This window comes from Takifugu rubripes, chromosome 17 (assembly GCF_901000725.2).
Source record: "Takifugu rubripes chromosome 17, fTakRub1.2, whole genome shotgun sequence".
NCBI lineage: Eukaryota > Metazoa > Chordata > Actinopteri > Tetraodontiformes > Tetraodontidae > Takifugu > Takifugu rubripes.
In genome coordinates this window covers 12,986,378-13,129,844 of record NC_042301.1, presented here as the reverse complement: position 1 = coordinate 13,129,844, position 143,467 = coordinate 12,986,378, and the positions used below count along the sequence as shown (strand labels likewise).

General features: G+C 44.4%; 5 protein-coding genes across 6 annotated transcripts; 3 read left to right on the top strand and 2 right to left on the bottom strand.

Moving 5' to 3' along the window:
• The first annotated feature begins 29,225 nt into the window (after window positions 1–29,225).
• ednraa (endothelin receptor type Aa) lies at window positions 29,226–37,417 on the top strand. Its single transcript, NM_001098665.3, has 8 exons — window positions 29,226–29,442; window positions 30,310–30,828; window positions 32,001–32,128; window positions 33,404–33,602; window positions 34,522–34,674; window positions 34,807–34,940; window positions 35,039–35,147; window positions 35,752–37,417. The coding sequence occupies exons 2-8, from the start codon at window positions 30,343–30,345 to the stop codon at window positions 35,887–35,889; spliced, it is 1,347 nt and encodes a 448-aa protein (NP_001092135.2). The 5' UTR covers window positions 29,226–29,442; window positions 30,310–30,342; the 3' UTR covers window positions 35,890–37,417.
• Window positions 37,418–39,729: 2,312 nt separating this feature from the next.
• Window positions 39,730–43,346, top strand: tmem184c (transmembrane protein 184C). The gene is made up of 10 exons (XM_011612952.2): window positions 39,730–40,318; window positions 40,432–40,562; window positions 40,651–40,687; window positions 40,770–40,975; window positions 41,451–41,525; window positions 41,599–41,692; window positions 41,779–41,891; window positions 41,978–42,077; window positions 42,148–42,319; window positions 42,411–43,346. The coding sequence occupies exons 1-10, from the start codon at window positions 40,202–40,204 to the stop codon at window positions 42,707–42,709; spliced, it is 1,344 nt and encodes a 447-aa protein (XP_011611254.2). The 5' UTR covers window positions 39,730–40,201; the 3' UTR covers window positions 42,710–43,346.
• A 95-nt stretch (window positions 43,347–43,441) lies between these two features.
• prmt9 (protein arginine methyltransferase 9) lies at window positions 43,442–50,056 on the bottom strand. The gene is made up of 13 exons (XM_029850889.1): window positions 49,745–50,056; window positions 49,235–49,434; window positions 48,981–49,129; window positions 48,662–48,898; window positions 48,365–48,532; window positions 48,178–48,280; window positions 47,867–47,976; window positions 47,555–47,747; window positions 47,280–47,463; window positions 46,013–46,697; window positions 45,783–45,936; window positions 44,059–44,181; window positions 43,442–43,984 (listed from the first exon to the last, which is right to left on the bottom strand). Exons 1-13 carry the CDS (start codon window positions 49,791–49,793, stop codon window positions 43,757–43,759), a joined length of 2,583 nt encoding a protein of 860 aa, XP_029706749.1. The 5' UTR covers window positions 49,794–50,056; the 3' UTR covers window positions 43,442–43,756.
• A 637-nt stretch (window positions 50,057–50,693) lies between these two features.
• On the top strand, window positions 50,694–87,647 carry arhgap10 (Rho GTPase activating protein 10). 2 transcript variants are annotated; one of them, XM_011612955.2, is made up of 23 exons: window positions 50,696–51,285; window positions 60,421–60,516; window positions 60,697–60,758; window positions 61,860–61,931; window positions 62,012–62,113; window positions 63,056–63,166; window positions 63,352–63,456; window positions 63,765–63,894; window positions 63,976–64,082; window positions 64,195–64,289; window positions 64,747–64,828; window positions 65,098–65,140; window positions 65,234–65,302; window positions 65,558–65,632; window positions 67,974–68,058; window positions 69,226–69,284; window positions 70,647–70,752; window positions 71,782–71,941; window positions 73,672–73,813; window positions 75,730–75,892; window positions 81,362–81,526; window positions 82,995–83,086; window positions 84,414–87,647. In XM_011612955.2, exons 1-23 carry the CDS (start codon window positions 51,132–51,134, stop codon window positions 84,500–84,502), a joined length of 2,364 nt encoding a protein of 787 aa, XP_011611257.1. In that variant the 5' UTR covers window positions 50,696–51,131; the 3' UTR covers window positions 84,503–87,647. The 2 variants fall into 2 exon arrangements, with proteins under 2 accessions (XP_011611255.1, XP_011611257.1); XM_011612953.2 differs by lacking the exons at window positions 82,995–83,086; window positions 84,414–87,647 and adding an exon at window positions 81,680–82,979 and having other exon boundaries at window positions 50,694–51,285.
• A 2,164-nt stretch (window positions 87,648–89,811) lies between these two features.
• Window positions 89,812–138,337, bottom strand: nr3c2 (nuclear receptor subfamily 3, group C, member 2). The gene is made up of 9 exons (XM_011612957.2): window positions 137,912–138,337; window positions 134,625–136,429; window positions 109,242–109,369; window positions 103,532–103,648; window positions 102,425–102,769; window positions 100,283–100,427; window positions 97,506–97,636; window positions 92,430–92,587; window positions 89,812–91,704 (listed from the first exon to the last, which is right to left on the bottom strand). Exons 2-9 carry the CDS (start codon window positions 136,409–136,411, stop codon window positions 91,549–91,551), a joined length of 2,967 nt encoding a protein of 988 aa, XP_011611259.1. The 5' UTR covers window positions 136,412–136,429; window positions 137,912–138,337; the 3' UTR covers window positions 89,812–91,548.
• Window positions 138,338–143,467: the final 5,130 nt, after the last annotated feature.

The window sequence follows — 143,467 nt, the reverse complement described above, 5'->3', positions numbered from 1 at the left end:
GGGATGAAGGTAACGAGCTGTCAAGGTTATAATGACTAGGATAAACATAGCTAATTAATTAGGGAGCAGGTAAGGCAGGGTGAGGCCAGGCTCCTGAGAGAATCTATAATTAGCTGATGTGGATCACGGACTCTTCAGAATATACACTTAGAAAGGCAAAACAATTATGTTGGTGCGAGCATCAACAAGGAGAGACTGATGGGGAGTCGCTCTGTGGCACCTGTAACCACGGCGAGGAGATTGCGCATTATAAATACAAAAGGGAAGACGGGCTCTATTAGAGATGAAGACCAACAGGCGCTAAGACAAAAATGGTGTTAGCATCTCTGATCAGCGGTGTGGGCTCCCTCGCACATCACGCATGCCAAAGGAAATGAAAACTGGCACGCTTCAGCTCGCAAGCTGGAGCAAGAACTTTAAGACAATGGCTCTCCTAGAGGACAGGATTGTCTCCTTTTGGAGGCTGGGGGTAAAATTCTGCTACGTTATAAAACACGTTAAAGATGAGGATTTTTTTCTCTTCTTCATGTATGATATTGTCTTGAATGACACATAAGAAAGAATGAAAATTGTTTATTTAATGGCCACTTAAAACCAGAAGTGTTTAATAAAATCGTTCATTTCTTTGATGTTCATTGTTTCGTAGGTTTCCTTGTCGGTTTGTGCTTTTCCTTTGCGCTCAGAATCCCACCGAGCCTCGGAGTCGGGTCAGGAAAGCAGATTTGTGGGGGAAAAACGGCCACTCAGCACATTTTGAGCCCCAATGCAACACATTTCGCCCCGCAGATTACAGCACGTACAAATCAATTTACATCTATTTCATATGGAGCCCCTGAGAAAAGGCTGTTATTTCCCCCAAACAGAACAAAACTCCACTTTATTGACCTGTCTGTTCAGTCCGGCTGCTGAACGAATACATTTCGGGAACGGCGGCAGGCGGAAAGGAAGCCCGGGTCGGTTTGAAGCTGCAACGGTCTTCTCTGAGCGGGGAGGCTGCCAGCAGACAAATGGAGCATTTCTCCTGCACGTACAGGTCCTGAGGGTCTACCGTTGCCCTGGACACATAAACCAGTTTCAAGCCCGCAGTTTAGAACTGGGATTTGCCCTGACAGTAGATATTTTGGGTCCAGTGATGCCAGATGCCATCTTCTTTCTTCTGGAACCTTCCAGAGAGGCCTGCTGAGTTATTATGCAAAGAAAGCTCCTAAAACCATTTTTAGAAGCCAACGCCGAACTGCTGCCAGACATAAACTTGATTATTTGAAGTTTGAGGTTCTGAGGCCGTGAATGGAATTCCCCCTCAGCGCTGCAGATCGAATGGAATAAACCATTTCCATCTCTCTGTCCCCGGGTTAAGAAAAGTGCTGCTGCGGTTCCTGCCACCGTCCCTCTTATTTACCTGCTAAGTGGTGTAGCCCGCGCCTCGGCGAGGACATTCTGAAGCCGATCCAGTTCCTCCGGGGGATTCTGCCACCATATGGCTGACCCAGGCCCTGCAGCCCCCCCCCAGGGGCGCCTGGATCAGAGTAACGCATCTGAGTACAACGCTCGCCACGCCACCCCGCCTTTTCATTCTGATGACTGCGCAGATGTTTCAGCAAATTCCTCAAAACGTGAGTCGCGGCCGCGCAATGCAAACAAAACCAGGGTGCTGGCACCATCCGAAGGAACGGATTTGTGAAAGAAACATGAAATCAAGACATCTGACAGCACCACCAGTCTTATCTCTCTTGCTGCTGACATTTTAAATATACATTCACTGGTGGTTCCGATGGTCCCGGGCCAATATTTGCATGTCTTTGGTTCCCAGTGGGAGCAAAAGAGGATAGAAAAGAGATAGAGAGGGAGAAAGTCAACAGATTTCACACCAACCAAAGCCGTACCTAAACGCATCTTACATCTCAGCACCCTGCCAGGCCCTCCATCCTTCTCATCCCTCATTCCTCCCACCTCCTGGAGGGCAGATCGACGGAGGGGTCCTACCCCATCCTTTTATCCTGCCAGTAGAGGTCTGCCTCCCTCTCTGCACAGTCAAAAACATCAACTGCAGAAGTGTAGTTAAGATGAGGAAAGCAAAGGGGAGGGACGCAAAGTGTCACATATCCCCCTAAAGCGCAACGCGCCGCGCACAGGTTAGACGCAAGGATAAGGAAAGTCATTATTTGCAGGCCTAAAGGGATGTAGCTACTCCACGGGCCAGATGGTATATCAACAACAGGCAGAAAGGACAACCTATTACAATCCTCTGTAGTATACCGGTTTGCAATCAAAGACATACAAAGGCCTTGTTGTGGCTACCTTGTTATCTAATTTGTGCATGTTTATTTATAGGCCGTGCGTCCCGGTTGCCTGTGGGAGTAGCAAGATGCATTGACGCGTCTTAGTAAAACATGGCTCTTTGTGGAGTGAAGAGTGGGAGTGGAGAAATCACAACACATAGCAGGAGATGAAAGAAAGAGCCGTTATGCAAACCTGGACGTAATGAACACGCCCATCGGACAATAACTGACCGAAGAAATTAAAAAATCCATCAAACGAGCCAAGAGACAGCGAGGGGAAGAGCCATCAGGTTGCAGTTATTGTTGGGTTTCGCCGCCTTTAGAGGCTAAAAGCAATTATCGGCCAGAACATCAGTAAAAGCATGAAGCTGTTGACATAAAAATGTCCACTTGGCTATTGCTTTGCCGCTCATTGCTGGGAACAGTAAATTGTAATGAGGTGGGCCTGATGGAGGCTTTAACTCTGGGGGCCATTAACTGACAGGCAAATCGGGTGTTATTGCTGACACATGAGATTTGTGGCACGGTTAGGTTTACAGTATAATCTCTGCTGTCATCAGATGAAATGATGGAGGGATATTTGTGTTATGGATGTACACTCTAACCCGCTTTAGCATTTCTCAGCCCGTCTGTGACGTTTGCAAATTTAATCTGTTTAAGAAACCTGCTATTTCTTAGCACCCCCCTCTTCATAAAAAGTGCAAAAATATTCAGAAGCTTAAAATTATCCTGCATGTTTAATTAATGAATACAGATCTGCATAATCTATACATCCAATAACATTTGGAAGGATCTAAACATGATTTATCAAGGGCCTTATTCAGGTGAACAAATAGAACAGAATGTCGAGCAACGCGCATAAAAAGTGAAATCATCTTCTTTCTGGCCTCTGGTTCTGTAATAGAGGAGTAAGAGATGAAGATGATTGTGTTTGCTGTTAGAACGGTGGCGCGCTGCAGGCGAGACCAGCGCGCACAGGGATTTATGTGGTTTACAGAGACACCTAATGGCCATGTCGGGTACTACACGCTGAGTTACAATCACTTAACCACCCCAACTCTGACCTTCTGAGTCCAGGTAACAGGAACAGCCATGCACGCATCGTGTAAATTTAAAAAACATTACCTATTCTTAATATCAATTAAAACAAAAAATATATAGAAAGAAGTCAGTCAGTTTAAAAAAAGGAAAACAGCCCTTCCTAAGGACATACTAATGAATCATGTATAAAAGATAATCATTATTGGTTTATAAATGTTTGCGTATCAGCAGCCACAAGTACACTGTGATGTCCCAAGATATGCAACAACTGGTAATTGTGTAATTAATAGTAGAAACATAAAATTTTCCAGCTTAAGAGAATGTCACCAACAACTCTGTATTGAAAAATTAGCGATTTCTTCCCTTCAGTTTACTGTAAAAGTCAAAGAGAAACATCTTCAAAACAAGACATTTAGCAGCAATCAGCCTTGTAAGAGTGTGAGCAGGGGAGACACGCTAAAACTGTTGGGGATTTTGGTTTGGTAGGTTGATCTCGCCTCTAAATATCACCCAGGAATTTTGAAGAAAGAGAAGAGAAGAAGGAGCAAATGCTGGCACGTTCATGCTGCACTGCAGCTGCTGCTTATTTCCGCTGTTCAACAGGTGTCGTTTGGAAGTGGTCCCTAACAGCAAAAAAGACTTTTCCTTTTGATTCCGCTTCACCTTTCATAGGCCGGCTTACCTTTGAACAAGTCACTGTATACAATAAATGGAATAATTCATGATTTTGTCATTAAAAATGAAAAGTTTCTTTTCCTCGTACTTGGGATGTGTTTTGAAATTATACATAATGGACCGTAGATGTTCAGAAGTGCTCCAAAACCTCCTCTAGCTACGTTGGGAGACGCGCAAGCGTCCCCTCTTGCGCTTCGCAGGAGAGGGGTAGCAGGGCTTTAATTACGCGCAGAGCACAGATCATTAGCATGGATGGGGGGGGGGGGGGGGGGGGAGGCTGCGAGGAGCGGCCTCGTCTCTCCAGTCGAGGCGCTGTGCTCCGAGCCGACCCTCCCCTCCTTTCTCATCTCATCTCAGGCAACAAACGAGCTCAGGCCTTGTTACCGAGGCGCAGGTTAACAAGCGCGGCGCATGGATGAGGAGCCAGTTTATGACATTTCCTTAATGACTGGTTTTACTGGGCTGGAAATCTGCGCTTAGGTAAAGTGGCTGAGACTAATTGAGAAATATCTGTGCGTGTCTCGCCGTGACCCCGTGATAAACCTGCCTGATCCCGCTGAAGGCACCAGCTCCGTGCAGCTGGAAAGGATCCAAGCATCACCGTGACACACATACGCGCACATTTATCCCAACCTAGTTCCAAACTTTCTCAATTATTCATTAATATGAAATTGTGTTTGTCTCAAGTGGAACAGTGAGATTTCCTCCCGCGACACGCCGGCATCGTTTGGCCCCCTCTCCTGGGCCGCCCCGCGCTCCTCCACCAATTTCTCCGTCGACACATTGTTCAGGAATCCATTTCCCTCCTGATAGTTTGCAGAACCCTGATTTGTCCTTAATCCTGAGACCATTTGTAAGACAGAAGACTGGAATAAATAATAAATTGTGTATGACAGAGTCAAAGAAACAAAAAAAATAAAAAATAGGAAAAAGTGGAGCGCCCCAACAAATGGTTTGCTTTATGGTCGGGAAAGAAAATCCTTCTTTATGGCTGCATTATCAAATCATGATATGTATATTCACGGCTGAAATGAATAATAATAAGCGTAATGTGGGAGAAATATGTGGAACACAAGCATCGGGCTGTCACGGTGATGTGGCCGCTCCGAGACTTCTGGCTGTCAAAATGCAGAACATGTCAACGAGCCCAGCAGAGATGTGAGAAATTAACAGATTAATGTCAGGAAGCATCAGAATGTCAACCTGAGAAATCAGACAAGGGCTTTCCAGCAACAGAGCGTTCACAATTGTGCAGATGGATCTTCTGAAAATATATATTTCGGCAGGGCTCCGGGGCTTTGTCAGGAGCAATATGCTTTTAAAATAACGGTGAAAGTTAAATAATCTCCTGAATCCCGCAAAAAAAGGGAGGGAATCCTGAAAAACCTTTCGGAATCCTGCACTTAATATTAACCCTTACACCCCACAGATCTTCTGACAGATAAACAAATTAATTACGATCCTGATGATAATTTATCACTCTCAATCGCAGAGACCCTAAAGGAGATATGAGCTGACCTCTTCCCGAAATTCCCAGCAGCGATTTGCGTCATGAATGCTTGATGATGCGCGTGAATTCATGCATAATTCGGGAAACGCCGTGTCGTGTGATCCTCTGCAAGCGCGGCTCGCTCAGATCCTGCAAACGGCCGGCGAAGAACTTTAATAAAAGATCAGCCCCGCTAAAGACTCCTAAAACAACACTCATCCATTTTAATGCCCCCAAATTTCCATTTCGGCTCCCTTTGCAGAGACTAAATTAGTTTGAATAGTGTCATTTGTAAATATATGTTAATTAACCCCTTCCCTTCATCTGGGTTGTTGAGCCAGAGAGGGGGCCAAATGAAATTCAAACTTACCTGTGAGGCAAATCCAGGACCTGTCGACCAATGGAGCCAAATGAAAACACTCCTCCACGGTTTCCTTTTGTTTTTGCAAACTCAGTGGTTTTTGGGGTTTTTATTTTTTTATTTTTTTTGGGTTTCAGCGGGGGTCTTAATTGCATTGTAGCTAATGCTTCTAATAATGGCCACAGGACATTTGGGTTTCTGAGCCTGAGCAGGCCTCGACTGTGTGTAAAACCTGCAGAAGGGAATCCACAGGAAAAGGATGCCCAGCGCTGCTCCTTAAATTAAGGAGAGATTAATAAAGCAGTTGCTAGACTTGCAGTTTGTTCTCCCCAAGGGTTGTATTAATAATCCTGGGTGTATCTGCCCCCATAAGAGGCCGACAAAACTTTAAAGGCTTGTCGTAAAGGATCACTGATGAGCAGCTCTTACTTGTCTTCTATAATTTACTGTCGGTTCCGAGCGGATTAGATGTTAAAAGAGGTTCTGTCTTCGCAGTATAAACACTGTCCTCCTCACTGATGCTTCCACAGACTGGACAGAATTCGAGTGTTCGTCCCACTTTTCTGCAGTGGGAAATATCCAAATGACTCAATTAGTTAATTAAAACTGAGTTCTACCGAGGCTCAACTTAACTTTGATGAGTAAATGTTTAGATTATGTTTGATTTTTTTTTTTTTTTTTAAGTACCCAGCTGGAATGCATAACAAAAATACATCAGATCCAGAATTTTGGGGTTACCTGTACAATTTAAATGAGTAAATCAAGAAAATGGATCTGATGTTCTCATTTATTTGAATAAAAAATCAAATATAAAGCCTTAATGTTTCTATTTGGTTGAAACATTTATTTTTTTCTTCTGCTGTAGCACCAAGAATCCAAATTGTTATTTTTGTCCAACTTATTGTCATATATAATTGCATATGTTTTGCATGCAGTTCTATTACACCTTCTGTTATTTAGGAACAGCACAAGTTTTCACGCGTCTGGAAAATATGAACCAAATGTCGCAAATACCAACATAATCAATTGTGGAAATGAAAGCCTGCATTACTCTGCTGACCACCTGTTGGGATCTTCAGCTAAATATTTTACAGTTTTTCTGCCTTTTTAGCCCTTCTTCTCTGGACCTTTGATGTTTTTGTTCCACACTCCTTCTCCCTCTCACATCCCCTCTGGACTGGCTGCGGAATAATCCCGCAGTTTTCCCCTTTCATGCCTGAAACTTTGCATTTTAACATTTGTCTAGAGAGCATCCCCTTTTTCCTTCTGCGTGAGAGATCATCTTTAATAAAAGTGAGGGGCTTAGAGGAGCCGTAAATCTGTACTAACCACACGGCGCAGAAGTCTCTGGGAGACTGATTAGCATCTGGGAGCCTTAATAATGAGAGGAAATGCTGGTTGGCTGCCATGTGACTCGACTCGGCCTTGATGCCGTCTCCCGGCTCGGCCCAGGGTTTTTCCCTGGTAGAACAGCCTATTTTGGATCCGGCCAAATGGCAGACAGCCACTGGAAGAATTTCAAACTTGAAAGATTTGTTAGTTTCTAACAATCCTGTCACCACAGGGGAGAGTGACTTTGTCCCCTGACGGACTCACAGACTGATGTCACGAAGCAAATCTCAATTAACAATAACTTTGTTGTCCCGAAACGGACACTGTCCAAATAAAACAGATGGATTTCTCACTTTCGTCCAGCAGGTTTGACTGATAAGATACATTAAATATGTCAGCTAAAGGCAAAAAGGGTCATAATAATAAAACACTCATGTGTGGTTGAAAGGCGCGAGGAGACAGGGCTCGGGCTATGGAACTTAGCGTAGCATAGCTGTGGTGCATACCAGGACCAGTGTTCCTACCCGACCCCCTCATTTTCTGACCACATTACTGAGTTTAGAAACATTATTTTAAGGTTGAAAAACTACAGCTGCCGCTCACCTGAATGTAGGAATAGATGATACGTGCACTGGTCCCAGTCTGTGGGTGTCCTGCATAGACTGAGGTCAAAAGTTACACCCGCCTTTAACTCCTCCTCTGGCTCCGCCCTCTTATCCAAATATGGTCTCTTCTGGCTCCAAAAACTCAAGATGGTGAATGTCCTGTAAGCTAACTCCTCACTTCACAAACAGCACTTCACAAAGGTGGGTCGCCTCCCTTTGTCATACTGTCCCCAGTTATTCTGCCACCAAAAATTGTTTATATTTTATATATATTTTAGTACCAAAAACCCAACAGATACACAGAAGCTAAGAAAGAGAGAAGGTAAAGATATTCTTACATTGTATTTGTTTGGGGCTTCTTTTAAAATAGAGGGCAGATTCTGCATGAGATAAAACCCTGATAACATCAGTAGTTAATAAATTTGTGATAAAGTAAATGTAATATATATATATATATACATATTAACCTGCATTGATAAAGTTTTATGTACTACTGATGTGTTCCCATTTTAGACCTCTATTGTTTTGCAAAAGCGTCTTGTAGCGTAAGAATTCTGAATAAAACTCTTCAACGACTCTATTATGAAGATGAAAATGATTTTGATGTGATGCCTCTTAATGAAATTCCAAAGTATTCGGTCCCGGTGTCAGCCTCGACTTGATAATGTAGCATATCCATAATTTTTTCCCCCTTCTTTCCATCTATTCCCCGGACAAAAAAGGGAGAGATCTAAACCTTTTCTTTTTGACTGAATTTACATCTTCTGCTCATTTCTCCAGCTCACTTACCAAGAGAATTCTAATGAAGGGCAGAGTGGGATTTCTACAGGGATACGGGAAGACCTGGAGACAGGAGAGAATGCAGCCACTGATGGCAAGAAATTTCCATAAAAGTACAATCAGGTTGGAATTTTAAAAGTGAATGTTTAAGTAGTCTAAGAGATGGTCTTTGATTCGCACTCTGATCAAGCCCAAGACATCTCATTCAGAGAATAATGATTTTTTTCCCCCTTAATTTTCTCTGTTTCTGTCTCTTCGGTGAGCGTACAGGTAGAGCAAAGCCCAGTGGTATTGTTTTCCCTCCAGTGCTCCCGTATCGGAGCCTTTCTTCTGCTGGATTAGGCACGGCCAAAAAGAATGGCAAATGCGGATACGCCACAAGATTAATGGTTTGCTGCAGAGCTAAGGTTCTGACCCAAATTACACCCACGCTCGGTGGCTAAAACCGTAGACATTTCTCATTGATATGAAGGAGAAACACTTTTGTTTCTGAAGATTGTGGCGCGCGCGTTTATGATTGAATGTTTAATATGGATTGTTGTTGGCAGGAAGTGTGCACGACGATGGTGCGAGGAAATAAAACCCCTCAAAGTGACAACGCTGCCACTGAACCAAACACATGCAATCAAAAGCAAATCATGCACCCTTTAAACAACCGAGCTCACACTTTAAATAAGCCTGTTTTTCCCCTCCATTTGTCTTATAATTAACTTACCTGACACCTTTGGAAATATAACCCAGAGCAAGTCACTGATAAAAAAAGCTTCAGAGGACTGAAAAGATGAAAAAATTGAAAACATCTTTTTTAAAATAATTTTTGCATGTAAAACAAAGGCACTTTTCCATTTCTGTGATCTGCTTTGATTTGCCAGGTTTTTGGAGCATTGATCTGTTGATCATTTTGCCATAAAATATTTTAAAAAATAACTGTAAGCACTTTTAAAGCCCCTTGCAGACAGAAAGTGTTTTGGGCTGTAATGGACTGATTGGATGGATGGATGGATGGATGGATGGATGGATGGATGGATGGATGGATGGATGGATGGATGGATGGATGGATGGATGGATGGATGGATGGATGGATGGATGGGCTTTTCCTTGCATTTCTAGCAATTTTACGTTTACCTCTCAAGAATTATTATCCAACACATCAAAATCAGTGAAAATATATATTTTCCACGTATCCACTACCAGTTAAGACCCTTTGCTTTCATGAAATCACCGTTTATTCATAGAATTAACTGATTTAGCAGAGCTTTACTCCTAGACAACCAACACAGTAGACGTGGTGGATTCCACCATTGTTGACCAAGTTCAGGAAACTTCACTTCAACCAGCCATCAGGTGCGGAGCGTCGATCTATACAGTTTCAAATGTAATTTGCCAGACATGCATGTTTTTGCTGCTAGCCATTACTCTTTTATGGCCTCTACTTGGAGAAAAGGTTCCTGACCAATTATTTTCACAAAGATGCAGGGATGCAGAATGACTAGAAGCATCTTTTTTTTTTTCCAGGTGATGCCTTAGGTAAGAGGAGAATAGCCAGAGGCTTCAGCAGTCCGCTGGGAGCACGCAGGGCTCATAAACTGTGAAACTGACATATCTCATCAATTACATTTGCTAAGTAAAAACTATAAAAACCTTGGCAGCCTTCCCCGACCTGTATATATTTAGCATCTTATGAATTTGAAGTCATTTGTGGAGCTTCGATGTTCTATAATCATGTGAATGTTCACTGATGGGGGCGAATGATGAATCTTAGAGCAAGCAAGGTTCTTAAACCAGTCCATTTTGTTATTTTTCTGGTGTATATTCATCCCATCATCTTGTCTTTCTCCGGCCACTTTTGTGTGACAGAGCTGAGAGAAGCTACTCGCGCAGTCAAAGCCAGGTGGGGTTTTTTTTGCTTTATTTTGTGCCGCTGGCAGCGCGTAAAATATATAAAACATCACTCTTATTGTTGACATGTGAGGTCCCTTGATGATAAGCCTTGCAGGGTGCAAACCAAAAAGCCTTGCAGGGTGCCTCCAGAAATGTTCCTTAGCTCTCATGGAAGCTCGTCACCGGTCCCCCTCGCAAGGTCACAGTGTCTGAACGCTGTCAACTCCATTTAGAGACGAGAGGAGCCACAGACGTCTCCCCACAGCCTCTCTGACACTCTGCGTACTGCAAACTCACAATAGAGCTGTAATATTAACGTGATGTGGCGAATCACATCGGGGGTTTATTTTTCGCTCGTGACGAAAGTCTGGAGGTGACGGCAGAATAAAGCTGAATCCATCCCCGCTCGTCGGATGGCGGAGCTTCTGAAGCCGAGCCGGAAATGTAGCGGCTCCTGCTCGTTTTCTCACATTATTAGTTGATCACAATATCAAAAACTGTTTCATGAGGCTGACGAAAGACCGATGGCGTCAGAGCTAACAGTGTAGCTCACAGCGATTGCAACATTTTATCATCTGTGTCCAAAATGAGACAACTTGGCTCCCCAGGAAGTGGAGCTGAAGACACACACCTTTGACCCTAGATGACCTCAGTTTTGATGCAGAATTTGAGTCCTTGCTCGCCACCTTGGACAAGTGCCACATGACAGGATCCCCCCTCGTCTTTAAAATATAGTAATCAGGCATGCAAATAAATGGAGCAACATCTGTCGGAAATACTGACTTTAGTAGCACTGAATAAAACAAAGCCAAAAGAAAAAAAGAGAAGCTTAAAGTCAGCATGAGTGTGTTACCGGGCTGGCATTCTGACTTAAGCCCTGGCTGTAGATCAGTCTGCCAGAGGCAAGTGTAGGGTTTAAAGTGATCATGAAGGAAGATCAATGTTTTTAAGGTCATTCTTCTTATTTCTAGGACTGCAGTTGTCATTAGGAAACCATTAAATATTCAACATGCCCCAAGGTATACACAAAAGCTTCCGAACAAAACGAAAGCGCAGAAACAGGACAATCAGAGTCCCTCGGTGGTTGGAATGAAGGACTTTTACTTGCCAATTGCTCTAATTTAAATAACCATCAGTCATTGTGATGGAAAATGAAGCAGTTGCTCGGCGTTTCCACGTGCATCTTCGCCGTCTGTTTCTTATTTTGATCTGTTCATTGGTGACCCAAATGGAGGTCAACAGTTTTTCACAATTCAAATTGACCTGTATTACTCAGGAGACGACTTCTGATCAATATTAGCACTCCGGGTGCCTTGATAACTACCCTGAAGGTCTAATAGGCATTATGATTAGCAACCAAGAGAATGCAGCCACCCAAGGATAAAGGACATACAGTACATCATCACTGGTACGGCTCCCGGAGCACACCGGGCCTCTGCGGTGCTGCTCGGACCTCATGTAGATGGAGGCACTACTTCAATTCATGGGTTAGAGCTTCTGGAAAAACTCCCAAAGAGTCAAAGCTGCAGTTATCTTACATTCATCTTCAGCATAAATGGTCCATTTGGGCCACAGGAACATGCATTGTTAGAGCCTTTGGGAGGTTTGGGGTAACCTTCCACAAACCGCTACTGGAACCGGATAACGACCATCCTTGCTTTTGTCTGTGCTCACGCTTGAGGATCTGGGCTAAGTCGTGTCAACACCGCAAATTTGCTTGTGGTTATTGATCATCTTAGAATCGTTAGCAGCTCAGTGCTTGCTAACGAGTAGAGACGAGGCTGCACACGAGTGCTTCCAGCAGCAAATCAGCCTCTTGTCAAGATATACGGACCCCCCCCCCCTCACACACACACACATCCAGTGTTGATGGGAGATGTTCACACTAGATATTATTAGTAGTGTGATCTTTTGGGTCCTTGTCCAGCATCGTGAAGAGTTCGGAACAATGGCCTTCTGGTTCGCGAGGATACTGGATGTACTCATTAGCTATAACTATTTTTATAGTTATAGCTAATGACACAAAAATAGATATAAGATATATAGATATAAATAGACACAAAACACTCAGAGAGCAAAGGCCTCTGCCAAGCAGTTCTGTTCCCCACATACCCCAATACAAGGTTACATAACATGGTAGATTACTTTATGATTAAAAGCCCCTTGGCTTTGATCACTGGAATACAGACAGACAGACAGACAGACAGACAGACAGACAGACAGACAGACAGACAGACAGACAGACAGACAGACAGACAGACAGACAGACAGACAGTACCCAATAAAAGATGTAGTGTACAGCAGGTCCGCAGTAAGGCTGCGGTCCATAACTTCATTTAACAACAAGGATGTTGAAATCAGTCAAAAGACGCTCTTGATTTCCAAAAATGACGCGCTGCATTCATGAGTCTGAGATTCGGCTAAAAGTTGTCAAAGAGAGACAATTGAAGCTTGTCGTCTCGTGTACGTGGGAAGAGAGCCGGCTCTTAAATCACGGCCCTGGCCCAAACTGGACGGTGTTTGGCTTTCACGGTGCGCGGACAGCTCCATCAATATTTAGCTGCAGCACCACCTCGGCTCTTCAGCAGATAAAAGCAGGCAGAGGCCAGAGCACGAGGAGACGCCACCTATCCCAGTGATGCTAATTATCCCTGTTTGCTATCTGGGTAGCTTCCAGGCATTCTGATTGGATTTGCTTGACAAACTAAATAAATGATCGTCATAAAATTGTAATGCCACCTTGTTGACCCCTCCTGGTACTCGGGCCACGCCGGTGAAGGTATAGTGGAGCAACTGTTGTTAAAGTCGTTTGTTCTGATGGCTGCTGCTTTTGCCAGCATTCTCCGTAGCCCTACTGCCAGGTGAGAAGAATACAGCTCAATAGTTTAACAGAAAAACCTCTTTTATAACCTCTATGCCAGGCTGTCGCGGCCTGACACGTATATAAAATTACATCAGATGCAGTTTTAGAAGTCAATAGTATTTCTAACGGTAAAAAAACGTAAAAATAAAAGTTTCTTCCTTTTTTAATGGGTATGGACCTGCATTACATAATTACAGCATCCATGAGAAAAATAGGAGGAAAAAAGGTGAAGATTGACTCTTAATTATGTCCTATTCCAAACAACACTCCTAATTTGCTTTGACTTCTATTATATAACAGTTAACGGCCCTGTTAGTGTGAAACAGGTGTCTTACAGATGAATTAGATCAAGATTATCTGCTCTTCGGGGGTTGTTGCGCCACGTCTCCATAGCAACTCTCAGATGAGATGATCAATAATGGTGCAACACAACACTTTTCACAGGGGCCAACAGAAAATTGCCCGAACGAGCGGGAGCGTGCAGCTCGCCTACAGGCCACGAGAAAGCCGCTCAAAGTCTTTTTTGAAAAACGCATTTATTTATTTATTTTTATGGCTGGCCTGCCTGTCTGTCACTCTCTTTCTCCCCGGCTCAGAGGCTCGCTTTATTGTCTCTGTCAGATGTGAGCCGGTGGTTTTTGCCTCCACTCGCTGTCACCCTCCTGTCAGGCCCTGACCGATAAAGCTAGTGCCGGCGCCAATCTCCCCTTCTTCAGCTCCGTTGGCTGTTCCTGGACTCCATTCCACCACTAATTAGCTCTTCAGAGATTTGTCTTCGCAAGATCACGGGGGCTGGCGGTGGGGGCTTGAGGGGTGGGGCGGGGCAAGGAGAGCGGAGGCAGGGGGATGTAACTGGAGGAGAGAGTCTTAATGGATATCATGGCTCATGACAGTGACAGAGCACAGATAGATAGATAGATAGATAGATAGATAGATAGATAGATAGATAGATAGATAGATAGATAGATAGATAGATAGATAGATAGATAGATAGATAGATAGATAGATAGATAGATAGATAGATAGATAGATAGATAGATAGATAGATAGATGGATGGATGGTTAGATAGATGGTTAGATAGATGGTTAGATGGATAGATGGATAGATAGATAGATAGATAGAGGGTCAAATATGGGGCAGTAAGGCGAGGGGGTGTCTGGCTAATGTCCTGGCTCTGTTGGGCCAACATGACCACCGCAGGTCTTGTGGTGATTAACATGTCGGCAGGGGTTCCTACATGAAAAGACCACTGTTTCTTTGTCTTCTGGTGTGTAAATATTGTGCTAGTGGAATATGAAAGTAGCGCAACTATAAGGTACAAAAACATGGGGAAAAAAGATCAAGAGTGGGTCTCACATCAAGGAGGACCCTGAGGATGTCTTTGTTGTCAACTTCAGAAGGGGGAAGAGAGGAGCAGAGGAGGAAACTGGCAGAAGGGAGAAAGATGCCAGAGCGAGCTCAAAGGATTCGGTCTGGGCAAGGTGATCGGTATTCCTCGGCAGTCTGCCTTCTGGCTCAGATCAGTGGGAGTAAGCTGGCAGCCAAGCCAGAGGGCATAACAGCACAAACACACCTTCAGCACTACACTGCTAGAGGGTTGGCTTCACAATCTGGTGGGGCAGGAGTTGGACGGGAAGACAGTGGGAAGAGCGGGAGAAAATAAATAAGCTGCAATCATCCTCAAATCATCACCCTTGACATCCATTGCAAATACACACCGTGTGTGTGTGTGTGTGTGTGTGTGTGTGTGTGTGCGTGAGTGTGTGTGTGTGAGTGAGTGTGTGTGAGTGAATGCACATTCCAGTAAAAGGTACCAGTGAGAGTTACGTGTGAAGCTACTCGGGTCACCAGGCAGAGGGAGTCATCCTCACGCTGATGATGTCACATCCACTCACATCATCCAGGAGAAGTGGGGAGAAAACCAGAAACCCTAGATGTGTGAGGCAGGATCTGTCTGTAGAGGTGGACAGGAACCAGACGGGCTCGCCCAGTCAGACGCCAAACCGGGTCCTCGCCGGACACGTGCGCACAGACGCGGGCGTGCTATGAATTCCATGCTGTCCCTGTGTTCCCATGATGTGGGCAAAACATCTCTTTTCTGGTTTTACCAAACCAGTGAATCCAGTGGGTGATTTTATACTGGTGAGCTTTAAACCTGGCAAATTACCAGTAACCTATAGATTCTAAAAGACATTGGTATGGGCAAATAATAAATTATAAAACTCCAGTCTTTAACTATTTATTGCCAAAAAGCAATTAAGGTTTCCATGAGTCAGACCTTGAGTTTTTGTTGCAATGCGTAGAAGCCAATTCAGGAAATCCATTTTTGATGCGCTAAATCCAATAAACCCTTAATGATGAATAATCTTCATGGTGTATGTTAGATCAAATAGGTTTGTAATTAGATCAATATGGTCGGACCTTCACTGGCGTCTGCAGAGAGCTTGACGAACATTGCTGTTCAAGGCTGCAATAAGGAAGAAAATCAAGCGCCCGCTAATGTTGTTTAACTTAAGTTGATATTCTGCTGGTGCTTCCTTGAAGTCACACGTCAACACCGAGGTTTCGCCTGTTGATGGAGAAGAGAAAAGGTCCTTGCTGGTTTAGGGCATTTAGTAGAATTTTAATGCGTGTTTTTCCTCTTCCGAGCAACCCTTACATCCGCTGCCACGCAAGGTCAATGCATGCACGCGGCCAGATATGGAATTGAATAAATATCTGCGAGAAACAATTAGCAATGCATCAATAGTCAGATCAATAGTGATGTTGGTAATTATCACTTTGGGGAGATGGTCTTTCCTTATTGATGCTCTCTAATTCACGGGTATAACCTCAGGGCCTGCAGAATAAATCAAAACACATCAAGGTAAACTACATTCCCAATTCCTTTATGACAGATGCGAATAAAAAACAGTTCGTAACTTAAAATATTAAAACCTATACTTAGCTTGCATGAGCTTGTGCTCGGGTCGTCATGAAACCTCGCCGTTTTGTTTTTTTTATCAGGCCTTTGCGCTCACCCCACCAATACTGGAAAAACAGTGAAATCCTAAAGTTGGTCTGTTTAATGTTATTTATTATTGTCCAAGTTTTGTTTGAGCTCATGTGAGACGGATGAAGTTGTGAATAATGAATATCCACCATTCTTATTCTGTGGAAATCTGCCTTGAGTTTAATCAGGTTTTGCTCGTGGATCAGTACTTCTCATGCAGAATTATCTGTTTTACTCCCTGAAAGAAGCAGTTTGCTCATACTTGCTTTCTGTTCATCTTTTAAAGTTCCATATTTTATTTTTCCACCCTCAGGCAGGATTCCTAAGGAAATATGACACTTTCTTTTCAGGATATTTATTTTAGTTCACATTAAGAAACGACAGTTCAACGAACAAGTTACAGTTATAATATCTACCATCCTAAGAAAAAAAAATATATATTGCTCCATACTGGAATAAAAAACTAAGTTCCTGAAAAGTTAAAGATGAGATTTAAATGAAATAAAATTTAATTTAAGGCCTACGAAAGTAACCAAACAGTCAAAAACCAGTGAGTCAGTCAAATGGTAAGGATTTGTGATCTAAATCCTGTATTTATATGGACGTTATAGTAATTATAAGTCAGGGATTTTTTCAGTTTAAGGCTCAGCAACACTCAGAACCAGTTGGCATTTTTAAATCAGAGGATTTGGATGACCAGAATGTCGAATTCCTTCGTATGTTTATTGATTACCAAGATGTGTTTATTCAGTTACACTGGTGCCAGTTGATATCATATAAACTATACAGGACTGTATCAAAAGACCAAAATGAATTTAAACAAAGCAAGATTAAATCGAACATAAAGTAGAAAGTGAAAAGATGATTTAAAGAAGATTAAAACGCGATATAATTAATGTCATGATACGACTACACGGCATGTTTTACCTCATTTCAACAAATGAAGCAGGTAAACGTAGGAATACATTTATTCAAGCCTCAGACTCAGTAACAGACCCTCCCTTCCTCTCTAGAATGTTCTCTCCATCACTCCCATGTGGTCATTTAGAAGCCTCTGGTGAGGTTCCTGAGCACCAGCTCTCCCACGCGAGGCCGCGCCGCCGATTATATTCTCGGTTAAACTACAGTAAGTTGGCTCAGGTTCTCAGCTTCGGGCCTAATTTCTGTTTTGTCCTCGCGCACACCTCTGAGCTCCCACAACGAGCAGACTCTCTCCAGACACGCGGGAGAGCGCTGTGAGCTTGTGCACCATCTGAGCCAGGGCCCCCCAGGCCCCCCGCTGTATCAATAATGCAGACACGACCAAACTGATTGGAGGAGACAACTGGTGTTTAGGAGGAGCAAACCCAAAAGAGCGCTCCGTCTCTGTGCACGAGTTAGAGCCGCTCTCTGCCCATGCAGACCATCACCAGCTCATTTCTTTGTGGGGGAGCTTCACAGCCCTGAACGCACCGCCGCCGCCGCCGCCGAGCACAGTCAGACGCACAGCCAGTCACAGAAAAAAGACACGCACAGGTCTTATTGATGGATTCAATGATTTTTGGAGGCCTTGCTCCTTCTTCTTCTTTGTCTTCTTCTTCTTTTTCTTTGATTATTAATTCACAGAAGCTAAAGAGAAGTGTCCAGTGCTTCTGCCCCCGCGGTGGGCCTGGTAGTGTGCATGTGAGTAGCGGCCTTTTCTGGTGGCGGAATAACTAATTAGTCCAAATGTGACGCCACTAAATCCAACAAACTTCAGTGTCTATAGGGCGCATCTGTAACCTTTGACCTCAAGAGTAACGGCTGGAATATTGGCCAATTATTGGTATTTTTATAAATTATAGAAATAAGATAAGAGCTTTAAAAATAGGACGGCGCCTCCTGTTGCTCTCCTGCAGCCATGACATGTCCAGTTTGTCATTCCTACAATTATTCACTAGAGGGAGTAAACACTAAGAGCTTCAGGCTTTTCACACAAACACACACATACACACACACACACACACACACACAGCTAAAACTGTAGGTGCCTTAAACGAAATTGAATAAAAATGATTTCAAAACCTTCATGAGACAGATAACAAGAATAATAATCACAATATAGACGGTTTGTGTGGGGCTGTGACACTTTGAAAATTACATTTTGGAGATCATTCAGCTGGGTGGGGGGAGGTGGGATGTTTTCAAAGCAAAGCCCCCATCTGTGAAAACTCCATTTCCTCAGAGGGGGCAGAGTTCACTTCTCCATTTTTGATCAGTTTACTTCCCCGGGTTTGTTTGTCCGACGCCGCGACGCCACTGATGAGCTCGGCCGGCCGGATGAATGAATGATAAAAAGGCACCTCAGAAGTGTCTTCTCTGAGGGACGCCTGCAGAGGCGCCGCTCGCTGCATTTTTCACTTCTCTTTGCATAATTAGACATATTGATAAATATTAACAATTAAGTCTTTCAAAAGTCCTGTTTTATGTGGTGCCAGATGAAACTGCTCATGTTGGGTGAAAGCCTGAGACGCTGAAACATCTAAGATTCACCCAAAAGGCTGCGCTCTTTTGGCTCTCCTTGTGTTACTCTGCAGGCTCCCTTCGCACCCCTCCCAGTGTCTGCAACCAGCACCCACCATTCCGCTCTTTCTTTCCTTTTTCCGCCCATGACTTTTTTTTTTTCCTTGGCTTGTTTGATATATTTCTTTCACCCCGCTCGCTGCTGCATTCAAAGACTTATACAATATACATGCTCCATCTGGTCAAACTTGGTGAACTTAAATATACCTGTCAAGTGCAACTTTAAAGTTTCCCTCGCAACCTCCGCTAAATCTCGCCCAATCCACCAAGGCTTTAATTAAAAAGCAGCCCCAGTTCCAGGATGTGCTTCTAAATGAGGGAGTTTGCGCTCGCAGACGAGGAGCTGGGGTCTTGCAGTGGGACCCGGCTTGTGGCTTTCATCACTTCCACTCCACAGCTCTGAAGTTCCGGAGAGGCATCTGTCTGACTTGAATTGGAAAGATGGAGAGATGCACAGCGAGAGAAAATTTAGACAGTGGAGAAATTGAAGAGGCAGGGGCGGGCGGGGGTGAAGAGCACATCATTTGTGTGTGTGTGTGGGGGGGGGGGACAGTGCTTTTGTTCCGACTGTGCAGAAGGAAAGCGTTAAAGGTAGAATTTCTTTTCCCAGAGTTAACTTGGGCTTTGAAAGGCGGCTCATTAATGTGGGGTCTATTTCAGCTGAATCTGATTGTTATTTTTATGAAATTGATGAGCAGGATTTTGCAGGATTTAAAAAAAAATCATTGAATTGATGATTTATTGTTTTTATTATTATTGGGATCAAATACATCCTCCTTAAAAGCATCTGTTTTAATGCATTACAAAACATGTTTGTGTGCATATTTCTGCATGTTAAACACTTTTATCAGGGTTAATATCTGGGATCTTTTTTTTTTCTCTGCAAACTTACGAACAAAAGCACGAAAAGGCCATGAGGCCAATCTCTCTCTGTGATCAGAGAAGCCTCAAGTCGGGCGATTCCAGAAAACTAAGCAACAGTGGCACCTAGTGGAAATCTGTGTAAAGCACAACACACTGAAAACGAGGAATTGGAGCACAAATTAGTTCCGCTTGTTATTTGTCTTTGTATAATTTGATTCCCACACAGACCTCGGTTCAGTCTAAACTCGCTGCTTTCAACAGTCAAAGGTCACAAAATTTCCAGTGTCATGGCTGGATTTATTTCAGAAATGCCCCCATTTACTTTGTTTGGAGTTTACGTTGTTGTTGTAATTTAGGAGGGGAAATAGTGTATTTCTGTTGTTACAGTTGTTTTAATTAATCAAAATGCCCTGGACTTACTCCAAATGTTGGTGCCTGTAGGCTGATGGCCAAACCAGGCTGAACCCTGACAGAGGTTGTATAATTCTCAAGCACGTCTCGGGCGGCTCTCCGTGCCTTATTTTTAGCTGCACATAACCACAGTCTACCCATAACAAGGGAAGGCTTATAACTGTGTGTCCCTGAACTATAGGATTAGCTGATTAATGATGGCTGTCGTGATCTCAACGACGGCCCTGATGAAAACACACTTTGCACGTGTTTGTCTTTTAACACCAGACAACTGGCTCATGTCTGTCACCCCGTGTTATTCCATACCAGCTCTCATGATGTGATTAACATGAGTTACTTCAGAGATCATATGGATATTTTTAGGTATTAGCATTCTAGTTATTTTTATGCTATCTTAAATACATTACAAATTCAGCTGGATCCGAATATTCTTCTTACTGTAATTCTAAACTAAAGGAGGTAACGTCTTAAAGGAGAAAACGCGTATTTTTCCCATTCCGTTCTTTGATTCCCAGCCCAGAACTCTAAACAACTGCTGAGGAGCCCTTCAGCCTTTATCAATTAATCCTTTCCATATGGAGGTGAAGCTGACACATGTTAGCAATCAGGCACAAAAGAAGCTGTTACCAATGGCATCAAAGCATTAACATCTTAACTTTATTATTTGACTTGTTTACGGGGAATAATCTTGCTCTGAGAGTCTTCCTGGGAAATGAATTTAGAATTTTCCTCCTCAGATTTTCAGAGTGAAATAAGGAGTGAGTGGCGACGAGCGATCTTTTCGCTGACTTTTCTCGGACAAAACGCCAGTTTATCAATGTCTGCACTTTTCGGTCCTCCTGCAGTGGCCTGTTCTCATTTTTATAAACTCTGGGACTCGCTTCATGTAAATAAATCATGAGTCACTGGAATCACTCTGGCTCTTGTCTGATTACTCAGTGTACATTCTTTCAACCATGCTTGTGTGGGCAACTTTGTTTCTAATTTTCGTTTCTAACCACCCTCCAATATGGGCCCTGTTTTGTTGCCCTTTTAGTATATTTCTCTGATGTTTTCATTGGAGGAAACATCCATTTTGAGTTTCCCGCTGCTGAGCTCCCACACTCCAACACCCAGTCGTTTTATTTCTCTCCTTCTCCCGCTTCTCCTTATCTGACTCCAAACCCTCTCATTCTCAAGTTACTCATTATTTTATTTGACACCAGGGGCCACAGAAAAACAATGCATGCTTATAAAATAATAAATGATGTGACGAGTGGGGCCATGTGAGAGAGCGAGTCAGGGCTGCACGTGCAAACACATTGTTTTCCTAGTGTAATTAAATCAGGACATGCTCGACCTCGTGGGCTTCCCTGGAGGGTGAAGAGGCCCACGTCAACAGTCGCCACAGGTCAGAGGGGTGGTTGTTTCCCTTGGAGTGTTTGACGAGACTGCATGTGTTCTCTCTGGGAATCAGCTCCTTTGGACAAGAGTTGCAGATGCTGGACATCGGAGTAGTTTCAGGTCCAGCTCGGGCCCTTGACCACGTTTCAGAATATGCCATCACTTCACTTGGTTGTTTATTTCTTTAAAAACATGAATCATTTAAATGATCAGCCGACACATGAGGGCTTTTCGGAGGAAAGGGCTTTGTTTCGGAGGAGTTTGTTTACCCCTGAACTCCCAGCACTGTTACAGGCCCATAAAAGGGGTGGGGCAAAGAGGATGTTCCTGTTTATCATAGTCTAAGATAAACTTGTGGGTTTTAAGATAATATAGGAAATATGTTAAACAATACAACATAGACCAAACCCATTTTTTTGGATTGTTATTGTTTTTATGTGTGTTAATTACATGTTCTTTCATGCCTGGACTCAGTTGCGTGTCATTAACTTTGTCATATAGTGTCCAGTAAAGAAAAAAAGTGAATCAGATTTAAAAAAATAGAGTTTTTAATTAACTGATTGACTAATTTGTATTTTCAAACTAATGCTTCCTCCAAAACTAAATATAAAATAAAATTGGACGTGGAGTCGACCCCTGAGGAGCGCCTTAGAAAATAAATCTAACTCTTTTTGGCAGGAAACAAGATTAATTATAAGTGCGATGAATCCAAGTTTTTGTCCCAATCATATTAAAAGACAAAACAATCTTGGGGGAACCTCGAAGAAGTTGAAATGTTGTTATCTCATGTGTAAAGTCAAGTTCGACGGACCGCTTGCTGCTTTGGACCCTCAAGTTCACCCCCATGCTGGATGTATTGATGCCCATTTGGCCGGACAGCAGCAGGTCAGGGTTATTACCCTGCTGCCGTGCTACACCAGTTGGAAATGGAGGCATGGCTGTAGGCTGTACTGTGATCCAAGACTTCTAGACACCTAATCCATTCTCCTGTGCGGCTCCCTGACCACAGGAAGCCTCGCATGCGGCTCCACTGATCTCTGCCCCGTGGCCTCGCCCAACTTAGCAAATTTCTCCCGGTTTCAACAGAAAACAAATAAATATATGGCATCAGCCTCGAAAAGGTACAGCCTAAACAACCAGCCAAATGGCCTCCAAGTATTGATCCGGTTTGGCTGCTTGTTGTTCTTGATGTCTGAGATGTTTTGTTCAAAGACTCCAGTCAGCGTATGGATTTTTTGATGGGGTTATTTCAACAGGAATAGATATAATCAGATTGTCTCCAGAGAAAATGTGTAACGTGAGACTTTTATGAGGACAAGGCCATCTTTCCTAAAGTATGATCTCAACGGATGAACCAGCACTTAACATCTAACCATGTCCAGGTTTTCCTCAATAAACACACATTCATACATACTGGTTTAAGTTTTTTACTCCTTTAGAGAATCCAAAATGTGCAGATAAAAAACACCTACATTTATTTTCTTATCCCGGTTCAGGCATTTGTACGGGAGGACATTCACTGCAAAACACTGTGGGAACTGATAACGCGGATGATGTCATTAAACGCTTATGGTCTTCATGTTTAAAAAAGCATTTCTCAATCCTCGCCGTGCGCAGTTTTTGGGAAATTGCTTGGCCTAACGCGTTGCGCAACAATTCACTGAAAAGCACACCACAATCGCCAGAGGAGAGCATTAAAGCGGGGATAGTTCTGAACAAATGATCAATAAATTCCTCTTGTCAAGGCTCCTCTGAAATGTAGAGCACAAGAATGTCTGCTGGTAATGACCCGTGTCCCCGAACTCACCATGGCAACATGGCCGCCCTGCTCTGGCAGTGCCCATTTCCTAAGCTTTGATCAGCCAACATGGGAAACAGCAGTCAGACGTGAGCGCATTGCTCTGACCGATTGCACCAGTGATAAGAAGAAAAACCCTCTTCTGGAGGGGACGCAAAAGGCTTCGGTAATGTGAGCGGGTTAGCGTATCGTTAGCGTTGTTGTCTGCGTAGCTTGGCTGCACGTTTTAGTAGTGTTGAGCTGTGTAAACAATATACAGCGGAAAATATGACAATGCAGTTTGAGAGGGGATGTGCACATCTGAGGAACATCTGAGGAACGCTGAAATATTGGAAGGCTTCTCGGGACTTTTTCTGGTTTTCCTGGCACATTATAAAACTGTTTTTTTTGGGTGGGGGGGGGTCTCATAACACTTCAGGACAATTTTTGCAAAACAGCAGTTAAATTGTATAGTATCATTTAGTTTAAAAGGTTTAAGATAATCCGGAATGCAACGGGGGTCCTGGGAACGCTGATCTTGCATCGCTGATCTTGTTTTCAGGCTCCAAGAAACCGCCATGATTCCACTAAGCTCCGCCCCCTGCTGCATGGCCATGAAAGTTTGCATTTGGGTTAACTCGCTAACGACGGGAATACTGACGATAAATCTTCACCAACAAAGACTATTGAACCTCCCTGAAAGACATTTATAACCCTTTTATCTTCTGTGTGAAGCATTTGGGGGGGTGGGCAGGAAGGTACTGTTTCTACTTCATCTCTCTTTTTATGGACTCTTCTCTTTTAATTGTCTACACAGGTGGGCCTCTTAGTATCCTTTGACCCTTGGGGCCGTGTGAGGGGCCCAAAGGTTAAAGGTCAGTTTAGTGCTTGAGGCTAGGTGACTTAAGTGGTGCTTAGAGTATGCTTATCCTATGAATACCAGCAGTCAGAGTGTATCCCCGTTTAATCAGTTTAAAATATTAGTATTATTATTAAATCTCTAGAGATTTGCTTTTGGTTCCAAGTCTCATTTTAACACTTTAAATGCAACCTAATTAACCCAAAATAAAATCCTATTTTTTCTTCATTCGTGGTTATTTTATTTATTTATTTTATTAATTATGGGTGATTCTTATTTACAAAAACGCATGTTTTTTCTACACAAACAGGCCAAAAATAAAATCTCCATCACATTTGATATCTGTCATCAGAGGAATAATCACTGCCAGATGGTTCTTCTCCCCTCTAACCTTTTCGAAGCGCCTCCCTTTGTCTCCCGCTCATATACACAGGGGAGAACGATAAAGTCTGGGGTGTCACAGCCCAGTCTGCTGGGGGGGGTTATACAGTATGAGTGGCTAAATGAGGCAGGAAACCCCTCTGGTTTGGAAACAAAATGTAACCATGAATGGTAAGAGTGTCAGACAAGAAGGACTCTTCAGATAACCTCAGTCTGCAGTACAGCGAGGTGATGACACGAGACATCGATGTGCCCCCGACAGCACCGATTTCACCCCCCTGCAGCAGCGCAGCAGGGCAGCTCCCATCAGAGAAAATGCAGAAGAAGATAGAAAAGTTTAGATGAAAGTATTTCATAACTGCTTTGTTTATTTCAGGTTGTCTTTTGTGGTCCACTGCAGCTCAACATCTTAATTACCAAATAAACCACCACGATCTGCTCTGCTGGTGGATTGTTGTGAAAACAAAGGAGTTATTTGTGTTGAGTGATGTGTCTGGGCAACTTTGACGAGAACAGCAAACCTATTGTTTGTGTGTCTGACAGGTGGAAAGCCTACAAAAAGGAAACCTGTCTGGGCATGCTTTAAAAATAGGCTTCACTTTTGTTATTAAGTCTCTCCAGCTTATGTAATAACCTCTGGAAGAGACAGCTCATCGGAACAAGGAATGTCCTAAACATGTGGTCTTTGACTTAAAGTCAGAAATAGACATTGCTTTGATGTGGCCTCGCTAGCTACACATGAGCATCGTTGACCATTCAGTTAAGGTTATTCAGTATTTGGACTCTACATCCAAGTTTACCAGTTTATCTAAATAAAAATTCTGGCCACAAGGTAAACTCTTCTCGGTCAATAACATCACGAAGTTGCCTGAGAAATGAATACAGAAGGGCCATGGGCCTCTTCATCAGAGCACAACCAAACACTGCAAGCAATCAAGGGAAATAAGTCCAGGGATTAAGTGTTCTGGAGGCAGGAGGGGGGATACAGCTGGAGGTGGGTCTAAACTGAATAGCAACTGGATACCAGGGTCAGTGGGGAGCAGAACCAGCACACAGAGCATCGTTGAGAGAGGAGAGGAGCCCGCCTCTTGATAGACCGCCGTCACATGTTAGACACGTGTCAACATATAGACAGACATGCAGAAGAACACAGTCTCATACACCAAAGTTTATTTTCCACTGATGTTCTGCTGCTTTAGAAGTGTTTTTTTTCTCCAGTCGGTCTTCCAGAACCTCATCCAGGTCACTCACCCTGAGAAGGTTCGTCATGGCAAGCGTCATCAGTCTTGTCTGTGAGAGCTTTGTTATTCCCCCCGTTCTCCACATCTGTGTTTACGCGCAGCCTTCTCAAACAGTCCGCAGATGTTCGTCAAGTGTGCAACACCGGAAGCCGACCGGCACAGACTGTTGACGGCGGCTTCCTTCTGAGCAGATGTACGACCTGTTTCACGCTACTCTGACACTCCAAACAGGCAGAAAATATCATTCAAACAACGCCACAGTGCAAAAACTTAAAACAGATACGACGGCTCTTTTCCAGACATCCTGGGTGTGTACTCGTGAGCTTTCTGATAGGAGAAAGCAAAGGCGACGGGCTCACTCCTGCATTTATCAGCACTTTTAGGTTACGGTGGACAAGAGCCAGGCTGTACGCAGGAATGTGTTGGAGCTGTAAGTACGTCACCGACGGCACTATCAGTGACTGGCATGTGCGTCCAGATTAACAAAAAAATGCACGCTTTGTTGCACCCAAATGGTAATTCTAATTCTCAGTACCCTTTATTCATGGTTGCTGCGACGACCACGTAAGGTGCCACCTGCTCATCAGGACTGATGAATCTGCCTCCGGGGTTTAACCTCTCTAACACGCAGGGGTTGAACGATCATCTAATTGTTTGCAGGTGTGTCCATGAGCAGCACCAACTACTATGAAATCATCAGCAAGCAAGGGAAGCGGGTAATGCTAATGTTAGCTGTTGTGAGTGACTCTAACTTTCCATTAAGTTGTGCATGAAATTCGTTTAGTGGAAAAAAAGACCCACCTAAGAACACAGCCTTCCACAGGTCTTTTTGTTCAGCTCCATTCTGAACTTCCCTCCTGTTAATTACACAACCGTATTGATTAATTTCAGATGAAGTTAAACGCTGGCACTAATCAGCCTATTATGAAAATTCCTCCAGGTTGACTTTTGCCTCCCTCCCGAGCTGAATCTTTTGCTACTTGAGAACCAAATGTCCCAAATTAATAATGCCAGGCGGCACACTGAACCTTCTCCACTCTTTCGCTCGGTGTTCTCTCTGCTTTCACACAAGTGTCCCAGTTAAGAAATTGCTTACATCCCGCTCATTCTGGGGCTGGATTGAAATTTCCCACAGGGTATGTACCAATATGCAGAGAGCACACTTCGACAGATGCCATCAGAGAACAAGCATATGAATTACCAGGCAGCCTGCCATCTTTGAGTTCACACAGAATGCCATTAATACCTGATTACCATCCAAACAACAACACAACAACAACATGAAAGTCAAAGCAACTGGGAGCAGGTAAAGGTTTCATCATTTATATATTAATGGATTTACTAACAAAGGCTGGAAAACCCCTTCAAAAGTTAAAATGTCACAGAAGCTGCCAGCAATCAGGGGACTTAAAAAAGGAAGGGGGGGGGGGGGGGGGGTTGGTTAGAAATCAGATGCCGTCAGCAAATCACGTTCCAATAAATAAAATATTCGCCACTGCTGACCATAACTAATTCAGAAGCCATGAAAAATTCACCACTACAATTAAAGAAAACACGATTCCTTTAATTTTAAATGGCTGTAAATATTGGCTTTGCCCAATTAAGTCACGTTTAACTGTAGGAAAAGCACCTGCAAATGGGGGGTGGGGGGGTCCTAAACTTTTTTTATTAAGTTTTTTTTAAGGGACAGCTCATGTCTGAAGGTTATGGAAGTTTGGAATACATTTTTGACATTTTTCCCCTGTAAATCAAGTGATTCAGTCTAAATCATTGAGAAATAATGTGGAAAAATTAGAAATGTGGGGTTTTTCCAATATGTTGCTGATGATGCCGGAGCTCCACGATGGGTCGAGAAACAAACAGCAATTTACAACTTTGATGATTAATGACGATAAAATGAATTTACATTTAAAGTTTCATGTACAATATTGCAGTGTACACAATGCTTTTTCCCTATATACACAGTATATTTCACTGTTTTCAGATCACATTACAAAATAATGTGCACAAACCTCAACAACCGACTGTTTGTGTTTGTGTGTGTGTGTGCGTGTGCGGTCGATGTTCCTACCTTCCTCCAGATTTCTCTTTTCTTTCATCAGCCAGAGCCCAAGTTGAAGGTGTAGCTGCAACTTTTGCAACATCTTTTTACTCTCTGTTACACACAGATCGCGCTCATGCACTCAACAGAAAGCAGAAACACAGGCAGTGTAACCAGATCAGTGCACAATCGTCCCGGAAAAGTGATGGGACACAGAAAGTTACGCTGTGATACATCGCTTTACGGCTATTTTCAGTGAGATTTATTGCGCTGATACAACGGAGAAATGTAGAAACTGATAAAGAATTTTGCTTGGTTGGCTTGTTTGCGGTGAAAGAGCAGTAAAAAGGATTATGTAGTGGAAGTTTTTCAGTGGAAAATGGGCAGCAGTTTAACAAATCCACACTGAATTGCTTGTACCAGCTGGAAAATAATGCCGGCGATGTCGTTAATTGAGCTTTTTTCTCCTTTATGCAGCTGCTGCGTCAGCTTTTTGGCCACGAGGAAGAAAGACTGTGGTGGCTCTGATAGCTCTCTTCCTGCTTTCAGCATGCATCCTGATAAACGGTCCATTTTGGAATCTGTAATGGATGCTAATGTAAAAGCACTCGTCTACTGACATTGGAAAGTTATTCTCTGGGTTTGTTAATACTTCTTCTTATGTGCCTGTCTACTTTCATCACGTTTGCTTTCTTTTTAATTGTTCCAGGGTGAAATTAACATGTGTTCTTGTCCTCTCTATTCGTTATTTTTATTAACATTTACATTTTCTTTCGCACCTCTGCTAACATCTGAAGTACGGTTAAAGTAAAAATGTGGTCTGACCACCCAGACAGTAGTTAGTCTGACAAATAAAGCCTGCCTGACAGTTATCTCCAACTTCCTGTCTCAATTGCCCTCACTTAAATAGGAAATCCAAAATTACAACATGGACACTGTGTTCCCCAAACCTCCAGTGACTCCTGCCTAATCTCTGTTGCTTTGTGTGCAAAGACACAGTTGCATGTAATGTATCCAAAATATAATGTGTGCAGTCAAGGTGAGGATGGGAGGGAAGGAGGGTTTTTTTCTCCAGATGTGTGTGGGTGTGTCTGTGTTCTTGTTTATGTGCTTAGTGAGGACCAGACTATGAAGTTCTTTTGTAAAGTGAGGACTCTTGGTGGAAATGAGGCCATTGTGGCTGCTTGTCTTCACAAAGTATACCAACACCAATATGAGTGTGTATGCTGTGCCTTGGAGATGACTGTCAGCAGGCGGTGCCTCAGAGGGAGGTGGGGGGGTGTTCCAAACAGGGGCCGAGTAAGTTCCCATTGGGAGGTGGAGATTTATATCCCACCCAGTCAAAGTGTCTCACTGGTGCTCTGTTACACACATGCAGAAAGAGAGAGAGACACACACAAACACACACACACCTACACTCATGCAGACACACGCTCAGGCATACTGCAAACTCTCCACAGGAAACTCTGAGCCATAATGTGAAGGCACCTCGGAGCAGACGGGCGCGTTGCTCAAACCAAGTGGGATACGGTGCAGCTTTGATAGCGCGTTAATTACTCATGTGATGTGATACAGATGTCTGGGGGCTTCAGCCGAAAGTTTGCCTGACGGTTTCCAAGGGGGCTAGGCAGACATTTTAGAAGAGGTAGGTGAAAACCAAACGTATTTATTATTTATGTTTAGATCAGTTTGCGTGCTGTCACAGATCCCAGCAGTGTCATGCTGATGCTAAACTGTGATGCTACTTGAAGGGCTGGCTGCTAAATAGTTCTTTGTGTACTTGGTGACAGCTGGGACTTTGAACAGGAAGAACTCTGGGCTATAAGAGATTGCCTGTGTTGTGACTTGATGAAAAGGATTTCACCATCCATGTGACAGTTTCAGACTTGATCTGCTCTTTACCGGGAGTTTAGCTGTTGATCTACTTTTATTTTTATGTAGTGAGGACGCTGTATAGTAAATTAAATAAGGAACTATGGGACCGAGAGAGAGAACCAAAAATAAACACATGGAGAAAAAAAAGTTTTTACAGGAAATCCACCCTCCAAAAATAAAAGCTGTCTGCTCTGTAACCACATGTTTAACCCTTAATTTGCAAGATACAAAATTGAGGGTAACACTTAAATACTCACGCCGGAGCCTCGCTGTGTGAACCTTCGTAGCTGCACGTTTCTGACACAAAGACTTTAAGTGACAGCTCGGTCTTCCAGGAGCGACTGAGAGCAAACGAGATGCCCGATGCTCTCTGATGCTGGCACCTCATCCATAACCTTCTGACTGGAACTGATTTCGACATACACCATCTGTGCCCCCTTTTGGCAGAGTCTTTTTGAAGTCTTGAAGAAGTTGTTTAGCTCCCTCACAAGCATTTGAAAGGACAATAATGCTGCTTAACTTTCTTGTAAGTCACAAGCAAAAGTGTGTTATGGTCAGATTTAGGGTCCAGGCGGAAACATTTGGGCCTTTTTTTTCTAAGTAATAACCTTCCATTTGGTTTCTGCTTTCTCATCAGTGATATCCTGAGTCATCTTGTCAAAGGCACCGAATGTTTTCAGTAATGGCCGCCCCGGGAATGCATGTGTTGGTGCTGATGATCTGTGTGGCAGCCAGAGGAATGGGCCAGGTGAACCGAGCCGAAGTGGAGGTCGACCCTCTCCCAGTTGTGCCGGTCCACTCCACCCTTCAGTCTCCCATCTTCTACACCACCACCAGCTCCATCACTGGAAAAGGCCTCCACCACCCCGAGGCTGAAGAACAAGCAATGGGATCTGGAAATCAGACGTCAGTCATGAAAAAGCCGCTCCCACCTCCGATGTGCCTCGTAAAGACCTCTATTAGCACCTATTTTAAATACATCAACACCATCATCTCGGTGCTGGTGTTCGTGGTCGGTCTGGTGGGCAACGCCACCCTTCTGAGGATTATATACCAGCACAAGTGCATGAGGAATGGCCCCAACGCCCTCATTGCCAGCCTGGCTCTTGGTGATCTCATCTACATAATCATTGATATACCCATCAATGTATACAAGGTACATTTAGCATTCCGTTGGTGCATATTTAATTGTATTTTCAAAGCCGGTGCCCCTGAGTGACAGGTCTCCGAGCTGATATGATGAAATGTAACAACAATGGAGGTGGCGCGCGGAGATAAAGTGGAATATTGCATACGGGAAAAGGCTGGTGGGGGGTGGGGGGTTAGGGAGTTCGTAAATAGACAGGAAAGTGTAATCAGTCGAGTGTCGTTATCGTCCTCTTGCGGGCAGATTAGTGATGAGAGGTTCAGGAATACGGCCGGCTAAAATAAACATGATATTAAGGCTCTAGTTGCAAATGCATGTGACCGTGTATTGACCCGAGGCATTAGTCACTCGCCCTTATCTTCAGCTTTTATTTTTCCCCTTTAAAAAGAAACAAACTTCTCACCGCTACTGCACAAGTGATGAATTAAGTTCTTGAGATTTGGGCTCATAGAAAAGCTCCTTTGTGATGGTTTAAATAAACAAAAGTGAGAGTTAAAGTTAGAAGTAGTAGTTAGTAGAGTTAAAAATGAAGTGATCATGTGGCAACCCATATGTAGCATCAGAAGGAAAGAGAACGTTTATAGTTGGAACACAAGGAATGAAAATGCTGTAGCTACAGCACCCCACCCATCCCCACCCCTGCTTGCACCTGCAAGCCTGTGAGTGTTTCCAAAAATAATCCCCCACTTCTACGCTAAAAACAGTGATGTGGGCAATTTTCCTCTCAGCTGCTCCTGGGAAACTAACACAGGGAAACAATAGGACCAGGAAGCACCGGGGACCTCTTCCTTTAGCTCCAGCTTTAAAAACAAACAAACAAAAAAAATGTGTTTAATGGAGGTCAGATTGCTCTGAAGGGAAGGTGTCATGACCTCCATGATTAAAAAAAGACTAATAACTTCCAGAGGAAAACATTTGTAGAGGATATGATATTAAAATCTTTTTTTTCTTTCCTGAAGGAGACATTTCACCTCTTTTCGGCAGCATTTAAAGAGTCCGTGTGAGAGTAAACTCACTCAGCTTTAATATCCCATAAGACTTCATATCCACTCTGAACCGTTACTACACCCAAACAAGTTGAATGACTAATAATGTGTACGCGATGACTGTTTACGATTATAAGATGGAGCTCTTCCAGCGTTCCCATGGGTGACAGTTGTTATGTGCTTCTCTCCCGCCAGCTCCTGGCACAGCACTGGCCCTTTGACGACACCACTTTCGGGCTGTGTTTGTGTAAGCTGGTGCCTTTTCTGCAGAAAGCCTCAGTGGGCATCACCGTCCTCAACCTTTGCGCCCTCAGCGTGGACAGGTCAGTGCTTTCCCAGGCTTAAAAAATCTTCTCATTCCTATAATAAATAGCTTGGAGGTATTTTTAATGGCCGCAAAGGCAGATGTTTGAGGAGCTGGGTGAATATGCTATTGGCGCCGTAGAAACAGAAGAACTTTTATCATTTACCAAATGATTTTGAAAAACCTTAGTGCGTGTCCACCCAAAAAAATCTGAGAAAATTTCCCTCAACCCCACACTTTTCCTGAGATTAGGTTTCCTGGAAGGGGCGGGGCTACGTACAGCAGAACACTGATTGGGGGAACACAACCGCAGCCTTGAGTTCATTTTGATCATTTCGAAAGTGAAGCAACAGAAGAGAAGCTAGAAGAAGTAGATGGAGGTCCAGGCTCTTCTGAGTGGACTTTGCTTGCTTTGAATGAATGGAAACACAAAACCTCACACATTAGCAGGAGTTTTCCAACCAGGTTATTAAATTCCTGCCAATAAAAGTTCCTAATGTTAGTGAGTGTAATTGTTTATGTTGTTGCCTCAGTATCGTTCCAATTTTGCTATAAGATTCCCTTTTTCATTTATCTAGCGAAACTGTTTATGTCTGTTTATTTTCAAATGAACCTTTAACTGCGTGAAATAAACACGACATAACAGTAAAATCCACAAAGATACGCTTGTTGTGACCGAGATCAGACATATTTATGACCCTCTCTTTGCTTAAAAAAATAAATGAATGATAGTAAACATGTTTTACAGTTGTGATCAAGTGCAGGATCCCTCGTGGGTTTCCAGGAAATATGTAGCATTCCCGTGGGTGTATGTGTGTGTTGTGACTTTTTGAATCCTCCCAATGTTGGAGGAAGAGAAAAAGGTGGATACATTACCACTTAGTGAAATATAAATGCCGCTATGTTGTTCAACAGAGAAATTCAAATGTGTCATGAAAAATATATTGTTTTTGCCATAAAATCTTGATGCAGGATTTTACTAAAACATTTCGACAAGCGGTTTTCCATTAATGAAACAAACAAGTCAACAAGTGTTGGTTGCGTGGGAAACACAAGCCGCCAACAGACAGGCCCCCCTCCTGCCAACAATGGGCCGGTCTGTTTGGAGGCGTCGCAAAAATATAAATATTGGATATTTAAAATAAACAATTGATCATCTCTGCTCGTTAATTCTTAACATTTTGATCCACTTTGCTGACGGAGCCGTTTGTTGGCTTTGGGGTGTCGCCATGCAGAGAAAAAAGTGTCACTGGCGTCGATTGTGTCACCATAACTGAGTGTTTCTGCATCCCAGGTACAGAGCCGTGGCGTCCTGGAGCAGAGTTCAGGGGGTGGGCATCCCGCTGTTGACTGTGGTGGAGATCGCCTCCATTTGGGTCCTGTCGATCACCCTCGCCGTGCCGGAGGCCATCGGATTTGACATCATCACCTTCCACTACAACAACCGGACCATGCGCACCTGCATGCTGAACCCCAAGAGTAAATTCATGCTGGTACGCCGCTGCCTGTTCTGGCGTTGTGCACCTTGTTGCGCGGGTGCTTTGAGGATTTTAGAACCCTGCGTCAGCATATCTGAGCAGAGAGGAGTTCGCTCTGTGCATTAAAGAGACAAAACATCAATGGACCGCAGAGATAGGAACCCAACATGCCGGAGGACTACTTAAAGCGAAAGTTCAACTCCAGGTTCACATTTCCACTGTTTTTAAAAGTCGATCCTGTTTGTTTGGAGTTAATGGATGCTTAGAATAGAACAATAACACGAATCATCTGCCACGTTTCCACCCAGGGCGGTAAATAACTGAAAACATTTCCAACATATCCACTTCAGGATACCTCGAAACCACATCACGGGGACTTGATACTCAAACAATTTTAAGCAGATTACCAGCTTTTAAGGAACGAAACTTCTCCTGATGATGTCTACCCACCTATGTGCACATAATTGATGGCAGGCGAAGAGCAATTACATGGAACTCAACCAAATGTGCTCAACTCTTCCATATGTTCGAGTAAAACAATCGCATTTGAGGCATTAAAGCTAGACGTTGGAAGCTTTGCCTCAAAAAGAAATTACATAATGTTGTTCGGGACACTTGAGTTGTGGTGGTTTTGGAGAATGTTCCTTTTTTTTAGAGAACAAGATGGAAGGGGAAGCGTTTTTTTTTTGTTTTTTTGCACTTACTTCACTACCCAGTGCAAGTGTGGTTGTTCCGTTCACAGCACCGGGGTGGTCCTGCGGGGGGGAGGGATTTAGGGCCTGGATCAGGATCAGTTGCAAAAATATAGATTATTCTTGGGAGAACTCTTAAGCGAGGCAAAGGTTACGGTCACGCCGGAGGCATAAATCATAAAGTCATGAGTATAAATGGTTTTTAAGAGGGTGCCGACGCCAACGTGTTTATTCTTCTGTAGTTCTACAGTGATGCGAAGGACTGGTGGCTGTTCGGCTTCTACTTTTGCGTACCGCTGGCGTGCACGGCCGTGTTCTACACGCTGATGACATGCGAGATGCTCAACCACAGGAAAGGCAGCCTTCGGATCGCCCTCAGCGAGCACCTGAAACAGGTCTGTTGACAGCTCACGCCGTTATTGCACCAACTAGCTCAACATGTGGCGAGCTGAAAATCCGATATCATCATTCCCTCGACTCTCCATTAATCCTTCTCTCACATCGTCTGAACTGGTGTTTCTCTGTAGAGGAGGGAGGTGGCTAAAGCCGTCTTCTGCCTGGTCCTTATCTTTGCGCTCTGCTGGTTCCCGCTGCACCTCAGCAGGATTCTCAGAAAGATGGGTTACGCCCCGAATGACACCAAGCGCTGCGAGCTGCTCAGGTGAGTGACCCGGACGAGACGAGTCGAAACCTTAAAGCCCCGGTGTAGTGCGACGGGCTTCCGATGTTCAGTGTCGATAAAACTTTGCCTGTTTGCAGTTTCCTGCTGGTCCTGGATTATCTTGGCATGAACCTCGCAACGATCAACTCCTGCATAAACCCAATCATCCTCTACTTTGTCAGCAAGAAGTTTAAAAACTGCTTTAAGGTATTTCTCCATTCAACACTCGTTCACGCTCAAACACACACATCCTCGTATTTCTATCTTTGTGGAGACTTTCATAACAATAATACATTACCCAGCTCGTTAACCTAACCATAAGTGTCTCAACTGCACCATCAGCCACAACCCTTAATCTAAACCCAAACCAAAGCCTTTGAAGTTGTGAGGACCAGCCAGAAGGGCGCCAATTTGCAACAGTGCTCTCACCTTGCTAGTAGAATGAGTATTTAGCTACTCACTAGGTTGCAGAACACGCATTAACACACTCACACAGATGAGTAATCTGCTCAGTATTGCATGCAGTGATTTTAATGAGTTTGTCCATGACGCAGAGGCTATGATGGTAAACCTGCGCAGTGCGTAAGCGCACGTTATTTGATTTATGAATTCACTCCATACGTCAGAGGTCACGCTGCTGTCACTGGGGGGTGCTGAGCTGGAGATAAACCATGCCTCAAGTCTGCACATTAGCAGAGAGTCAGGAGAGAGGCGGGCCAGAAAAGCAATAAAGTGGACCTACTGGAAAAGTACATGATCACTCACACCTCAGAGGAGGTATTTAATGCGTTTTTATCTTCGTCCCTTTTAGTCGTGCTTGTGCTGTTGGTGTTACTCCGACAACCAGCTCAGCAGCATCGGACCCATGAACGGTACCAGCATTCAGTGCAAAAGCCCCGAGCCCAACAACCACCACGCTGATCGCAGCGGGAGAAAGGACAGCGACTAATCTGCCACGAAAGGAAGATCTGCGTGTCATATACCCAGCAGCTATTCTATCTAACTATTGCACACATATTCACACAAATATATATTTTATAGACAGTAAATGCTTGACCACTGACGTGATCCCGGCAGAGACGGATTCAGAACTGGAGTCAAGAGGGGCTGCTGGTGTGACTGTGTCCGCCAGCAGAGACCTCTCAAAACAAACTTCTTATATTCCCACACTCCCTCGGAGCGGAGAGAAGAAAGGGATGATGGAGGCGGAGCCTGTCAACAGGATGTGCTCAGTCGGTAGCCGTGCGTGCATTCCTGTAAATGGCACCGAGACTGGGGCGGATACCTAAAGCTACAGGAAGGAATCAGCGGACCGTCTGCTATCAGAGGGAATGATGGGAGACTTGCATGTGCTGTCCTCAGGAGCTTGATGGAAAACAAGAAAGCTGATTTGAGTAATGATTCATTTCCCACTGGGGCCCGCGCAGGTTTTGCTCGCCCTCGTCAGACTTATTAACAACTTTATGGCAGATCCGTTTGAAGGTCCTGCATCTGACCACGGAGGTCGATCGGCAAGGGATCGTTTCCGATGGTGATTCAGAGGATGACACATTCTCAGACAATGAGTCTGAGAATGAAAGGCTGCGGTGAGGGGAAGCCAAGTCAGCTTTGCTTGCAAGATGGATTCGAAAAAATAAGATAAATGTGTCCCACTTATGACAGGAAGAGCGTCTTTCTCATAAACACTGTGAATTTTTTTCAGATATAGCCAAGAATGATTATATCGTTTAGGCTTGCATAACCCAGTAGTACAGTATAACCTCTATACATGCCATATAGATAGTTTCCACTTTTATAAAGTGTTATAATGCAGTGTAACAGTGTATTTTACTCAGACTACATTACCTGTGTAATGGCGACAGTGTGTTAATATGGTAATAAGGCAAATGGTAAGACCCAGGATCGGCAGGTCCATCTTAAGGTGATCAGCAGAACGATGGCTAATAAAATGGACACGAACAGTGAAAAATTCCCGATAGATGAGACAAAAAGCTCTGGTAATTGTAAAATGTCCATTTTTCAGAGACCTGGTTCAGCAAGGACAAGTGGAATGTCTTAAATTTAGACACCACAGTGCCAGCCTTTTCTCCACACCCTACTCTCAGACACATCCAAGCTAAGCTAAGCTAGTAGATGATAGAAATCAAATGATAGTTTCCAAGTGATCCTCATCAGGTTGGGGACGCACTCATCAACTACCAAACGGCCATAAACGTGTTCTTGTGAAGCCTGATAAACCCATGTGTTTGCCTGTGTGTTAGCATATGCGTGAACCACGTGTGTCTCATTACGCGCAACTCCTTAACTGGAGTGTGTCGCACACTTTTGCGGCGTCTGCACAGTATTATTTTACCACTACCCTTTGAAGCGCTCTGCTAAAGAGGAGTTCGTGTTTGTTGTCGGGGGTTTGACAGGTTCCCCCCACAATGTAAGTGCTGCTGCTTCTATCAATAAATCACCGTCCGTCTCTACTGTAAGAGACCCGCTTTGTCTCAGCGTCATATCTATATTGGCTTTCTCGAGGAAGTCCTGCACCCCCAACCCCTCTGTTTTTCATCTGCGACTTTGAGAAAGAGCCGTCTGGGAGTGATTTAAAGCACATTGTGACCTGCTTGGCAACTGGGCCCTGAGGGTTTTTGGTGTCAGCAAAGAGGATATGAACCGCTCTGATGGTGGGAATTTGATACATAAAACCCATTTCTCATTCTGAATGCCAAAAACGGGATCGAGCAAAGCAAAGTTTCTTCCTGACTTCGTCTTTTTGTTTCTTATTTTGGGATTAGTCTTTTGCTCATAAGCGGGGGGAACGCTCACGAACTGGAAGAATTTTCAGTTGCATTTCGAATACGGACATGTTTGCCAGTCCTTAAAATGTCTGTGGCAACTCTTTGCAATCCGGTGCACTCAAGTCAGCATTAGCTTGTCTGCTACTTTTATAATGAGACGATTACCAGAACTGCGCACTCACAGAGCCAACGCAACGCTGACAATCAGCCAAGACCAACTGAGCATCGCCAGTTGAATTTATCGGACACCAGCCTGCAAGATAAGCCTCAGCAGGGTCATAAACTTTATGAAGCTGTTCCATATTCCCCCAATGAAATCACAGCAGAATCAGGCTCCAGCAATCCTGAACAAACAAAATCCATGTGCAATCAATCACTTGAAGCAAAGAAGAATAATGAAGCAGGACAAACAAATAAATAGATAAATGAATGCAGGATGGGACATGTAGAGATGTTTCTGTGACTTTCAGGGAAGTGACGAAGAGAAATCGGAGAGTGTGCGGGAGCATTAGTGGCGCTCTCAGGAATCTGGTGGGAACCCTGTTTGTTGCCAGATCTGAATTAAATGAAGCTCAAAGCGAACAAAAACCCCTCAGAGGTCAAAAGCCAATGTCCACGTGAGGCTTATTCAGACTTTTCCCCCTTCTTTTATGGAACAGACAGCGAGAGAAGACTCATTCTCTCATTCTTGTTAATAAAACAAATCTGGATTTTATGGGATTTCATTTACTTTTATTCTTTCAAATGTTAACTCATCACCACCTCACAGACTCACTCCGGTCGTCCAGGAACCACATTTAACTTAAAAAAGCAAAGATCTCAATGTGAAAAATGACTAAGGCCTTGATTCCTAATGCAAACAACAACGGTGAGCCTACATTTGGGACCGATTGTAGATGTCAGGATACATGGAACCATTTCTGCAGGAAAATCTAGTTCATTTCAAACTTAGGTGTTAATATAAAGAGGACTGAGCTCTTTGGTTTTAGCGCTGTTTGACTTGTTGCGCGTATGGCCTCAGTAACTCGGAAAATTTCCGGCCACAAATGTCTGCGAGACCTTATCTGAGATAAATAATTGTCCAACAGTTGCAGACGTGTGTATTCCTCTGACAAAGGAGGCACACTCTGGCTGATACAATATATCTCAGTAATCAGACAGAGAGTCTCCTCCTTTGTTGTTGCATTGATTAGCGTTGCTCCTCAGCCCTTTCCATTCCACTTATCTGTCTGACTGCTTAACTTCCCTGACACGCATGTTTTAAGGCAGCGAGACATCATGGACGCCATATTCTTTATGCTGAAATGTGTTTAGGGCCTGATCAAACACAGCACGTGTTTATCTACCCTGCCCTCGCGCTGCTGTACCCAGAATGCCACTTTGCATGGCGATCCCTCCAAGCTATATCCTCCATGGCGTTCGCTCTCGCGACTTGTGGCAAAGGCCATTTTTAATTCATAAAAGCCAAAAGGATCAATTCAAAATTCATGAACAATCTGTCCTGCGTCAACCAGTGATTTCTGTGACTGTGGGCCAGTGGAGACATGCTGCAACCGAAAGGAAAGTTCTGCCTCCCCTCATTTTCACAGGAAGACACACAAACACATGCACACGTATATGGGAGCACATTTTCTTCAGTGATTATGATAAATGCTAAATGAAGTGTGGAAAACGATATAAAATAATAGATGGTGGCTGTTCTAACATCCTTAGAGCTGAAGTGTCTGATATGTGTATCACAAATGGCACTTTATTATATATTATACTATATTATAAATGAGATCAAATAAAATGACGGAAATGGATTTTGAACTAAAGAAATGCTTCTCGTTCCAACCCACTGCTCACCGTTTTCTATTGAGTAAAGTCCCATTGCCCCCTATTGGTGAAAACACAGATCACACCCAGAATACGGCGCAACCAAACAGCTACCACCATTGTGGATTGTACTCTGATCGTTGATTGGCTACAAAATCCCGTGTCCACCAATCATATTTGACGTTATGGGCAAAAACAGGAAGTACGCGCTCCACAACAATTAGGTTACTTGAGAAAAGTTTCTCGAACGGAGACCTACTGTAAATACCTTTAAGCGTTGATTTATGGGGAGAATTTATCGGTGTATCGGTCGTGAGGGTTACGTAATCGCGTTGGACATTTAGACTTTTCTTACAGATGATTTAAAGGTCATCCTCCCTGATTGTTTACATGGTGAATCGGCTGATAAGCTAACTTTAGCAATCTTAGCTGTATAAATGTGAGTCACATGAGCTGCTAATTATCCGAAACTTGCTTCATGAAGACATATCGGTGATCGCAGCAACGCCAGCGCAGGAGAGTTGTCTGAGCTCACATTGAGCTGCTGACAGTGTGACAATGCGAAGCTAACGTTTAATTTATCTAACATTGTATTTGTCCGACGACTTGTGGCTTTATCTGCGGCCAGTGGCGAAGGCCCCACCGCGTCTTGATAAGATGCCTTGTTCCTGCGGGAACTGGAGAAGATGGATTCGACCGCTGGTGGTGGTGCTGTATATACTGTTGCTTTTAGTCGTCCTGCCCATTTGTATCTGGGAGCTGCAGAAGTCAGCGGTCAGTGGGATCACCTGATGGAGCTGGTTCATATGTTGCACTATTTTGATTTCAAATTTCCGAAATTAGAATTTTCCAGTGTGAAAATGTGGTTTCTTTTCACTCGTTGGCAGGTCAGTCCCCATAAGAAAGCCTGGTTCATTGCTGGGATATTTGTTTTCATGACTATACCCATATCATTATGGGGCATCCTTCAGCATCTGGTTCACTACACTCAGCCGGAGCTCCAGAAACCAATCATCAGGTCAAGATAAAACCAGTCTGCCATTTACAAACAGTGCTCTGGAAGAATCTCTTGAATCTCCTTTTCTTTCCTTTGTGTCTTTTATTAGGATACTTTGGATGGTTCCAATTTACAGTCTTGACAGCGTGAGTTGTGCCTTCTCTAATCAAAGCAACTTTATCATAGTAAACACCATAGGAACTGTTGTACCTGTGCTTTGTTCCACAGTGGATTGCATTAAAATACCCCAGTATTGCCATTTATGTGGACACATGTAGAGAGTGCTATGAGGCCTACGTCATCTACAACTTCATGACCTTCTTGCTGAACTACCTGGAAAATCAGTATCCCAGCCTGGTGTTGATGCTGGAGGTCCAGGAGCAGCAGAAACACCTGCCTCCTTTGTGCTGCTGCCCACCCTGGCCGATGGGAGAGTAAGTCACCTCGGTCACCATCACACAAGCCCTAAACATTGTTAAGGACATTATTTCCCCCTCCAAGGAAGTTATGTGACCGCTGTACCCTGGCGGCATCACAAATCTCCCGTCTGAATGACTCCATTTCCTCTTCATAACCTGACGATTGTGGAGCCTGTCTATGGGGGAGGGGCGGGGTACATCCTGGACAGGTCGCCAGCCCTTCGCAGGACTAAGTGGAAAATCGGTTTTATCGGTTTCCCTCGCACAAACCTCGTGTATCGCCATTGAGCAATTTTGTTTGGCGTTAAAACACTCTCGTGGCTGTCGCATCAGCCATCCACGTGTGTGTCAGTGGCTCCAGCGTGATCTGTTGTCCCGTTTACAGCTTTGGCGAGCGTCCTCAGAGGCCTCGCTAGGAACTGGGACAGTCATTACCAGCCTGTCAGCATTTTCAGATGTATTTTAACCAAATCATTAACTTCCTCTGCAGGGTTTTACTGTGGAGATGCAAATTAGGAGTGTTGCAGTACACCGTCGTAAGACCTGTAACAACCGTGATCGCCCTGTAAGTAAGCGCTCTTCATATGTATTACACAGCTATTACCACTTTATATGTGAGGGCCCGTCTTCCTCTCTAGGATCTGTCAGCTGTGCGGCGTGTACGATGAGGGCAATTTTAATTCAACCAACGCGTGGACGTACCTGGTCATCGTCAACAACATGTCACAGCTGGTAAAAACCAAAACAGTTTTTTTTGTTTTATGAGGTGTCTATCATCTTAATAATGGAATAACGCTGAACTTTCTTTTTCGACCTAGTTTGCCATGTACTGCCTGGTGCTGTTCTACAGGACTCTGAGGGAGGAACTGGGTCCAATCAAACCAGTGGGCAAATTCCTTTGCGTCAAAATGGTGGTCTTCGTCTCTTTCTGGTAATTTCAGCGCGCGCCCGTGTGAATCCTGCGACGCACCGTCCCCCTCATTTGTGTGCTTCTTCAAACGTGGTGAACTTTTGCAGGCAAGCTGTGTTCATTGCTTTGCTGGTGAAGGTGGGAATTATTTCCGAGAGCCACACGTGGGACTGGAAGAGCGTGGAGGCTGTTGCTACCGGGCTGCAGGTAAATCCGACGCGCCTCTTCGGAATAGTTTCCGTCCTCCAGCGCGTTCAAACGGCCTGTTTCCGCGCAGGACTTCGTCATCTGCGTGGAGATGTTTCTGGCGGCCATCGCCCACCACTTCAGCTTCACGTACAAGCCTTACATTCAGGAGGCCGAGGAGGTTTCCTGCTTCGACTCCTTCATGGCGATGTGGGACATCTCCGACGTCAGGGCCGACATTTCTGAACAAGTCCGCAACGTCGGTAGGCGCTACCTCGTTCACACAGATGCGTTGATGGGGCGTCCGGCAACAAGGAGGCCATCGTGTTTGATTTCTTTCCCCCTCGCCGACAGGGAGAACGGTTATGGGTCGGCCAAGGAAGGCCTACTTCGGTGACACTGGGAATGATGGCGAGCGGTCCGGCCTGCTGTCCTCTGGGTCCCAGGATGCCATCTCAGACGCAGCGTCCAAAGCCGTGGGGCCAAACGGCCAGTACCAGGGCCTGGGGAGGTCGCCTACCCCACACTCGCTGTCCGCCCCCGCTGGGCTCAGCTCAGCCACGTGGGAGCAAAGAGAGGAGGTCTCGCCTGAGGAGGAAGCGACCGATCAAACCAAGGAAGCAGCAGAGACTGATCTCATCGTGATCACTTAGCCACAGAAGACCCGATTCCAGCCCTGCCATGTTGCTGCCGTTAAAGAGAAGTATATTTGAAGGTATTACTGTTGACAGCTTCAAGAATGTTTAGCAGAGTTGAAGTTCCATTGGGTTTTATGGCTCAGTGCACAAATGTTCTGGGGGAATATAATTGGGAGTGTGCTATTTTGTCACGTCTCGGTGGAGTTTTTAGTCATAAAAGTATGCAACTCTAAAAAGAAGGTATAACTTGTAAGGTAAAGCACATTAATGTCAGGACTGATCTCTCCTGGCAGACTGAAGAAAGCCGTGAACAGTACATCTTTACCGTGGACCTCTGAGGCCTCTTTCCACTAAGAACCTGTACAAACAGCACACCCATCGTGATCTTTGCTCGACAGTATGGGGCTTTCACACACGCCGCGTGTTAATCAAGACATTCAATCACGACGACAGACAGCTTTTCTGTATTGTTTAGTTGTTTTCTGTCAGGCGCTAACCTGCAGTTGCTGCATCGAAGCCTTTTAAGGGACCTGTTCTTTCCATCCTAGGGTCAAATATACAATCGATCCTTGCTTTTATTTTTCTACAAATGACACAAATGCTCGAACAAGTCAATTTATCATTTAGTCAAATAAATCACTAGTTAACTACGGTTTGCTTTTTCAAATGTTTTAATACAGATTCTAATCCCTAAAGGGATGACATTTTCTCATCCAGAAAGGAAAATGACGAAACATTAAGCAACTTCTGAAAAGTCAGTTAAGGTTTATTCATCCATAAAACATTCCATTTAAAACGTGACCATTTAGTCACTCAATGACAACATCATGCACAAAAAACTGTAAATAACCGGCTTTTTTCATCGGCATTAATCCAAAACCCCAGAGATTGAAGATCTATGTTGGGAATACCAAGGCATGCTGTGAATACTTGTGCTACCCCCAACACAAGGTGTGAGGTTATTATATACATTCAAGTGCATCTCCTTTTACACTGAAGAAGCAACGGCAGCTTAGTTATTCCCTAAATCTGTCCCACTAAAACTGGCCGCGGCAGCACAGATCACTGGGAATCGTCCTTGTCAACCGATATGGAGATGGTGCTCTTATGAAGCTTCACAGACAGACGGAGCCATTCCCCGGCTCCTACCTCCAGGGGCTCCTGCAGCACGGCGGCCGCCTGCTTCCAGTGAGAGTTCTGACTGAGGGTGCTCACGCTGATCTCCTGGTCCAGGTAGATGTTGTACCAGAAGGGAACTGCAGTTATCCTGCCTGCCGCTGTAGCCTGGACCTGCGTGTGCATGAAACTGGTCAACGTACTCTCCTCGTGTCAGGTCGGATACAATTTCAAACAATTCCTCCCACCTTTACTTCTCGGTGCGTGTAGTTGGCAGTGGCATCCATCAAATCAAGAACAAAGAGCTCAACGGACTGACTGAGGTGTTTGCAGTCCAGCGTGGAGAAGTCAAGAAAGACGTGAACAGGCACCTGAAAGGACAAACGCCAGTTTAAGATATATATACAATTAAAAAGGAAAATCACGACCAACAGAATAAGTCTGCCTGGTTAAAATGATAAAAAAAAAATGAGTGTGTGGCAGCAGGAACAGACTCCCGACTCCATATAAGGTTTGAAATAATAAAAAGTGGGTAAGAACTTGTTAATCCATTCAAAACTCTTTCACTTGAACTAAGGCGGAGTGGATGGCTGCGGGGCAGCAGGAAGAGGAGCTGAAGGAGAACTTAGTGTCACAGTTTCCCTTAGTGCACAACAAAAGAATCCTTTCTCCGCCCTGTCACAGTTGTGCAGACCTCAGAGCTGGCTGTTTGATGTGCCTGATGTAATAGACGCTGATGGATTCAGGTAGGAATGTGCTGGGCCCAGTCGCCTCTTGTTTGGCTGTTGTGCTAGAAAAATGCCCTCCGCCGAGGGCTTCAAAGACGACATCTGGTAAAGCAAACCGCCGTCCCCGAGCGGGGCCTTTGGAATCAGAGCATCGCTGTGGTGCTGGGAAAGAGATTTTTTCACTCCAAATAGTGAAAAAAAAAGATGATAGTGTGGCTGAGATGCAACACATCAAAGTTTTTAAAAAAAAAAAAAAGTCTTGGACTTTAGTATTCTGAGTGTTGAACACAACAAAACAACACAGACAGGGCACCGTCAGTCTGCCTGTTCAGATCTGTCTGTGCAGTTTATGTTTGTATGTCTGTATACTGTATACTGACTGTATGTCAATCATCTTTAACGAAAGCCGTCCAACAGGCACATCAAAAGCCGTCAAAGCTGACTCTTGAGTCAGGAACCCCACACTGACAACTCCCTCAGATTTAAAAGATTTTGCCTCTATAAAACAAGAGACTAAAGAGGTTTCAGCCTCACCAGGGTAATTTTTAATTGTGGTCCTATTTCTAATTAGGTTTTTTTGGAAATGTAATTGATACAATATTAGAAAATATTAATTTAAATGTAATCATTTCTGGGTTCTTTAGATATATTCTTAAATCATAATAAAATACTTTATATGCATATTTCAGAATCTACAATTATATTTGATCATCATAAAAACGGACATCAGCGCCACCGAGTGGACACTTTATAGAACGCAACCATAATATTTTCTGTATTTGAACAGGTTGATATTTTATCAAATAAGCCATTCCTATTGCAGTTATATAAAACATTCTATTGAATCTGGAGAATTTTCCGGTCCTTTACTTTGACTGCGTGATGTTATAACAATTTCTCTGTTTCTCCTCATGTACTGAATCTTATATAGCCATAACCTGCCTTCTTTTCAGCCTGTGCAGTAACAAGAAAGAGATGAGCAAAGGTCACCTACCACTAATCACCTCTGCTAGTAGCAAATGAGTAACTCGTGTTGAACATTTAACGTCTTTCCTTTTGGTTTTGTTCTTAAAATTCCTAAGAAATATTAACTTGATGTTAACAGACCAGCTTGCATAAGTTCTGCATTTGCTATTTTCCTGGTCGATAGAAGGCCAAGCCATGAGATACAAGAGCAAATGTATTAGTCTTCAAATTTAATAAATGATTTTATTTTAGGCAGTGCCTTGTGTAGTCAAACTCACGGTGAACTGATTAATGAAGGGAGCGATGTTGAATCCTAATGTTGGCTCCCGACCCTGAACAGCGCTTTCCAGCAGTAGCGTGTCCGACTCCACCAAAGTACCATAAACCACGATCTTCTCTGGGAAAACGCGGCCTCCGTCCTCCAGCAGACACCTTGTACAGATGATAGAAACATGCTTTATTAAGAATATCTGTCAGAATACTGCCTCTCTCGTCCCCTCTATCTCACCTGGCCAGTGAGGCTTTCTCCATCAGCTTCTGTCTGATGAGCCCACACGTCTCTACGCAGTCCAGCATGATGCCGCTCCACAGCTTCTCCCTGGACGGCCTTTTCAGCATCCCCTGTTCGTCCTCCACGTGGTTGAGCCAGAACTCTAGACGCTCTTCCGGGATGTTGTTGGAAGTGGCCAGCCTCTTTAAAACCTCCTGTTGCTTCTTTTTCTCCACAGAGCTGTAGGCTTTCACGTGGCCGTGGCTGGCGGCGATGAGGGAAAGCAGAGAGAAGCCCTCTGACACATCCAGGACATAGAGGAGGTCACTTCGGTCTGTGGAGCCCGGATCGGCGCCGGCTCTGTTCTGCCATTTACCCTTCAGCTGGGAGATGAGTTTGGCGAGCGCGGCGCGAAAACTCTGATGGTAGGCGTGATTGTTCAGGAGGGCGATTTCAGAACTTTCTAGCGAGCAGAAGTCGTTAGAGGGGGGGTTCTGCTCGGTCTGGAGGCTTGACAGCGCGCTGCACAGTTCCGCCTCTGGGTTACGGTTTGAAATGTGGTTCTCGCAGGCCTGCGTGTCCAGCCGCTGGTCCAGGCGGATTTCGCGTCCGTTTCTGACCACGGCAACGCTGCAGAGTCGCAGGTAAGCATCTCGACAGGACACTTCCACCACCAGCTCGTCCTCAGGTTTCAGGAGAAAACCTGAAAAGAAGAAACCAGAAATGTCAGCTTATAAACGCAGCAGCTGCAGAAACACTTGGCAGAATTTCTACATCCTGAGAATATGTTTAATCACCTGATACTTAAGTAGTTTTAGGTTATATCAATCAAAAGCACTCGACAAAACCTTGTTTGAAAACTTCCAAAAAGGGTGGAAAGAAGCAGGAGACAGAGTTGGAGGTGCAGAGGGAGGAGGGAGAGGATCCCACCAGGAATAACATCTGTTCACGTCTCCGTGTCACAGCAACCCTCATCACAGGCATTTGAGAAAAATGCATATTTATCACCTATAAGAATTTCATGAGCACTAAAGAGTGTCGCGACTGATGTCGGCTCACGCATCACAGCGGTCGGGAAACGGATGGCGGTGATCAGCGGGAAAGCTAGCGGCTCCCTTGATGTTGCCTCCACCAATTAGAGTTACAGTGAAATGACGTGGAGGCCTGTTTGGAAGAGCTGCAGTACAAACAGGAAGGCCTCGCCTACTGCCTGATCCTGTCACGTTTGCAGTAACCCCGGTGTAATGGATTACTCTTATGGTACAGTATTAGTGCTTAATGATACCCTTGGTGTTGTGGACCGGGTAGACGGCTTGTTCCCAACAGGTGTCTTCCTGGGGTCCGGTAGACAAACTATTCTCCTCATCCAGGTGGAGCTGGAACCACACAGTGAGAGCGTCCAGCTCCCCCTCCTGAATGACGGGCAGGCGGAGCCTCTGGACCTCCCTGGAGGTGAGTCCTTCCAGTTCCTACAGGTAAAACATGGAAATAAGAACAGAACAGTTAAAATTACAAAAACTTTCCACACAAAAATGTATTTTTTTTGTTATTTCATCATACCTGAACGTTGTTAAAATCTATGTTGAGTGCTGTGAAGGGCTGCGTGAGGGACTTGTACCCCCCCGGCAGCCTGCTCAGTCTCTCTGTAGTGTAAGGCTCCGTGGAGTCATCTGGCTCCGAGCTGCAGCTCACCGGGCTGCGGAGCTCCCCGGCCGCCACCATGGACAGACCGCCCACCTCCGACACACACACCCTGTAACACCACAGAGCTGATCTGAACTGAGGCCCGTGTACACAAATTTCATTGATATTTACCACGCTCTCAACACACAGACTATATTTCACCAAATTCAGAGTGATGTCAGGGTCTACCTGTGATGCCTGCGGATCTCCAGACATTCAACAGCCATAGCAAAGACTGTGGCTCCGGCTGGGATGACCCGGCCCGTTACAGACTGTTCCTGGAATTCATTCTTGCCTCTCTTTAGGACAAGAATCATGTATTATAACACCCAGGTGGACTATCCTTGCCATTTTAAAAACAGCACTTGTGTAAAATTATTAAGAGTTTTTAAATCCTTTATTTGCATCAGTATTTATCTTTTCAGGAGACTGTAGAGGAAGATTTTCAATGCTGAGCATCAGCATCACGGTGCTTAATGCTGTTTGATGGTGTGAGGTACCTGTGGAGGCAGCAGCAGGTGGTGCCAGGCGTGGATGAGACTTTCTATGATGCCCTCTCCGAACAATCCAGCATCCACCGTCTCGGTGACCACCAAGGACACCCTGAGAAAACCGGATTTCACGCACTGTGAAATCTGTTCGGTTTTGTGTTGTGGAGTCAACAAAAGAAGAGCCAGGCACTTTTACCTCTGTGGGATGTCCTTGGGGATTTCCATCTCAAGAGATTTCATATGAAGGATCTTGATGCCGCCGTCCATTCCATTAGCGGTCACCACCTCCCGGGCCAGTTCATACATAGTCTTGGAGAGCTCACAGGCATAAACCTCAGCAGCCCCCGCCTTCTTAGCACACATACTTAGCAGAGAGAAGCAAAAAATTAGAAAACATCCTGTCCTGACGCTATACAAAGTACACCAACCCTGAATCACAAAAGCACTTTATAACTTGAGGAATGAAGAGATGCCAAATTCTAAAATATCTCACCCAAGGATCCCAGTACCAGTACCTATGTCAAGTACAGTGTTGCAGCCACTCTGAACAGCCTTCTGAATTGCTTGCTGGTACTTCCGATTCCTCCCATAGTCGTTAAGCATGAAGAAGTGCCAACGCTCAACCAGCCAGTTGGCCACTCGGTGGAAGTTCTCCCTGGCTTCTGGATAGTCTGGTCTCACCTTTAGGGCTTTGTGGAAATGGCCTGCGGCCTCATCTCTAAAACCCATTCTTTAAAAAAAGAAGAAGAAAGAAACGGGTTATCAAACGCAAGTAATGTCACGTTTTTTTTAATGTTGCCATGACATCATACCTGAACAGGTGTTCACCCATGCTGTTTAGGATAACCTCATCAGTGGGAAACAGTTCTAGAGCTTGCTCATAACAGTCAAAAAGGTCTTGAATGCGGCCCAGAGAGTCCAGCTCTTCACTCCATTTGAAGAGGGTGAACCTAAAGGACTCCTGAAAGGAAGACGTCATAAAAAATGAACACCAAACTATTTTTTTATGAAGCAGTGAGAAAAGATTTCTGACTGACTTTTTCACAGCAGCATTAATATGAATTACCTTTGCTAAGTCCTTAAATAAGGGTGCAAGATTGAGCACAAGAAGGTAGTGCACAAAGGCAGTCCCGTAATCCTGGTTTAACAGGCACTGCCTGGCACTTTCTAGTGAACTGGAAACCAGTTCATTTTTGGCAGGGTCCTCTCTGACGCGCCTTCGAGACCTCCTTCCATGCTTTGATCGGGCACTTGTGTTAGGCATCCCTGACGAAACGATGGAGTTTATTAATAATTTGATAATGGAACATCATTTCTAGCACTTCGTATCTATAACCTTATTGATATGTTGGTAGAAAATAGGTACAATTAAAGTCCTTGTTTTTACCTTTTACCAGTATTCCTTCTATTATTACAACTGTCGAGAACTATATTAACTGAGCAAAATAGGATTTTTGATTTGCGCAGCAAACCCTTAGAAACAATAAAATGTAAAACTTACTGTACTTAAAAACACACACAATGCATTTGAACGTTTTTCACTATACAAATACTACATACGACTAATGTAACTTACCTTTTGTTGTTAAATTACAGATTTTTGTCGTTGGGAATCCTATTATCATGTATACCGCTAATATTCCAGCTAGCTATATATCTAAGCATCGTTTCAGATAATCAACACAACGTCATAAACAACCCATTATTCTACACACTCTCCTAGCAGTCATTGTCAATTTTCAAGTGCTTGTCTGAAAATGACTTTCGAGTTTTATTCACGTTGAAGTCAAATAAAATTGTAACGAAATTTAATTTATCTTGTGGATCAGGCTAAATCTACCGGAAACTAAGAAATGTTTCCACATACTAAAGGGTTCGGTGGGAAACGTCTTACGATACAAAGTTCCGCAGAGGAATTAGCAAGAAGAATCTTATTTTGAAACAACACATAAAAACGCATCAAATGTAGAATTTGTTTTTTTCTATATTTCTTTCAGTATTCATTCAATTATTTTGCCGTAAACAACACCTATTTAGTTTTACACCAGGTAGAACAAATTACGGGTAGGTCTTATGGCGGAGTTAAAGAGTGCACAAAGTCAAGATCATTCAGTCTCACTGTTAAATCATTTCTTGCTAATCCTTTCTGCCTTTTATCTTTTACTGGATTTATCGCATCATTTGTTTGGTTACTTCACTCCAAATTTATATATGTATATCAATCGCCCTTCTTTTAATTCGAACTTGCGGTGTTGTAAACTTAAACTGTATCTTAGCTGGTGGCTCACATGAAATTGTTCTTCAAAACATCCCAGATTCTCTATTTTCTATTGTCAGTATCCTTTTATGGCTCAGTGCATATGAAATAATATATTGTGCCCAGCCGCCCACATAAACTATAAATTTGACTATTCCTTTCACCACTTCAAACCTATTTTTTCTTACTCAAAATAATACAATCTCACGACAACTAACCGCGACGCGAAAGCGGAAGTAATTTAAGATGATTCATCTTGCATTGGCTGGAAGTTAGTAGAAGTTCGCTACGCGCACAGATGTCAGCAGAGTTTTTCAATCTGTCACTTTGAGAGGTGGACTACGTTTGATGGGAGGCAAAAGAATGGATTCAGCACCTCTTAGGTTATAATTAATCTCGTGAAAAGGCTTCCGCTGAATACTTCACCCGCTGTCCTAGGCCTTATCACGTTTTAAGCTTTATACCTGTCAGTCGTTGCGTTTTTTGACAATTGTGGAACAACACCCATGCGTCCGTGTCTGAAGTTACCATGCTAACCTCTGTTAGCTTCTGCTACTTGACGTAGCCATGATCTCTCTGCCGGGTTTTAACATACCTGCAAAAACCGCACGATTTTAATTCTTACGGCGTTGTACTTTTTAGCTAGAAAGTAGACTTAAGTGTCACTTCGACCAGTTTCCCGTACGGCAGAACGAAGCTATCAGAAATGGGACTACACCCGCTGGAATTCAGTGAATGCTATCTGGACAGCCCCTGCTTCAGGGAGAAAATAAAGGCACACGAAGCAGAGCTGGACAAAACCAACAGATTTATCAAAGAACTGTACAAAGATGGCAAAAACCTCATCAATGCAACGAAGCGTAAGTGTGTTTTGCTTTAAGAAAAGTCCGAGTTTAGCCTTAAAAAGGCGCGTTTCTTTCTTGGGCATTGTGGGTGTGTTGCAAAGTGTATTAGAAAGGAATATTTGGATGCTAATGTTGAGAGAAACCACTTAAATGATGGTTCCTTTACATACCAATTCGTCATGTGTTATCGAACCCTCGTACTTTGGAGATCAATGCTTTGCATTAGGACTTTTTTGCTTCCTCAGCCATTGCGTTGAGGCTGACATTTGAGAAATGTTAATCCCTGAGTTCTTGTGATAATCCCGTGCCCTATTTGCAGTCAGTCACACACCTCTGTTGGGTTTGAAATTATTGTTATCAGTGTGAACTCTAGTCCTGTGGGCAGGGCTCGTCTTAAGGTACTCAGTGCCTGCAGCGCATATAGTCATCAGAAAAGAACCTATGTCCTTGGCCTGCATGTCTGAAAACCACATGTAAGTGTTTTAAGTTGCCATCAAGTCCCCCCTCCTGTCTAAACTGTATTTATAGACCAAATCTAATGTATTACACTGCAGCTTTAGGCACGTTACAAAAAAAGACATTTATTTTCAGCAGCCATTTTGACATGAAACGTTCAGACAACTGCAGGTGTTACCAGTGATAATCATTGAACCCCTTTCTCTGCATGTCAGGGTACTGAAAAAGCTCCCATTCACTACATCAATCATAATTTCGATGTGGCTACATAAACCTGCCTTTGTTTGATGGCAAAATGGCAGCTGTGGAGGGGGGGGGGGTCTTTTGCTCTGAGCTGTTTAATTACGTGGTTTCTGCTCATAAACCTTCACAGTTCCAGATTCCATCCTGTATATTGCCTGTAGGACATGCTGAATTCTTCAAAGTCCAAGACCAGTGAGATGTAGTCAAACTTGCACAGTGTTATGAGTCTAAAAGTGCTTCTACTTGCACATCATGTTTTTGGAAACTGTTTAATATTCACCAATTAATTAGAGGCACATCCTGAGACAATCCAGGTGTTTTTATAACTAAGAAATGAGATGTGTTCAAGATGATTGATGTATGTTAATTTGGAATGTTCCACCAATTTGTAGTTCTGTTGCAACGTATTGCTGGCTTCAATGAGCTGGAGCACCGCTGTAGAAGATGATGCATCAGCTTGACTCCAGGGTTTCATTTCTGCAGAATCTTCTGCTCCTGGAGGGAGTGCAGGTCACTGTCGACTCCTAATAAGCACGCGGAAAGAGCAGGTGCTTTGTAATTTAATGGAAAGTAAACACTTGAATTGCACTCCAGAGTTCACGAGGTACGTTTACATTTTTCAAGTGAAGCAGGAGCGGTATTTTAGTGCCTCCTGCCTCAAGGTCACACAACCGCTGACGCTAAGTGAGCGATTTTACTCATGCAAGTCATTCGTCATGCGTTTGTTGTCTTGATGAAGTCAAATCACCCAATTGGTGCGATTCTTTTTCATGCCGTTATATACATCACAGCGCTCCTGGTGAGAGTTTATCTCCCCAGGAATTCAAGGCTTTTAGAAAACTGTGGTCACATGTAGCATTTTAGCCGCAATGTTCACATCTGTGCTATTTCATGGCTTTTTGGCACTATCATGTGATCTGTTTAATCTTTCCATCTGTTTAGTTTTACTTTCTTAAGGCGTGATAACAGATAACAGTTGTAGGAGCTAAATCACCCGGTTCACTAACAATCACAGCTTTGTTATTTTCTCACTGTGGGGCACAGATGAGTTGGTGTCTTCCTGATGGTGTAGATTGTGACACATTCGATGTGTGTCATACCGTGGCTCGGCACTGTTGATGTTATATTGATAAGATAACGTGAAGCTTTTCTTGGAATAGGTAAATCCCTATTTTGATAATGGGGCTACTATAAGAATTAAATCAACAATGATGAATATTGAGGTGGAGATATGACTGAGGTGTAGAATTTCCATTGGTTGATAGCTTCAGAGTGCTGCTAAAGGAAGTTTTAGTGCCCTGGGTGGCTGTATCGGAATGAAAACCTGTTCTCTCTCCCACATGTTTTGGCATTTATATCTTGCTCAACTGGACTAAGGTGGCCAAAAATACTTCCAAAAATCTCTAACAGCAAGTATTGATATAAGTCACAGTTCTTCTCCCTGCTGATGTCGAATTTTCCCATTAGTAGGCCTTCTGATCTATGTCTTGATCCAGAAGTGAAACAAGCTGATGTGAACATTCTCAGAAAGGTACTTTTTCGAATGTTTGGACTACGTTCTATAATGGCATCGTTGATGTAAGTACTGATGGCAGTGTTTATAGCCTTACCTTCATTTAAACCCGCATTTTCATCGTTGTGTCACCGTATCAACCTCCAAACGAGTCTGTTTGAGAAGAACCTGCACACTTTTTAAAATAAGTGTCATAAAGTGAAAGGCTAGCTTTGCCTTTGGCAGCTTTATCAGTGCTTTCCTTTCACATCCTTGCACGAGTTCTTACTGAATAATCAGGAGGACAAACGTGTCATGGGTCCACTCAGCATTTCCTGCCTCGACCTTTCATCAAAGACGGAGCTGATAAATCTTTTCCTGAGCTCAGATGTCATCCCTTTAAAAGGTGATGGTCAGATTAATGACAGAACAGAAAGAATTACTCACACTGATGCCTGATGTAGTTTAGATTATTTTTCCTCTGCAGCTGTTTGATGGCTGCTTCATGGGACTTTTTGGCCCCTCGTTGACTCCTCGCACTCGCGCAACTGGGAGGATGTGTCGCCATGGAAAGACCTTGGTTGTGAGAGGAAACTTAATTGCAGAACGCTGGGCCAAAGAGCCGTGACATGGAAGTGCCCAGGAGAGGAGGGCCGTACAGATGTTTGCTTCTGTTTCCGAGGGTTTCCTCCACAGGAACCGTGTCCTGTCTGTACCCTCTAAACCACCCTTCTCTGTTGTCTTTTGTAAACCTGGGAGCAGAAGATAAAATCATCTATGTGCAGGATGTGAGATCCCATCAACTGATTCATCAGTTTCATTGTGAGGCTCTAATACGAAGCATGAGGTTTTACAGAGTTGCAATTGGCTTAATCAGCTTCATTTCCTCAGCTGGACTTCCTCATGTTGAATTGACCAGTTGGCTTATGAAGAAAAATGGTTTCCTTGATTTTCACTTCTGCTTTGAAGCCCCCTTCGTGTGAACGCGGAGGACTTTGTATTTTTTTGGCAGATGATTTTAGCCTACCCGCCACAGTGTGTCTTGGCTCACTCCTGTTCTCCCCATAATCACATTATTGATGCTGCCAAAGGCCCACATCCCAATCTTTCATTAAAATTGCATTAGCGTGAGACGTGAAGTCATGTGGGAGAAACCCTTAATCATCCGAAGGAAGAACAAGGTCTGACACACAATGATACTGTGTTGTTCGCCATTTTTGTGGCTGTGAGGTCCTACCTTACCCCTATGGGGTTATTCTCAGGATCAGAAATCCAATAGATTTGTTGGGATGGAGGGGTGGGCAGGCAAAGATGGGAGGTGAGCGGAGACCATGGAAAAGATGGGAGGGTTGAGTGCAACAGGAAGGACTGTGGAAAGGCACGCCGTGTAAACACCGGCTGCTCTTTCAGGGCCTAGATGAGGAGAGCTGCGACCCGAGCGGCATATCTGATGAGACTGTCGGAACGATAACAAACAGCACTCCAACGGGCGCCAGAGAATACACCGAGGACATCTTCAGCTGCTGAACTTTGACATATACCTACGTCCACTGCTTCATTTTATGGAAAATGTTACATTTCCTGCTTAAATACCCACATCAAGCTGGGGTTTTGTGTCCGAATGGTGAGAAAGGTCATTGCAGTGATAACAGGAAATGTGTTAACATCATACTGTAGGTGAGATTCACTTCACACAAAAAAAAAAAAAACATCAGCTCAGTTAGGTGGAAATCATGCAGTTTATACCACAATTACCATGGTAACCAGTGTTTTAAAATAACAACACAAAGCCTGAGGCTTTATGTGCTGATCTTAAAAATAAAGGTTCCTCTTTTGGACCTGAGGAATGTGCTTAGTCTAATTGTCAGAGTCCATCAGGAGAGCTGGTCTGATTAATATCTGACTGTCTCTGCAGAAATGTCTCATTATTGTTTTAAAAAAAAAAAACTTCATATTTACCCCGAATCCATGTGTCCCTGCCCTCCCCGCCATGTCACATGGGGGGGATGCCGCTGTTTACATCTTATTTTTGTGTTTTCACAAAAAGATTCCCCTATCGTTGTCACACAGAGGGACACGGTGGGATCTGCTAGACTCGTGTGGTCCACTCGTATGGGGTCTCTGGCTTTCTGCAGAGAAACTGTCCAAGTTTGACAGTTCCCAGGTTTGTTCCGAAATGCCTTTCTTTAAAAGGCAAAAAGCCTTTGCCTCGAACTCTGGTGTGCCCTAGAGTGTGTAAGGTATTTGTATCTCGTGACGGTTCTTTCCTCGAGGACCACGGCTATCATTTCAATCTGTTATGCAGACCTCTCATCTAACAGCTTTGTTTATTGTTCCACTGATTATATCCAGTTGATCTATGCTGCGTTAACCTGGACTTGACGGTACACAGAGACACAAACGAAGCTGCCGATTCCTCCCTTGTCGAAGGTCCCCTCACACCACTTTAATACCAGAGTTGCGTGTAACTGGCTAACGTTCATTCTTCCCATCTTACGTAATGAAGTCCACCCAGCTTGGTCTCATATATTCTCTATGAACTGTCCACCCTTCACATGCGGACACAGTCCAACATGACTACAGTCTGTGATCAGATGGCTCGAATTTGTGCATTACATTCCCATATGGCTCTAATAGAAGCAATGCAAATTTACCCACTGACGTCACTTCTTGGCGCTACTGGCCAAATTTTTAAAAATGTGCGAATTGGTACAAGACTCCCTCAGATGGATGTGGATTCAACGGCAGTAATGCGAAAGAAACCCTGTTAATTCTCTGAGTAATCTGTGAAGATTTTCCATTGGGAGCACCATCAGTGACCCTGGATGCTGTCATGGGCTTAAATCAGACAATAAAGCGTGCTGGGATTCAGGAGAGGCACGTTAAGGTTCAGTGTAATGTTGTGAAAGCATGTTTTAACTACCAGGGAACAGGCTGAAGTTTCCACTCTACAATCGTGCGTGTTTTTGGATAATCTGAGAACTGTTGCTGGCCAAAAATGTCTCTTAAGTGGAAGCGATGCTTTAAGATAAAACATGTCTGCGTTGTCCTGATTATTATTGATAAACCGCACAAAAGCACACCAATTCTCTCATTTGTTTGATTTAGAGCTGAGATTTTGATTGACAGGTCTGCTCCATGCTGATCGAGCTAAGCGGGGAAGCACAGATGGTGGAAAGTGAGCAGTTCAAAGGCTGGATTTAGGGTTCATCAGAAGACCAAACAAAGACTATCAAGTTTCAGGAATTACACAAAATGCTCCGTTTTCAGAATCACGTCACCAACCTTGGATATAGTGAAAACAGCTGGGGGCATACGATCAATCTGTGTGTGAGGCTTTAATTGACACTTCAAAGACTTGGAGGGAGTCTGGCTGGGCGAAAAAAGACCCTGGGCTGTGTCCGAAACCACCCCCTATACCCTACATAGTGCACTCAATCGTGTGGACGCCATTTTGAAATAGTGTCCGAATTCTTAGTGAGCATCGCGAGTGCACTCAATGTATCCCACAATGCACTGCAAAAAGTAGTGTACAACCGATGCACCCGAACTCGGTAATATATCCCATCAGCCTTTACTGTATCACGTGGTAATCTGTCGATGGCGGGTAAACGAGCAGTAATGACGTACAAATGTATGTAATATTATGTTATTATTGTATGCTATTTGTTTCACATATCTTACTAGAGCGTAAAATTCTTTCACTTTAGTGGAACATTGCTGCCTCCATTTTAAATATGTTTTTTGCCTTTATTTATTTATACGCGACTATAAGCATCTTATTAGATTACGTCACCGGAAATGTCACCGGACACTAATTATTTGAGATAATAAGGAAGTGTTATGTTATTGTTATTGACATTAATATTTTAATCTATTATTATTATATAAAGATTATAATTGGGTAAAATATTGCATTTTCAAAGAAACGATCGCTGAATGTGTTTGGGTATGTTTCGGATGGGTTAAAATAATTAAATGGACCTGGCCACTTTTCCCAGGGAACGATTCGTTATTATTATGCGACAACATTACGTCATTTTACGTGCGCCATAGTGTCCGAAAGCTAATTTTGAATTGAGTGCGCTACGTAGTTCACTCAATCCATGTCCCCCATGTAGTGAGTAGTGAATAGGGAACGAGTGTGTGGTTTCGGACACAGCCCAGGTAATGTTACTGTAAGCTAAAGGAGCTCTAGAGATGCTAATGATATCATTGGGCTTGTCACTCCAAGTCTAGTCATCTTGATTACCTGTAGATTTTACTAATATTTAATCAATTCTATTTAAAACAAGAATCCCCAAGACTGTCTTTTTTTGGTAAAATCATGTCCTTATTTTAATTTGGGTTGGATTCTATTGAGATGGGCCTTCCAGCTGAGGGCCGCGGGTTCTAGTCTTATTACACTGTCTGCTCAATAATTCAGCAGAACCCAACCAGCGGTGAAATCTGATGATGGCGGTACGGTCAACACAATAGGCCTGCATCCTGTCATCAGCGCATAGATAACACTAATCACTTTAAACCTCGTTGAAATATGAAATATTAAATCCAATTTGGTCTTTAGTTCTTGCTCCCTTCCTGCTTACTGGCCTAATGCGTTTAGAGGGTTTGTTATAGGCCGTGCCATTTTAGGATTGTTTGTGCCGTCTGGGGTCATACAGGCCACAAATGAAGGCCTGCCGCCCACAACAGTGTGACCAAGGGTGCATGGCATGGAATTGCACATCCTGGTTGGGAATTCGAGCCGCCTCTGTGGTTTAGCTTTTACATACGCTTCAAAAATTGTCCAGTGTTTGCTTCCAAAATAAAGACCTGACGTGCCTATATTTGGCATGTCTTTATTTTGAAAATAACACCCTCAACTTCGACCTACCTGTAAATAGTCCCATATGGCAGGTCACTGAGTTTTGTTTATACCAGTTCCTATGAAAGTCACCTCTGTGACAGAAGCATTTTGGGCAAAATGTCACAACTATGAACAAATGAAGAACCCTGCAAGCATTATTAATATCATTTTTTCCCACTAACAGTTGCCTCACATCCAGATGTTACAGTAGATTTCTCACTTGGGCAATGTCCTCTGTTTGTTGACACTGCCTATGTCGTATCTATGGAAAGGACGAGCGTTGACCTGCGCCAGCCTTGATTAATGATCAGGTCTGGGCTGTGTCTTGTGGACGTTCAGGAGCCAAGAAAGGAACTGTGATGAGACATAAACAAAGCCCTCGTCCTTTTGATTTGCTGGATGTGTTCGGAGGAGATTAGCCTATTTTACGTGTCATAAAAACCATTCCTTGACATTACATCCTTTTTGAACCCCTTTAAAAAAACAAAAAAAAAAACATTACATCACCTTCAAAAAAAAAAAAAAAAGGCATTTCCCTTTACATGCTATATAAAGATCTCGTCAAAGAACAAACAATTGGCAATACTCGCCCATTGTCCGGTCTGGATCCCTTTGCTTCCCCTATTTGATAAATGACACAAGGAAGGGTTGGATTTGCACGTTTTCTGGTGTCGTGAAGGTTTGCGATGGAGTTGAAGGAGTTTGAGCAAGACTCGGGGAGATGGTTCCGAACAGCTTTCACATGTTTGGGCTCGGAGCCACACTGCAGATTTAATCCATAACATCTGCACACGCTGTTTAGGGAAGAGCTGGATGTAAATTAACAAGACAGAACACTTTATGAGAATAAATGAAAGCTTGTGTGGATTCCAGGGTCCATCTTTGTTTAAACACATGCACCTCTTAAAGGTCGTTTTGCATTGACTAATTAGCAAAATGATGAGTTCCTCCACTGACCCTATAAGCAGCAATAATCAGTTGCAGGTTGCATTAATTCAGTCATAATCGCTGCAGGGAAAAGGCTCTCCCTTCCAGATTCCACCCTTAAATCCAGTTAGGGACCCTTGTTTTCCAGTAAGACAGCATAAACAATAACGAAGCCCTACTTTGTTTTTAGTCTCACACATTTTCACCTAATTTGACCATATTTTCTTAAACTGTAACCTGCCTTCCAAACAGCATTGGAAGTGTTTTCAGATGCTTTGTAGTGTGAGAACTGTGTTGTTTTCCAGTGAATTGTTCCCTGTGGGGTCCACGCCATCTGCCAGATACAGTGACAGCACTGCTCAGTGTGCAGCTCATAGCTCCGGTCCTAAAATATCCTCGCCACATTCTGTCATGCTTCCCTCGGGGAGCGCCACGGGTCAGGGAATCTCTTCCCTGTTTGGCTTGTTGTGTTTATTGATGTGCATGGGTGGAGTGATGGGACATCATTTGGAATGGTTTTAATATTTCTGTGTGGAGGAGTAGGAAGTATATTTAGGCCTATTTCTTTTTTTTACTATATCATCAACCTGCAGTTTGAAGGTATAAACTGAAGATGTGTGTATTTAGATACATTTTTCTGTTATTTATAGGGCTATGTGGGCTAAACTGATGATTATTCATAGTAAGATAATCATCTAGAATGAGCATAAATAATCCAGTGCACCTTAATTTTATTGTTATGATACACCAGACTCCCACTGGGTGATATTCTCCTTCACTTTCAGTATCAACCAGGATGTGAACGCTCATAACGTGTCATGCTGTAGCATTTATCTTGATATCATTGAGTAGGAATTGGTGTGGGAAGCAAATATTTGCTCAAAGCATCACACTCTCTCTTTGTAAATATAACCTGCTTGGACTATTTAACTAGGTTTTTGTCTTCATAAGCAGTCACCTGTGGCTTGCACACAGCGGTTAGATGAAGGAAACAGGATGTTTGTGGTGCAGATAACCAAGTGAAATGCATTAGACTGGCTTTTTGTGGGGAATTGTGATGAAATACTTTACATTTTACTTTAAATTTTCACCTGTTAAAAATGTGTGGACCTCTTTAGAACATGGGAGCAAGCAGTATTGACATTTTGAACATCCTGTCTCCATCCTGTCTGCTTTGTTTCAGAGCTTGGAATGGCACAGCGAAAGTTTGCCCAGTGTCTCGGCGAGTTTCAGTTTGAGTACATCGGTGACGCAAAGACGGATGACGAGAAATGTATTGGTAAGTGTGGTTTCCAACTAGTAGGCATTCATCACCATGGAAACAGCCACTTTAAGATGTTGTTTCTGGGTCTCCAATTACCAGAAAAGCAAAAGTGGGTTTTGTCTGCACTGGTCTGTACTGGAGGTTGATTTAAGTGCATGTGTGAGAATTACAGATTCCTCGTCTTTTTACTCCTAGATGAGTCTTTGCAAGAGTTCTCCTCATTCCTCAGGAACCTAGAAGATCAAAGGGAGCTGATGGTGAGAACAGCCAGTTAGAACCTGCCTCAAAGCCCTGAAAAATGCCTTTGGGTGTGCATGCGTGTCTCTTGTTGACCGTCCATCTGTCTATGTCTGTGAATGGGGTGGTGCCTGCAGTGCGTGCACTTGCAGATTACACCTCCACCTTTTCTTTCCCAATGCCTGATCGCCATTTACCAGAGCTCCAGACGCTTGTAATCTCATTATCTTCAAGGAACCTGTAGGCAGCACGGACCAGGTCCCTCAGGGTGGATGTGTGTGTTGTTAATGCTTAGACCGGTTTCCTGTTGTCCCTCAGGAACACGGTCACAGCGTTGGCCTGGGAGTGGCTAGAGAGGACATGTCCACATCATTACACATAAGCCTTAAATACCAGCAAGGCACATAAGCCGCTACCAGCAACAAGATCCGCAGAAAGTCCGTTATACCTCGCCACCATAAAAGTCGATTCTGACTCAGGCAGTGTTGTTGAAGTCACTCGGTTATAAAGCACAATAATACCTCCTGACATGAAGGCTCGGCTAAAACAATTACTTACTGAGATCGTGAATCATTAAATCTTACACTAGGGTAGCCTTCTCAGCTGTTTTGTTTAAATCAAGCCTCTTCTCCTGATGGGTTTGTAGCTTTAAATGCAGTGAACAAACCTGTTTGAGGTTAGGGAGTGTAACTATCATCACTACCTGACTGTGATGGCTGGTGTAGTGCCAGACTGGGACCAAACTGGTAAACAGGAGCCGGATGACATCACTGTGCAAAGTCAGAGAAGCAAAAGTAGGACGGTCATGCAGGTACAGACATGCCTGCAGCCAGCCGAGCAGAAATGCAGGTGGAATGTGGAAGACCTTATTCATACACATTAGACGAAGCAACACGGGGAAAATTATGCTTTTGTAACAGCAGCCTTTCAGTGTATCTCGCTCAGCCATGCATCAATCACCCAACCGCATCCCCAAAAGCCAAGTGAAGTCCTGCCGCACTGCTCTGGAGTCAGCAAACACAAAAGAGTGGAAAATGTGCTGTGTCTTGTGAAATCTTCATGGTGTTTGCCAGTGAGCGGGGCCGTTAATGAAGGTTCTGTCATGGGTCCTTTCTGTCTAGATGAGAAACATCACCGAGACCTTGATGAAACCCCTGGAGAAGTTCAGGAAAGAGCATCTTGGTACCATAAGGGTAATGTATTCTCAGTTTTCAATAGATTGATTCGTTACAGATAGTGTGGTATTCATATTTTCCCTTTTGACCTTCTTAAGGCGGAGAAAAAGCATTATGAGAAGGAAACGGAAAAGTACTACAGCTCCCTTGAAAAGCTTCTGAATTTGTCTGCAAAGAAAAAAGAGCCACATCTTCAGGAGGTATTTATCCAATGCTGAACTTTCCAGAGCTGCGACATGCAGAGTAGCGACCCATAATGACCATAAAGCTGAGAGACAATGGCATTTTGTTTAGTTTGAGAATCCTTTTTTACTGCAAAGCCTGTTGGACCGTGTGAGTTTCCACTGACGTGCCTGCAACAACACTTTTCCTGGCTTGTTTGGAAAGGAAATGTGCACTCACTTGTACTCCTCAAACCAAGGTCAACCCTGGTTGCCTCACTGCAAACTCAAGGAACAAATCTATGATAAAGCAACAGAAGATGAGCATCTTAAATAACAGAGAATCCAGCAGCCGCGGGGGAAACAACGGCTTCTTGCCTTTATAATGCCACGTAGCCATTTAAGGCCAGCCCATATTGTATAAAACTACCAGTGGATATTTGAAGCTGTTGACATTCTGACTGCAGGCTGCTCTGAACTCAACAGACATTTTGATGAATTCGCTGCCACAGCAGGTTTCAGCATCATCGCCAATTCAATTGTGAAGTCAAAGAATTACAACAGATTCTTTCAAAATAGTCCAACTAAAAAAAGGTGAATACATATCTGCACCTGCGAGTCCTGTACATGCACCAAACCCTTTTACATCAACCACCACTTACATTATGATGCTTACCTTGTGAAAGATGATGCATTTCTTCTGTATGATTTGTACGTCAATGTATGCAGATCTGTAAGCACCCCCGGGTGATAGATTCTGCCTCCCTTGGAAGATCACATACTCACATATGCCTCTAACTTGCCCGTTAATGTAATATTACACCTGCTTTTTCTGTTTATACATGTTTTGCTGTCATCAAACCAAATGTATGGTGCATCCTGTGTCATATGTACATAGTATGCTCCGGTTCCGAGCAGATAGACTTGTAAGAATAGCAGAAAGATGATCTCTCGCTATGTGTGTGTCCTTTGTCTTCCAAGGCTGACAGCCAAGTGGAAACCATGAGGATGCACTTCCAGGAGGAGTCGCTGGATTATGTGTGCAAACTGCAGGAGATCCAAGAAAGAAAGAAGTTTGAATGTGTGGAGCCTGTGAGTCACACTGCTGTCCGGGATCCTCTTTGACACATTAAAATAGTATCTGTCGCATGATTGCCTGTGTTTAAGTAGAGGCGCCATTGTTGTGAAATTCTTTTCCATTGTCTGACTATTCAGATTAAGATATTATTTATGGTTTTTTATGCCGATTGTTTTTTTTGTTTGTTTGTTTTTTTCAGATGCTGGCCTTCTTTCAGACAGTCTTCACCTTTTATCACCAGGGTTTTGAGCTTGCCAAGGACTTTGAACATTATAAAAGAGCCCTGCAGATAAATATTCAGAATGTAAGAAATAGCTTGACTTTATTACTGAGACTAAAATAGAAGCTTTTGCGTTGCAGCACGGGAGACCGTGGCTGCTGCGGGTCCACGTTTAACATGTCATGCCAGACGTTCAATCGCCGCGGCTCTTTTGCTGTGGTTGGATCTGTTCTGCAGCATTACAGTCTTATCTCTAAGAGATTAGAATGGATTTCAAAGGGGGAGCCCGTCATTTTTGATCTGCAGCGACTCCTCACGAGGACTGTTTCTACTCAACCAAGGAGTACCAGTAAGTGACTCTCAAGCGTTTGTTTGCTTCCTCTCCCTCCCAGACAAGAAGTCGATTTGAGGCCACGCGGTCGGAGGTGCACGAGTTGATGAAGAGGATCAAGGAGGCACCTCAGGAGTACAGACAGACCAGCCCCATCAGCTGCGAGGGCTACCTCTATGTGCAAGAAAAACGTAAGAACACCGTCCTGCAAGCGTCCTACTCCTGTGGATAGTTCCAGGACCGTGTGTCACCTGTGTGCTTGGTCTCTGTAGGGCCACCTCCCTTTGGTTCAAGCTGGGTGAAACGTTACTCTACATTTGTCAAAGAGCAGAAGATCCTGCACATGGTGACCTTCGACCACCGATCTGGAGGGAAGCTTGTGAGTTGCTGCAGAACGCATCAGACTCAGATGTCATATTGCCGCTTTTCCAGCTTTGCAGAACAGTAATATAAATGTAATGACCGATTGTTATTTTTCCTTTTTCTTCCAGGGCGAGACAGAGTCCGTCACGCTGAAGTCCTGCGTGCGCAAAACCACCGACGTGCTGGACAGAAGGTTCTGCTTGGACCTGGACATAACAGACCGGTACATCTTCGCTGACGCAGTTTCTCCATCACAGTGCTGCAGACACAAGAGCAGCATGATTTTTTTTTTTTTTTTTAACTTTTATTTTTTTGCTCTCACTTAACTGCAACTCTCCACTATTTTAATAAATATTTCATTTTACCTCGCAGCATAGCGCTCTGCAGATTTAGTGTGAAAATTCCAGCCCACACATCCATTTGGATTAGGATGAGTAAAGTGATTCAATCTGTTCTTCCATGACTAAAGATGTAGTAGACTAGTAAACCAGCTGGAATGACTAATAAGGCTCGTATTTGTATTCACTATAAATACCAGTGTGCATACGTGTTTGTGCTTTTGGGTGCGTTTTAAACAGTTCTTGCATTTGTTTTATGTTGATACTAACTTGCCTCACGATGTGTTATGTGAAAGTCTGTTACGCTGATGTTTTTTTTTTTTTAATTATTCTTGTTTTAAGGCCAGGCACGGTGCTAACAGTACAGGCTCTGTCGGAGGATGACCACAAGTTCTGGATGCAGGCCATGGGGGGGAAGGAACCTGTAAGTTGGTCGTGTTCAATATGACGTCATTTAAAATGTCTATAAAAGTGTTTATATTGCCCAATGAAATGTTGCATGTATTATTTTTAGTCAGAAAAGAAATTAAGGATTCTATTTAAACTGTGCTTGCTTAAATATCCACTCCTTTTTTAAGTTATTGTGATAAAATATATTTCTGGAGTAGTTCTGCTCTATGAGTTCTATATAATTCTTGGCTGAATATGTTTCATTTATATTTCACTTTTATTTCCTCTCTCTTTGATCTATAGATTGGTCACTATCTTGGGAGGACTTACTCCAAAGAAAGAGGAAGTGAGTATTCCAGCTGTCCAGCACCACAGAATATGAAGTACTTTAACGGCTGCAGTGTTTCACTCTACATTTGTTGTTTTGTTTCACCAACAGTTGATGCTCAGCTGGATGATGTGGGATTGGGTTTTGTGAAGAATTCCATCATTGCCATTGAAAAGAGAGGTAAATATAAAACGTCACTATTTAAAATTTACATCAAGAAAACCAATTCATTCAGTTTAACACAAGATTGGTTTCCCAGTAACTTGGGTGCAATGCCACATTTTAACACGAGGAGGCAGCCTTGTTCCAATATTAAAACTAACGATGACAAACAGAAACTGCAGCTTATATTGCCGATAATTCACAAACCTTCATCTTTTGTTTGTTCACATATACATATTTCTCCCATTCAAAACATCCTTAATTTCAATCCAGGTATCAATGACCAAGGCTTGTACAGAGTTGTTGGAGTAAGCTCCAAGGTCCAGAAGCTTCTCAATTTAATGATTGGTAAGTAAAACATTTTACGTATTATTTCTGCTTCAACAATCTGTTTTTGTAGGACTTATTTATGCAATACATTTAAGTATTTGTTATGGTTGCACTTCAGTAATTGTTTTAATATGTCTGGTTGATAGTGTGATGGTCTGTCCTACATTTCCACAAATCCAGTCTGTGTAATGTGGATCTTAGTGTTTGAACACATACATCAGCCACATTTCCTTCGTGTATCTCAGTCCTTCAGCCTCTGTCCCTTCCTTTACTCCCTGCATGCTGCTTCCTGCTTCCCCAGCAGAATCACAGTGACTTTCAGCACTGTGTTCAGAATGACAACAAAGTCGGGCAGCCACGACCATCACTTCCTCTGCAAAGCCTTCTTCCCCGCCTGCTGTTGACTTCATTAACTCTGTGCTGCAGCCTTCGGAATCTTTCTGTCAAGATTGAAATAAGCAGCACAACCATTTTTCATCAGACCTACCATTTCAAATGCTATTCTCAGTGAGGGTGAATTATTTGAATACCCAATTCCCTGAGTGCTTTCAACAAGATTTTCTTTATTTCTGCAGAACTGACTCGTTCTTATGCCAGATCCACATTAGTACTACTTCTACACCGTCCGTCACATTCACAAATACTTCCTGCATACAACAGAGTGAGTGAGTGAGTGGGTGATGCCGGCTTTAAACCCTGAAGAAAGTCTTCGGATCCTCCCACTCTTCCTCCTTTTCATGTCACCCACTACCATGGCAAAAGTCCAGCTAGAGAGAACTGAACGATTGGATTTAAGTCTCCCTTCATGTGACAGTGCAAACAGAGAGAGCAGCACCTATTGACTGTCAGGTAACAACAAACACAGAGGAGCTTATAAAAATGAGCTGCATTCTCTTGCACGATACCAGGCAGGGACTGTTGTGGTCTTAGTTTGATGCTCAGCATCTAATTTATTTTGTTGGAATTAAGAAATCTGACCACTTACTAGGTTGGATTCTTCCACCTTAATGGCACAGTTCACATCTTAACCCCTCAGTGGAATTTCTTGGACGAGCAAATGAGGAGAGAAGACTCAAGACTCGTCTTTGGATCTGCACCGCTCACATTAACTGTGCCAATAATAAAATCGGCTAGTTAAAAGAGGATTAAACGCAAGCATGCATTCAGTGTTTTAGTGGCCATTGGCTCTCAGTACACAGAAGAGGCAACCATGGACTCCTCATTTTCCATTTCAAAATAAAAATTAAATGTGGGCGGTGGTGGCTCAGTCTGTTGGGAACTGAACTGAGACGCGGAGGGTTTTTGGTTCGAGCACCAAGGCAGGCAAAACATGGAAGGGGTTCAGGTAGGGGAATGTGCCAGAGCACTGACGAGGTACCCTTGAGCAAGGTACGATACGCACTATTGCTCATATAGGGCCCTGCGATGAGCTGGCGACTCATCCAGGGGTGGACCCTGCCTTCACCTATTGTGTACCCTCTCTGTGACCCCGAAAAGGGATAAAGTGGTTCAGGAGAAGAGATGGGAATAAAATTAAACAATTGAAGTCACTGAAGTTTACTTTGAACTGATTTTCATATTTACTCAGCGCGTTTGTCCATCAACACCCAGCAGGATATAATCATCAGTCCTCTGGTTGCTAATATTCATTGTGCAGTTTTACTCGACAGGCCCGGTATTAAATCATGAGGAACTACTTTAACTGGCTCCTTTACTGCTTTTTTGCAGTCTTTCATGTGAGTGTAGAGAGCCTGTCCAGACATCACAATCGCTCAACTCAAACAATCTCACAAAGGCACAGCCTTGTCTACACACACACCCCCCCACACACAAGCAGCAGCTTTCAGAAATTGATAATGGACGGAGCATTCTGAGGGTTGAGCGAGCACCATGTTACAACAGTGCCGCAGTGCTTAGTGACCGCATAAGACATCAAAATAAAGACATATTAACCCTCCTTCAAACACCAAGCTGAACTCGACGCGTCGCACTCTCACACATTCTTCATTTCTTCTGAGGTTATTTAAGGTGCGACCCCAGGATTTTCAGCACAACAGCTTGGCATCCCTGCAGAGATGATGAAGTAGTGAGGAACTAATTAAACGGGTAATGAATAAAAAACCAGCAGACTTTTGCACCCCCCCCCCCCCCCTCCCTCCCCAGGGACTAGACCTAACCCACAAGGCTGGTGGCACCGTTTTTATTCCCACATGGTTAATTACAAGTAACATATTTATATTGTATATTTGAGCTTTCTAGTCTAACCACAAATTGCAATTTGGTTGTCTTGAGTTAATTAAAGTTTAGACCAGTCGAAGAGTTTTCTATTGAGAAAATCTGTCTGTTGTGATTCATTCAGATGAGAGGGCCAATGAAGTGGATCTGTCTGCCAGTGACGACTGGGACATAAAGACAATAACCAGCTCGCTGAAGCTGTATTTGAGGTAAGCATAAAGTCCAACCATCAGCAACCGTCAGCGGAAATTATGCAGATTGTGAGAATGAGGAATTGTTGCGGTGGATTTATGTTACTATGTTTAATTCTTTTAGATCTTCATTTCCCACCTTTAAAACCACAGAGAAGAATAATAGACTTTAGAGTCTATTGACAGCTTTTCTAAATTGCTCTAATTTTAATTATCCAAAGTGTATTGGAATACTTAACCTCTTTATGAGGTCCCGTGCCATGTTTGCCTGTTCCACATTTCACCAACCGCGTCCAGGTTGAGGAACGGTGCGGGTGACATTTAAGGATTAAAGATCAGGTGGCGTTGCAAGAAGCTAAGACAAATTAATTTAAATGCCAGGTTGATTCTGTAAACCTGGGCTGTTAGCAGCGAATTGACTTGGCCTCTGCTTTATTTGAATGAAAGAAAAGTATTTATGCTTTTAAGAATTTGGATTTTCCCTAATTTCTGTACAGCCCCTGTTAAAATAACCCTAATAGCTGGTAATTATATGCTTTAGAGGAATAGCTGGGCTAACCTTTCATGGACCATTAAAATGATCGCTTCGTGTTACTTGATTTAAAATAGCTGGTTTTTAATGGTTAACTTGGACACTGATCTGGATCCAGATTTTGAGTCTGAATCTGGATTCCCATCTAAATCCAGATACATGTGACGATCAAGCACCGAATCCAAAATTTCCTGAGTTATACTGATTAATAACATACAGGCCGATCTGGAGCCAAAGCGGAAATTTGCCGAGTTCATAACTGAGCCAAAGTCAGAATCTGTGCTCTCACACCGCTAACACCTTAACAACGTTAAAGTTGCATGTTATGCTATCTTGAAAAGTCTTGACTTGTCATTTACTTTGTGTCTGGCCTGTTGGAGTAATGCCGGGTCACTCTCCTGTTTCCTCTGAGGCTAAGTACCTTTGGCCACTATCCAGCTGCAATGTGCAAGTACCTTCAGACGAACTTGGTTATCTCGACGCGTGGGCCATTTGATTCCATCCCCGGGCCTAGCCTCATTAATCACGGCTGTGTGCAGGCCCTATAAAACAGTGCCCCAGCTATTTCTGTCCCTCCTCCCTCACTCCAGCTCTCCATTCTCCACCCCACCTCCCCCATCCTTCTCTTTTCCTCTCACTATCTTTTGTTAAAGGAGCCTTCCCGAGCCGCTGATGACCTATGGACTTTACAAAGAGTTTATTAGCCCTGCAAGTAAGTTCGACCTCCGCTTACTCACCACCAGACCATAAGAAAACAATAGCACATTACACGTGTTCTCTCCGTCCGAGCGGAGTCCAGCTCGTTCTTTTTCACCGAGTTATTGAAAAAAAGAAAAGTCAAGTGAGCAGCAGTTAAATTACTTTTTGCAAACCTCCTGCAAACTTTTTACTAATCTATTAAAGGTCCAGTGTGTTGGATAGAGGGAAGTGTATCAATATATGGAACTTGTTAAATATTTGCATTGCCTTTAGAATAAGCTGACAGCTATTATAAATGTCTTCTTAAAGTGCATTTCTGCACGTATTTTTCTGCTTCCTACCGTAGATTATAACACAGTGGACCTTTAAGTAGGTTTCAACGCTGTTTATTTATTTATTGATTCTGAAGGACACTCTTGTTTGTGTATTACATGCTAATGAGACACAATATGCTCGGTATTGATTTGACACAGGGCTTCCCTCTGGTCATGTGAAGGTGTTATTGAAGTCCAGTAAAAGGCCTTTCTAAAAGAAGAATTGGTCCAAGCTATCAAAATGCACATTTGTTGGTATTGAAAGTTTAAGCAGCCAGTACATCCATTAAAGTGAGTTACATGATTAAAAGGCTGCATGCACTCAGATAGTCAATGAGAGTTTCAGCCCCCAGATGATTCGTTTTGGCCAACTGATTATCATTTATTTATGAAATGTTTTCAAAGCAGGCCAAACTTGAATCTTATTACAACTGCTATAATTAGATCAGGTTGATGTTTTTATCAGGGGCTCGCAATGCCCCCATAATAAGGAAAAAAATGGAATTAGTGCAGATTTCTTTCCCCTTTCTGACAGATGACAGCATCCATAAGAAGCTTTTTTCCATGTTTTAATCCCTGTCGTTCCCATGGAAATGATATTTTGTGTGTCTGTGTTTTTGCGTGGGCAGTCAGATGCCCATGTGTGAGGAAATGTTTAAGAGATGATCTCGGGGGTTTTAACACAACCCTTTTATCCGGTAGTGACAGTAGCGTAAAGCTATCTCTCTCACCAGCATGGGGGCCCCACCTGCCAAATTCTAGGTGGCTTCAGACCAGCTATGATGCATCACGTCTTTTTTCACCCTATTGCTGCTGGAATATGTGATTCTCCAAACCTATAGACGCGAAAGTGTGTCCTTCTAGGCATTTGCTTTGGTTTTGTGTGTTGTTGTTTTTTTTATTATTATTATTATTTTAAAGATTCAGTTGAACTGTTTATTACGTTTGCTACTCTTGGTCGTCCTTCAGTTCCCGCCACCTTGGCCATGTGCCACTGGAGGAGCAAAGAAGGCTTTTTGTGGTTTAATCTGAGTTCCTGCCTTGTTTTGCTTCTTTAACAGAGGGCGAAAGTCCAGACTCTCGCATCCAAGCCGTCCACTGCCTGGTGCACAAACTACCGGAGAGGAATCGACAAGTCCTCGGGCTGCTTATGAAGCATCTGGCCAAGTGTGTATTCATAGTTCCTTTGGTCATAGTTCATGCAGCCCCCTCCACTCCCCTCTCTGACTCTCTTAGCTCTCTACTTTTCCATGTCTGTCTCCTCATTCTCACTCCACATGCTTTTTCTCTCCATCTCCCTCACTCCCACTCTTTTCACTCCCCCTTCCCTGCTGTCACTCCATCTCTTCCGTCTACTTAGTGGCTGCTGGGTAGGAAAACCGAGGCTGCTAGAATGAACATTTTAATGCCTTTTCTAAGGTCATCTGCATTTATTTAAATGTGTAGTCCAACGTTTCTGTTGGGAACTTAAACAGATTCAGAAATTACTTTTCTTGTCGACTCTTTACACTCCTGGCTGGAGTGCTTTTGTGCATCGTTCCATTCGTAAGATTAGATAAGAAAGAAAGATTTAAGGAATAATATTAGCCAACATTACAAGGTTTTACCTCAGCAAGCAACTAAATATGAGCAAATTGAAGATAAGTAAATAATCCCTTTTCCCTCAGGCAGTGAAAGTCTGGTGGATCTTATTTCATAGAAACCCTCTGCAGAATCAGGCTCTGGTAAAAAGGCAACCCTATTGAAATTGAATTTGGATTATCCAGCGTGAAATTCTCCAGACTGGAGAGACTTGAATATTTTTCTGAAGTTGGCGTGTTTGCATGTCCTGCAGGGGAAGGAAGCAAAGCCAGAATTTCACACTGCTATCTGAAATGGTTTCAGAGATGTTATAAATGTGAGTTGTCACCAATGTTTTTGTCTTCAAAGGCATCCTTTGAAGCTATTTGAACTGTCTCGCTGCAGATGCAGTGCACATTATCATATTAGGAGTGTGAAATCTCTTCACCTGTCCGTACGGGTTTCTCATCAACTCCACATTGGGGTTTTTTTTTGCTTTTTTGACCTCCTAAAGCAAAATCTAATCTATCAAGTTTCTCATGAGCTGGACAGCAAAGGAATTTGGAAACAATGTGACTTTTTTAAGAGAGGGGAGAAGATTAATCGAGTAAAATGCGACCTTTTTATCCTCTCCAGTGTGGCAGCTCACAGTAAAAACAATCTGATGACTGTGGCCAACTTGGGCGTGGTGTTTGGTCCCACATTAATGAGGCCACAGGAGGAGACGGTTGCTGCCATCATGGACCTGAAGTTCCAGAACATTGTGGTGGAGATCCTCATCGAGCATCACCAAAAGGTGAGGCCTTCCACTGACGTGCACTTCGCATCAGCAGAAGGAAAATGAACGTCTTCTGCTGCGATTTCTCTGCTTCTGATTGTTGAATTCTCATGTTTCGACACCAGAACATTAGAGCAATTTAGTTTGGTTCTGATGCTTTTCTCTTCGTTAAGGAACCACACACATGTTTAATGCTTTAATAAAGTGCATAATTCTTTAATTATAATTTGGGAGTGGCAGTTGGTAAACTTAGAGATTAGAGAAGCAAACAAAAGGTCAACAAATGGGAGGTAATTGTCACCTCGTCCTTGTACGTATATTCAATGTACATGTGAACATACTGTATAAAGGCATGTACGTTACAAACAAACATCTTATCTAATTAGGCCTTTGGTGTCTGTTTACATGTCTGTATTTTTGCTTGTTGTATTTAATGAGCAGTAATATTGGTGTCATACGATTTCGATGTTTTCTCTTGATATGAAAGACATAATTTCATTTTGGCCAACAGGGGGAGCTCTAAGAGCTCATACAACAGTGGCTTATTTGCCTGTAGGTTTTATTATCATAAAACACGTGATAACTTATTTTATTCCATATTGTCTGTTCATATTTTTATTTTTTTCCTTTTGCATGAATCTGTCGTTTCTCAGAGTTTATTCTTAATCAGCATGTCAAAGAGATGGCAGCATTACCTTCCAGGGGTTAAAATAAACCAGAAAATCCTTTTTTTTCCTTTTTTTTTTTGCCTATTGATGCTAACAATCTTTGAACTAGTCTTTCAAGGAATACACAGGTGTGCTGCACACCAACCTGGCACGCAAAGTTACTTCAGTGAGGCGCTGCTCCCTGAAACTCACACCATAAGGAATGTAGCGTTAGAATGCAGCAAGAGCATTTTGGAAAGTACAGCGTGTTAGAGCAGGGGAAAAGTGTAGCCGACAGACAGGCATTAACTTCCCTCACAGCTCAGTCCCTCTCCAGACTGTTGATACCTCCAGATATCAACAGTAGACCCTGTTTTACATTCACCTCCATCTGCAGAGAGAGAAGGAGGCTGCAGAAACTCTCAGCCATATCAGATTTCTCACTTTTTCTATCCAAACTTTCTCTCTCATGGCCCCTCCTCTGTGTCTGCCGCTCCCCCTTCACACTGTTTCTCACTTTTTCTGCCACTTTTCCTCTTCCTCTTCCTCTTCCTCTCTCTCTCTCTCTCTCTCTCCTCCCTCCCTCCACACTCTGTGATCCTTTTCTGAGGCTCTGCTGAGACTTCCTCCTCTCTCCTCCTCTGCAGCCCTATTCTCTTTCAAGTCTACATCTGAAGTTTATATGTAAACACGGCCCGGTGCAAACAGGCTGCACTAGTTGGCCAGCCCTCGTCAATCACACACTGGGATTTTATTTAACTTTTCGTTCTTTCAGAAAGGGTCATATTTACGAGGAGAGATGCACCACCTTTCCGGGGCTCTCTGCTCTGCTCCCATTTATGTTGGTGCAACCCAGAACTTTTCACATGGAGGTTTTAGGGTCCAAACAGGAAGCTGCTCAGCTCTCCCTGGGAGTGCATGCTGTGGTTGCCAATGGCCTTTCCCATTCATCTACCACTATATAAAGCTTTCCAAATCCTGTTTAATTAGCGAGGTCGATTAAGGACATGCTGTCGCTGCTGATCGGTTCTCTCCGACTACATTTACAGCCATTTTGTTTTCCTCTCTGTTTGGCACTAACGCTTCACGTTGTGCACTTAGATCTTTGCAGATGCTCCAGAGTCATGCCCCCTTTCACCTGCTGCCCCAGTATTCTCTGCCCCCACGAGACAGTCTAAGAAGCTGAGTCGACAAAACAGGCCCCTGGCTGTCTACAACCCACAAGCCCTCGACATTCAGACTGGTAAGAACTGCACCTGCGTGATTTTTCTGTAGATTCTAGCAAACCTTTAATGGTCGGCCTTTTTTCCCCCTCCGTCACTTGTTTACTGGATAAGGGGTAATTTGTGTTGGTGAAATGGGCATTTTTTTGTGCAGTGTGCAAAAACGAATGCAGACATGCTAAATCAGAAATATGAAAGTTATCTTCCAGTTAGCTTATTATTATTGGAAGGGGAGATAGTGTTTTGTTCTAATATGCAAAATTGAATTCCAGTCATTGCGATAAATCTCATAACATCAGGCTCGGTTTCAGTGGAAACTGGACTTGTCTTGGTTGACATGTCACCTCTCATGCAAGACAGAAATCGGAGACAGAAGTCCAGCTGCTCTGGATTAAAGCACCAGGCTCTGGCCTGGATAAATAAGAGTAATGGCGATCACTTTTGCTTCAGGTGAACAGACCACCTGACCCGGTGACCCAAAAAAATCCAACTCCCGAAAAGTGTCATCTCTGAACAGCTCCAATCCCTTCCATAATAGAAAGGAAATCCAAATCTGCTTACCAGCTTGCCTCCATTCAACTCCCGCGCTGGAGCTTTTACTTTGGGGTATTTTAATATCAGGAGAGATAATCCTTTATTTAACCTTTGTGTCGATTATATTAGTGCCACATAATGGGTTTTAAATCAAGTAATGTCCATAATTCTTGGACTGATGCAGAAAAATATGGCAAAAGAGAGGTTATCTTTGCCTGTGTGCACAGTGATCATATGTGTCATGTCGTCCTGGAGGTGTGATCTTGTATTAATGCCAAACCATCTTTATGAGGAGATGATCTAGGTTGTATATTGAGTACTAATTGCAGCAGAAATACGTCTGAACCAGTACTGATACATCCTCAAGGACAAAATTAGTGTGGGGGGACTCGTTAGCTAAGAATTGCTAACTCTGACATGCTCCTGCTACAGATGCCATCTTTATTGAGTCTTGTGCCCACTGACCCAGCTGCAGAAATACTCCTGTGTTCACCCGCTGGTCACAAACTGTCTAGTGTTTTGTGCTGAGCAGCCAGTGTGCAGTAAGTTTATTAGAACTTTTTCAATAAACCAGCTGTCTGCTGCAGCAAAGGCGATGTCATGAGAGCGGCGAGAGTGAACCAAGGCAGAAAGGTTGTGAGCCAGACGGCCAAACACCCAACCGAAGCTCTACGAAGCCACCCAGGGGAGCCGAGGTTGTCATTTGATATATGTTTTTATGAGAACAATATTGATTATGGCTGCTTTCCTTAAAGCAGAGGTGTCAGCAGTGTTGGCACAGGTTTAGCAGTGAGTGACAGGGAGGTTTCACTTTTAATCTGTCACCACAGTGGAAACAAATGTGACTTTTCCAGCAAGAGCAAGAAAAGTCCACAACAGAAACACAAGCCATAGTTTTTAGCTGAGTAAAATAGACATGGGTGTGCCTGTCGATGCCTGTTTCACCACATATTAAATCGGTTTTACATGATCATTTAAGGCACCCACGCAGGTGTTCTGACTTATTGTGTCTGATTGGGCCGAATTCTCCAGACTGTGTGGGCATGGACAGACGGCGCATGATTGACATCTCCCTCACCTCCCCGCTGCGCCTGCGAGGTCGCGCTAAAACTTCGCCATCCTCGACTCTGGAAGTTTGCAGCACAATAGTTCCACCCAAATGAAACCCAAGCAACAGAACCTGTGCAGAGGCGTGTGTCCAGTGTCTGTCGTCCTGCTGTTCACTTTCTAATGTCTGAATATTGGTGGACTATATTGTAATAATTGGGGAGTATTTAAAACTTTAGTCAGAGGTTAATGGATTATTTTTTTATGGGTACAGAAGCCAAGAAATGCTGCTTAAAAATGCCCTTTAAACTGGATACTTGGAAGTTGTTGTGATATTTGCCGCCTCTCTTTTAAGTGCCAGCAGTGGGGGACAGCTCCAGCATCACCACAGACGAGACGTTGACGGGCAGCAACGAGTCGGTATCCTCGCAGTCATCCTCCGCCTCGGCCTCGGAAATGCCCGCCGACGGCAGCGAACACACCCCACTGTGCACCAGCCTGAGCTCAGGCAGCAACAAGTTAGTAAAAGAGTGACCTTTAGTCCAAAATCCTGGAACAAAACCAGCATTCGTAGGAAGTGACGTCGGCCGCTCAAGGCCTCGAGTGTTTTAGCCTGCTTTATTTACGCAGATTAAACATGGTCGGGATTAATTTCTTTCTCTTTTTCTTAATATTAATTTCAATCTTGTTGTGTGGCTTGCATAATCAGTTTAAAAACACATAATTAGTGCACATTTCCGTATGACTCGATCAATGACAGCACTCCCATTAACCAGTTTTTATACGTTGCGTTTGTCTCACTGGTTTAGAGTAATCCCAGTTGAAACTATCGATACCATTAAAATGGGGTAAAATGTTGTTATGGACAGCTGACGCATCGCAGAGATTTTAGCTTCAGGGTGGAAGGAAGGAAGCGGGGGTGCATTAACCATCTGGTTTTTATCTCATAAATGCGGCAACTGGTAAATGTTAATCCAGTTTTTATTGAAGGAAATATTCTGTTGGTGTGTTTAAAGAAGACATGTTTAACTAACTTTACAGGTTTAGATAAATTCCGAATAGTTTGTGTTTAGTTCTTGTTCTTGAATTACATTTGTGATTTTGACCGGACTCTCAGGACCAATATTATAGTGATAAAGGAACAAATCAGGTGTCCTGTTATTGTAGCTTCTTTTTAAAATAAGATCAAGGTTTTCGAAGCATTCGTTCTGGAAGCTGCTATGGTAAACTCTAATGTTCAGTACTCTTTTTTCTTATGTTATTGTACTAAAGTATTCATGAGTTAATCAAAATTGAAGCGATGGATTAATCTACTATGGAATTATTCTTTTGTGCCTGCTTGATAATTATGCTATTAGTCAAATGTCAGCTGTTTGTCTCTTTTCTTGGCACTGAACAGAAACGGCTTCTCTCGCTCCCTCCCCTTTCTCTCTCTCTCTCTCTCTCTCTCTCACTCTCTCTCTCACTTCCTCCCCTTTTTCTCTCTCTCTCTCTCACTCTCTCATTCTCTTGTCCTTGGTCCTTTTTGTTGTTTCCAGCCCAGGACTTGTCTTGAATGTTGATGTGAGGGATGAGTTATTGGGTTATGTTGCAGATGTTAGACGGGCTGCTGTGTCATGTCTACAGCTTCACCTTGAAATATCCTTTCTTCAACCACGCTGTCCCCCTCTCCTCTTCCTCAGCCTCTTCCTCAGGGTGCCAGCATAGAAATAAAGTCAGCCGAGGGTATCGCTTAGTCCATTTTGACCTCCCAGATTCAGGGAGTGTAGGCGGGTTTATACTAAGCATTTTTCTTCAATTTACCCCAGAAGACGGACAACGGCTATTATTTATGTAACCAGCTCCCTTTTTATTTTATTTTTTATTTCCTGTTGGTATTTTTTCACACATATGTGGCCTCATGGTGGACGACGGAAGGAGCAACCTTAGGAGGTCATAAATCTCAGCTCTTATTTGTGCGGAGGACAGGTGGCCAGCCATTGGCCATGTAAATTGTATTGACATTGGAGCGATATTCATCTTGTTTACCCCTATAGCCACGGCCCCAGTCCCTTTATGAAGACTTGTGCCATATGTCACAGCGTGTCGCCTTGGCATGCTTCGCTCATAAATCGTAGCATGCGAGGTTGCAGAGCCCTGTTAGCGGCACCTCTCTGGACTGGAACCCAGGGATTCGGCTTCAATACTAACCAGGAAGAGCAATAAAGATGCAGATTGTTAGATTACTTTGGAGGCTCTCGGAGCGTTCAGGAGCGCGCCCTGAAAACAACACGGTTGTATCACAGATGATCATATCATCCAATAACTCTCTGGCCTGACATGTTTTATTATCTCTGTCATTCTTGAGATCTTTCCTCATTTTTCCACTTCCTTTTGGATTCAGTCGCAGTTTATCACTCCCCGATCGCTTCGCCTCCAGTCCTACCCAATGAGTTTATGTTATGTTATTTTATTTTTTTTCAGCCACTCCCCTCTTCTGGCAGATGTGAATCATAAAATGGTGGATCAGAGGTTATTTCCTGCCCAACCACTGCCAGTTTGGGTGGGCTTGGCTGAAGATTTTATCCCACTTTTCTCTTTGATACGCAGTAAAATCCAAGCGCTGCCTTTTAGCTTAGTCGCCTCTCCCCCCTGTCTGACGGGTGAAAGTGGCTCGTCCCAGCATCAGTTCCACGCCAGGTCGCCGAGGCCTGGATGCTGCAGGGAGAAATTCCTGCAGTAATAAGAACCAGAGCTCCGCTTCTGTTGATGAATTTGTCCACGCTGCTGACCTGGCAGCCTGTGATAATGTGATAATAGCAGATGGTTAGGAAGGTGAACCGGCTTTTTCCAGAATTCAGTGAGTTCGGAGTGGCGATGGCTGGTCAAAATATCCAGTTGACATATTTTTTTTGTGTGCAGTACATAAAAAATGGAGCGATTAGGTTGACAGATGAGTGGATTTATGTGTTTATTTTAGCACGGGAAGCCACATTTACACAGAAAAATCTGTCGAGTTTGTACTGTGCACATTCAGAGAAAATAGAAATGCTAAATATTTACTTTAAACAAGTGTTCCTCATTTCTTAAATACCAAAACAATGTTGACATGGATTTATTGATTTATACTGATAAAGGAGAGCGGCTGTGTGCCGCTGCTTTATCCTGTGTGTAACAAAGAGGCTATTCTTCAGTTATCGATGTGAAAATAAAATGATTTTGGTTACTTATCTATAACATTCCTGTGGTTTATAGGGGGGACATTCCAAAAATCCCTTTTTTCCCCTCTTTGCCGTTCCATATTGGACTTCAGGAACACTGAACTCTATCTGGAACCTGAACTCTATTCTAACAACTTTAGAGCGTGAGGAATGAAATAATGTCATGTTTAGTTGAGCCTCGGGAACTCTAAATCTTCTGTCTGATGGTAAAAGCTGATATTGTGCAAACAGAAGGAGAAGGGTTAGTTATAAAACCGGCCAGAGACGACATCCTTTTAGTGCATCCATCTTGAAAATTTGAGTCCAGTGTTTGCCAGGTGGGGGTGAGCTAATCCTCCTGTGTCTGCCAGTGCTGTGTGAAATGATCTAAGACCATCTCTGAATCCTGATTCTGGTATCTCCCTGGAGAATTCCTATCTTTTCAGTCGATGCTAAGGATGCTAAGATCGTTATCATGTCGCGTTTGCTTGTGTGGGATAATATAACGCTCTACAACATGCCAAAATATGAGCGCTGTATAGCTGTATTTATTCTGGTATATTACTTATCATTGGTACTTTTCCCTTGTGGGTTCTATCCAGGTGTAGTAGCCTCCGCTTCATGGCCTCCTTTCCACTCAAAAATGCCCGTTTTGCATTTGGATAACACGTGCCTTCGTAAGATACACGTGCAAATGCCAAACATAGCTAATGCGCTGTGATGTGATCAGCAGGCTAGAAAGGTGGTCAAAAACATGTTGAGATCACGTACGATTGTTATGGTGATAAACGCCGGAGGCAGGAGAAGGAGTAGAAGCCTAATTAGCAATGGGAACAGGAAATCTCGTCACGGAACTTTCAGCTTTTGATTCTAGAGATGCCGTTCTCCACTTTGACAGCGACATCTGCTGGCGTGCCGATGTTCCAGCGAGGCTGAAGCACTGGCACCCCTGCAGGACAGCAGCCCTCATTTGCAAACACAGAATGGTGTTTTCATTCGAATTTTACCCAAATTTACCACATTTTTCCATTTTGTTCATGTGGGACATCGCTACGTGTTTGGATGTGATATGAATTATTTTTGCGTATTGCATACATTTTCTTTAGCAAACTGTAAATTCTGTCCTCCTAAAATAAGCATCCACATCTGGAGAGGGATTTTCATAAAAGCCTCATAGAGTGCTCTTTCACATCGGTCCCCATTTACTCTATTTAATCATGTTTACAGAAGAAGCTTAGCTAGGTCTGTGATGGGTAGAAACAACGGATGAGCAATTCAAAGCTTGATGCTATTTTAGTTGAAGAGAAATGGCAAATGATTTCCCTCAATTTGGCTTAGCTATAATTGTGAAAGCAATTTTTGGATGAATCCATTTACCTCTGGTACATTAAACAAGTTTCTAGGGCAGCTACGTAGCTTCCACTGCTTCTCCGTGTTTATTCTGTCGTTATTTAGATATCTGTTTATTCTCAAGATCTTCACGGATTTCTTTAATCCCTCTCCAGCAGTCCAGTTTTTAGCGCTCCAATTGTCTAACATTGGTTTGAATGTTCAGTTTAAATTTGCTTTTGCTTGTGTCGGCGGGTTTCACTGGCAGTGAGTCCAGTTCTGGTCCTCCCTGGCTGTGACCTGGGCTCGGGGTTGTTGTTCCCAGACCCATGTTAATGATCTGGTTTGCTACACTGCAGTGCACTGTCTCCCCTCCCTCCCGTGCTGATGCGAAGCAGCTGATCACCACGTCGGCCACACGCTCCTGCAGAGCTATAAATCACCCACAGTCGGGCTCGGCCCAAATGGAACAGCCACCGCTGGGAATGGACAAGCTCACCAAGGCGGGAGGGGGGTGGCTGGAGATAGGAGGTGTTCACCTCTGCCCACAGCCACAAATGCTCTCCTACCTTGTTCCCCCTTAAGGCAGCCGTGCTCGCTCACTCTTCCAGCGACTCCAGTGTGAACACAGCTCACAGCCTCCTCACCTCCGGCCCCTCCCCAGCTGCTCCCTTTAATTGCCTTTATTAGCGTCTCTATGGGAGCAGCAGCTAGGAGCAATTTGCTCATTATGTACTGTATTAGCACTGGCCCCGGGGCAGGCATGGAACACAGGGGGGTGCCTGGCTCAGACGCCCGCTCTGCTCTGCTTTTACCAGGGCGCCTTCTTCCATTCTATAGATCCACCACACACTTGTTGTTCCTGACATCAGTCAGCAACCACAGTCCTTCTAGTCAAAGACACACCCTCAAAACCTCCCATCTGAGCTACTTTGTGCCAAAAAGACAAACAACTGTGTCTTTTTGTCTCAGCAGTTCTCCAAATAATCATCATTTTGACGCATTGCAGTAGAATAATAATAATAAGAAGCATCTTCAAGTCCTGGAGTCAAACGAGGATGATCACAGAAATAAAGAAATAGCCACTGAAACATCTGCTGCAGCATGTGAAGCGTGTATGAATTTGGTTTTTGCTCCGTTCCTTCGTCACCTTGGAGGAGAACCCGAGGAAGCTCACATGAATGAGAAAAGGTGTTTAAGCAGGGGACTTTATTTTAACCTGTGTTAATTTCCTCATTTATACGCGCACAATAAACCAGACGGCAGCCAGGCGAGTTTGCGGAAGGTCATAATCTAGCATTGAACTGCCTGTACCCTACCTTGTCTCCATAGTAACAGGTTGCTCAGTTTCTCTACCGCCCAACACTTATAGTAGTTGTACAGCACAAAGGCACCTCGGCGCCACTGGTTTTCGTGCAGCATAAAGATCATGATGCCCTAAATCTTCAGCTTTCTTCTTTTTTTCCATTGTGCCTGCAGATCCTCTCAAGCAGCCGTCTCATGGTCAGCTCCGGCACCCTTAGGAGGGGGTCACCGGTCAGCTCCAGCACCCTCAGGAGGGGGTCACCGGTCAGCTCCAGCACCCTCAGGAGGGGGTCAACCTGCTGCCCCCCTCGCTGCTCCTGAGAAAGAAACGCCTGAAAAGTAAGATTTGCTTCCTTAAAATCTTTCTTCCCTGCGAGGTTGGTCATTTTCCAGTCCCTCTATTATTAGCCCCCCCACCCCGCCCGCCTTACCCAACATTTCCATCAGACACTCTCGCCTGCCGCAGCAACGTGTTTGTGTTTCCACCGGCAGCATCCCGGAGCCCCTCAGGCCCTTCCCACATACGGGTTCCGCTCCGCAGCGTCAACGCAACGAGTCCGTTTTCAACTCCAGCTGCATCAGTCTAAGACGGGCAGGAACTTCCCGCGCAAAGTTGGCCCCGAATGTCGCTTTTCAAAATAAAATGCCCCGCATTGTTTTTAAAACGTTTCCAAAAACATCATACGGACCCTTCAGTCGTTGTTAAAAATGGAAATCGGATGGTCGACAATAAAGCCGCACGCACGATGGTTCACATTGATCAACCAGTTCTAAACGTTCGGCTTCCCTCCATTTGGGAGTTGAGGAATATTTATGCAGCACCAGCATTCGCTAGAATGCTCTCTCTCTCTCTCTCTCTCTCTCTCTCTTACACACACACACACACACGTATCTGAAGATACCACATGGGACTCTATACAATCTGTCCCCTACATTCATCTGTTGCTCAGCTTCCTGGAGAATACATGATGAATTCATTTTTAGCGCTTTTAAACGCTGCGGAGGAACAGTCGCACCGCTCGGTCATTCTGAGCGTTATCTGTTGACATAATTTTCATGTGAATAAGAAAATCTTCATATTTCCTAACTGCGCCGTCTGGCAACCCTCCGAATTTGACAAGCGCGGCGACAAACTTCAGCGCGGTCTGCTTTTCCTCTCCTCCGTCCGGATCCTGCGTTGTTGGCGCTCAGCAGAAAGAAATGAAATATTTATCAAGGCATCATGTTTGAATGCCGGAGTCCCACATGGTAATGTTGCTGGCATTCCTGATAACCGGTTCAGTTTTGAGCAAAACAAACCTTTCATTGGGATATATATATTTTTTTAAAGAAAATATTTTCAGCCGACGCGGTGACATAAATGTGGCTTTTGTGCTGGCCGCCGAGCGCGGTCTCTTTTATATCGCGCTGGTTTCAAGTTGGCCTCAAAGCTCATGAATGTGAATTTGAACGCTGAGGCCGAGTGGAGAGGATTCCTATTCCACTTGTGTCCGTGCAGAAACCCACTTCAGATTCCCTCTGCCACTTTCTGATTAGTTCACCATAGATGGTTGTCTGCCTGTGCGGGCCTGACGCCTGCAACACCAGCCACCACCCAGCGACTGGTTCTGTTTGTGCGTGTCTGTGTCGACCTGTTCAGCAGCCGGCCTGGTTCTGCTCTGGGTTCTCTTGCTTATATTTCAGCTTAGCCCATTTTGGCTGTCTCAGGCTAGCGAGTGAATGAACAAGCAGGCCCCGGGCCCAGATTGAACTGCGGCGTAATCCTCCCCAAAGCCTCGCCAGCTCACTGATTGCCTTCATTTTTCAGTGTCACCGGCAGGAAAGCCAAAGCGGTGTACCAGTGTGAGGCCGAGCACGACTCCGAGCTCTCCTTCCAGGTCGGCGCAATATTCAACGCCGGTAAGTGTTATCGCTTACACCAGTCGCTCACTCAGAACCAGCCCAGAATATTGGATTCGGCCGAGAACCGAACACCCAATCTGATCTCCAATCGAAGGGAGAGATGAGACGAGAAGCGGGCGAGCAGGAAGGGGAGCGGGAGACACTTCAGTGAGCCTGGAAGAGGCTCGACTGGGCTTTAATCACTCTCTCAGGAAATGAGGATTTGGTTGGTCCTATTGTTCCTTTAGCATCTTTTGTGCGGCTCAGACTCAGCAGAGATGCTAAAGAGTCTGCAGAGAAACACGTTGATGAGGATCAGGTTTTGCTGCAGTTGCTTTCCAGCTGACTTTAGTAAGCAGCAGGTTAATAAATAAGGACAGAGCTGTAATTTACCAAGGTAACCTTGACCCTTGTGATCACAAACACAAATGGACCTTTCACTGGATAAATGGATTTTTCCGATGGCTCCCGACGCAGCTGTGAAGCTTTCTTGATGAGATCGTCATTAAACATCCAGAGCGGCTTGAAGACCTTTGACATGTTTCTTATTCATGTTTGCTTGACTTTAGCTGCCCTGCGCAGCACTTTGGTCAACTTCTGTTGTGTTCTTGGCTTTTATTTTTTCTTGAACGTGCTTTCAAACAAATTAGCTGGAGTTGATCTTGTGTTGGCTTTGGCCGTTACACAAGGTTAAGAGGTCAAAAGAGTACGCCACTCCGCCCAACATTAAAAAACAAAACAAAAATTATAACTATTCTTTTTCAAGCTGACAAATATCAGTTTAAACTGATATTTATGAGGTAAAAAAAACCAGAAGGGAGAATAACCCCAAATGGGCGTGTGTGTGGGTGCCCGTTGGGCAGCGGTGGGGTAGGAGCCGGTTCAATCCCTGCGTTTGATGGTGTGTAACTGTGTACACTCTGACTTTATAGTACATTTGTGAGACCCAGAAGCTTTGCCAGACTCGTACACACATTTCTTTAGTGTCCTTAGGCTGATCAGAAGAGAGAACAAATGAATTATGAAGTATTGAATTAGTTTATTTCTGTAGGTTTACATTTTCCCACTGGCAGAATGCGTTAACGTTCCTCCGCGTCGACTCCCAAAACTTTTTTTTTTTTTTTTTTTTGAGGAGTCAAGACTCCTGAGAGGACCTTTTAGACGGCACGCCATAAAAAACCCTCTGCACTCTGACACTTGTGTCAAACTGTTTATGAAAACTTCCCGAGCAGGCTTGAGCCGCCCGGGCCCCGCTAAACGGACTCATACTGTCCGACCGCGCGCACGCTGACACGGAAGCGCCGTGACCTCCGTCCACTTGTGGTTTTGTGCTGTTCCCCTGCAGTGACCCAGTCGAGGGAGCCGGGCTGGCTGGAGGGCGAGCTGAACGGGAGAAGAGGCCTCATCCCTGAAAACTATGTGGAGCTTCTGTAGCGCGGGGGCCGACGTTTTGAACCGCCGGCCTGCCGCCGCGACTTCATTCCTGCTAATCAAATTCTCCCCAGCGAGTGACACGAAGTCACCGGTGGATGATTCTTACACCGATGTATGAGGTGCTGTCGGTATGCATGTGTGTTTTCCCTTTTCATTTAGATTTACACGGCTGTCTTGCTTCTAATTACACGTGGTTTGCACCTATCGTCTGCTGTAAACAAGTGTCACAACACGGCGTCCAGGTAGCTTTGCCAGCGGCGCCAGAGAACGAGGAGCCCTCTCCCCCACCCATATACATGGTATCCATGAGCCCAAGACCAACTCATTTCACACCAAGTTCCGAACCTTTGACTGCATTTTCCGCTTTTAAGTGAAGAAGCGTTCCGTTCCAGTTGTGCCTTAAACCCCAGAACACCTGAGCAGCTGTATGTTTGCACCTATATGCGTTGGAGTGTTACTGCTATAGCGTTGAAAGGTTTGTTTTTTTTCCTGACATTTATAGATTTGAGCAAATGGGGCACATTGCTGTTGTAATTTTATTTTATTTAATTGGCACATTGATTGCATGTATTTAGGATGGCAAACACTTGTGTGCTGTTTAGTTCTGGGCGCACACCTCCACAGAAACACAGTGAAACACCTCCGTTACGGATGGTCTGTTTTGATTTTAATAGGTGGTGAGCAAACACCAAGTTCCTCCTCTTGTTTTGTTGTTTCAGCTTCTTATCGAACGCTGCTCAGGTTCCTTTGAGCAGAGAAATGAGACACTCCCACAAAGTCAGAATTTTTACCTTTGTGTATTTCTTTTTCTTTTCTTTTTTGACCGTGTGGAATGTGATTTTTAAAAAAACAAAAATTCAGTTCCACTGAATGCAGTGTTCCTGGTTTTCTACCGTTCAGCGTGGATGCAGGCAGCTCTACGTGTGCTTCACGTCTCCGTCAGGCTTTGGCACGGCTTTTAAAGTTTTATTCCCTTTGGTTTTTAGGATTTCGCATGTTCCACGTTGAATCATCCCTCAGGCAGCAACGTTTTAATTAGTCCGAGAGCTTCAGTTCAGCCGACTGTTGTCAGGTTTCCCTGATTTACGGCCTCGACCGATGCCGCTTGTAACTGTTCTGCTTTCTTTTTCTAACTTGCAGCATCCTCGCGATGTTAAACAAATAAAGATTGTTTTGTTTTTATTGTATTATGTATTCTTGCTCTAAAATAAATGTGATAAATGATTTAAATATAATCATTTGAAGTCTTATTCCTCGTCTACCTCTGTTTAATAGCCATCACAGCAAACCTACCGGTATATCACTAGATTTTCCTCTGCCAAAATAACCCAAAAAAAACAAGTCTTAATGTCATTTTCAGGAAATCTTGATAATGGGCCAATTAAATGTTGGTAATGTTATGTTATATAACCTCGTTACTACTGCCTATGTACCTGTAGTGCAGGTGTAGCTCACAATAGGAGGGGAGCTGAGCTGCTTGCTGGAGGTCTCTTTTGTTTTGTACTTCAACCTCAAACTTCTCATTTTAGTCTGCGTTAATGTTCATCGTGCCTATAATTTGTTGTAAGTGGTGCATTTACCGTGCTGTGCATTATGTTGTTTTAACTTTAAATAACCAGCAAAACTAATGTCCGGTTACCACAGTTACATTGGCCAGTGACGTTTCTGTGATGCTTTAAAAAATGCAATTCAAATGAAGATCAAAGACGACGCATGAAAGATATTTAAGCTTTGATCAGGGACAATACTAAATGTAGCCATTGATAGCAGTTAAAAGATGACAAAAGGAGTCACGGAAAATACAGGCGAAGCAAATGGAGTCACAGACGGAGCTGATGGAATTACACCAGGTGGACAATGAGTGGCAGGGATCAGGGGAAAACTGGAGAGATGAGGTCATTCTGCTTAAACAAGCTCTGGCTGACAAAGAAGAGGTGCTCAGCAGGTCCATCGAAAGATGGCGGATGGGGACCCTCTACCGCATGGAGGCCGTGAAACAGCTGAGATTCCAGAGGGCTAAGCTGGACGCGTCCAGCCGTAGCTTCGTGACTCTGAAAGAGTCTCACCTCGAACAGGAGAGGAGATTTGAGGAAGAGCTCAGGGAGGAAGATGAGCAGCTGAAGCTGCAGCTCGCTTTCAACGAAGAAACATTTCAAAAGAAGCTGTCCGATGAGTTGGCCATGGTCCACCAGAAGCACGTGGAGCTCCAGGAGGCCATGAAGTTGCAGTTCGCCGACAAAGAGAAGCGTCTGAAGACCACGATGGCTGAGCTCAGTCAACAATGGGAGGTTAAAGAGCAGCAGTGGCTCCAGCAGAAGCAGCGGCTGGAGGAGATGCTGGAGGAGCGGGAGATGTCCCGACAGTGGCTGGTGTTGACCAGCAAGATGGAGATCCGCCGTCTCCAGAGGAAGATCCTGAAACTCAAGGTTAGTGGGCGTCCAAAGGTGCCGGCCGACCTCAGCTGTTCGGGAGGAAAACCCCAAAAAACGCGCTCCCTTTTTCAGGATCGCGAGAAGAACAAAAGCGTGTGGACGGGCTTCTGCAGACTGCTGACCTCCTTGTTCAAGAGGCAGCAGTCGTGACAAAGGGAGGAGGAAGAGCAGCGGGCGATGGTGAACCACGGGAGCGCACCTGAAGCACCGCCGTGGGAGAGCCCCGTGAGTTTCCCACACCCTCGGCAGGGATGGAAAATACCCCAGCAGGGGTTCAACACGGGGAGAGGAAACAGCCGCACCACCATCAGTGACTGTAGACACTTCAAAAATCCGAATGGCGGGAATCCTCCTCAACCGGAATCTAAGACGCGGGTAGTCCGGGTGCGTGAAAACGCTGTCGAATTTGTAGGAAAAGCAAATTTCAAACATGAAAGCGATTGTGAAGTGGGGAAATAAAGCCCCCTTCAGCTCTGAGAGCGGGCCACGGAGGCGGCCATGTGCGCGGGCGCAGCCGTGAAATCAGCCTGATCCAATAGATTCTGTTTATCTGGCGCGGCTACAAGGGAAAGCAATTGGAAATCTGGGGGAGATTTGGAGAGGGCTGCAGACTGAGAAAGAGAAAAATAAATGAGTGACAGAGCGTCATGTCTGCTCTTCAGCCTGGAGAAGCATGGGATGTTTTCTCTTCACTTTTTATGGTTCACTGTAAACTTTCACTTAATTTGCTCCCGTTTGTCTCTCCCCCCGTGAATGCTAACCCCGCTAATGCTCTCGCCCCCTTATTTATTCCATCTTTGCAGTTGTTTTGAAGCCATCCGGGTCAAACGGGGCGGGTTTTATTTTCCCGCCGCAGGTCTTGTTTTCCTCACACGCACAAACACAGACGGACATTCTGGCAAATGACCAGTTTAACAGTTTTATTAGAATCTTGCAATCATTTGCAAACACAATTATGGCAATATCTGCGTCAAGATATACAGTAGGAACTGGATTCAAAGGTGTTTTATTGGTTTATGTTGAAGGGATTCTATTGTATATTTTCTGTATGGTTACTGAGAACTATAGTACAAAGTGTCTTGAGTTAAAACAAACAGAAAAAAACAGCATTTTTTCCCGATTTAAACCCCCCAAAAAGCCACCGTATAGATTAATTAGAAATGCGCTGCCATGGCTGTGGAGATATGGCTTAGTCTTTCTACACTTCAATTTGTTCCTCCTTGCACAGAAAAAGGCTAACAACGTCATTCCACACACTGTGACGCAAAGTTGGCCGCGAACTAGCAGTCGAACACAACCCGAGCGCATAAAAGTACCTCGGTTCAAAAGGTGTGATGACTGATGCCCGTTGAAAGTAATGTCCATTTTTGTTTTATGCTGAGTAGTTCGCTCTTTGTGCAGTAAGAAAGATTCGGGAATGTTAACTTAGCATAAATACTACAAACAGGTAGCATGGCTCTGCCCTCAGCACCAACGGTGTTCGTAACATTGTCTCTTTTATTGTATATATATATATATATATATTAATAAATTCTTTTAAAGGAAGCCATTTTTAGTTGTCGTCTTTCTGTCTCGCTCCATCTCAGTAGCTTTTCTTGAGCTTCTCTACAGGTTTGAGGGTCAAACTGTCACGTTGAGCTGATTAACTGGGAGTTTACTTTGATTTCAGTGGCAAATGACTTCAACAGGTTCCACTCAAGGATCCACCTGTCGTTTCAATACAAGCGTCGGCAAACATCGCGGGACGTGGACAATGATGGAAAAAGTATTTTTGAAGTTTGAATCAAACAGCTTTACTCAATAACAAGATGATAAATGTACTCTAACATTCAGGTAGTTCCATTGGCCTCTCATATGATACATTCATTTCTCTATTTGGCCCTTCCTGGTGCCAACCTTTATTGGAAATTCTTCTCTGTGATCCGACACACAGAACATCAAAAGTGGGAAACACACTTTTTTTTTGTCCTTTCCAATTTTCCAACAAAATGGTTAAAGTAGAAATGCTTCATACTTCACTCAACATAAGGACTTGCTCCATTATTTACAATATATACTGTAAAATTGTAAATCAGGTGTAAATCAGGATAAAAAGGCACAAGTTTCCCTTTTTTTAAATACAATGTAAACATCTCTTCAAAAAAAGCATGCATTAACATTTTATTTTACAAAAAGGATATCACTTTTAGACAAAGTACTTAAATATCGTTTTCCAGCAAAATATAATTCTCTCAAAAATACTTTCCCATTCATTCCATGAACCTTTAGACTGTTATCCTTAAAAATGACCGAAAATAAAACAACCGGGGGGCAAAATAACGCAAAGTTGCAGATTACTTCAAGATCTGGGCGCCATATCGGCCACGGGAGACAGAATGTAAAATGAGGCCTTTCTGAGAAGAATCCGTGGATCGAGGATCCTTCAAGGAACCCCCCCCCCCCCCCCCCAATTAGCCTACGACAAAAAAGAAATACAGTCCTAAAATGAAAAATGTTGAAACCCCCTTAAAAGCAACCTTAATGTCAGGTACATAAATACAGTGCCTAGTGACAGCTGTCACCCCCCCCCACCACCACCACCACCAGTGACCCAACCTGCCGCCGCGGGTCTGGCGGGGGTGTGTGGGGGGGGGGCGTTTTGGGAACGGGCCTTTTCTCGCTCCGGCTGCACCGGTGCCTCATTTCACATTGGATCTCCTCTGTGCAAATTCTAACTGTGGAAATAGGATCCGGAAAAATCCCGCAACGCAAAACGCACCATACCCACGCACACGCGCATCGCCCTTATACCACGCTCGCTCCATTCACACACGTAAATACACCACCACGGGCCACAAAAACCCCTAATAACCGCCCCCCCCCCCCCCCCCCGAGTTTTTTTTCTTTTTCTCCCCCTTTTCGCTTTTCAGTAGCATGGTAACGTTGTTCCACAGCCTCCCAGAAACCGGTGGGGTGTGAGACAAGTTAATGGTCCAGATGACTGGGCCTAGAACAGGACAACTCGGCCTAAAGGTAGGGAGGGGGGGGGGGTCAAGCATCCATCGCCCAAACTCATCTGTACAACAGCTCAAGACAATGTGTTTAAGAAGTTGTTAATACCTGTACACGTCCGGATCGGATACATTTAGCCGTTAGCTGTAAGCGCTGTGGAGTAACGTTCTGGATTATAAGAACTTTACAGGTTATGCGTGTTTAAACTGTTCGGAGAGGCGCGGCGCCGCGCCGCACCGCACCGCACCGCGCCGCGCCGCACCGCGACGCGCTGCGCGCCGCTTTGCCCGAGCTGAGCGAGCGAAGCGCCTTGATGTCGGACGGGCGGCTCGTCACAAACGGAACCTCTGCGACACACTTTTATAAAATGCTCTTTTATTGTTTCTGGGAAGAGGAGATAAGTGTTGGTTCACAAAGGGCTGGTTTCGCTTCATTGTGAGTAAAAACAGACATTTGAACAGCTGCTCTGGAGATAACACAAAACACAATTACTATGGATGCACCTCAGTCAAATCCAGGGCTCCTGAAATTTTCTCCATAAATGCTCGTTGTTTTCCGCCCTGCAGTCGTTCTGACCGCATTTGCATCAAGGTAGTAAAAAATAAAATAAAACAAATGTTTTAGAAAAGCAACAACTTCTCTGCGCGTCTCGATCCCTCAGCCTAAAAACAGTGAGGACATGGGAGACTTCCTCTTTATTTTCGCTGTCTCAAAACCGATTTTTCACATTTGCATATTCCTTTTGATTGTTTCTTAATGTGGTTCTATCGAAAAGACGACAGCGGAGCAGCCAAATGGCTGCCAGGACATCAATTCAATTTAAACTTGGACTTGTTAGATTTCCCATAATCCTCCAGCTCATGCTAATGCTCATGTAGCCCTTGGAATATATTCAAACACCTCTTTTTTTAGTCTTCGAAACCCACTTTTTTGTTGTTGTTGTTGTGCCTCCTCTCGTTGTCCTTTTGCCCTGGAGTCTCGCAGCACGCCGCGCTGCTGCAAAGCAAAATCATTTAAAAACAAAAAAGTATTGGCGTATTATTTTTTCATAGTGCTTTTATTTATTTATTTACTTCTTTTAAAGACTGCATAAGCCACAGGTAAGATCTGTAAAAGTCTTTTCCTCTACTGGTTATCAGATTTTTAGTGCATCTGTGCGTTTCTGTGTAGGTTCGATTCCGTCTACGTCTCCGTGAGAAAGCGCGAGCGTGTGTGCGTGTGTGTCTTTAGTGAATGTGTCTAACGCGCCCTAAGAAATGTATGGCTTTATCTCCATAGAAAACACTGTTAAGATCTTTGGGGCGGGGGCGGCACTGGCTGTGGGGGAGGGGGGGAACCGGGACGCTTTGTTGTCACATTTGTCACAGGTGCTTCTTGCCACCTTGCGCGGCGGCCTTTTCACAGCTCTGACCCGCTCTTGCACGGATGAGGGTCATAATCGCTCTCCTCTTTTTCATTATTGTCACCAGCCAATGTCCCCGTCCGGGAGGAGGGACGCTGGCGTACGCGGGGCGACGGAGTGCAGGCCGACTGCTCGGGACCTCCTGGCGCGCTGTCTCTGGTGGGTTTCGAACAGCCTCTATTCCAGTTCTAACTGCGTCTTGTCCGAGCCGGTTAAAGGAGTCACTTCTTGTGGAAGTAGATTGTGTGAGTGAGGCCCGACTCCACCTTTGGTATCTGGTCGCTGATGATCTCCACCAGCATTTCGGGGAACTCCACCTTCAGCGCCTGAGACTCACGGAAGGTGTAGAAGCAGAAGTCCAACAGGTTCCCCACGAGCTGCACGACACACAAACAACTTCATGAAAAACAAAAAAACACACAGACGGCTCCATCTGTGCTCTTATTTTGAAACTCTGCTCCTCCGAAGTGGGGAAATCGTGCACGATTCAACCAATCCTCAAAACCAAAGAGCGACCTTTCAATCTCATCTAATCACGATGATGTTCCGACACGTTCTAACAACCACTCAAAGGCCCCGCGACCCTGCGACCTTTGCATAGGAATGTATACGTAACTAATGGACTGCTGAGAAGCAGGTGAGATGCTCCTCTGAACGTTTCCACCTCAGAGCGCACAGATGACAGAGTCTCTGCATCTTGGGAATCGGGGAAGAAAAGGGGTCGCTTCAATATTGTCTGACCTTCAACGGTGTCTAACTTTGTTTTTGCATCTCAGTCTGATCGCTCTGTAGCGTATTAATTCAGGTATTCCGAAAAATTCCGACGCCTCAGCTGACCAGAAGAAGCTGCTGCTTATTTTTCCCTTTTCAGCACCCCTCCATTATGGAGAGGGGGTCATCATGGTCCCCACTTTTCATTAACCCATATTCTTAGCCGCTTCACAGCGCTGCTAAAAGCACGTGTTGGCTAAATCCGCGGCGGCGGCGTTGCCCTCTCAGGACGCGGAGAAACCTCGCCCTGCGTGTGAAGGTATGGCAATTCCTGGATCGGTGGAGGGAAGCCTGTGCTGCCGTGTGGGCGAGCGGCAGACAGGGTACTTACATCATGCATGGCGTCCAGTAGCTTGGTGAGCTGGAAGAAGCGCTGCCAGGTCTGGCCGGAGTTGTTGGTGGCTTTCCCCACCGAACGCCGGAGCTCCTTCACGTAGTTAAGCCTCATCTCCTCGAATGCTGCCTGGTTCTTCAGACCCTCTTTGGGAACTGGGAGAAAGAAAAATCCCCGGTCAGACTCACTGGGTCTCTAACCATCAAGATCGAGTGGTTTTTTTTGTGTTTTGAGCCTTCGGTACGAGCAGAAATCGACCCATAAATCACGTTTCGTTTCACAGCTGCATGGGCCCGTTGAGTTTTTGGCTGCTCTGTTCATTAGTTTGAATTGGAGTTCACATACTTTGACTATCTCACATTATTTTATGCCTATAAAGAAAATGAAGCAAACACCAGATCGGGTTAAAATTACAGCTAATTTTCAGCAATTCTCCTTTGAGTGTGACGTATTAAACAAAAGGACTTGGATCATAGGTTCATTTTAAGGTGTTATAGAGTGACGTATTAGTCAAATTCAACTAAAAGCATCAAAAGCTGCAGCTGCCTGGGTTGTTTGTAACAGCACAGCTCCGAAAATGGCTCTGGAAGGTGCATTAAACACCACTCACCCTTGATGGGCTAAGATGCACCCCCATCTGTACAGCCCTCTAATGTGGAGCCACGTAAAGGAAAATTAAAGGGGAATTACGCACTCTCCTACGCACTAACCTTGTTTCTACGACGACCTACAGTGAGCCTGTTCAGTAAAACCACTCTGGCTGCCACAAACATGGCTGCCCTGGAAAGCATTTTCTCCAGAGTAACCGTGACAACAGCGGGCTTTACTGTCGGCGAGGTAACGATTTTGACCGATTTCGGCTCGACCTCGGCTGTCAGTGGGCGAGCTCGTGCACGGCAGAGCCACACGGACGCCGGAGGGTGAGGGTGCCTTGTGCTTTCGCCGTCCCTGCAGGAGAACAATGTCACAGGCGTGGACTTCGGCCAAAGCTCTTAAAAGACTTTTGACTACGTGATTAGCAAAGGCCTCTCCTCTGAACGAGAGCGGCTGGGATCAGCCTTCTGCTGTGCTTCAGCCAAACCTTCTACACCCAAAATCATCACTGGGTCTTCCTGCTGCAATCGCTGAGTGCGACGGAGAGATAATGGCGGCATTATGAACCCGATCATATTAATTTTTGCCTATTTATTCGTGAATAGCCTCCCACGTTTCCAGGAAATGCCCTGGCTCTGAAAGTGCTGTCCGGGACCTCATAGATCTGATTTTAGAGCAGTTGGATCGGAGGAAATTCAGCTTATAACAGGACATAGCGTTTATAAAACGATAGTTTCATACGTCTCCATGTCGGCTAATGTGCTGTGTGAATTTGAGACTTAAGGAAGGCTGCCAGGAGTATTTGCAGAACCTTCCAATCAGCTTGCAAACTAAATAAGTCTGACACTGAACCAGAGTCAAGTGTGAGCGGGGCGTCTAAAAGCATGTTACTCATGTCCAAAAGTTTTCTCGGTGTCCTTGTTTTAAAATTCCAGTTGTTTTTCAAAGCCTTCTGCGAGGAAGCCTCAGCCTTAAACCTTACATTTCCCTACCCCTTTCATTCGAAAAACTAAAAAACAAAGAAGGGGCGGGCAAATTAGTTTGATCTGTGAAGGCAGAACAAGCAGCCACAGGCAAACCACACGCTTAAAAAAACACGGGGTTGTTAACTGTGCACGCGTGTGTGGCTCACGACTCCATTTTCCATTTCTAATCATCTGGATTTGACTCTGCAGCTGCAGGAAAGCAGGTCCCAGGACCCATGTAGGTCACGGCCGTGGACCTGCACGCTATTGAGGTGGATGTGATGAAAATGTGCTAAGCTTTTTTTTGTTTGTTTGTTTATTTTAGTTTTCCTCCCACTGACCTACATATGCCCCCGATTAGAACCTGACCCGGCTCTGAAGGGCGTTACCATGGCAGGACCCAACACGGCAGTAATACCAACATAATTGGTGTCAAGCAGATTTCCCCAGCAGGTAGGGAGGCAGCGCTCCTGAACGCAGCTGCGCGTGTACATGAAAGGAGCAGAGAAAGCCTCAAACACTCCCGAAGTTAGGCGATGCCGCTCCGGGCGCCATCGCGGGCTCGTACTGTACCTGCCGACTCATTAGTAGCGGGATTTTACGAGCAGCCCCGAGGTCAACAACCGAGAGAGGAACAAAAAAAAGCCGCGTGTTGAGCTGGGTAACTGCAACGTTCAGCCAGATTTAGGAGTGTGTGGAGTGTGTTTGCTCGGGGAACGAACGCGATAATCATGCGGCGTTACCTGCCGGCATGGGCGGAGGGGAGGGGAGTAACTGGTTTGAGCAGGCCGGAGTCAAATCCAAACAGGGCCACGAGACACCTCAGACCCAACACGGACTTAGAACAATCCCACACCCTCCGTTTTCTACCTCAATTTCTTTTAAAAATTGCCCTAAAGAAACACAGATTCCCTGGTGCTGCTGGTTCTTCTTCCACCAGGCCAGAGGATGATAACTGTAACTACAGTAGCAATGATTCCTGCCCTGCCCTGGAGGAAACTCCCCGAGCTTCCTGGAAATGGTAGAAATATGAGCTGAGGGGACGTTATTGCCGTGGGTGAACATAGCTGTCGGAGGAGGGGACGCACGCAGCACCTGAAAACACTTTTTCATTCACACACTCACTCGCCGGAGCTGAAATCTCGGGGAAAGTTTCCCTCCCACCCGAGGAAACCCGCCGTGACCTTAAAGCGGCACAGTGAACGTCTGTCTCCTGCACGACGTGGTCGCAGGAGCGACGACAGTGGCGACAGCCTTACGGAGCCAAACCTGGCTTACGTAATATAGGCGTCAGCCAGGAAGTTGTAATTCCCAGATGTTACTAGAATCAAACTACTGAAATTCCTTCAGGGCGGTACGTTGACGTTGGAATATTCACGTGACGTAAAATCTAAAATTCCCAAAAGGTTTCGTTTCGACACGTCCGGCTCCTGAATTCCTTCATGCCGGAGCAGAGAAATCTGATCAACACAGATGATAATATTCTCTCGCCTTCCTCTCATATTGGTGCCGTCCGTGCACCTTATATTCCCTTCACGGTCCAGCGACGCAGCTACTATTAATCTGTAAGCGGCTCCTTCCGAGTTGCAGCTTTAGTTGGGAGTAAGAGAAGAAAAATAGCAGGTTTGGAGCGCTGCCTGCCGTTTGACCGGCCTTTATTAAGTACCGCTGGGTTCCTTGGAAAGCCTCCAGAGGGCCACTGAGGAGAGAGGAGCACCAGCTCTTCCAACCACACCCCAGACCTCCCTTGTCTTTCCCGTCTCTCTCCCTGTTGCTGTGCACCTGTCTCTCTCTCTCTCTCTCTCCGGTCTTTGTTTTTCCACTCCCAGCGTTCGTTCAGATCGGCTCTCCCTCCCCCTCGGTTCCTCATCCTCTCCGGATCCACTCACACCCCGTCTCTCCCAGCACCTGCGAGCAGAGATCCAGCCGGAGCTTCTCTGCTCCCAGGTGACTCAACAAGTCGGTTTATTTTGATGAAGCCTCTCCCACATGTGTCGCCGCACAACAGAGCAAAGCCGGAGGGATACGACCGGTCGGGGATGTTTTGCTTAACTCTCCTATTTGCTTGTTTAAGTTCTCGCCGACGGAGGTTTTCTTTGAGCGCGGCCCGTGAATCATTAAAAATGCAACAGAACTGGATTTCTGCATATGTGGGTTGCAGTTTTGTAGGTATTGGCTACTTCGCCATCCAGTCAATTTTTCCAGCATCCCAAATGCATTATTTCAGAAACTCTATTGAACTTTATGCCCTTTGACATCTAAAGGCTCTGCCACTATTGCCACTGATTGGCACAGATGCTGGAGGAGGTGCTGTCCAAGACGTCCCCTCTGAGCGGCTCCAACAAAGGTGGGTGTAGTTTGGCAACGTGCCCACACCTTCTTTAGGGATTCAGAGACTTAATCTGCTTGTCCACAAGCAACGCAGCTAAAGTGCAATTAAACAGGCTAGGCTAAACTCCGGGTACATGCTACTGTGCAAACAGGCGGAGGCGACGTGGTAACTATATTGTCAGAATCCTTATTACTGTGTGTTTGATATTCATTGTTGTTATCTGTCTTTATTCCCCACTCAAGGTCGGCAGGAATCTGCTGTTAGAGCTGAGTTTCCAGTGTAGGACAGAGGGGGAGAGGGACGCATTCGCTCGTGCTGGTTGAGATTGCTCGGTTCTCTCAGGGAGGGAAAAATGTGAAATAATCAAAAGTTTGCTCAACTTCTCTCAAATACGCCGGCCAGTCAGATCCCAAACAAGTGGGAATCAAGAACGTGGAGACCACGGTGGACACGGCAGTAGTACGCTCGCCATGAGGCTAATGCTGCTATCACACCTGTTGTTAGCATTTCTATGTGTAGATTTCATTTGTCGGTCCCACAGGAAGCCTTTTTTTACAAGGTCGCATGACGAGTGTTTGTCTCATCCAGTCGGGGATTTTTTTGGTTGATTTACTAGTCCGATGGATAATTGCTGCTAGTGAAAATGATTTTTGCAGGGTATTTTTTTAGTTTGTACCCATGCAGCGCCGTGTCATGGATTTCAAAGAAACAGCGCCCTGATGTACACACAGCATTGTTTCGTTTTTTTAGCCAGAGAGCTACGTAGGCACAGTATTTTTTATTTTCCGTTAACCCCCACACGCACTCCAGGACCTCCCACTTTGCAAATTAAGCACTGGATAAAACAACACATCAGGGAGGAAGAGGGGCTGAAATAAAGCCTCCGTTATGCACATCCAGGCTGATACGGTATTTATTACAGTCATTTCCATTTCTGATATTAATATCGCTGAAATTTAATCAGTTTGAGTTATAGATCGCCTGAAAATGTTGGAATTCACGTCGCGTGCTTAAATAAATGATTTCCAAATGACACTTCGATATACTGCCGGTCATTTGCGCTCAAGGTGAATTTAGGGACACGTGACAGCACAAACAAAAAAAAAAAGAGTGGGGGGAGGGTTGCCTGATGGGGACATAAATACATCAGGGCTCTTAGGGGGCCTGCGGCTCGCTGCCTACCTGTGCTGAGAAGCAGAAGGACCTTCATGGAGAGGAACTCATCGTAGGTCAGCTGCAGTCGGAGGAACTCCTGGCTCACCTGCCTCATGCCCAGACACAGGTCGTACATGGCCGACTGACGCATGCGCTCCCTGGGGGAAGAAGAGCAAGGATGGGGGTGAGGAGCGATGGTGCGATTCCTCCCTTCCTTACGATCCATCAGCAACACTCAGCCATTACTCATTTGTTTATGCGCTCTATGACTAAGTCGTTCCCGAGCGAACATTCCTAGCACACTTGTTCAGCACGCTGGAACCATATTTCAGAGTGCGGAGAGCGGTTCTGCAGGTCTGGGCTCGGAGCAGAATACCAAATCCCTTCAGACTGCGGTGCTCTGCGTACAGTATCGCAGCGCTTCCTTACAAAAGACCTCATGGCAAACCCCGGTCGCCATAGCAACATTATCAAACACTGGTGGAGAGTCAACGTCCAGCTCTGAACGTATATGAGGACTGTGGCCCTTCCTCCCAACTGTCCTCACATTAGCACAGGCTTTATCAGCACAATGATCTCAGTTACATCACTGGCTTCACAAAAACAGGAAGGAAACATTAGGGAGGATTAAGCGCGAGCCAATCAGAGCTGCGCTCCTGAGACGGCACAGAGTCAGGGCTTTAGGTGTCACTTGTTTTTGCAATAAATTCGCCGTCACGTCGTGACTCCACTAATTAAAGGCAAGTGGCGTGGCATGACTTGAGAGGAGCGAGGCTGGGGGAATTTCGCTCTGATACAATGAGACTAAAACACTTAGTAACGGGGACCGATTGGAAACAAGCGGATAATATTCCAATGAAATCATAAGAATGCGTAATGCTTTGCAGTATTTACGGCACAGCTGCGTTTGTCGTTCCGAATAGCCGGCGAACGGCGTCCGGGAGACGAGCGGAGCCGCTTCCAACACCGCATATGTGAGCGGCTTCACCAAGTGCAGCAGTTTCACCCAACTTCAGGCTGCAGCCTCTGAAGTCTCCGCACGTTTCCTCCCTTTCTCTCTCTGTCTTCCTGAAATCAATTTTGCTGAATCACTGGCCAAAATGAGCGGCTGGTTTTTGGGGAGAGGAGGAAAAAAAAATTGGCAGTGCCGTCTCTCCACCCCTCCTTCTTTCCTGTTTCTTTTTCATCTCTCTTTCGCGCTCTGGGTCGCGCTCTCACTCTCCCCCTTCGGTCTCTTTGTCTTGAACTCTCACTGTTCTCCTTTTCAGGAAAGTTTGCGTTTGCTGCTGGCTGGAGGAAGCCAACAACATCCAGATGAAAGATTCTGAAATGGAATCACACTGCTGACGAGTCAAACACCGTGTCAAGGATTTATATATATATAAATATGCAGAGCTCGTGATCCTGAAACCTGAAAATGTTCAGATTAGTGTGATGTTCCACACATTAGGTCCAGATGTGAGGGTTGCTGACATGATGTAGGAGATTTTATAACCGCATTAAAGACTGACGCCCTGGTCTATTGCTCAGGACAAGGTCCGGTTCACTTAATGCAAATCACCTTAATGTTCCCTGTGCTTTCAAAGGACAGCAAATCTGCAAAATCTGGCATCTGACAGGTTTTAACAAGTTCCCAGTCTTTATTGTTTGCACATCACATTCATATCTGGGAGTTACGTAAAGGCGCGAACGTATCAGTGTCTCGTTATTAATGCAGCATTTGGTGCAATAAATGTTACAGCACATGCTAAACAGCAGGTCTGCTGCCCAGACTTATTATAAGGTGTGACTGACGGGAGAGAAAAGTCCCGTCTTTTACTGCGTGCTATCTCTGCGCTCACTCTTTATAGGTCTGAAATCTGCTCTGGAAATGAATAACAATTTACTACAGTTGGCACAAATGAGAGGAAAATGAAACGGGACATATGATGCAGGTTGACTTTTAATGTAAAATCCAGCTCGTTGAACTTTCTGACCACCACCCCCCCACCCCATTCTGAAAGACTCAAAGTTTTGCGACAGTTACTAATGAAGAGTTTACGGACGACCGCTACAACCTGGCCTGCAGGGAGGGCAGCAACATCCATCATGTGACCAAAATCCAGGCCAACGCCACCTCCAGCTGACTTCCACAGACTTCACTCTGTCAGGCTGAATACCAGCCTGCATGCAGCAGCAGCAGCTTGTTGTACCTCACCACAGAATCAAATGCTTTTATATCATTTCAGTATTATCAGCTCTGCGCTCAGCTCTCACATTTCCAGCGTGCTCTGAGGCTGTGTTGCACAATTGCATTTATGCCTTCATTTACCTACTTCTAACAACCTGGCCTCCTGACAGCAACAGCACAGGCTGTTAGTCTGCACCCTTGAACGAACCCGCTCCTAAAAGCCGAGCTGATGGCAGCGGCAGCCATTTCTTTTCCCTCCGTGTGCCTGACGTAATTACAAGACCATTAAAAGGCACAAGCGTGTCTCCTCGCGAGGCTTTTGCCTGAATCGAAGGAGGAAAATTCACAAAAGGCTGCTTTTGTCCAAGGCCTTGGGGTGGGCTAACAGAACAAGTCAACAGCAACAACCAAATACTCTAGTTAAATAAATAACAGCAGAGAAAAATGAAATATTTGGAACCACAATAAATACATTATTTTTATGATGCGTTCACTGACTCCTGCTCCTCTGTGTTACATTAAAGAAAATATGTCAAATATCTAAAAGCACCCAACAGCTACACATTAGACACATTTTAAAACGAGATCAGAGCGACGTGCGCGGCTGTCTGCAAATATTGACGTGTACACCTACTCGTTAAAGATTAGGTCAGGGGCAAAGTAGAGCATCTGTCCGTTGGTGTGTTTGTAGGAGCGCCAGCTGAGGCAAAACGAGGACAGACACATCCATGAGTACTGGATCAGGGTGATTTGGTCCTCGATGGGCAGGCCCCGGAAACCTGACACACACACACACACACACACACACAGAAGCACAGAGAAACACGGCGGTGAGGAGGAGGTGTCACTGAATATTTACATCAACGGGCAGTAATGAGGAGCTAACGAGCACCTTAACAGGCATTTAATCCCAACCCGTCTGTACCTGTGTCTGTGCACACTCCGTGTTTCCCCGTCATGTGATTTATTCATGCCAATATTTGTTTGTCTGCGATAACCGCTGACGAGTGTTCACCCATTCTTGTTTTACACAAATCCCACAAGGCCTCCAGTCATTGGCATGTCGTCCACGGAGCTCCAAAAATAGAGGAGAATAGGAAACCCGCCAAACTCTCAATCAAACTTTGGCAAGAAAGTCCCGGAAAACACGGGCTGACTGAGGACACACCAGTGACTTATCATGGCTTAGGGATCATTTTAGTGAAAATGCACTCTGCCAAATGTATAATCATGAATAAACACATCGACCAATATAGAGATTTGGTGTAGCAGTGTGAATATTTTCTGCTTCTTTGGGAGGCAAATTTGGGAGCTTTTTCTGTGTTTGAACTGCAGTTACTGATTCATTTGCTATGTTAGAGGAGCAAATATTTATACAAGTGTCAGACTCTTTTTGTCAACATTAAACAAAGAATTCAATCTCAAATCCCAGAATTTCATTATTCCCCCCTCATTCTCACAAGCAAACAGGTTGTCTGTCAAAATCCACAGAAAATAGAAGCCTGACCAGTCTATTTTCAATGTGGTCCCAGTCCTCTCAATTAGCATATTAGCATATAGATGAGCATTTTTCTTCTTTTAAGTATCATATAAAGTCAGGTGTATGTTTAATATCTACAGCTGAAGTAAATGATTAAGACATGCATTTAAATATCCAAACATAATGCCTGTAGTAGCAGAAATCTGTAGGTAATTCCTTGTTTTTTTCTTTTGTATAGTGACGGCGATCAAATATGTACCAGGCCTCCTCAAAGAGCTACCGATGAGGCGTCTTCCTTCCACCGACCGGCACGTTCTATCTTTCCTAAAAACATTTGGTTTTGATGTCACTTTGAGCGTGTTGCAGGCGAAACTGAATGACACGACAGCAGGGATGTAAATGAGTTCTGTTTGCAACTCCTAATCTCGATTCTGTGAAATGGTAAAATGGGATTTTCCTCCTAATCTCATCGAAGCTTTACGGGATCATTTTAGGACCTATAATTAAAACTGCGCGCCCCGGCGAAACTCGCGTCGCATTTTCAAAACGTGAAGATCAAAAGTAAAGCTGTAATCATCTTCTTTAAAATCTCAGCCCATAATTACAGCACTGACTCATTTATTGTAGTATGGAAATGATCAGAGGGGACGCGTTATGGCTCCGGGAAGATTTACAGGCTACTTTGAAAACCAGCTCCAGTCAAACATGTTTTCCCTCCGTCTCAACATTTGTATGATTAAGACTGAGAAGAACCACATTTGTGGACTTTCTCTTCACTCTTTTTGCTCTGACTTTCCGTGACGTGTGATATACGGAGCCAGTGTATAGACAGTGAAGGCATCGTGTGCCCAGACGCCACTAAAATGAGCTAAAATGCCGCACATACTTAAAAAAAAAAAACTTGAAGTAATTTAGAAATGCCTGAGCATTGATCGAGAGTAACTGAGTACTTTTACTAACATTTTAGATTAAGCATTTCCTGTCTAATTTTCTGTTTTCCTGCATTTGTCAGTATTTTAGTTAACTACAGTTAACAGTTGATTTTTGGATTATTTTCAGGACCAAAGAACTGACAGCATGGACAATCTGCAAACAAGCACAATACCAGATTTAACAAGCGGAGAGGATGATGATGATGATGATGATGATGATGATGATGATGATGACGATGATGATGATGATGCACTTAGTGTCCAGTAATTATCTTTCATTTTGAATACATCGACTCTATCGCGGATTTTCCAACAGCCCTAAAAGTAAGATGATCCTCGGCCCGCTGCTGCGTCGGTCACTAACCTGGAAGTACTTTGGCCCACTTCACCATGCGTACCATCTGCTTTCCGGCCAGGCGGTTGAGACTGGACAGCAGGTGGTCGGTGGTGTCAGGCTGCGTGTTGTCATAACCAGAGTACACCTCTTCGGGCTCGATCAGCTCCAGAACACTGCAGATGGACGGCGGCAGAAAAGGCGTGACCACCCCAGGCCCGTGCGGGACCAGGGCGCTGGCAGGACTAGCATTCAGCTCCTTTTCAGAGGGCACGTAAGCGCCACTGACGCCACCCGTGGACGTGTGAGCATCCTTGGAGCCCGGCAGCTCGTCACTGACCGCCTTCAGCTTCCCAAGCTTCTTGGACTTCCGTGCTGGTGGAAACACAAACAGTCATCAGCAACAAAGTGGCAAAGTTGACAGTTCATAAATTCATAAATTTACAGTCATCAATCATGAGGTCTTTCCGATGAATCTATGATCTATAAACAACGTGTTGGCGCTGACATTAGCCTCCACTGGAACCTGTTAGTTCTCCCATTCACACTTGTGAGAGAGATTTTAAAAAATTATATTTAATCAATAAAAAACTGCTTTTTTATAGTCGAACAGATGGTGTGTTTACGGTGCCTAGAAAAACCGTTTTTTTGCCTGTTGGATAGATGGATAGATAGATAGATAATGCCCCTGAGAACTGCACGTGTTCCTAGAAAGAATCACGTGTGTTCTTGGAAGACTCGATGGTTCAAGGAGACATTAGGTTAACTGTTGCTGTGGGGGCTCCTGCAAAGCTGCAATTATGTTGCTTAAAGGCTCGTCTCTCCCACAGCCCCGAAACATGCACGTCAGGTTGATTTAGGGTGCTAAATTACAACACGTTATGTTGTAATTTTACAGTAACCTGAGTGTGCGACCTTGAGCTAGCATCATAAAGCTAATTGGAAACCTTCCGGAGATGCTTTGCGAACACACAGGCCGGTGACTCAGCATCCTTTGGCCTCCGGAGACCAGATCCAGGCCGACCCGCATCCATCCAGGCTTGTAAGCAGAGCGAAGTTGACTCAAATGTCACATCTGAGACACATGGCAGGGCAAATCTGCAATGTGGTGATTTCGGCACAGGGGCGGGCGCTCACCTCCCAGGTTCATCCCGGCCTGGAAACACTTCCGTACTCGGCACGCCGGACAGTTTTTCCTGCGGATCTTGTCGATGATGCAGTCGTTCCTCCCGGCGCACAGGTAGTTGTGCTGACCTACAGAGAGGCAACGGAGGCGAATCAGACGTGCAGCCATGCGCGGCGAACAAAAAGAACAATAAACCCAACATGTATAAGCAAGAACATGTGCATGCATTTGATGACTGTACACGTGACTGTCCTGCAGCGGCACTTCTAATGTAGGTCATCATGGAAAACCTGGGAAATCTACGACCCCGCTGAGGCCCAATCGCTGCGAAAACGACTAGAATTGTGATTACTCTGCTCTTACTTCCTGCAAAGCATGACTAATGGTGTATTTTACAGTATATGTCATGAGAGCATTAATATTGAGCGGGGCCAGGACACTGGCTGCAGTCGGACTATTCCTGACAGTGATGCTAACATGGCGAGAATCCCTCCTGCCTACTGCCTAGCCCTCAGCTAAACCCAATGATCTCCCGTTTCGGAGCGCTTCCTTCCGCTCCACTAGTTCTTCACTGTACAGCTCCTCTCCTCCTACACTCTTCTGCGCTTCTACGCCTGCGCCCCCCCCCCCCCTTTCTTTTTCCACACGTCCGCCAGCTTCAGAGCTCCGTACGCCCACACACAGGCAGGCTCAGGCTCAAGAACACGTACGGCCATTCACTCCCTCACTCCCAGGCGCGCACACACATGCATATACAGTACACATGGCCAAAGCTGCTCCAGTTGGCAGTTATTAAAAAAAAAATAAAAAAAATCTAATGTTATATCTGCTTTCACCAAAGCGCGGACATAGAAATGACTACACAAGCCAGATGGAGCAGCACAACGTTGAGTATTGACCTGATAACCTCCAACATGGATCATTTCGGTGTCGAAATTGCACGTACATGTCAACGTGCGCACGCAGGCACGTGCGTGCGCATCAACAGTCGGCTCTCACTGACGATTCCGGCCTCGGCTCGTGCTTTCCCTGGCGCCGTTTCCCTCGAACGTGTAGATTCTGTGCATTGGCTCTCCAGCACCGAATGTGTGCTTGTGTGTAGGACTGAGCAGAAGTTGTGTTCTGATCTAGCGGGGAGTAGTGCGCAGTGTGTCTGCCTGGCTGCTGCCAAAAGCCAAGGAACCGAGCTGCAGGAGGAGAGGCAGCAGCTGTAGCCCCACCACTATTTCTGGCTAAATCACATGACTCTTACATAAGCCCATTTTTCTTGCTCTAAAAAACAGTAAACTGCGACACAGGAAATGCAACGCAGCCATCCCCCTTTCCCTGCCCCCCCTCGAGCACACACACACACACACACACACACTTACGCTTGGATAGGCTGGACCAAATGGCGATTCTGAAAACTCTGGAGCCTTACTGTCAACTGTTTCCCTCATTTCTGCGAATCTTGTTAATGATGGCTGTGAGAAAAATAGACGAGACAAGCCAGGCAAAGTCCAAGCTCACTGGTGTGTATGAAGCTGTTTATTTAGTGCGCGCACTGGCGCGGCCCAGCACGGCACGTTTACCTCCAAATATCTGCATCTGCTTATCAGCAGGGCAGACGGGGAATGTTACTTTCACTCTTTATACGCCCGCCTCATTATTGTAGAAAAATCTGAGCAAACTATTATCATGAAATTCCAGATTTCTTCCTGTGCTCTGTCAGCATTCTGCGTGCAATGGAAGCTAGCTGCGTCTGCTCCCCACCGATGATGAAATTCTGGCGCAGAACAGCAGAGTTGTCTGTCAACTCCTGCACACGTCAGTCATGGGGGCACTCATGAGTAAGGGAAATGCTCCTTCACGGAGACTCCGCTTACATCAGACCGGTCCCTCCGACGGCGTTCCCGTCACCGGCGCGGCGACTGTACGGCTGCTCTTCAGACCATAAAGAAACCAGGCTGAAACCTCAAGTTTGCAGGAGTGAGGCGTCCCACCACAAAATAAAAAATCAAACTGCAACCCCTGAAGTCATTTCATGATCGGTGCGTCATTAATATTTACTAACGGTCGTGGTAAATCCTCTCTGCTCCGAACAGAAGCTGTTATGGTGTTTACTAATGTTTCTGGTGCCATAATATTCTTCCATATATCTTAATTTTCCTCTGCATTTCCTTCTCACAGATATCTAATAACCATCTGCTGTTTGCTACGCTGATGCATTAAGCCATTGTTCAGGGCTCAATATGGCATCTAAATGTGTTCAGCATCCAACGGCGGAGAGTTTTTATGGAGTCGGGAAAGAAAAAAAAAACCAGACCGCAGCAAAAATGGAAACTTGCTTCCAAAATTTTGCAGCTCTACTGTTACAACAGAGAAACTCGCTCCCGTGATAACACACATTAACGTATCAATCACTAGTGAATGCACCACAAATGGACGGTGATTAACCGCTTTAACACAAAGGGTGTAATCCGACCACCGAACTGGATCTTTGTGCCCTGATACCAAAGAACAAAGGCCGGAGGAGCAGCTTGTGCAGCAGGTCCTCTCATTTCCGCAAGTGAGTCACCAGACCTGTAGGTCGGCGGGGGGCAGCGCCACAACGCCGCGCACATGCAGGATGTGCGAGCTGAAAGGACGTTAACGTGACCGCGATGCTGTGTGACGATGACGCATCGCAGCGGTGAAGCCGTCCATCAACTGTCGCGGAAGATGATTGAAACGAGCAGGAAAAAACACCTCCGAAAAAGAAACCAGGCCGAATTTCACAGGCCCTCCTGCCTTAATGCCAATTAGCAATGTGGGTCATGCACACGCGGCAGGCTTTTCAGATTACATTTCTACCTGCAGCACTCCTGGAACCGCCTACTGCTTACATAGAAGCGAGTGCACGTGCACGCTGGAAGTTAGCACCTGCGCTTGGTGTAAAGTCACGCCAATAAATCACACAGTGTTTTGCAGCGTTATGTGAACAAACAGGGCTCGCGATGTGTAAATGAAATATCCGATCGCAGGAACCCAAATGTGAGACACGTGAGAGCGCAGCGCTGGTGGATCCAGCATGTTACATGAGCCCCCTGCGCACAATCTAAAGCATTTACTGGCGCAGGAGGCCAGAAACTCCTCCGTCCCCTCAGCCTGGAGCCGCCAAAGCTCTGATTGGACCGCAACGTTGTCAGTCAACGGGGAAGCGGTGCGGGACGTGTTCTCAGATGACCTCTCTCTCTCAGAGGCGGTACCAAAGAAAAAAGGGTTCTCGGATTGACACCAGCGCCGCGGTAACCCAGTCGGGCTGCAGAACAGTACGAGGCCATAACAAGGTTGATTCATGCCCGCGAGTTCAGAAAGAGGAGGGCAAAAACAGCAAGCGAGCGAAGAAGGCCAAGCATTATTAAAAAGAGCAGACATGCCAAGCCACTGATGACATGCGAGTAATAAGCTAGCACTCAGTTCTTCAAACGCGCTCAACACGGAGCCGTTTATTGAGAACAGCTGTCTCGAATCAACAAGCTGGCCTTTAGTAAAGTGGGTAGGGGAGAGAAACACATAACACTGCACTCAGCTATTTCCACATTTGACTCGCGCTGATAATGAATTCTACAAAGTGCTGCTCGGTGTCAGAGGGCATCTTTCCCACGGCGCAGGATCAGGATTTCTATTGAAGACTCCTCAAATGTTCAACACCACTGTCTAGTCTGGAAGGACGTTCGCTCACAACAGCTCAATAAACGGCAGCGATGCAACCGGGGTACGTGCACGAAAAATTAGAACAGATTCCTGATGCTCAAAACTTCCAGTCCTCTATATTCTGCTGCGAACTTCAGTTGTTCTGCAGGCCCTGAAAGCGTATGGACGAGGATTACAGCCACCATCAGGCTTTTTATATACTCGGAAATGCTGAAAAAATTTCCAATCCACCTCTTTTTAAAATGTCAAAACGTCCTTCAGTTATTGTTGAATTTTACTAAAGAATCACTCATAATTCACTTTTCTTTTATAGGAGGGTGAAAAAAAAAAAGTCTCCTTCATTGTGCAAGTCTGCTGAATGTGAGAATCTGGGGAATGTTCAGCCTGAGACATTTGGCTAAACTAGTTTGTGCTGTAAGTGAACAGTAATGAGCCACAAATAATCCCAAACTTTACGTAATTCCGGTGACGGAAAACAAAGATGCATCGTGTGAATAAAGTGCCCACAGTAGGGCAAACTCATCAAATTTGTCAATGACCTCAGAATGTTAACTAGCTGTGGAGTAAAGGGCCGTTACTGGTCTAATGAGCTGCAGCTTATCAAAAAAGTTGCCCCCCGAGACTGACAGTGCCAAAAGGAATTAGGCACAGGCTGGATTATTGTCTTTCCACAGATGCCCGCGCTCTTCTCCTCTCTCGAAGTTTTTTTTGTCAACTTTGAGGGAGGAGGAGGAGGAGAAAGAGGAGGAAATCCTGGAGACGGAGGAGAAAAAAATTGGGCGCTGACTGCTGACGCATCACTTTCCTCGCTCCCTCGCCGCTCCTCCGTAACTCTCGCATCTCTTTACCTCCGTCTGGCTTTTCTTCGGTCCCCCCTCCTCCATCGGATGGATCCATTTCACTGTCATCTGTCGCTCTTTAAAAATCTCCTCCTCGTCCTTCCCCGCCCTCTATTTCTACCTCAGCAGGAATAATGGCGGGGTCAAGTGAGATACCGGCTCATTGGCGCATCACATGGGTGCCCTCGGCCCCCATCACATCCCTCCGTGTTATAGGTTAGCATTCTCTGGCTTTTTAGCTCGTTAACACTCTGGAGCTGAAGGTGTAAATCTATTCTGTAATAATTTAAAAAGTGAGATCTCAGTGCAAGCATGCAAGTCTTTCAGGAAACCACCTCACTAAAATATCCCAGTAACCACATCCAGGATCTTAAATCTGACTCAGTGATACAGCCTGCAGAGCCTTAGCATGACTAAATAGCTAGCCACATTAGCAAAAAGCTACACCATTAACGTCGTCATTTTATTACCCACTTTGTTTGCTACCATAGCAACTGCCAGGCACTTGCTAAAAATAGGCTAAAACAGACTGTGATATGTACTTTATGCTTTAAAGTACGTCTTGCTAACTCATATCAGTATCATCCAGCCTTTCAGAAGATGTGATAAATGCTTGAGACCCATAAAGATATTTCAAATTAAGAGCGCCAACCCAACCCAGTGCCCACAGGGCTTTAACCCATAAAGGTCAGCGCTCCCCTGAAGCTCGATGACCTCAGACACACAACTTCAGATCTCTGCAACAAAATGTGTAAAGATTAACGCATTGAGGGATGATTGCGCTCAAAGAGAGCGCGGCCCCTTTAACCATGTGGCGCCCCCATCATGAGGTTGGTCAGGTAAACACCTGAAGGGCCCGATGGCTGCCTCACCCACACATCTGCTCCCTTTTTCCTGACCTGAACTGCTTCTTTGAGGTGTGTGTTTTCAAACACTCATCTTAATGAGTTAGGTCAATGCCTCAGGAAACTGGCACCAAATGAAAAGCGCATTATGGCAGCTTTTGATTTTACCCAAGCTAAATATAGCTTCAAAGAAAATTTACTTATGAGTGGCCTTTTAATCTGCTCTTAAGACGTAACGTTTTCACGAACTTCGCAGTCAATTGGATTGTGTTTTTTTTTTCACTTTGTGTGTACTGACGTGTTTATTTCCAATAGTAGCTGCGTTTATGTGTCGCGTTCTGTGGCCCGAGCCCACGCCGTACCTTCCACAGCTCTTTTGAAGAAGACTTTGCAGCTTCCACACGTCACGACGCCGTAATGGCACCCCGATGCTTCGTCTCCACAGACCAGGCACACTTTGGCCGTGGAGGTCGGCTGTCTCAGCGGCGAGCTGAAAAGAGACACAAACGCAAAAATTGAAATCAGGGGAAGAGTTCAGTGTCTTTCCCGACCGTAGTCCACATTGTGAAACATTCTCGGCTTTTACAAGGTACAAAAACAGCGGCGGCACCATGTGGGCACTCGTAAAGATGTCCGCCAAGACAGCAAAGCAAAGGTTTTAAAGTGGACTGATTTATGGCCGACAAAGACAACAATGACACAATCAAGGAGTTGATCTCAATAAAGACCCGGAGCAGGTTGTCAAATTAAAGAAGGGCGGACGAAAATAAGAGCATAAACTTGCAGTGTAGATTGTGCAAATGTCTCCAGGTCAATAGAACAGGAAGTGAGAAGACTGTGACAGGTTTTTGTTATTTACTCTGAGCCAACCAACGGGCGGCAGGATTGATGGCGGTCTGCTGCGGCTCTTCCTGATCCAAAGCATTGTTTACTCTGGCATCATTTGCTGCTTTCACTGCTGACTGATTTCTGCAATTTCCTGACCATTAAAGGCAGGGATGTAAAGCGTGTTCCTACTGATGTAGTGCTAAATGGGGGCATCAGTTATCAGACGCAGTAGGTGTCACAGCCAATAGATGAGGTCTGTCCAGGCTCACAGAGGTATTATCCAAGCGCTTTATTACAGCCTGTACAGAAGTAAAGAGTGAAAGAAAACTTGGGCTGAGAGATAAAACCTGTAACGACGGTATAGCTGAATTCATATCAGCTTTAAAATGATAAAATTTTGGCTTTTGAGGACTATAGTTGGGGTATAAGCATATAAAGATGCATCATTTGTATGTCTGTGCATGTTATTTCAGCCAGGTTTGTAGAAATGTCATTAATAAATCAGTCAATTACATAAATAAGCTTCATTATACCAAAGACATCAAAAGAACTTCTTCTATGAAGCAAAAGTTTTAACTAATAACTGCATTTATTATAAATACAGATGGAATAACCAGAGGATTTAATGGATTGTGAAATTTGGGTGGAAGAAGGCCACTTATCTCCAGCCTGGTCTAGACGGGTCATGTGACCACCCTGGTGATAAAGGTGGGGTTACAACAGACACACAAAAGGATGCTGTGATTAAACACAGTACAGTGACCTCTGCAGTGACCTCTGCAGTGACCTCTACAGTGACCTCTACTAATATTTCAAGTCTTTTCCCTCATTCACAGAGGACCATCCATCATCCATCCATCATCCATCCATCATCCATCCATCATCCATCCATCATCCATCCATCATCCATCAATCCATCCATCATCCATCCATCAATCCACCCACCCATCCATCCATCATCCATCCATCCATCATCCATCCATCATCCATCCATCTATCCATCATCCATCCACCCATCCATCCATCATCCACCCATCCATCCATCATCCATCCACCCATCCATCCATCATCCATCCATCTATCCATCATCCATCCATCCATCATCCATCCATCCATCATCCATCCACCCATCCATCCATCATCCATCCATCCATCATCCATCCACCCACCCATCCATCATCCATCCATCCATCCATCATCCATCCATCCATCATCCATCCATCCATCCATCCATCATCCATCCATCCATCCATCATCCATCCATCATCCATCCATCCATCCATCATCCATCCATCCATCCATCATCCTGTCACTCACACCTAAGGTCAGCTGAAATGTGCCACTTCACCTCCCACATGATGCATGTCTACTGTAGGAGCACCCATAGAAAACATCACAGACACGGGGAGAACATGCAAACTCCCTGGCCCCCAGAACCCCCCCGGCCCCCAGGGCATTGAACCCAGAACCTCCTTCCTGTGAGGCAACAGTGCCGATTACTGCCTGGGGACATTCCAATCAGGCACAACGTGTAATAACATAATGATAAAGGATACTATTAGGACACGCAGCACACGGATGCTGCTGCGCGGGGCACAAACACACAGAGGCTCACTAAAAAAGTATCATTTTTGACAAAACATTTCTTGCATAATCATACTCACACCCACTGGACGCACAAAGCACCTAACATGTAGATGGGTACAGAGACAGAACACCTTGTATCAAAACATTAAAAGTGGCCTCAGCTTCTCTCTCCCATTTCAATCAATAGCATGCAAGGTGATTGTCTGGTTAACATTCTCCTTACATCCTTCATCAAACCAGCTGCCAAGCTCTCTCCTGCTCTCTCTCCCTCTCTCTGCCTCTGCCTCGCTCTCCCTCTCTCATGCACGCTCATTTCCTCCAGGGGACTAACTGGAAAGGGGTACAGCGGCAGCACACTCAGATACAATCAGCGCCGCTGATCTAATTCCCTCTTGTCCATCTACACACACATTCAATTTGTTGGGACGCTTCGAGGAGTCTCTGGTGAGGTGTTTGTCTGACTGGATCATTCTGGCACCGGGCCCCCGTGGTCTCAGCTAATGTGAGCTTGAGTGTGTGCACGCACAAATCCCCACAGAGGCATGTTTTTTGGCATATTAAACCGGCGAATATTCCCCCATACATTGGCCTTTTCGCATTAGAAATCCTCGCAGCCCTGGAAGAACATAAAAATATGAGCGTAGTGGTAGGCCTTTAATCAGGCTGCATATTAAAACCTCGCTTCTGTGTGCCAGCTCGCCTGCCAGCCGGTCCAGCAACAAGGTGACTTCCCCTCCCTCAGAGAAGTATATAGGTCATTCACTCTCTCTGCTTATGAAACCAGAGCAGACAGATCGGGCTGCAGTGACTGTGCACCGTTGCCTGCCAGTAGCCCAAAACTAAACACAGGCTATCAGACAGCCCCAAATTGGGCTTATTTTAGCCTACTGTTTGCCTGCATGAAAGGGTGGTATTGAAAAGTAATAGAAACGTGTCTCTATAACTGAAGAGGATGTGAAAAAAAAAAAATAGGGGCATCCAATACAAAAAGAATCAAAACTGGGACGTGGCACTTTAATGGTGTGTGCCTGTGACCGCAAGTCTACAGGGACACACCAAATGAATTTCCCTTTTGTTTGGCTTGTCATTTCAATGGCTTAAAATATTCTGAGGTTGCAATTTGTGTGCCAGACTAAAATAATGACGTGTCCCTGTGACCAACATTCTGTCCAGGCTGGAAGTTTGAATGGCTAATACCTGTGCACAGATGCTCCAGTCACCCTGCATGACCGAAGGAAAACAAGAAGTCAGTCTGCAGTAACATATTTCAGAAGATATTAAGGGTGACGAGATGCTATGCATTAAACATTAGATCTATTTCTGCTGTCTCCCTGTAGATGGCGCTTTTCCACCCTTGTCAAGAGATGGCTGCAGTTTCAAAGTAGCCTCTCTGTCTCTGACTGATGACTGTGCAGTCCGATGCTTTGGAATATTAAGTTTCACTTTGGCTTCTACCTTCAACTGTGTTGAGATTCCTGCCTACAAGTCGCCCAACTGGTTCCTGAGGCACCGGTGGGATTTAGAGATGACACAGAGACCCCGACTGCTGATGTTGACCAACTCGTTGCGTCATAACGAGTAAAAACATGGCCCGACTCTGATTTTTCAGGGCTGAAAACTCTGCAGCATGCTGTGTGACCCACCAAAAAGCACAATGATAAATAGCCCTGCTGATGTCGTGTGTGCACGCTGGGAATGGGACTTTAATGTTGACCCCTGTCTTTTCTATTTCTGGTGCAGTCTCCACTAACTGAATGGCGCTGACTGCTGGGATCAAAGGTCTCATTCTTTGCTCCAGTTGTTGGTTTTTTCCCCTTTTCCTACAGAAACCCCGGGGGCAGTGGATTCATTGTTTTCATCCTTTCATCTTAACACAAAAAACTAACAACTGCTGCTTATTTCCAGTGAGGATACAGATGAGTGGGAGAGCACAGAGTTGGTTCCTCCAGAAATTCAGATCTCTTGCCCCCTTCCTTGTTGTAAAGCTAATAACCTGTCAAAAGAAGACAAATACAGGAGGTCGAAGTGGTTCCACTTTGCCGATTAAATTGTGTGAGGAGGAAACCATGGGACAGATGTTCGGGATCAATTTGGCTTCATGCTGTTTTACAAGTAATTTGGATGTCACACTGGGAGCATTCTCCAAATGGTTCAAATATCTCCACCCTCTTTCAGCTGCGGATGGAACGCTAAGAGTAGCGAGGATGGCCAAAGATTCACTGGGATATGGATATTGCACATAATAATCGCAACGGGGACGGGAAAGGGGGCCACAATGGGTCACGAGCAACCCGAGCACCGCCAGCACAGTGAGCTGGGAAGAAGTTGGAGATGCGGGGAAGGTCAGTGGCTGCAGTGAGGCTGAGTTTGTGGAGGTAGCATCGCTATCTATAAAAAAAATCAGACATGACAGGGTGGTATGTGGGACAACACAAGGATCCACGTGGCTTGAATGAACTCACTGGCCCTATTAAGTACATTAGCATGACAGAGTCAGTAAACAACATCATGCAGGCCCATAACAAACTTCTGCATGTTCTTCTCTGCATCTATGATTATGTGCAGGCATTTAACCCTGCAAAGCCGAGCCTGTGTGTGTGTGTGCGTGCGTGTGTGTGTGTGTATGTGAGAGAGAGAGAGACAGATACGCTGTCTGGCTCTTTCTAGAGTCTGTTATCTGAGGGTTAGTTCAGACAAGTATTGCTGCTTTCCTGAACTGGCCTCTCATGAAAGAGAAGCATCCTTGACTCCTTGGGTTGAAAAAAAGTCCTTCTATAGTACAGTACCTCTCTACGGTCTGGCCTACAATGTTTATATAATACACACCCTGGCAACCTTTCTAAACCCATTGAGAGGTTATTTATGTAACACATAACTTGGCATGGTATAAAGGTAAAGGTGGCTTAGTTTAAACAAGTCAACAGAGCGCTACAGGAAGACAAAGAAGACAAAATGGCTTACATAATGAGCAGACAGTATAAACATTAGGCTAACACCCACTCATCGCCTCTCAAAGGGAACGAGGTCATGCAGGTAGCGTTGGAGAGCCACCAGGGATTTATTTTTGCCTGTGAAGGTGACCCAGGCGCTGGGCAGAGAACCCAAGCGTGCAGAAGTGTGAGATTTCGTTTCTCTCGTGCTTGTGTTACACCAGTGTTAAAATAAATAAAGTGGCAGCTCTCCCTTTTTCTTTCCCTTTTTGCAAAAAACTTTTTTTTTTTTTCCATTTCCAGCAAAGATGCTCAGGAGAAAGACTTGCAATATGAAAAAGTTTGGCAATTTCGCTATCGAAACTGCAGTTCACAGCAAAGATGGCAAATTGGCTGTCTGATGGAATCTGGTATCCCGGCTGTGCTTTGCATTCCAAGCTGTTGTGTTGTCTCCCCTCCAAGCTTATGCCTACAAACTTCGAGTGACCTTCCCCGCAGCAGCGTTTCATGCCTGTCTTTCTTCTTTAAAAAAAAAAGAAAGAAAAGCGACTGTTTTGAGCGTAAACATGTTGCCACAATGTGCACGCGCATGCACGGACACGCGGCAGGTTCATAAAGGCGACATTTTGAAGCAGATTACAGTATCAGGCTGATCTTACAACACTCTGCAAGTCTGAAGCTGCACCGCACCTCCATTAGAAAAGAGGGAAAAACAGCCGTTCAAATTTCACCTTTGCACCAGGACTCATCGAGGCGGTGAGACTTAAGGAGTGTAACTCACCTACTTTTAACTCCCCGAACCTGTTTGACCCTTTTAACATCGAGCCCCCACTGTCAAATATGAATGACATTAAACACCTGTGGTATTTAGAACTGGTTTCCACAAGAATCTGCTGGCAGGGGTGGCGGGAGGGTTCATCCTCACCGTGCTTTTCAAAGGCAAACTCACGCATCCTTGACCTTTTCTCACAATTAAAAGGAGGGGGGGGGGCTGATTTGCAAAATGAATTAGGACAGGCAACTCTACTGTCTTGCTAGTTGTGTGTGCAAGTAGAGTGCACACACAAATGAGTGTGTGTGCACAAATTGTGGCCCGGGATCTCAATTGGAAAGCTTGTCGCCCGTTTAGTAAGTTGAAGGGAACTTTGCGATGTGTATCTGCAGCATCTGAACAGACTGTTTGTCGAACCGTGCAGAAACAGACTTCCCACCCTCTGCAGTTAAACACAAAACAGAAGCCCGGGGCTGATGGAGGAATTGAGACCGGCCCACTGTCTGTCTTGCAGGACGTACTTAAACTGTATATTATGTGTACCACTGTCTGCCTGCTGTAGCGCAAACACATACCCAATAAAACATAGTCCAGCTATATTAAAACTGTGCTAGTGTATAAACAGTTCCTTTATAGTTTATGGGGTCAAAACACCCTCGAGTTATTTTTGTCCGTGTGCGGTGCTCAAGTTCATTTGCACACAAAGCCAGGGCTCTACCAAATCATCTCAGGGGAACCAGAAACCTGAATTTCAACAAAGCTTTAGAAACACTGCACAGCAGAAGTGGACGAGGTATTAAGCAGCTGTAGAACGACCGTGTAACGTCAACATATTTCAAGACAGAAAAGCACAAATCTCGCCCCGACTGTTAAAAAGTCATCCGCGTGAAAACAATCCTGCTATTCATCCGCGGCTCGGTTTTTGGCCCCAACAAATCTCCCGAAATCCCGCACCGCTCCTCTGATCGACTGCGACAAAAGAGTCTATGCTGCCTGGCAGAAGTTTGTGTCCTCATGTGGTCCTCACACTGATCGGCCACCAAAGTTTCCGTTTATAACGTGCTCCCGAGCTGCTCGGCTGATTTCAGAGGCCGCTAAGATCCCGATTACGCTTGGGTGTGTAGCTGTGTGTAGATGTAGGTGTGTGCATGTGAACTTAAATACTAAAATTAAAGAAATAAAACACATTCAAGGCCCAAAACAATTGCTCAGTGAATTGACCCATAATTCCCTTTTGAACATAAACCTTCATGATCACAACTAAAACAAGCATGCCGGGGGCTTCAATCTAACTAAATATACATAAAGATGTCTGTTTTCAGCACTTTTGTTAAAGCACGGTTCGAAAACCAGCCCGCTCAAGCTCACTGCCACGAACAAAAACACAAGTGGACCCCTTGTAAGCTCCACAGATAAAGCTGGTTTTGGTCTGGACCCGGATCCTTTGATGCCAGTGGCACAGCTGAACTCTGGACCTGACCTCCCCTGGCGTTCGGATTGCAAATCTTTGCACCATCCGCTCCTCTTTCCCTGGCACCATTGTCAATATGAGGCCTCTTACAGAGGTGTCTGTAGCCAGGTCGCAGCCCCGCAGCCCGTGCAGCAGGTGACCTCGCAGTGCAGCTTAGAAGCTCTGGGACAAATGAGAAAAACAAATCCCTAGAGAGAGAGATTATCTTTAAGGGATCAACTCTGTCCTCAGCCACCTCTATGCTGCATACTATTTACCTCTGGCCCCTACTATTTAGCCACGCTCACACAACTTTCCATGTTCTTAATGTCAGTGGCACCACATACATACTTAATAAGGGCTTTTAAAAAAAAAAAAGGGTCTGGAAATTAAAAGGCGCCACAGAAGATCTTATTCAAAAAGCGACCTTTTCCTCTCCCATGTGATTCAAACAGGCCTCACTCCGGATGTAGGTTAATGTACACTGGCGCTGACACATGTTGCCAACAACCCTACGCAATAGCTGTCACATGCGATCATCCTCAACACCCACCAGTCATTTACAATTCTGCTGGGATAAACATGGAAGGAGAGCAGGCAGAGAGTCCAGGAGCATCAGCGGCCGCTCCACACAGGCAGACCACACTTTGCTACTGTACATATCATATTCTAATGCTTGGGGGGGAGTCACATCTGTTAGCTCAACACCTTCGTGCTCTAAAAGACTCTCCGAGAGTTCCTCAAAAGCGTCTGTCAGGTTCAAGAGGACTACGTAATGAGTAAAAGATCAAATCACGCCTGACAGCAGCTCGGGAGCCAATCACTTAAAGGATTAAAATGAATAGATGAAACACAACAGATCATTTGCTCGTATACTTCGTAATAACACCTGAACAAGCGCCTCTCGTGGAGAGCGAGCGGTGGCGTTTTGATCATATCATAACCCAACTGCACCCGTGGATTGCTGCACAACCTGTTGACGCACGTGGACTTGTTGCTACGAGTTTTACAGTTTTTCCACTGGGTTGAGCGTCATCGTGCAGCGGACACATATGGTCATTAAAATCCTTAAACGGCTAAAATGATGATTCTGATCCCCAAAGTACAAAGGTGCAAATGCAAAAGGAAAACAGGAGGTTGGAGGGAGCGTACACACACACACACACATGGACGCGTTGGGTCGAATGTGTCAGTGCAATGACCTTTTTCGAATTCAGAGTGTTCACCTCCAAAGGATTATAGACCCAGATGGCCACTGGATGAACAATGCAACACCTGCTGAGGGACACAGCACAATTATGTTCTCCTTTAACAAAACAAAAACTCCGAGGCACACAGCGAAGTATTTGGGGAACGCATTTGAGCTGGAATGGGGAGCGGCATATTTCAACGTCTGAAACGTGACCCAATTGCCTAAAAAAACCCGTAAGAACCACTGAGAACTGCTTTACTACAAAAGGAGCAGAGAGAGCTGAGTATTTTGAGGCATCCTGAAGGGGCTCTCCTGCATTCCTATCGTGGTCATCTCTCGATGCCCAGAATTGCAAAGAACCCGAATGTGAGTCGGGAAGAGAAGGAAATCCAATTCCTCTCATCACTGTGGCCCGAAGCACCATTTGCTTTTTAAAACCAGGGGTTCCGAGTAACGGCAGCTGCTGCAGCCTCGGCTCAGGTGAGGGCTGCCTCACATATGGCCGACTACTGATGTATATTTAATAAGGTGAAAGATTTGCAGTGGTGCATGTGACTGCCCTTTCAGTCCATGTCACCGTGGTCCGGGCCGGCCAATTCCAGGGATGTCAGTCAGGGTGACACAGCGCAGGGCTCGCCCATAATAAATGAATCAGAGCGAGGACGACAGGGAATATTCAAATTGGATTTTATTTCTCATAGTTATTTTTTTACTCAGTTCTATTGTGCCACAGGAGAAAGAACTGTGACTTAAATAACACACCGGAGTTTGTGCCCTGTTCATCACGAGGTTTTTCAATTTCAAGAGTGCGGAGCCAAATAAAAATTGCAATCCAGCTTTTCCAATTCTGATTCTGATGCATTTTCTCAGTTTTCTTTTTCTTTTTCATCATTTTACATCCATTGTCTGTCCAACAGCACATTGGCTCGATGGACCGGCGCTTCTCGAGGGCGTTAAAGTCGGTGGTTTGGACAGAGCAGGGGGCAGCGTCAATAAACTCCCATAAAAAAGGAGGGCACTTATTTTTATTTTCAATAGAATTTAAGAATATTGAAATTTGAGAGAATTTAGTTTTATTCCTTCTCATCGTGCACCTTTATGTCACCTGAGGACAAACGCTGTCAAATGCCAGTGAACGCTGCACTTTGGGTTCTTAGAGGCATAAAGCTCCGGCGCTGTCCTTTTCAAATAAAGCATTCACACACCTGAATACTCCAGAGTCTCAGAATATCCTCCATGTGAGGAAAATAGTGTTGATTCAGAGTTTTGCCTCTAAAGTCCTCTGGTCTCTCTGCAGCAGCTGCTGCTCCTCGACGTCTCTCGCACAATCCTGCACATCTCGGTTTTAGAAACCCCCGAAGAGGCAGGAAATCATGAGAAATGCGGATCAGAAATGAAATTAGCGCGTGTAAGGGGGGACGGCCTGTTTTTAATGTAAGTATTTTAGCCTGTTTTATGAAGACAGTTGTGTCTTTTAAAGGGGATTAACGTTGATCTATTTTGAAAACTATTTCTGATTCATTTTTCTGTGAGCAGAAGTTTAGTCTCAAGTGACAAACTGAGCAGAAGGCCACAGGGAGTTGCACGCTGAACAAAGGATTCCCTATTGAAACACTGGCTTTTGTGCGGCAGAAAAGCAGCTTGTAGCGCTACATTTTATCCTTTCACTGTTCTGCTTCATGTTGCGAAACCAGCCAGCGCTAATGAGTCGCTTTTTAAGAGGAAATAGAGCATCATTTTTTTCTTCCTGAGCCGTACAAAGACAGACAAAAGTGTGGAAAATGACCGTCAATCCCACATCAAGTGTGCGCGTTCATTGTCGAGCCACGTCCAGATTTTTGACACCACATTGCGTGTTGCATGTTGACAGCCCCTCAGTTGCGCCACTGACTCCTCTTTATGTACTCTGCCCCCAGGGTCCATCTGTCCACAGAGGCTTAACAGGAGAGGGCCTGTCATAACAGCCACGTTACACTGAGGCCAGCCCTATTCACCAGGAGCCCTGGCCAATGCATACAAACTCTGGTTACTGTAACTTCAGGAGGAATGCCAGCTTCTCTCGACAGATCTGACACAACCGGGACAGACGTCAGAATTCCACTGGAAATCCGTACTTGCATCGAATGGGATTTCTGTGCAATATTTCAACTCTTCCGTGAGATTTAGCTCTCAAACGTGGATGTTTTTTGGCAACGGCACAGGTTTCACGTCAACTGTCACGGGGCCTGTGCGAAACGGAAGCACTTATAACTGATGACTGAAATGTTGGCCAAGCATCCATCCATCCTTTTGAGAAAAGCTGAGCGTCTTCTGTCGTAGCGCCGCACAAGTTTTCTCTTCAACTGTAGTTTGCTTTGAAGGTTTGACTTCTGCAGACTGCAGAAAGGTCCTTTTCCAGCAGCTCCTTCACCCTCTGCAGTGTCTCTGCTCCTTCACATTTCCCCCCCCTTTCACACACACACAAACACACACACACAGTTCCAATTATATTGCAAGTGTATATCTTTGTAGAGACAATACATTCCCAAGGCCCTTATTCTAACCCTCATAACTCAGTCCCTAACCCTAACCCTTATCTTATCTACCATAAAAATAAGGCTTAACCCTTATAGAACACTTTAATTCTTTTTGAGGCCCAGACAAAATGTCCTCACTTTGCAGGACACTTTTCTGCTCCTCACACTAACAAACACACAAACTGCATGATCAGTGATGAAACAGTAGCAGAACATGCAGTGTTCTCATGGAGCCATAAAGCTTCATGCTGGAGACCAGCATGAAGCTTGTCTCAGCTATTTGTTAACAAGGCCCCAACTGTCTTTATTCCTCTATTCTTCTCTACATTTGGAATCTGGTCCACAGAAAAGAGGAAGAAAGAGTTCAACCATCGCTCTCTGCTCTATGAAGCCATTCCAAAGGTCCAGCACCCACGGGAGTCACATCATCTCAGGTCTGTGCAGCATTTGCATGGTTTTTCCTTCTGAGTAACAAGAGATTCAGCTTCGCCATTTCTGGCGCACCAAAATCAATTGTGGCAGATAAGAACAGCAGAGTGTGGATGATAATCAAAAATTTTCCTAGAGAGGAGGGTTAATGTGAAGAACACAAGGTCAGTGCTTTTATAAAGGTAACTCTGCCTTTGCCTGCAACTTCCTCCTCTGTTCTTCCCTCTGATTCGTCTCACATGAACACACACACACACACACACTCTCACACACACGGGCAGCCGCAGCGTCCCCTTAGTGGTTTCTTTCTCCTTCATCTGTTCACTCTCTCCTTCTCCCTCCCCAACTCTTTCTCTCTCCCACATAGCTTACATCACAGAGTCAGTTTTCACTTGTTTCTTCTCTCCCTTCATTCTTTTTGCATTGTTCAAAGTGTCTCGTTACGTGTATCAGGGTCTCCAAGTGAGCAGCGGCAATTTGGAACGCCGAGAAATTGGCAAACAAACACAAGAGATGAAGATCAATGGGGGCCGCTCGCATCAATACGGGCGGTCAAAAGCCATCGAAGCTCAAGCAGCAAACGGAACGAGACTGGTGAGATGATCCAAAATGATTGGCAGCGAGAAACCAATAATTGCGGATGAGACATTAAAGGAAAAGACGCTTCGTGTAGTACTTAGTCTGCTGAATTTGGATCAATAGACTATGTTGCAAGTCCTAAACTGAGCCCAGCACAGCCTGTCTGCAGCCAGTCAAGCAGTTTTGGCTTTCTTTTGTGTATTAATGTCCAGATGGACAGTTGTAATCTCCAGCCATTCCTTTTTACAGCCAGGTACTCATATAAACCGGCCAAATAACATTATCTTCACTGGCAGGCAATTCAAACTGTACGGAGAATAAAAAAGGATGCTGTAAAAGATAATTGGAAAGTAATTAAAAGGTCACCTAACTAACCAAACAGTTCAACTGGGTTTATTAGATTCGTGTAGTTAATAATTGCATGAGCAAACGCTCTTTGCCAAACTCTGTGACTCAACCTTGAAAAGGAGGAAATATTCAGATTGGAAAGGCTGGATGCTTTTGCTTTTAGGCGGCCACCTGTGTGCCTGATTTTCTTCTTACTATTTATTTGTGATGCTGTTAGGCCAAATTGAATAGATTGAACACGGACAACTCAAATGCATTAGTGTAAAATAGGGAATAACTGAATATTATCGAACGACATACAGTACTTGAATGTATTCAATTTCAGCAAGAACAGGATTGTTAAGATTTTCTATCTGTTTTTGTATTTTTCTGCAAACCCCCCCTCGAAAACAAAACAAAAAAAAACCTTTCCGGTGCACAGTAAATCGGCTCTAAGGCACATCATGAACCCGCAGACGGAATATCGGTTCAGTACACAATCAATCAGGACTTCTGAATTCAGAATATGCGCACGGTAAGACCTAAAGCATTCCTTTTCTGGGTCAGGAGCATAAACATTGCCAGTCTCGCGCGGTTCCTTAAGCAGCATGGGGGCTGGTGACGAGGTGGGGACTTTCTCCCCAAGTTTCCCAAGTGAACCTGTTTCACAAACCCTTAACTTCTGCCGTGGAACAGAAAAGTTGAGCCCCTGCACGGCTGTCAGGTTGCGGAAGGGAGGCTGTCGATAAAAAACGTTACATCTGAATTGACACGCTGGCAGTCTTTCAAACAAAAGCCCTCCACTGTCATTCTGCTTTACCGTCTCCCCGAGCGCACGCACGGCTGCCCCCCCCCCCCCCCCCCCCCCCCCCCCCGCCCCCCCCCCCACCACCACCACCACCACCACTTTGAATCCTTTGTAACATCCTCAGGATTTAAAAAGCTTTAATGTTAGTCCCATGATATCAGCGCCATTCAGATTAAGCGCCTTAAATACGATGTAAACGTATAAATGTAGGCCAATGAGTGGGCACCGTTCAATCCAATTAGCCATAATGAAGGCAGTCTCAAGGAATCTCAAAAGTAATCGTTTCTAATCATTTAGGCTTATTGACTATTACTCTCAACAGACAGACAGTTAAGTACTGCCTTCTCCATCTTCAAATACAATCTGGGAGGTTTTATTTTTATAATGTGAGACTAGAAAAGGAGTAAAAGCCAGGGAGAACCATCCAGTACCAGCAGGTAGCATCTATTCTGGCATGTTGAGCCTAATCAGACACGCTGAGCGTGATTCATTAGCGTTCTTTTAGGTAATCTTTCCAGAAAATTGCACAATCGGCAGCAAGTGCAAGCATTGCGGATGCAGCCTGTGTTTCTCCATCGCGAAATGTCAAGTCGACGCGGGTTCAGGCGCTCCGTAAATGGGGTTCAGAGGCCAAACGGTGCCGGTTGTAGAGGGGAGGGAAGTGCAACACAGAAGCAAACAGAAGGAGGGGAGGGGAAAATATTACCATGGAGAGCTGAAGATTACTCCAGTTGAAAACCAGTGAGTTTTGTCAGCTTGCAGGAACGTTACTGAGCAAAATCCAGGAGTTTTTACCCCCTTCGGCCCACATTCACATTTTTAATCGGACCTTCACCATCTGCGACCCAGCACGTTTCCCTGGCATTTCAAACCTAAGAAATTCAAGCACAGCCATTGCAACTGATTTCATGGTTGTCAAAATCACATTGTTTTAACATTTTCGCCTCTCCGGGTTTCCCATTTGAGGCCCTTTTTTCAGGATTAGACACATTTTGGGGTAAATGGGGCCGTAGCTGTATCGGAGCTGGCTCGTCTGAAGCCAAAATGTTGATGTTACGAAGATTATATCGTAATTCTATCATTCATGTTAGAGGTCCTGTTCTAAATGTTGGGCAGACCCGTAGTGTACAGCTGTTTCCTCCAGATATAACTTTAAGTTAGATATATCTTTTTAATTACGTCCCTCTATCTATTATACAAGCACTGACTAAGTGTGTTCTTGTTTCTTTCTACATTTGGGAACCAAAAAATGACAAGCAAACCAGCCGTGTGGGATTCTGGCAACATCAAAAGGAACTCTTTGCCATAATTTATTACATTTTAGGGTGAAAGCCTGGGTTAAACTGTGAGTAAGGCTGAGGATTACACAAGTGGTATTTATGGTTATGGTTTGGGAACATCTCCAGGAAACGAATCCCAGTGTATGTAATGTCCTCACCAGCGATGAAAACAAAGTGCCCGCTTGTGCAACATGTCTGCCGAGTGAGTTTTTATATCCAGTATTATATAATATTAGTAGGCCGCATTGATTTTGGAACAAACATCTACCTTCTCGAGAGCTCGGTCCACCTGCCAAGTTTGTCTGGTCTGTCTACTCGCGCTTCCTTTGCCTTCAGTGCAAACACTGGTTTGCGATGTGATCAGTGTGATTTTCATGAGCTTTTTTCTCCCTCTCTGATGGCACACGGCGAGCTCGGAGAACATTGATTATCTGGTAAGACATATATAAAACAAGAACTGCTTGTGACTATTCAAATTGACTGAAGCGCTGGGCTAAAGTGCTCCACAACCCCCGGTCTGGTGCTTCCAGTCGGCCGCGATGCCTCCCAGGATGCTGGCTACCAGCCAACAGGAAATGACAGGAGAGACGAGACACGACATTCTTCCTTTCTACCACACAGCTACTTTACAAATAAAATGCATGCTGCGTTGCTACGATCCATTTTTTTCTTTTATTAGTAGTGCTTATAGAAATGGTGCATATTCTTATTCTGACTAGCTGGGCTGACCTTTATATTGTTGGAGCAATTATTTAGCTGGCACATAAATATTCCATCTTTTCAGAATGGCTCCATCCTCACAGAGTATAATTCATTAGATTGATAAAACCCGTTTCTACATGATTAAAACAAGGTTGTGATTATGCCAATGAGGTACTGATTTGGGGGATCAATTATGGTCATTTGGTGCATTCAGGGACCTCCAATGAAGTGCAGGAGAAAAGGGGACCGCGCACATGCCCTTTCTCTCTGCCCTTTTCCTCCCTTTCTAATTACCTCACAGCATCATCTTTCCGTCTCTGCAGCTGTGTTTCTGCTGCTCTCATTTCCACTGCTGTCCATTTCCCTATAAAGTGCTTAACTATACCGCTAAAAGAAGAGTAAAAACAAAAACACAAGTACTCAAAGTCCTTGCATGTGCATTTTTCCTAAATACTTACAGTTTACCCAGAATCTGAATCCTTATTAAGGCATTTTAAGAGGAAAAGGCTAGTATGTAAAATCCTGTCAGGTTGTAATGTCAAAATACTGGATTTTTTTTTAATTCAATAAACTCAGAAATACTATAAACATTCACTTTTATTTTCAATACCACAAATGGAGTCAACTATGAAGTCACTGAACTTAGGTTTCCAGCAATAACTGATTAAAGTGATGGTGGTTTGACATTATTTGGAAAGCGAACATTCGGTGCCATCGCGACCGGCCAAAACACGTGCACTATTTCACCCAAGATTCAACTGACCTGGCTGAATCGATGAAACCACTGTGGGAATTTTTAGGTCTGAAGAGCGTTGCCGCAGTTCAACACAAATACTTGTGAATCAGATAAATTCTAGGCGCCAAAGCAAAGCATGTGTCTGGTTCCTGGAGGTGAAGCGCAGAGGTGTGCTGATACACGTGAACACGGTGTGACCATCCGCTCAGCACGCTCCTTTCTGTGCGAGGGCCTAATCTGATTTTAATACACCGTGGGGTTAACAGCTGCTCTGGGTAGGCCGTGCATGAATCCCTGTGTGGACACGTTAGATCAATTACTCAATCCGTCTATAGGCGCCCCTGGATCACGGGAATATATTTTCTATTAATCAGAGTCGCCACCGTGACCTTTCATCAATGCCGTCTTCCCCCTGACCAATGAGGTGTGATGAAAGAGGAGTTGACAACTCTGAATGTCCTTCAGTGTCTGTCCTGTATCATTACCCATCTCAAAATAGATCGAAGCCATCTAAAAAAAGAAATCCGTTGTCATGCATCCACTGTGCCTGGTGGAGCTTTGCGCCCTCTGTCCGACTGTGCTGTAGGTTGTGGCTTCAATTTGAACGGCATCAGCAAAGGGCTGGGCTTTAACCACACCAAAATGAAACCAATTAAACTCTGCTCTGAGTTTTAGCATCAACGCGACCGGGCTAATAGCTACAGACTATGAACCCAATGGGAAAACACAGTCCCTCCCTTCCTTGTATGTAATTTCAACATTTTCACTAAACAGCTGCAGTTGTTGACGAGTGTGGCTGTTTGCGTCTCCCAAAGGAAGCCAAGAAGGAACCAAAACCAAAAGCAGCCCGCTGAGGGGGAATAACTAAATCACATGGTGCTCAGCTGTTTGCTAAACGCCACAGAGGGACTAAAAAGATAGGCCCAAATCTGCTGCGTTGTTAGCTGCATGTACTTCTCTGTGTGACTAGCAGCAAACGCGCATTAGACAAACACGGATGTGAACAGGAGGACGTTAATCTCAAGATAAATGACAGTGAAATTGCATGCTAGCAATCCCTGACAATTGGAGAGAAATGTTTATTTCAGTGTCGATTCAGAAAAATAAAAACTTCCAGGATGAAAAACGTGTTAATATGTTTGAATCGTGAACATTAAAAACTGCATCCCGACGTGACTAATGTCTATTTAGAGATCCTGCAAACAGAAAATGACGAATCCGTTGAATCGCTTCGGCTGCAGGAGAGCGAGTGAAGGTGATCCTTCACGCAGAGTCTGTGCAGTAGCTGCACCTCTAGGCGAGCAACGTCGATGCCAGAGTCTTTCCATTCCAGTCCTCACATGTGACGTGCCCTCATTTTCAACACCATTAATCACGGTGGAGGGTTTGGGAGTTGGGGGGCGGCCTTTATTCACTAGATTGAGCATTTGACTCAGCGTTTCGGCGCGTCCTTTGTCTTGTGACTGCGAATTTGGACAACTGAAATCGAAAACAATGTCACGAGGCGGGCGTGAACCTTGGCCGCAGTCACGTACCCACCTCGGTTTTCTTCTTTATCAAGTAATTATAGCAATCTGCAGGCTTTGTGTAAATCCATTTATCCAATTACACCTGTCAAAGAGGTGTGTTTCCAATAGTTGTGGTAACAGAAGTCACACCTGAGCAGGTAGCTTCGTCTACTGGTGAACCTGAAATACCACAACATGAGTGACTGGGTGTAATCCAGCTGGAATAAAGCTGGAATCGGGACAGATGCATTCAAAGCAACCAGGAAAACCTTCCAACGCTACAGAAATGTAATAACTTCCCTACAAAATATCTAAAAAAAACACCAACTCAACGCTTCAGGAATGACAAAAGAGGAAAGAGGACCGCTGATATTTTTTCAGTAGTTTTCATTACCCTTAGAAATGAGCAAATACCAACTAACGCTGTAAAATACAGATAATGGATACACCTGAATGTGGAAAGACCTGTCAAGTATTGCAAAAAGGTTTTCGCACTCTCTTGAGGGGCATTTCAGATGTTTCGATATAGAAATACATTGCGAGAGGGCGCAATTTACGGAACACAGGACATGACGTGCACAGTAAAAATCTGCAATTTAGAAGTCATATAGGGGCTCGACAGCGTGTTGCATTTACTGACCATAGAACAGAAAAGTTCTATTAATTAGCTACACACAAACAAAGCTGTAACTATTTTAAATGCTCGAGGAGCTGCAGTTCTATTTTTCCATCGATGTGATTTCCAAATCATCGGTCGACATTTAACAGTTTTAATAGGTACACAAAATGTATTTTGGAGATTACATTTAAATTGTTCCTGCTCTGCTTTGTGGAGGAGGAAATGGATTGTTTTTTTCTTTTTTAATCATTCCCATCTGGTGATAAGACACACATGCTCACAGCCATTCGTCTATTTTAAACAAGAAAACTACGTCACAACGGGGTTAGGAACAGAAACCCGTGCACATCTCTGATCCTAGTATTAGAAACACTGTTTAATTGACGGCAGCATGGTTAAACCTGGTCATGGATCATGAGCGGCGACACGTAAATCTAAGTCACAACCAACCACTGGCAACCACTAACCCGCCATGGTGTGAATTAAGTGTTTCTTCTTCTGCCCAGCCCAAACTTTAGCGGTTCAGGGCCCAGCAGCTGGGCAAAAACTTTAATAAAAATGGGAAGATGGCACGGCACAAGTGAAGAGAATCCCAGACTGTTTCAGCGAGATTGAAACAGGCAGCTGTGGCTAAGTCAAGGGAATAAAAAGCAGACGCTGAAGAGGGGAATGTCAGCTTGTGCCAGGCAGCGTACAGTAAACAGTACCAGGATAGCAGCCAGATCAGACCATTTCCAGAAGCCGTGGACGGCGCCCACTTGATAGGATCCTATCAAAATTGTTTCTCATTTTAACGCTCAACCACATGCAAATCATTTAAGATCACTGAGATCATAAACAAACGCTGCCCGTAGGTACTGGAATGAAATAATGGCCCTGAGTCACAACAACTCCTACTCGTCTCAGAATCATGTTGTAACAGGTTGTAATACTATAAAAACCATTAGACCCTTTTTTATCCTTTATGCAGAAATCTGAATAGAGTTAATTACGAACAATTACAAGACTTGAGGTAGGAAAAGATGTGAAAAATAAAAGTTTAGGACTTTTTCTGTGCAGATCTTTCTGTAATAAAAGGCACCAAATCATAAAGATGTGGATAAAAAAACACTTGTCTCAGATATAAATGTGACAATAAAAATAAAAAACTAACAGTATCACTTACGTTTACCGAGCTTTTTTTGTGTGAGAAATTACTAAAAATTCATTTTCATTTCCTCCTCTCCTCGCATTTGTGGAAAAAAGATTTGTCTGAATTAAAGTGAAGAGGTTTTTTCTCCCTGCACTGTATCTTCATATTAGGGAGAATTGGACTGGATTCATTTTATTCGGATTAGGAATAACAGGATTAATTCATAACATCTCCTCCTCCGTGCGGAGCTCCCCGAGCGCGTGCGCTTGCTTCAGAGTTGCAAAGAATTCGTAGAAAAATGGACAACGATATGTTTTCCCCGACTTTAAATTCCAATTTTAAACTGACAAAATAAGATTCCCCTTTTTAAAGGGACATTTTGTGAATCCTGACCAAGCTTACCAACAGAATCAGCCATTAAAAACCATCTTTGCTGAAGGTAAGAACATTAATCAAACTATAAGCTGAGGACATTTCATCTGAGTTGTTAATTAAAATGTCACCTCAGTAATAATACAAGCTATAATAAGAGTTGCTGGAACAGCTGAAAGAACCTGAAATAAATAAATAAAGGAAATGAATCTTTAAACTTCTCTGTGAACAAAGTGGGTGTTTAACCACAAATAATCATGTTTCCATTTCCAGAACGAATCAACGTCTGGGCATCCGTGTGATAAAATTTGTGTAAAAGTTACAGAAATATTTTAATACTATAAGGCAGCTGCACTGTCATGTAAACACACACACGCACAGACGCGCACAGTCACACACATGCTATTCAGGCCAACTGTGCATGACCTACTTTGGGAAGCTCAAACTGAACAATTAACTTTTTATTTTTTCAAACCCCTTTCCTTAATGGCATCCTTTCCATGCAGGGGAGTGAGGAATAATGAGTTTAAATGTAATCATTCTGGCACCAACACACGGGCAACTCTAATTAAACATGAACGACAAAGACGTGGCCTGTTTGCTCAGCAAACAAGAGGAAGAGACAACAATACGCTCGCCCTGCGCCAGCTCCCTCCCCATCCTCTCCGCCGAAAAAGTGAAATATAGATCGTACACTTATGTGCGGCTCCGCGATAATAGCCAAAATTAGACACCTGCCTCCTTTTCCTGTCAACAAACCTTTTTTTTTTACTGTTATTTACATCGACACAGGACTCCTGTGACGAGTTAGAGGCTGCACAATTTATCATTTTAAAGTAATTCGAAGACCCACAAATCAGAATAACTGCCTCGGCCAGAGCAGACTGTAAATAAGTGGCTTTCTTTTGTCACCAAAGTAAAAGATAAAATAGGAGCCATCACTGAAGGGAGTGTCAGATGTGGGTAATGGAGAGCAGATTTTCAAGAGCAGGACTGGGCTGAAGGAAATCTGGTGTTTTGGGGAAAGTTCAAATGAGGACGGGAAAAGCATCCAAATCCCAGAATCTACGACTGGGAGTAGCTGCACTTTTATTGGGGTGTCACATCCAGCCTGAAGCGCGTGCGTGCGTACGTGTGTGTGTGTGTGTGTGTTGTTGTTGTTACTGGCAGCCTTATTGGACAGTTTTGTGTGTATTGTGGGTGGGAGAAGAAGAGTCGGGGTTTCTAACCTGGTTTCCGTCCCGTATTTTCATCAACAAAACCACCCGATCGATTTGCCACCGGGGGCAGCGTGGGGTAAATACCCATCCATTCATAAACAAAGCTACTGTAGTACTCACATTGCCCTCATGCGTGTACCTATTAAGATAGCATTGTTGGGTTTTTAGACCAGAGTCGTAATAAAGAGGAAAATGTCTGAAAAGGGATCAGAATTTATTCCATGATTAGAGATGTGATAACTCTCAAACAAATCCTGTCCTCAGAAGAAATATTTTATTTAAACTACTGTTGGAGGCAGTTTAAACTACTGTTGGAGGCCACTTGTTGGAGAGCCACAACCATTCCTTTTGGAAACAAGTTATCATCATTAGTGATGTAAATTGTCTGTTTACACCATTTATTTTCCTCACTTGAATCTTCGTAATTCCACAGAGGGAAATTGTTTAGTTGCTACGCACTCGACTGTTTACTTGGTAATTACTAGCTGGTGGGTAGCAGGTACAGAACAATGGTTCAGGCTTTGCTGGTACAGGATGGTCTAAGAGGAGTGAATCCACAGCCCGGAACACATGTTTTAGTTGTGAAGTTGTTTTACCATTGTGGTACAAAATTAAAATAATCTCTTATAATATTTAGCAAAATTAAGCAGAAACTGTCTTTTGGACACATGATTTTAACGTAATATGTCAGAAATATTCATTCAAATCCCATTGAAACAGGTTAACTTTATCTCTCTGTGTCAGTTTAATGCAGTCTCTCGGTCATTTAGCCTCCCTGTAACCATACAAAAAGTCCATTAACCCTTTCTGTCCCCTCTAACTAGTACATTTATCCACTTATTAAACCACTACTTAGCCTCACTGACTAAAACCAGTCAATTAAGCCTCTCTCACTACTCTACCCAGTTCATTTTGCCTCTCTCTTCCATTAAACCAGTCCATTTAGCCTCTCCATAACACTACAACCAGCCCATTTTGCCACTCTGTCTACTGTACCCAGTTCTTCTGCACCACTACACCAGTACATTTAGCAGCTCTGCCCCAATACAACCACTGCATCAGGCCTCTCTCTTAGAACTCTGAATTAATAACTCCATTTGTAATGGACCAAAATATTTATCCATGAAAAGAGTGACAACTTTGTTGACTGGAAATGAATGTATAACATTAGTTTTAAGTATCACTTTTTATTTTAAGGAATACAGTAGCTGTAAGCACAGTGGCTGTCTTCTACTACACCTCCAGTCTACCCACACTCAGTGGTTGGACTGCCAGAAAGAAAAAGGCAGACTACTTTATGCATCGATATTATTCGTTCATGTAGTTTTTTGGCCAGTATATGTTAATTATTCTGGAATTGTGAGGGTCACAAGTGATGCACATGCATTATTTTATATGTTTTGCTAAAGGTAGCGCTCTCTTTATAATCCTCTACTGTAAATGATTGTCAATCCAGAATTCAAATCCAGAATTCTTCAGGATGGTGTCAATTGAGGCAAAAATGTGACACGTTGACCTTATGTACTTCCAATCATAAACCGCCTTTTGATGCATTCAGGGCATACACAGGATTGGAGCTACAGCAAAAAAATCTGAAATATGTGCATTAAGCCGCGCACATGACAACTTTAACCCCTGCGCATTTCAACCCAATTTATTCATTAAGACTGGAAAATCCTTGTCCTCGTTGCTATAGACATTTTTTTTTCATCAGCTTATGTGCTGGTCTTCACATACATTCAATTAAATGAGGCAAATTGATTCCTCATACACATTTTTATAGAACCATCCTTCTATTATCTATAAAAAGGGACGGCTTTTACAGCATTTCTGAAAACTCAGACTCTGAATCTAAAGGCCAATGTCGACTTTCTAAAGCTGGGATTTTATTTTTTTTTACAGAAAAAGACCTTAACGGCTTATAAAAGACTGCTACTTGTCAAAACATATACTTAAATTTCATAGTTAGTCATAGTGATCATATTATGCATTACAGATAATTCCCAAATTATGTATTTCTATTAAATACATTACTATATTAAAAAAGTGCTCAATATGGTATCCCAGCTCTGAATGCCTCGCCGCATGTGTGAATGATGGAACATCATTATCTGAAGGTGATACCTTTGATACTCGCCTCTGAGGATTGGAAAAGGCACCATTTGCCGTTGAAAAATGTCCCCAAACACCCACTTGAACATGTCCGACATCACCAGTAGCAGCGGCGCTAGTTTAACATACACCGGCAACAACCGCTGCCATTCCCCAACATCTCCACCTGTTGCCTCCCTTCCACAACCCAAACAAACAGCTGTGTACTTTATAGCCAGGAAGCCATAATGCACTGGGAGCCCCCCTGCATGCCTGGTGTGGGGATCTAATTGGATATTAGTATCCAGCAGCGTCTGCATTAATCAAATCATTTCCATCCATTAATTTGGTGGAGGAACATACAATTAAAGGCTGATTAGTTCGCTCTCAGGAGTACGCCTTTTCATCCCTCTGCAGAACATTGAGAGTTGACCACGGTGGACAGTCCGCAGCGGTAAAGATAACACGAGCAAGATGTCAGAAAAGTGCCATTTCTCCTGTCTGCTGAAACAAATGCTTTGTCAACTTCTGCATGCGCCGCTCAGCAGATTAAGAAATTATTAGGTCAGAGGCCTGACAAGAGTAATTCAATTTGGTGAAATATTATTGTGAGAAATCAACACAAAAAGCCCCAAATAGGATAAAAAGAGATTTGCGGACTTGGGAAAGAGAGCAAGTATAATCCTGTAAGCTAATGTGGGTCTTTTTATTCCCATGTTTATATATTCAAATTCAATAATTGGTGGATGCTAACCACCACATTATCTGACCTTTTTCTCTTCATTTGTAAAACTAAATTCAATCCTTTTTGTACAAAATAACCCCTTAAGTGTTCTTGTTTGGGGATGAAGGTTTGTGCTGCAATCCATCCAAGGCTTAACCCTATTAGCTGTTCTTTTAATGGTTATATAACATTTTTTGCCACTGAATAACTGGGCCTGGGTGCCATTTAGACAGTTCAACAACACCACAGGTTTAATTCAGCACGCTCTCAGACTTCTGCAGGATGTAATAATCTGCACCGACGTGTCGGCACAATTTTCTTGACACGCAAATACACATGCAGTAATTGTGCGTATGTACTGTATGTACACATGCAATGGTGTGCTGCCTGGCAGACTGTTGTGCAGCCCATCGCTTACTGTCTGACATTAGGGCAAAGCTAGATCTCATTAGGACTGAGGTGGCAGCGATCCCATCAGCATCACTTTGGCTGCTGCCATATGGGCTGCCCCCAGGGTAACGGGGCCGCATCAGCGTCCGTGGTGCTGTAAAGGTCGTTATTGCGCATGAGCACACACTCGGGTGCTATACCCATGTCTGGATTGACTGTGTGTTTTATATATAGTGAAAATTAATCCGAACAGACATTTGCAATAGAACATGTCGTAATTAAATAACAGTTTTATCGGAAATTAATTAGGGAAATGGTTGGTCTGGACATCAACATATCTTTATATTAGAGTGAAATATTACATTGTTCTATGACAGAAGCCAAGGTCTCATTTCATAATAAATAATGACTTCCACAGTCAGAACACTGACAGAGTTTTCCCCAGCAGCGTTTGTCAAAACTCTTTCCAGTAATATAAATCATAAAAATGAAAAAAGACAACTGGCATACCAGAACAATCAGCGGCATCTGCAAAGCTGCCTCTCCTCCTGCAAATTCAATCAAGGCAATTTTTTGATCAAATAAATTTCCATTTTGAGATTCTGTGCAGCATCACTGCACAGAGTCAACCATGGAACCGTCACAGGAAGATACAGCTTAATGAAGTGGAGCTCCATCCCAGCAGTAGCTCAAATAGTGTAGGTCTCATCAGACTGGAAGGCCACAGAAAGTAAACAGGAAGTTCTTCACGACGAGCTCATGAAGACCACATTAATAACATCTGACACATAGATAGATAAGAGCAACATGTTTTGCAAGAATAGCAGAAAACACAAAACCATCAAATCACACTGAGAACACCACCGTGGACAATTCAATATAAATAAGCCTGAACACCTTTTTATGTATGTTTAATAAAGTTGCCATAGGTCTGGTTGACAAGATCATGGGTTCCATGCCCACTCTTTACGTGTTGCAGTATACCTTCTTCCTTTGGCTTTACCTGCAACTGGGACGCCAGACCACACTGGAACTTAAATAACTGTGTCAAAGTTGTACCTTTCCACATGGAAGACTATTATGGATTTTATTTCCTTTGGCAATTTGTTTGTTGTTCCCAAAAGTAACTGTTTATTTCATCATTTTGGCAACAAAAGGATGGAATCGATTAATTATTTACTGGGCTGTTGATGAGCTTGGATAAAACCAGATATACTCTGTCTTAGCTGACCAAGAAGTTATACGTATACACTGTATGTACCTGCCAGCTTGTTCTTCTACCACTCTTAGCAGTGAGAGGTAGAGTTGAGGTTGACCTGGACTGGTTCCATTTCAGCTCCCCCAGGCTCCATCCCACTGCCTTTCCCAAGTCCTGCTGTTATTATTGTTGCACTATTCATGCAAACGCCCTAAACCCCTTGTGAAATTAGTCTCACTATAACAAACTGACCCGAGACTGAGCCAAGAAAAACATGAATTTGTGAAAAATGAAAGGTGAAAAGCATTCCATCTGATGCAATTGCACCCAGCAGAGATGCCTTGGTTGAGCCTACCTCTCAGGGATGCAGTTCTGACCCGGGTATCCCTCTCCTCTGCCTGACAGTGACCCTTGAGACATGCCTGGCCGAGATTTCCACGACTCCATTAACGCTGTAACGGGTGAAATTAGATTCAACAAGGGGTTGGACTGGTCCCTCACATCGTGCCGCGTGAAAGCCATTGTTCCTTGAGCTCCAATCTGGTAATGGAATGAATGTCCACTGGAATTAACTCCAACAATGGCCGATGTAGGCATGCTGTTATTCTCTTGGTAATAGCTGCCGTCAGGGGACTCCTGTTTAACTCCTTTAGACAGGACACTGTTGGAGAACACATCAGACTCATAGTTCCCGTTCAAAGAGGATACAGGGGTTCCTAGGATACCAGAAAGACTGTATTCATCAATGTTATTCCTCAGGGACAAGTAGGTGGTCTCAGACGAAGGAAAAAGGCTGAGAGATTGTGACGGCTCGCTGTAGGGCTGTTGGTTCATACATCCATCGTTTTTGTTTGGCTCACTCTTAATCTGTGTGATGAAGGGTGTGCTACTAGCATTGCATTTGGAGCTTTCTAAACACATGCTCCTAAAGTCAGAACCAGGCTCATTCTTAATGTACTTAACCATGCCCATATGGTCTACGCCGACGCTGAACAACTCCCCGTCCACCATCTCCACTTTGGGAAACTCAAAGTTCTTGAAGTCTGCGTCTCTGGTCAGACCTGCAGCTTCTGGGCTGTTAGTGTCATTCTGCACCAGACCTAGTCCACCAGCTGGACTAGACACTGGGAAACTGCCTACAGAAGCATTCCGGGGGCTGCTTGATGCGACGGTACCACCTATGGCTGGACTAGAGATGGAGGGTCTTGCTGTGTTGCAGTTGTTTGCAGTGCTCGTGCAGTTGGCCCCGGTGGGGCTCGAGACCGATGACCTAATGTTAGACGTAGTGCTGCAAGATGGAGGCGATCTAACGCTGCTCATGCTCTGAGGGCTGGATATGGGGGACCTCATGATATTGAGTGGGCTGGTAAGTGGTGGCGAGCCCACCGTGCTGGACTCAACGGGGCTACATGTGGCTGAATTCCTGCGCTTGATGTTGGGTAAAGTTGAAGCACAAGACGTCTGGCTCACGGGACTACTGACAGAAGAGCACATCGGTCCAAAGCACATAGGAGGACTGGTCGTTGATGACACCATATTGTTGCTACCCCCAGGGCTAGAAATGGAACTGGGTGTCTGGGGGCTGCAGGAAATAGATGGAACCAGAACTGAAGCTGAGCTGACTGTAGTTCCGATGGTGCACTCTCTGGGTGTGGTGTTGCACTGCTGGAAACCAAATGGCTTTAACTTGAAGCTCTTTGTGAAACCACTCTGGGCCTCCTCAAGTGAGCGGCCGCATACTGAATACATCTTCCCGGGGCTGGCACTGCCGCCATGCTGGCTAAAGGCGAAGTCTGCCTCCCTGGCAGCATTCATATACAGGCCCATGGACTCAGCAACAGTCTTGGACAGCTCCTTGGAGTCCATTTCCTGCTTATGACCATGGAGAGTGTTGTTAAAGTGTGGGAGAAGAAATGGCTGGTTCTGGCTGAGCTGCAGCATTGGCTGCTCCTGCTTCTTTGTACTTCTGTCAGTGGCAGGGCTTTCAGCAGAGCAGCTAACATTTGCGATATCCATCAGGATATCACTGCCGGTCAAACTTGACTCCTCTGTGCTGCAGCTGTCCATAGTGCCGGAGACCTGTGACCATCTGTTCTCTGTATCACATCCATCAAAGTAACTTTGGTATCTTTTGGTCTCCATCGCTGGCTCATTGATTCCCTACAAAGAACAGAAACAGGAGGGGGGGGGGGGGGGGGGGGGGTGCTCAGTATATACGCTGTAGTATTCATATTCAGCAGTATATTTAAAGTAGAGGAGCAGTCTTGGATATTCCGACAGTTATTTATTCAAGCCAGAGTAAACAATGGAACAAATGCAGCAGAGAGAAGCTGATGCTGCAGCTGCATTACACCTGGAGCGGTGACACACATACCCTGATTCCAGACAACTGCAAGGAGAGCATATCTATTAAAGGGTTACTGATGCTAACAAGCTCACTGCTGGTTGAAATAAATGCACTTGGCATCATTTTCCCATGTTCTAAATGTTTCACATGTATTACTGTTGCTGTTTGGGAATAATCTTGTTTTATTAGCAAGTCTGATAATCTGGTACCTTTGGCTAGCATGAGTGACATTATTTGTACCTGCTATTAACCTTTAAATAAAGATTATATTATACTATATTATATTATATTATATTATGATAGATAGATAGATAGATAGATAGATAGATAGATAGATAGATAGATAGATAGATAGATAGATACTAACTTGTAATGAAAGGGTTAATGCATTTACATGACGTATTGGAGGCTTTTGTTTAAGCCCCGCCTTCACTAAGCTCCTATTGGACAGCTGGGACAAATAGCCACCAGCTCTCCCAATCCATTCACAGATTGGTTCGAAGGCTGTCAATCAATAGTTATTGCTCTTCCAGCCACAACAAAGCTGCGACATAACTTGAAATGTTGCTTGCTGCCGCGTCATGTACCTAAGCAGCCCAAATATTTGACACAGCTATATTAGACATTAAATTCCTGCCGAACGCCTCCAGAAACGTGTCTTCCGGTGGACTTTTAACGTTTATTTAGTGTGTTTCTTTGGCGCACGTTTCAAAGGCTCGCAGCAGCAAAGCTTACAGCCGAAGTTATTTAGGTTACATTGCAAATGATAGTCCATATTATTTCCCTATATGTCCATATATTTAGATGTATATTTTTAGGTCCAGTGTGAGAAATAGGCGATGCCAGCTTGATATAGCCCGATTTTCCTACATTTGCAGGATGGCTCTGGCTAGTTTGTGTGTGCGCAAATAACTAGGCTATTAAGGGGAAATCGGCGGTTTTTAAGTTATTAAAAGCTGCGGAGAAGTCATTTACGCTGGTGGGATAAATGCAGACGTCAGGCAGCACGAACCAATTATAACAGGGGCGAAAAGCCTATTTTTATATATTGTATTACCCTTAACAGGTGCGTACAGAAACGCATAAACTATTATTTTTTATTAAAAGTACTCAAAGTGTTCCAGCCAGCTTAAACTTTTCGGTGAGTTCTCCAACACACCAGGGGTCCCGTTTGAAAGTTATTAGATTTCTCTCCCACTGCAAATGCCCAGTGTTCCGACTGTCTTACATTATCCTCCCAGACCCAGCGCGAAATTAAAACGCGCAGGCGAACGCTGATCCTTATCATTCCTTACCTTAAATTACGACATTCAGAGTTGTCAGGTGGTCGTGTTGCTGGGCAGCGATAATCCAGAGGGCGAAAACATACAGACACGCCGAGCAAAGTCAAGAAATGCGTTCCCGCTACTCTTCCCAGGACATAGTTTGGAGTTTGACAGCCCCACACTGGAGAAGTCTGCTGCGTATTACGCGCAATAATCCTCCACAGCGAGCGGCAGGACGAACGACAGCGGAGGGTCGGACGGCAGCGGCGGGTGATCTCCTCACATTATGTCTGCAGTTTGGTAGATTACAGATTGAGGACCCCGGATTTTTCAAATTAAAAAAAAGAAAAGAAAAAAGAGTAGGATATTGAAAACAAACGGAGGAGTAGGTCGGAGTTGAAGTCAGAGCGACGTCATTCTGTGCACATGGACCGCTCTGCAACGAGTGCAACACAAACTCCGAGGAGGAGGGGAGGAGGGGGGAGGCAGCTGAGTGAGAGAGAGAGAGAGAGAGAGAGACTGACAGAGAGAGAGGGCGAGAGAGAGAGAGGAGGGGAGGAGCTCGGTGCAGGTAGAACAGATCCGTCTGGAAGTAGGCCACCGTCCTCCTAAGGTGTTGCTTGCACACTCCCCCCTCGTTAATAATGTTTCCTTCTTCCGAGTCAAATCATCTCAGTCCTCTTTCGCGTTTTCTCCTCTTTCTTGAAGAGCGTGTAAATGGACGCCAACTGAAAAATCAGGCTGATGAACTCTGACACCAACGGAGCCGCCTCCACCAGGGGGCGCAACATTTCTATTGCTGATGGGAGATGTGTCGTAAATAAATTTTGTCCACATAAATTACAGAAGTACTCACTCTATCTTTTTAAAATTCACCACATTTGAGTGCTTCTTTTTTTCCTTCTGGAAGGCAGCTTTGGTGTGCACATGAATGGATTTGCTCACGGAGAAGATTAGGGCCGCTAGGGGAGAAAGGCATTAAAATTCAGACTTTAGACTGAGATTAAAGTCAGAATTACAACTTCATTCTTAAAATCCTCAGGTTAAAATTGTGAATGAAGAGCCTGAATTTCAGAATGCGACAGAGATGTGATAGTTCCAATTACCTGCATTTTCTTCCTTTATAGTAGACATAATACAGACATAAAGATAGATATGAGGAAACAAACTGTTTTGCTGTCATTTAGCTTTTTTTTTTTAATGCATGGGTTTGTTTGTTTGAGACACAACAGGACCAGCTGTCCTTCTGTCATGTGATGTGAGGGATCAGTCAGACCCATGTAGATATACACTGTTTTCTTTCATCGCTTGTCTCGGGTTTCCAGTCCAGCCTTTTGCCATCACCCCAGCGAGGCAGCAGCAGTCATATTAACCACAACCATCCATGCCAGACTTCCCAGCTTTCTGCTCTGCTTCCTAATCACCCATGAATGGGGACCTGCAGCAGAATGGACATATAACCAACACTTTCCTTCCCACTTTAAAAGGTGCCAGTCAAACACATCAAATAACTGTCACAGTGATTTGTGGGATGACAGCAGAACAGGGCTGACGTGAAGTCCGGAACAGCCTCATACGTTGGTGAGGAGAGCTTCGCTGTAGTCCAATCAGCCCCCAGGTGCTGGCACTTTGACAATTCAATAATAATCACAGAGGCCTCAAAACGTTAGCTATATGTCCTGTGGTGGTGGTGAGGGGGTGAACCTTTTCTGATGATGACCGCTTCGTTTTAGAGAACTGTGCCCCACACCAGTTTCAGAGCAACTCCAGTGGCTGAGAGGGCAGAGAGGTGCATGGTGTGCCACATGAGGACGGGTGAATTGGAGCATGTTAACTCTGAAACAAAACACTCCTCAACTCAGCAGAAGACCCGTCCCCATGGTCTGTGGTAATTACAGAGGTAGCTTTAATCAGGGGTGAAGTCTGCCACCACTCTCTGTGCTCAGCTGCTTCCAATTTATCACATTTTCTGCAGGACCTCGGTTATTATTAAGAACCCTTTAAAAAAAATCATTATCATCTCTATATATTGCTATATATAATGATTCACTTTGCATCTAGTCTTGCACTTTTGCCATTTAAACGTTTAAACAGGCTTTAATGGCCACTAGAGGGCAGTGTATTCAGGCAAAGAATATTTATTATATTTTGAATTGTTAACTTTAATAAATCAAATGTAAAATAAAGATAAAAAATGACCACAGTAGGCCCTTTATTTTGGATGCTTGATTAAAGGAAATTATTTTTAGTGTGTAATTACGTCCACCTGCTGTTTGGTAGCTTCTTCTTTGAACTATATCTTAACATTGTAAGGCGTGGGGCCTGAAATAACACAATGAGATATGAATGAATCCAAAAATAAAATACAATGGTGCAAATGTGTTGAAATATTCCCATAAATTCTGGCACTCTTATCTGAACAGTTACTACAGTGAAAATTTGGACTATGGCCATTTCAGATTAACTAAAATAAATAAAATAAATAAATCCACCTTCTTTCTGTTTATCCCTACTTTTGCTCCTAAACTGGGTTGGCCAACTGTTCAGTTACATTGCTGGAGTAAGAACAAGGCTCACACATCATCACTAACCACCCCCCACCCCCACTACCACCACCATCACCGTGGATGATGCTTTTTGTGTCTGAACGCTCGTGCAGCATGCGGCACATTTCATGGATATTTGTGGCAACTTTGAGCCCATCTGTGCTAGCGCCGCCAGCCTGTTTTCACCGAACGAGTCCGCCGATAATCAGTTTAACAAATAATCTATGATAGAAAACTGTTTCACACAAATCTCTGTTTAGTGCCGCTGATGTATCTCGCATAGAGACTGAATCACACTACAGCTGATTGATAAGACTCTTACCCCTGAAGGTCAGAGATGGAGATGTCATACTATTGAATTACACCGAGAGTTGCTATGGGAACAAGTATGTTTGGACATCTCAGCTCTGGTCATTGTAGGCAGATTGTGAAAGAAGAGCCTTGGGCTATAGTAAGTGCTTTTATAAAAAAGCCTATAGAAGATATTATTTTGAATGAACCCTATTGGTTGAAATAGATGTTATTCAGGCAGTGATTTCAGATTAAATAAAAATCTAATCAGTACAGTAAATAAAGACCAAAATTGGTGTGTGCGCATGCGTGTGTGTGTGTGTGTGTGTGTGTGTGTGTGTGTGTGTGTGTGTGTGTGTGACCTGCTTCTTCCTTTGCAACTGCTGGAAGATAATCCATGCATGGATGATGGAAACATGAACATTGCCATTTTAATGAAGCCTCTTTCACAAGTTCGATGAGGTCCAGTAACATAAAAATGCCCCTCTCCCATCCCTCTTTTGACACAGATTACTGTTCACCTTAACTTGCTCCACTACACGGACGGCACGTAGTGCTTAACCAGTGAATGATATGCAGGCAGCCTGCCTCCCTGTAGACGGTCTCTCGTACTATGTGTACACCACCTGGGGTTTGGTCATTCCACTTAAGCAATGACTATTAAAACCTGTTGATGATTAAATACCATGTTTATCCTGTGTGCAGCCACTAATGCATATTCACAAGGAACACGGCGTATAAACCACAGCCTGGCTTCAGATCAGATTAATAACGTGGAGAGAATTATCACTAAATGATGTGTTGTTCGACAAAACTGTGTCAAGTACATTATGAATTGATATTCCTGCTGCCTGCCTGCATCTTTGCACCAGAACAGACAAAAATAAAAGCAATCAAGACTACATTTTGTGTATCTTTTTTTTTTAAAACACACGAATATTTGCATTTGAGAAGATTTGCGTCGTCGTGTTCAGGGTTGGAATGGTGCACGGTCCTCCTTGTTAGCAGATATGCACCCTCCTTGTTAACCTGCTCTCCCTCCACTCTCCTCCTCAGCTGCACACAGAGGCTGCAGGAGCACAGAGGTTGTTTTGTTGAATACATTACATCGCCTGCCTCATTGATCTTTTATTGTGCAAGCTGGAAAATACACGCCTGACCATGGCCCTGAAATATTTAGAGGCCTAATAAATCCATGTTACTATAAAGGATGAAGATATAATCAGATTGCACAATGATAATTTTATATTCATTGTTTCAGTGGTTAATCAGGACAATAAAGTCCTCGTAAATCTCAAAATTACAGAAATGCCGCACTATCTATTGTGCAATTCTGTTTCTGTATTTTTTACTAATTTACACTTTCTGTTGTACCTTCGGGCTGTTTTCTATTTAATAAACCTTGGCTGGGGTTATAGATCCAGCCCTAGAAGTCACGTTTTAATGCGTTGGTGGCGGAAGGGTCAATGTGCTGCAAAGATTTCACCCCTGTCGCTTTCCTGGAAGTGTTCTTCAAATTCTGCTGCACTGAGCTGACGGAGCCCTGAAACAAACACACCAAGTCAGGACAATTGTCAGAGAGACATTGGAGCTTTACTGTCACTCTGCCTCAGATGGCGATTTTGGAAAAAAAAAATCCAGACAACAGGAGGACGGAGGATTAAAAAAAGCCACCTTCACATCTGATACACTGTCTAGCCGTTGGTGTGTCATTTTTAAAGGTTACCTTCTGTTCCTCTGTCTGTCTCCTACAGTATACAGTCTGCTGTTTCACAAGGGGAAGAGAAAGTAAAACGTTTTGTTTCCTTTCATTTATTTAGCTCTTTCATCCACTTATCCTGGCCTGGGTCATGTCCCACCCCCGATGGCTCCTCCTGTGAACGGCGGGCCCACCTGAGGTCGGATCTCATGGATATCTGCTGTGTGCCTCATCCACCTCTCAAGCTTCTGTTCCAATCAAGATTATCACCCGATTCTGACCCAGGAACACCCCCTTTTAACAGGAAGAAACCTTGAGCAGCACCAGGCTCCAACAGGGGAAACCCTTCTGCTGGTGGCTGCTTGCCGGTAGGCCCTTCAATGAAGTAGCCTCAGTATGGGCCCTAGATCCAATCTGTAATAGATTAGAGCTGGATTTCAGTACGGGTGGTGTGAGAATAGCATTTAAAGAATGATAGATTCAATAGTGCCAGCGTTGGTTGGAGGCTGCAGCTCAGGTGGTCCCTCCAGTGATACCAAGGTATGAAAATAGTCATCTATGGTGTCGTTTGACCAGTGCACAATACCTGGGCTGCATAGTTCTGTATTAAAGCTACCAGTGTCACAGTGAATGTTTAAACATCATCTGATTCATGCATTCAAAGCTAAGGACACATTCCACCAATGTTATTTGATTTCAGACAGAAGGTAAGAGCGGGTTTATTGTGGATTTTTGGATCTAAGAGTGTGTTGTTGCCATGAACTACAGGAGCTGCTGATCCTGTTTGGATCTTGTTTCACACGCACAAAATAACCTAAAAAAATCATCTGAAGGAAAGATTTATTGGAGGTGCGCTTCTGCTTTGAGTGGCTCAATTCATCTTTGACCTTTATTTACAGATTCCTTATGTCATGAAGACAAAACCTCCTGCACGGTGGCGTGGGAGCGAGAACTTTTATTTACCATTCTCTTTCTGACTCATCTTTATCTGTTCTGCAGAGCCCCTCTGCAGCTGCACCCCGTGACCCTGCCTCGGCCTGACTGGATGCA

Bases quoted from the DNA above. Each gene is read 5' to 3' on its own strand.
- ednraa (NM_001098665.3), top strand. From the start codon at position 30,343: ATGTTTTCAGTAATGGCCGCCCCGGGAATGCATGTGTTGGTGCTGATG. The intron at 33,603-34,521 runs GTACGCCGCTGC...ATTCTTCTGTAG, and splicing joins CCAAGAGTAAATTCATGCTG to TTCTACAGTGATGCGAAGGA. The intron at 34,675-34,806 runs GTCTGTTGACAG...GTTTCTCTGTAG, and splicing joins TCAGCGAGCACCTGAAACAG to AGGAGGGAGGTGGCTAAAGC.
- tmem184c (XM_011612952.2), top strand. From the start codon at position 40,202: ATGCCTTGTTCCTGCGGGAACTGGAGAAGATGGATTCGACCGCTGGTG. The intron at 40,563-40,650 runs GTCAAGATAAAA...GTCTTTTATTAG, and splicing joins CTCCAGAAACCAATCATCAG to GATACTTTGGATGGTTCCAA. The intron at 42,320-42,410 runs GTAGGCGCTACC...CCTCGCCGACAG, and splicing joins TGAACAAGTCCGCAACGTCG to GGAGAACGGTTATGGGTCGG.
- arhgap10 (XM_011612953.2), top strand. From the start codon at position 51,132: ATGGGACTACACCCGCTGGAATTCAGTGAATGCTATCTGGACAGCCCC. The intron at 63,167-63,351 runs GTGAGTCACACT...TGTTTTTTTCAG, and splicing joins AGTTTGAATGTGTGGAGCCT to ATGCTGGCCTTCTTTCAGAC. The intron at 63,895-63,975 runs GTAAGAACACCG...TGGTCTCTGTAG, and splicing joins CCTCTATGTGCAAGAAAAAC to GGCCACCTCCCTTTGGTTCA.
- prmt9 (XM_029850889.1), bottom strand. From the start codon at position 49,793: ATGATAATAGGATTCCCAACGACAAAAATCTGTAATTTAACAACAAAA. The intron at 49,435-49,744 runs GTAAGTTACATT...TCGTTTCGTCAG, and splicing joins CTGTAATTTAACAACAAAAG to GGATGCCTAACACAAGTGCC. The intron at 47,977-48,177 runs GTACCTCACACC...CTTGTCCTAAAG, and splicing joins ACCTGCTGCTGCCTCCACAG to AGAGGCAAGAATGAATTCCA.
- nr3c2 (XM_011612957.2), bottom strand. From the start codon at position 136,411: ATGGAGACCAAAAGATACCAAAGTTACTTTGATGGATGTGATACAGAG. The intron at 102,770-103,531 runs GTGAGCGCCCGC...TGTTTCCACCAG, and splicing joins GGCCGGGATGAACCTGGGAG to CACGGAAGTCCAAGAAGCTT. The intron at 92,588-97,505 runs GTAGGCAGCGAG...TCTTTCTCCCAG, and splicing joins CCTTCTGCTTCTCAGCACAG to TTCCCAAAGAGGGTCTGAAG.